Source organism: Hypomesus nipponensis, chromosome 8 (genome assembly GCF_054491055.1).
Source record: "Hypomesus nipponensis isolate SF chromosome 8, ASM5449105v1, whole genome shotgun sequence".
Lineage (NCBI taxonomy): Eukaryota > Metazoa > Chordata > Actinopteri > Osmeriformes > Osmeridae > Hypomesus > Hypomesus nipponensis.
In genome coordinates, this window is record NC_140368.1 from 10,366,193 (window position 1) to 10,508,092 (window position 141,900).

A 141,900-nucleotide genomic window follows, 5' to 3' on the forward strand; every position below is an offset into this window, starting at 1 on the left:
AGTTAGATTACTTTGTGTGCTACTCCTCCATTTCTGCCTTTATTGGCAACGCCGCACAAATTAACTACAGTGCAGCAAACACGTTCCTGGACACATTCTGTCAGTATAGACGGAACATTGGACTGGCTGGGCAGTCCATCAACTGGGGGGCTTTGAACATTGGTCTTCTGCTGAACAAAGACCATTTCCATAGGTTCCTTGAAGCTAAGGGGCTGATGGTGATGGATGTGGCAGAGATACATGAAGGTTTGGAGCAAGCCTTACTGCTAAACAAACCCCAACAGGCAGTGTGTAGGTTTCACTACAAAAACATTATCAAAAATGTTCTCCCTAAAAATGCTGCACTGACCGTCCGCCTGATTGATGTAATGGAGGAAACACTCCGCAAAACTCAACTGTCAGACTCAAGAGCAGATACAACTGTCTCCTTATCTTCTCCTGCTGAATATATCAAATCTCTCCTCAGTGAAACAGTGGGTGTTGACAAGAACGAGCTACACGAAGAGTCCACCCTCTATGCCTTGGGCATTGACTCAATGCTTGCTATGACTCTGCAAAATCGCATATTTCATGAGAGGGGTGTGAACTTGCCACTGGTTAAAATCTTAGACCCAGACGCTTCACTGTCTACATTGATAGCAGTTCTTGTGGAAAGCACAGAGGCTAAGGACAAGGATCAGGGTGATGATGAGGAAGCAGTCCTCAATGCAACAAGGCTGTAGGCCTCTCTGATGCATATGTTCAACATGAAAGCATAATCACATTACATGGGAAATGGCATTAGTTCATTACAGGAAACAATTGTTTCATCAAGAAAATATATTTTACTTGGTATGGTTATAATCATAAACGGAAACTAATATCAAAAAGAAAACTAAAAATGAGTTTGTGAACTGAGATTTTACTAAACAGGAAAATTATGAGGAAAACAAATGCAAAGATGCAAAACCACCTACAATTGGCTACAAATCTAAATTAATCCATTGTGAAAACATATTTTTTGTCAAACTGAACCTAATTAATCCCAAAACTAAAACTAAACTGAAACTTCATAATATTTTTACTTGGTAAATAGCATATTATCAAGGGAATGTCACTGGATGTGCAAAATGCATCCCAGCAGGATTTTGATGATATTCAGGCATCGTAAAATTTCAAGCCAAAGGTATACTTTCTAAATCATCATAGCATTATTGTATGTGATTACTAATTTAATGCAACTGTTATTATTTATTCTGTAATGTTGTGAAGTCCAAAATGTATTACATTCTCTTACACATTTACGATGCAATGCACATGCCTTATTGTTTGAAAATGTTTTCAATACGCAGATGAACATTGGTGTATCGCCTACAGTAGATCATAGTCACATTACTTTAAACTAGTCATCATGAAATCAATTCAAATAAAGGACATTCAAAACGTTGATGTTGTGTTTAACTTGTGTCAATAATTTGCATAGGTGTAGCCTACCCAGGAGCTTCACTATGTAATGAAAGGCCGATCTTTGTTTGCATACAATTTTCAATTAAACTTAATGTGTACACTGTTGAAGCAGATCTCCCCGGAATGTGTACAAATGGTGTGGAAGGGCTAGGAATGCATTGCCAAATTGTTGAATATAATTATTGGCCTCCGATCTTCGTTTTACCATCATAATTGGATCACATAGGCCTACTTTGTTGCAATGAATGAGCTGCCTTGCTCATTAAAGCTTGCTTTGATGATTTTGTCAGTCCCAACCCTATGTTTGTCTCCCCATCATAAGCGTTGAGGAAGACGAAACACACCGACGATGTCCAACCATGAGTAAGCCTAAGTCGATTATAACTGGGGTAAAAAACATAATAGGCTGGTCTAGTTGATGATTGAAAAGTTGGAATTGTAAAAACAATTCCAACTTCTCATTCATGCATGGTGTGGTAGTGATGAGGATACATGCAGTAGGCTATGTCTATTTATTGATGATGAGGTTGAGTATAGTTTATATGACTACTGTCCAGCAGCAACTATGATGGTATAAAACCGTTACACACAGTCTACTCTGTAGCCTATAATTGCTTAGTAGCCAACTACACACCCAGAAGTTCACTTCTACTAAGGCCAATTTTATTAGCTCCCAAGACTGGTCGCTCTAGGCTACTTTCCTATTTAGGTGAATCAGAAAATGTTAATATCGGTATGCATTAGGTATTCAAGCCATGACAAAGTGTACCAGTTGATGTATTTTATTATTTATGTTTATACCATCCAGTGACACTAGGTGGAACCATACAGTCAGTTTAGATTCAGATTTCAAGAATACCTTTTTATTTGACTTTTTAACAGGAGCCAGAATCATCATGGCCTGCAGAGATATGTAGAAAGCAGAGTTTGCACTGAAAGAAGTTATAGAAGGCTCCGGCAATAAAAACGTTGTCATCCTAAAGCTTGATTTGTCAGATTCCAAGTCGATCAAGGAGTTTGCAGAGGTCATCAACAGGGGTAGGAGCATAATCACATGACATTTCTGTACATTAGGATCTTCTGACCCCTCCATAGACACCATAAGTTAAAGTGGAGATGATGGCACACCACATTGTTGTTATACTGGACTCTCCTCTGATCTGTCTGCAGAGGAAAGTAAACTGAACATCCTTATCAACAATGCTGGAGTAATGGTTTGTTCCTATGGGAAAACAGCAGATGGCTTTGAGATGCAGACCGGTGTCAACCACATGGGTGAGTACAAGAATGTATTAACAGGGCAGGGCAGGCACCTACACTAGGTCATTACCAGGGAGATGCAAACATAATGTGTGTTTAGGCCACTGTTGATGATTTACCCTGATCATATAATCTGAAATGTTGAGCGACCCCGACACAATAATGACAAAAATAAGGAAGTACAAATTCAAGCATTACTTCAGAGTACAAAGTTAATAAAATAATATATAGCAAAGGTAAATTACAGAAATAGCCTGACCTTGTCATACTCAACGTCAATCAATTCTAGTCAGAATATGAGTCTGAAAACTCTCCATTGGGCTGTGACTACGGGGCATGTTTCAACCGAACTCGTAAAACAAATGCCTCTACGGTCAATTGGATAGACCTACAACCAATCAGAGCAAAGTAATATGTTGTTTGTTTAAAACGAATTCAACCCAAGGGCTCTTTCGTGATGTTTTTGATTACGTTACTGTTGATCATCTCTCCATCATCATATAAAGCCCGCCCTGGTAATTTCATTGGTCCACCCAGATCCTGGTTTTATGTAGTTGTTCCCAATACGAGACCCTCCAGACCCAACTTCCCGAACACATTTTTTTGTGGGCGGGGAGAAGTTGGGATGGCAGCCAGGCTATTACAGAAATGCAAGGCCCTTTCAAATTTGAGGAAAGAAGTCTGCCCTTAATCATTGAACACAAGTCATGACATGTTAAATCTCTTTAAAGTCAGTGATAATGTACCCACTCACCATAAACTGTTTTCATGAAGTCAATTTACTTCCTGGTCCTGTTTCTGTAACAGGGATACAATAGCACAGAATAACTAGAGTTAAGTACATTTAGTCTTTTAAATTTTTTTGAGAGTAGATCAGTATTGTTTTTTTCGTGTAGACCCCAGGAATACTATCAAACACTTTGTGGAAGGTAATGGGGATTCAAAAAAAGAAACAAAGGAATACATAAATACATGAAGCTAAGAAGGGAGACTAATACACGGTCATACCATCATTTTTGGTCACTTCCTGTTGATGTACTTATTGATTGACCTGATCAAGAGATCATCCCCTTCCAGGATCATCAACATCATTCTATGGTCCACAGCTTGGGCAGCATCAACCTGGACAACATCAACAGTGAGAAGGCCTACAACAAGAACAAGGCCTACAGCCAGAGCAAACTGGCCTCCTCACTCACCTACTGGCCAAGAGACTAGAAGGTCATCTTTATCTGTCCTTCATTTGGTTAATATCCGGGACTCTGTACTGCAGAAGTCTATTTACACTTGAGCACCTCAAATATGAATGTTTTGTGTGGTGTAGCTGCAAAACAGTACTGCCTCTCATATCTTATTGCTTAATTAATGTACAGTACTGTATGATGGAGTTTAACATTCCCTCCCTTCCTAGGTACCGGTGTGACTGCTTACTCCCTCCACCCTGGAGTGGTCCAAACTGACCTGTGGAGACACCTCAACCCTGCACAGCAGGCTGTCATGAAGATGGTCAGCCCGTTCACCAAGAACTCAGTCCAGGGAGCTCAGACAACCGTCTACAGCGCTGTGGACCCTGGACTGGAGACCAAGAGTGGTGGGTATTACAGGTGAGCTCAGGTTTGGTTGGTTTGTTTGTCACTCAGAAAACAGAGATAATAATCATATTTATTTAATAATAATAACAGTATTTATTATGTTGTCTAGTAGAACAGTTGATGCTGTAGTTACTGGAATACTGTGAAGCCTCATGTTGTGTGACGTCTGTGTTTGCTCACAGTGACTCTCACAAACCAAAGATTATTGTTCCTGTAGACAGGTACATAATATACTGTATGTAATAACAATATAAATCTGCTTGTGGGACCTGGCGAGTTATTGCTCATAATCTTCATCAATAAATGTATTCTTATTTATTTATAAATGTATTGCGGGTAATTGGTCTGTTCTGTGACATCACCGTTCACTGTTGCATCTGATGCAGATTTTATTATTTCACATATTCCTGTTAACATGTTACTACCTTCTCAGGAGGCTTATCTTGTTGCCACAGACAGTAATAGCACACTGTGTGAGAGGGGCTGATATCACACCTGACGGAAAGCCAGAGCAGGCAAGTTGTTCATGTAAAACTACACCTTCATTTCTTATAGAGAAGTTACGTTAACAAGAAAATGCCTGGATGCAAGACAAACTGCATTGAAAAGCCCTTATCAGAGGGTTTTGGAAAACTGGGCAACTTTGTTGGAAGGCATCACTGGTGGTTTTTTATTATTCCTCTGTTCGTCTCAGCCGGTCTCGGAGGAGGATTCTACTTCCTCAAAGACAGGGAGGCAAAAGGTATTGAAGAGCAGTTTACACCTGTGAATGGACCTGCTAAAGACGAGAGACTTATTGTGAAAACTAACTTCCCAAACAATGACAGCGAATTTTCTCGCTTGAGACTGTATACTGAAGGGACTTTTGCCTCCCTGATTTTGAGTGACACGGTAAATGTGCTGTCAAAAAACGTTTTTGCAAAGATTGTTGAAACGGACCAACTTGTTAGGGATATTAAAGTAGCAACAATGGGCTTCAATGACATTTGTGCTATGATTGCAGGAGAATGTATGACAAATTCCATTTTTGACATTGTTAAAACTCCTGCTGATGCTGAGAGCACAAACATTACATACCCATTTAATGGTGGTATTTTCACTGCCTCTGAGATTGGTGGTGTGAAACTTAAACCAGGGTCAGAGCTAATTGAGAGTGCAAAAGCTATCAGGCTATTTTATTTCTTAAATAATGTGAACCAGACTGTAAATACAATTTGGCTGACAGAGTTCATCAACAACATTTCAAAGATTGAAGATAACAAGGTGAGAACTTTTAAGATTGTACACATTTAGTACCAGCACATTCAAATAAAACAGTGCTGCTATGATAACGTACAATATAAAATCTGTTTATATATGAACTTGGCACATAAATTATTATTTTCAGTAACACTTTACAATAAGAGTGCATTAATTATGCAATTAGTAAAGAAGTATTACTACTTAATTATGCATTGATCTTCAATACATCACTTGTAAATAGGGAGTCAAATAGGATTTACTATTAATTAAATCCGGCATCATGGATCAGTTCAATATTAACATCAATTTGCGAACTAATACTGTTAGTAAAACCCTGAGTTAACAAGGTAAACTAATTGTGATACCGTTAATTCATGTTAATTACCACCACGACGGATTTCTGCCAGACATCGACAACCAGATGAATAGGGAATGGGTTCATGCAGAACATGTAGAACACACAAACGGATACCGCCATTTCAGTCATGGCGGTCCGTCGTTCAGATTTTGGTGCTCTGCTATTTGCGTGCAGTACTACTTACCTATTCTTCGTCTGCTATATCTGACCTATGAGTCAATGTGCAACTGTTCCACAGAACTAACGTAGTGTGGATGGCGTGTGGCTAGTCCAGCATCAATACTCAACAACCATAATCTCATAGAGACGTTACTTAATCATTTGTTAATAGTCATTTGCCTCACCAGGTAAAGTTATAACATAATGATACATTCCCAAATCATTAACTAATTATTCATTAAAACAGATACACATAAGATAGACAACTGATAGACAAACATGCATGATTCATGCATTAGTTAAAGCATAAATGAACGCTCATTTATGCACCGTTATTGTAAAGTGTTACCTTTTTTTCCTTTCAAATAGACTTGGAATATTGCCAGTCTCACATCTCACAAATTATAACTTTTGAAGTATTTTCCAAATTTGTTCTGAGAAGTTGTTTTTAAAAAGTGTGTGGGATGTACCACTAATGTCTTACCTTTTTTGACAATTGTAGATGTCAGTTTCTTTTTTCACTTCACTATCAAGGGAAGAGGAATTTGAGAAGAGCACAGACTCCATCATCCCTTTGTTCTCAGTGACGTATACCATCGCCATTACCTTCTCTATCATGTCATGTATGAGGTATGTCTTCATTCTACCTCACATCAACTTTATAATCACTCTTACCTATCCATGTAATGAAAATATGATCTGAAATACAATGGTAAACAAATGATGACGTTAAAAGCTTGAAGCAGTTTTAAAGTCAAAGTCAAAGTGTGTGGGGGGGGTCAGATGGCTGAGCGGTTAAGGAATCAGAATATTAATTAGAAGGTTGCCGGTTTGATTCCTGGCTGTGCGAATGGACGTTGTGTCCTTGGGCAAGGCACTTCACCCTAGTTGCCTTAGGGGAATGTCCCTGTACTTACTGTAAGTCGCTAGCATGCTAAATGACTAAATGTCAAATTAACTTTATTGTCAATCAGACCATGCAACAAGTAATTACACAGACATTCGAAATTGCATTTCCCCATACCATGCTGCTATTCAGCACTTTTCACTTCTATATGCAACTCCTATATGTTGTTCTTATCATATATATATGTTGTTTTTTAACCTGTTGATATTGGTTCGCACTGTTATGTCAACATTTTGTATTACGCACATGTTGGGAAAACTACATGTTATTTTGCATATGAAGTGCATAGTGAAGACATTGACCTTACAGAGTAAAAAACAAATAAATAATTTAGCTGGGTGTATGTGGCACAGGAGCACCCGTTCTGTTATCTGTTATAAATCGCTGTTATCTGCTGTACTTACGATTTACAGTATTGTTTGATGGATGAACTCCTAGATAAAGAGAGGTGTGTTGTTTATAGGTTGGACTGTGTGAGGAATAAGGTGTGGGTAGCCACCTTCGGTGTCCTCTCAGCAGGCTTGGCAGTGGTGTCCAGTTTTGGATTTTTGCTCTACTGTGGGATGCCCTTCGCTACGACTGTTGCAACGGCTCCGTTTTTGATTCTGGGTAAGTTTACAAACTAACGTTGTGACACACCAAACATGTTAAGAGAGGTCCTGTACTCTGTTACAATGCAACACTCTTCAAAGTTTGTAAATGACATCCTCTGTTCTTTAGGAATCGGTGTTGATGATATGTTCATCATGATTTCTTGCTGGCAGAAGTCTCAAGTTAACCACAAAGTAGAGGACCGTATGGCTGAGACATACCAAGATGCAGCAGTTTCCATCACCATCACAACACTGACTGACGCCTTGGCTTTCTATATTGGTCTCTTAACTCCCTTTGCTTCAGTGCAGTCTTTCTGTATGTATACTGGCACTGCTGTTGTATTCTGTTACTTGTACAACATCACTTTCTTTGGTGCGTTCTTAGCACTGAACGGATGCAGAGAGAAAAGCAACAGACACTGGCTGACCTGCAGGAAGGTACCAGAACCCAGCTCTGCCAAGTACAACACATGTAGTGAAGGGGGCTACTATGATAAAGACACAGGGAAGGAAGAACCAATGCCAATCAACAACTTTTTCAAGAACTATTATGGGCCATTTCTGACGAAGAAGTTGACCAAGGGGTTTGTAATGCTCCTCTATGCTGGATATTTGGCTGCAGGCATTTATGGCTGCTTCCAAATGAAAGAGGGCATCGATCTGAAACAGTTGGCAACTGATGGCTCATATGTGGGTAGCTATTATGATGACGAGGACCAGTACTTCTCAGAATTCGGCCCAAATGTGATGGTTGTTGTGACAGACACACACTTCCAATACTGGGATGCTAATTCCCGGGACAAACTTGATGCTTGTCTTCAGAAATTTGAGGATCTTACCATTGATAATCGACCATTGGTCACCAAAAATATGACTATATCTTGGCTAAATCAATATCTGACATATGGACATGCAGCAAGTTTGAATCTTACTGACAAAAAAATCTTCATTGATAATTTACCAAATTTTTTCAATCTTTCACCTGCCACACAAGCTTTTAGACAGGATGTGAACTTTTCAGTGACTGAAGGGCATATTTATGCCTCCAGAATGTTTGTCCAGACAGTTGATATTCGGTCAGCCATTGATGAAAAGGACATGCTGAATGAGTTCAGAAAGACAGCTAAAGCCTGTCCTAAGGCCTTGGTTGTCTACCACCCTGCTTTCATTTTCTTTGATCAATATGCAGTCATTGTTACTAACACCATCCAAAACATTGTTGTGGCCACTGTTGCTATGCTGGTCATCTCACTTCTGCTAATTCCCAGTCCCATATGTTCCCTATGGGTGACCTTTGCCATTGCCTCAGTCATAGTTGGAGTTGCTGGTTTCATGGCTTTATGGGATGTTAACCTAGACTCTGTCTCCATGATCAATCTTGTCATCTGCATTGGGTTCTCAGTGGACTTCTCTGCTCACATTTCTTATGCCTTTGTCACAAGCAAACAGCCCACAGCTGATGACAAATTAATAGAGGCTGTTTTTAACTTGGGGTATCCTATCATTCAGGGGTCTCTGTCTACTATTTTAGGAGTAGTAGTTCTGTCTGCATCTGAGAGCTACATCTTCAGAACATTCTTTAAGATAATGTTTCTGGTCATTTTGTTTGGGGCTTTACATGGTTTGACTTTTATACCAGTGTTTTTAACCTTCTTTAGAAAATGTATTATTCAAATAAATGATGAAAAGAAAGACATTGAAAAGTCTGACTCATCCAACCCACCAGTTAACATGTATGCAAATCAGATAAGTATCAGTAAATCCAGTCCTAATTTAAATGTTTCAAAGTATAGCACTAATGAAAAAGTGAACAACACATTTGAAACTGATGCTCAATTCAATAATTAAAAGAGGATAACTGTTCAATGACACAAATAAACATTTAAAATGTAAATTCCAATTGTTGTATTAGTCATGGGATAGACTATATGGCATGTAAAACTGATCATGACTAACAAGGAATGTTCTGAATCCTTGCTGGACAAAAAAAAGGATTTCATTTTTTGATTTAAAAGATAAAACAGTTGTCTGTATTTGTATTAGAGGCAATATTGTTGTACTCGCTGTGAAATATTTTATTTTACTGTTACTTGCTTTTCCACAGGTACACTTGCACTTATAGCGATTGATGTTGCTTAATTGTAACTTGTTTAGCTACATGCTCTTATGGTTCTTCCCTTTGGCACTTATTTTGGCTGTTCACAATGTGTGCTTCATGTTTTGGCTACCAGCAATGTTTTGGGGCTATGTTGTTGTTATTATCAGTGACCCATGCACTTTGTAAAGCTCTCTCTTGGAAGTCGCTTTGGATAAAAGCGTCTGCTAAATGTAAATGTAAATATGTTAAATTCTCATCAATCCGAGATATGTGCCAACAAATTGTGCCAATAAAGCCAGGCAACATTACACCCCAATGGCCCCATTTTTTTTTCCTTTACTTTTATCAAAATGAAACTGTACACACTGAAACTACCCATGACAAGTAACATTTTTGTATTACAAGTTTCTTTGAAAATTAATGTTAATGTGCAAATGAGCTATACACTAATTGAATATGCCCCAAATACACGCAAATAGGCTATTTTTTTTCATTTACTCCTACCACAATAAAACTTAACATAGTAAAAGTATACATGCAAAATAACTTTTTGTATAACAAGTTTATTTTGAAATTAATTTGAATATGCACATGAGCTCCACATGTTATTGAATATGTTCTAATTCAGATAGGCAGAAACATGGATAGACCTGAAGTGTGATTTCTCTGAAGATGTGCACAATGCAATTGGTCAGATTGGCCAGAAATTCCCCTCCTGTCCAATCAGAGGGATTTTCCACAGTGTCGTTGTCCTGCATGATGGTTTGATTGAAACCCTTGACAAATCTCTGTTTGAGAAAGTAATGAAGCCAAAAGTGAATGGGGCTCTAAATCTGCACCATGCAACAAAACACTGCAAGTTAGATTACTTTGTGTGCTACTCCTCCGTTGCTGCCTTTCTTGGCAATGCTGCCCAAATTAACTACAGTGCAGCAAACTCGTTCCTCGACACATTCTGTCAGTATAGACGGAACGTTGGACTTGCTGGGCAGTCAGTCAACCGGGGGCCTTTGTACATTGGTCTTCTGCTGAACAAAGACCATTTCCATAGGTTCTTTGAAGCTAACGGGATAATGTTGTTGGACGTGGCAGAGATACGTGAAGGTTTGGAGCAAGCCTTACTGCTTACTGCAGACCCCAACAGGCAGTGTGTAGGTTTCACTACAAAAACATTATCAACAATGTTCAAAACGCTGCACTGACCATCCGTCTGATTGATTTGGTGGAGGAAACACTCCGCAAAACTCAACTGTCAGACTCACGAGGAGATGCAACTGTCGCCTTATCTTCTCCTGCTGAATATATCAAATCTCTCCTCAGTGAAACACTCGGTGTTGACAAGAACGAGCTACAGGGAGAGTGCCCCCTCTATGCCTTGGGCATTGACTCAATGCTTGCGATGACTCTGCAAAATCGCATATTTCAAGAGAGGGGTGTCAACTTGCCCCTGGTTAAAATCATACACCCAGATGCTTCACTGTCTACATTGATAACAGTTATTGTGGAAAGCACAGAGGCTAAGGACAAGGATAAGGGTGATGATGAGGAAGCAGTCCTCGATGCAACAAGGCTATAGGCCTCTCTGATGCACATTTTTTACATGAAAGCATAATCACATTACATGGGAAATGGCATTAGTTCATTGCAGGAAACACTAATTTTATCAAGAAAAATATATTGTACTTTGCACGGTTATAATCATGAACTGAAACTGATATCAAAAAGGAAACTAAAAAATGAATTTGTGTACTGAGATGAAAAGGAAAATGATTACAAAAACTTAGATTAAACTAAAACTGCAATGCAAAGATGCAAAACCAAGTGCAATTGGCTACAAATCTCAATTAAGCTATTATGAATACTTATTTTGTGTTCAAACTGAAATGATCTAATCCTAATACTAAAACTAAACTGAAACTTAATAATATTGTTACTTAGTAAAGATCATATTATCAAGAGCATGTCAATGGATGTGCAAAATGCATCCCAGCAGGATTTTGATGATATTCAGGCATCATAAAATTTCAAGCCAAAGGTATATTGTCAATTGTGTGCAATAAGGATTTTTAAAATCATGATAGCATTATTGTATTTGATTACTAATTTAATGCAACTGTTATTTTTTATTCTCCAATGTGAAGTCCAAAGTTAATTAAATTATCTTACACATGTAATTACATTTATAATGCAATGCACATGCTTTATTGTTTGAAAATGTTTTCAATATGCAGATTAACATTGGTGCATAGCCTACATAGTCACATTCCTTTTAACTAGTCACTATGAAATCAATGAAAATAAATGACATTAAAAACGTTGATGTTGTGTTTAACTTGTGTCAAGAATTTACTGAGGTGTAGCCTACCCAGGAACTTCACTATGTAATTAATGGCCGATCTTTGTTTGTATACAATTTTCAATAAAACGTAATGTGTACACTGTTGAAGATCTCCCCAGAATGTGTACAAATAGAGTGGAAGGGCTAGGAATACGTTGCCAAATTGTTGAAGATAATTATTGGCCCCCGATCTTCATTTTACCGTCATAATTGGATCACATACTTTGTTGCTATGAATGGACTGCCGTGCTCATTAAAGCTTGCATTAATGATTTTGTCAGTCCCAACCCTGTGTTCTCTCCTCGTCATAGGCGTTGATTTGAGGAAGAGATAACACATCAACGATGCCCAACCGTGAGTAGGTCTGAATAAATTATAACTGGGAAAAAAACAACATTATATTCAGGCCTATAGTTGAATATTGAAAAGATGAAATAGTAAAAACAATCGACTTTTAACGTTCTCATTTAGGCATGGTGTGATAGTGACGAGGGTAAATGCAGTAGGCTATCTATTTATTGATGATGAGCATGAGTATAGTTTATGATATGACTACTGTTCAGCAACAACTATGACTGTAAAACCGTTACACACAGCCTATCCTGTAGCCTATAACTGCTTAGTTAGCCTACTACACGCCCAGAAGTTCACGCTACCACTTTTATTAGCTCCCAAGAGTGGTCGCTCTTGGCTACTTTTCTAGTCAAGTGCGTCAGAAAATTTTAATACCCGTATGCATTAAGTATTCAAGCCAAGTCAAATTAAAGTGTCCGTTGGGGTAACGTTTTGATTAGACCTGCACAATATTGCATTAATATCAAAACACAGGCCGCAGCCAAGTTGTTTCGCTGGGAGGGCAATTCATCATCAAGAAGGTAATCAACTGAAACTTTTTTCTCCCATTTCTGTCCAAAATGCCGGTGAATATGGCTGGATGCCGCACAGACTGCGTTGAGAAGCCTTTCTCCATTGGATATAAGAATTTCGGCCGGTTCGTTGGATTGCACCCATGGTGGTTCTTTATTGGACCTCTCGTCCTCTCCACTGCGCTTGGATCTGGATTTTACTTCCTCGAGGACCGGGAGGCCAATGACATTGAGGACCAATTTACGCCAACTAACGGACCTGCAAAACTTGAGAGGCGTTTTGTGCAAGAGAACTTTCCACTAAACAATTCTGTGTTTTCCAACCAAAGACTGTATACAGATGGAATATATGCGTCTTTCATAGCGGTTTCTAAAGCTCCCCACATTTTCACAGACGCCGCAATTCAAGAAATACTAAGTTTAGACAAGAAAGTCAAAGAAATTAATATTTCTAATGGTCATGAACAGCTTACATTTGAAGCACTATGTGCCAGGAAATACAATAAATGCATCCCAAATAAGATCCTAGACATTGTAAATCATTATGGGAGCAAAATTGAAGAGACTGAACTCACATTTCCCTTTTTCCGCTTTGGTTTTACACATATTTTTCTGGGATATTCTGTTGGTGGACTCAGTTTAAGATCGTCAGTTATAAAAAGCGCTAAAGCAATAAGGCTTTTGTATTTTCTCAAAGAAGGTAACCGCTCTACAACAGACTTGTGGCTTAACGAGTTCCTCAGGGTTTTCCCCTCAAACTTTTCACTGAAATTTATCAAAGTAAGTTTAATGTTTTTTTTTTTTTTACATACACTGTAAAGTAATGTATTATTAATACCTTTTAGTTTAACATTTATCAGCTGATAATCAAAACTCTTATATCATTATCATTTTCTATCATATATATATAAAACTATAAAACAGATATTACTTTGCTCTCGTCAGCTCCACAATATGATGACCCTAGCCACTCAAACACACACAAATCTGTGTGCTGGACACTGTTAAGGAAGTGATGGCACAGGTTCATGTGCTGTGAAGCACAGTTATTCACTCACTGAATAGATCTGCAGTTGTCATCTTTGACAACTGCAGACAACTACACCCAGAACCTGGAAGTCTGTAGCTCTTGTGAAATTAATTTAAGGGGGCCGAGCATTAAGCCAACATCCATTGTTCATCCCTCAGAGAGGAGGATGGAGATCTTGGCTGTAAGAGGTGGGCACTGGGCAGGGATGCCAAGGAAGGGGATGGGTCATGAATATGTAAAGTGCCACCTCAGAAATCAACCTCTGTTGAATGTGTTTAGACACTTTTAAAGTTATTTATATGTGTTGTTTCTTTATGAATCAAGAATTGATTTCAAAAACTTCACTTTTAGGGGGTATAACATTCTTAAAACCTTTGTGGAACTATTCATTACACGTGTGTGTCTAACAGACTATCATTATGACGCATACATGTAGTAGCAGTTCTCTGAGCTTATGCCCATATTTGAATTCATTCAGACAGTCTTGTGACCACTGTGGAAGCATCACTGATATGGGTTGTGAGTGTCGTGTCATAAGGGATATTTACCTGTGTAAAAGATGCTCACGGTTGATTTTTCTCTCAACTGATTTTGCACATTGTCTTTCCTAGGTTACACACTCTACTTCCCTGTCCAGGCAGGTGGAATTTGAGGCTAACACAAAGGATGTTATTCCTCTATTTTCCATTACATATGTCATCGCTATAGCTTTTTCCATCCTGTCTTGCTTGAGGTAAGCATTAAACCAGTCAGCCATTTTGATTTACAAGAGCAATGACAATGACATTTCATTTAATTTGCTCAGTTTTCCATAACCTAAAGTTAAAGTATTGAAAACCCCTTGTATTTGGTATCAGATCTGTGGTCTGACCGATGTGTAATGTCTATTTCTATGCACAGGTTTGATTGTGTGAGGAACAAAGTATGGGTGGCCACCTTCGGGGTGTTCTCTGCAGGTTTGGCTGTCCTGTCCGCCTTTGGGATGATGCTGCACATCAGAGTACCCTTTGTAATGACAGTGGCAAACTCACCTTTCTTGATATTGGGTATGGAAATTACCAAATGAATGAACCGGTCAACATTTCAAACATGTTGTGTTTGCATCCTCAACTGTGTCCCTATTCTAATACATTTGTCAACTGTCCTCCATCGCTGCAGGTATTGGCGTTGATGACATGTTCATTCTCATATCCTGCTGGCAGCAGACCAATGTCCATGACAGGGTGGAAGACCGTCTTGCAGACACCTATAAAGAAGCGGCCATTTCCATCACCATCACCACTCTGACAGACGTGTTGGCTTTCTACATCGGACTCATGACGCCCTTCCGCTCGGTGCAGTCTTTCTGTCTGTACACCAGCACGTCTATTCTGTTCTGCTACATCTACAGCATCACCTTCTTTGGAGCCTTCCTGGTTCTCAACGGAAGGCGAGAAAACAGCAACAAACATTGGCTGACCTGCAAGGAAGTTCCAGGGGATTGTCCCATCGGTCGCTCAAAATGGTACAGCTTGTGCTGTGTGGGAGGAGCCTATGACCGCCAAACAGGCAGCGAGGAAGTGCAGCCTATGAATCACTTCTTTAAGAAGTACTACGGCCCTTTTCTCACCAGGTCTGGGACCAAGGTGTGTGTGATCCTACTGTATGCCGTTTATCTGATCATTAGTGTTTATGGATGCTTCCAGATACAGGAGGGAATTGATCTTCGAAATCTGGCTGCCGATGATTCCTACGTGGTAAAGTATTACGATGATGAAAAAGCATATTTCTCTGAGTACGGTCCAAATATTATGGTTGTTGTACGGGGGGAATTTCCCTACTGGGATGAGAAGAACAGGTCTGATCTTGAAATATGTGTGGAGGACTTTAAAAACCTGTCCTTCATCGAGAAGGATATCTTCACATCCTGGCTTAAATCCTATAAGCACTACGGATACCACACCAATCTCAATCTAAGCGTTGAACATGTTTTTAAAAGAAATCTGGGGTCTTTTCTCAAATTCTATTCCGATTTTAAGCAAGACGTAAACTTCACCAACAATTCAATTCATGCTTCTCGTTTCTTCATCCAGACTGTTAATATTTCGACTGCTATCGATGAAATGAACATGTTAAACAACCTACGGGACACTGCCAAAAGATGTCCTGTTCCTTTACTGGTGTACCATCCTGCTTTTATTTACCATGATCAATATGCTGTCATAGTAAGTAACACCATCCAAAACATCGGAGTAACGACTGCCGTCATGTTGCTGATCTCTCTGCTACTCATACCAAACCCTCTGTGCTGCCTGTGGGTGACGTTCTCTATTGCCTCGGTCATAGCGGGCGTCACTGGTTTCATGGCTCTCTGGGATGTCCATTTAGATACCATATCGATGATCATCCTGGTCGTTTGCATCGGATTCTCTGTGGACTTCTCCGCGCACATCTCCTACGCCTTCGTTTCAAGCAATAAGCCGAGTGCAAATGAGAAGGCTGTGGAAGCTCTTTTTCATCTGGGATACCCCATACTCCAGGGTGCTGTGTCCACCATCCTAGGGGTGGTTGTGCTGTCCGCCTCCAAAAACTACATATTCAGAACATTCTTCAAGATTATGTTTCTGGTCATCTTTTTTGGTTTGTTTCACGGCGTCATGTTCATCCCTGTGTTTTTGACCTTCTTTGACATCTGTAGTGGGAGTTCAAGCAAGGTGAGCACCCAGGAGAAAACAGCAGCTGAAAATCAAGACACTGGAAACTGCCGGCCCAAAAACAAACGAGAGAAACCTATCGAGCAAGACAAGACAATCTACGATAATTGCTCGTTCATGCCAGACAACCACCAGATCTGTGAAACGCAGAGTTGCCCCTCGGTGTGGACTTTAAATGTCAACACACATCAGACTCAAAGTGGTCAGATGTGCATGATTAGTACCGTTCCCATGTTCACCGTTAACAGCGAGACTTACGAAGTTCAGATGTATGATGCCAGTAATAGCACTGAACTCTCCGTCAACTGGAACCAAAACGCAGAATGTGGTTTGATGGTGAACAACCAGACAATACCGCAAGAGAGTAGCATCCCTGAACTCAGTTGCTCAAATTCTGAATCTAAATGCTTGAATTCCCTGAAATGTCCGTGACCCTACCAGTGTATGACTTTGGTGCGTTTGTTTACATGAGGTGTCTTGTCATTCATTTGGTCATGTCGTGAATCATTAAGCAGTTGGTTTGAGCCGTCTAGATGACACCTCAATTTAGACTTCACTGATGTTAATGTAACCTGCTGTATACAATAGGGGATTTTTCTTTTAAAGTCATTTCTGTTGGAATACATGTTTTTTTACTCAAGGAATTAGTTAACTCAATTTCAGGCATCAAGGTGAATTCTTGTTTGCTGCAACATGCCAAGAGCATGTCAATATTTGCTTTATGCCTTTATTCTTTATTAGTTGAGTGTACAATTTTACCTATACTTAAATCATTTAGTTCATTTCATCCCTTTTGACACTTTAACAAAGTCCTCTGAACCAAAACATAGTATTAAATTCAAATGACTAGAATAGAGCTGAATACAAGTGACTGAATATATAACATTTAATACACCACGTGTGCCCATTATCCATTTTCTTCATGGATGTTCTGTTTGTGTACCACAAGGTGGCAGTGCAGCTGCACAGCATACAGAACAATACAGACAGACAGTGAAAATTTGTTGTTTCATAAAAGTAATATTACTTGTTTTATATTTGTTTTGAATGTACTATGCTACTCTGTAGGGTTTTCATAAATACAGTATTAACTTCTTTTGAATTTGTGATTAGTTAAATGTTGTATTCATTTTCATGTAGATCTAATGTTTCACAGTTATATGTACTAATTTGTTGTGAAATTACGTGGCATTTTAAGTGCTGTGTCTGAACGTTCATATCTAATCAAATGTGCCACTGACTGATTATATTTTTCTGTCTGTTCAGAAGGTTTTCTGTAATTGGCTGAACGTAAAACACACAAACTGAGAATACAAGAGAATGCGAAACAGCTGCTGACAAAATGTTTGATTTTATTGTTTGACAATGTACATAATTCAACACAATAATAACATACTTAATCAGACTGTTCATTGCAAAGTTATACCCTAGGCTTTTTGTAACAGTGTATTCCCACTGAAAAAACAGCAACATTTCACTAACAGATTGTACTTATGACACAAAAAAAAATCAAATATCATAATAAAATATATAGATGATAGACTATTTGAAACATCTGAAATATCTGTGCAATGTGTTAAATGCTGCCTCCCTGCTTAGCCTCCCTTAGAATTGTGTCGAGTGTGGCCAGTGTGCTGTTAGGATCTAGTAAATTAACCAGGGGAACGTTCACACCAGTCTCTTGAAAAATTTGATTCTGCAGAGTCATGGCCAACATTGAATCAATCCCGAGTTCACAAAGTGTGGCGTCGTCTTTTAGTTCTTCCACACTGACGTTGCTTATCTCACTGATCAGAGTCCTGACACTCTCTGGTGTGGAGGACGGTTGCTGAACCCTAGATTCTGTCACGGTTTTGTTCTGAAGTTCTCTTTCCACCAAACTTGACAGTCGCGTTTTGAGGGATGCGTTTTGGGAGAGGACATGCTTGCTCAAATTTCTGAAGTGAAACTTGCAGATGGCTTGCTGTGGGTTGTTCAACAACAAACACTTTTCCAGGGCCACATGGGCTTCACACACATCCATAGTCATCATCCCCTTTGCCTCTAGAAACCTCTGAAAATTGTTTTTGTTCAACAAGAGACCGAGGTTTAAGGGACCCCAGTTGATGGACTGACCAGCGAGTCCAAGGTTTCTTCGGTAGTGACAGAACGTGTCCAAGAACGCATTTGCTGCAGCGTAGTTCGACTGTGAAGTATTCCCAATGAAGGAGGATATGGACGAGTAACACACAAAGAAGTCGAGTTTGTTGTGCAGGGTCACATAGTGAAGATTCAATGCCCCACTCACTTTGGGGCACAGGACGTTTAGGAAGGACGAACGGTCGAGGCTTTCAATAAGAGCATCCTGCAACACGGCTGCACTGTGAAACACTCCTTTGATTGGACAAGAGGGAAACCGTTGTCCAATCCTCGTGACGGCCTTCACAACCTGACAGGGCACAGCAACGTCACATTGAACGTTCAGAATCGACACCTTGCACGTCTTCTGGAGAGTGTCTATCTCTCCCTGTGTCTCGGCAGACGGAGTTCTCCTGGAGAGCGTGACGATGCAGTCACCTCCCCTGTGAGCAATGAACTTGACCGTCTCAAAGCCTAACCCTGAAAGCCCTCCTGTCACAATATACACACAACTGTGCTTGAAGAGGGACCTTGGCCTCTTTATCAAAGGGATATTGCATTCTGTATTTTCAGATACTTCCGTATTCCCCAAAATTACTTGAGGTATTGTGCTTACACTGAAGTAGGACTGTGTTTCAGGTGTGGTCTGGGCCACAGTCGATTGAAAGGCGGTGCTTTGCAGGGACAGAGATAAACTATCTAAATGAAGTGACTGCAGCCATTGGGTTATCTTCCCTTTCTGTGTCTTCAGGTTTGCTCTTTGGAAAACACTTGACACATGACATCTTTGAATGTGTACATGTTCACTCTCTGGTGCGGCGATGTTTGCCGAGGACGACATGCGGTTATCACAAATGACAACAACCTGTTTCAACATGGCACCGCTTCCTATTCTCACTAGTGGGGACAGTTCAACCGGAGGCAGAGCCACAAACGTGTAATCGTGATCGCTGTTCAGGAGCTCTTCACTAAACTGAGACAGAAGGATCGTTTTCCATCCTGACCTGTTTGCCGTCTGTCTTAAAACTGTCATCAGAGCCGAATTAGGAGCTGAGGAGACGATGGCCAATGTTCTCGGTTTCTTTACCTTGGGCAACAATCTGTGCATGATCTCCCATGCCAGCACAAAGTAGGACAAGCACGGAATATCCCTCAAAAACGAAAGCATCTTTGTGTTGTAGCATGCCGCCTCGGGAACCACAATCTTGGAAGTGGCTGTCACAGGATAACAAGAGGCAACATGATCGCCCACTTTCAGTTTACTCACACCCTTCCCTATAGCCTTGACAATACCGCCAAAGTCTAGAGCCAGGACATTGTGTGTCTGAGAAGAATGTTTGTTCCAGTAGAGTGTCTGGCCAAAGTTCATGTCGGAAACAGTCACAGGGCAGTAGTCTGAAGAATGAACACACATTTGTAGGAGCTGAATCTCAACAGATTTGTCCTGTAGAAAGGTACCCTTTTTGTCACAGGTCACAGCAGACAAGTTATCTACTCGATAAGGGTCACTGGTTTGAAGAACAAATTTCTCAAAATCCCAACAGCGGACGCGCTGTTCTGGGCAGGCCATGCCTGTTAAGGGCGTTCGCACAATTGTTGTTGAACTGATCTGACCTCTGTCGATCATGACCTCTGGATCCTTGCAGGTGTGTATGACCTGAACCAGGGCCTGGATATCTTCACATGTCACTGAGGCCAGGTCAATCAACTGAAACGAGAGTCCTGGCATCTCAGCTGCACACGCTCTCGTCATCCCAGAAAGCACAAACCCAGAGCTGACATGATCCACCGTCTTCTCCGCCGATCGGTAAGTTATGACTCGGATGTTACATGAGCGTTTGGTGTCTTTTAAAGCTACCACAATCTGGCGAAAGTGTTCGCAGCAGTCCACCAAGCTATCTAACGCCTTCTCGGTTGTCAGATGACTGAGATCTTCGATGCCCCAAACAAAAAGGACCTCCTCAAAGCAAGAATCACCATGAAGAGATTGAGACACCAAATCTGGAAGTTGTGAGCACACCCAAAGTTCCCTGTTAGAGACATACGTTGATTCATGGCTTAGAAATGGTCTCAAGGCTTTAGTAATTCCTAGTGTATCCTCAAAAACTAACGACTTTGGTCGGCAGCTTAAAAGGAAATCATCAGAAATGGACGTTGGTGGATGATGGTGAAGTTCAGTGTGGAAGAAGAAAGACTCTGCAACTTGAGAGCAATCACCCAAAAAGAAAATCCTAACTTGTTTGAGTTCTACTAAAACATGTCCTTCTTTAGAAGAAAAGCACCCACAAACATCTATGTGGTCTGACATCATTTCGGTAGCTCTCAAATACAGAACCATCTCCTCTTGCAGGGGTCTAGAGATCACCACACTGCCAATCCCAGATGGCAATCCTGGCCTCACACTTAATCCTCCCATAGCAACCACAGCAGTCATTTGGAGGAAATAATCCAACACTACAGGATGTAGAAAGTACTCATGAAGCTGTTTCAGTAATTCACCTGGGACTCTAATGACAGACACAGCCTCTTTGAATTCATCTCCGAAATATACTTCATCTAGCTGTCGGAAAACAGGACCGTACTCGAAACCTGCGTGGGTGAGGATGGAGTACACCTCATCCCCCCTTTTGACTGATGGGCATCTATCAAAGATGGCATCAAGGCAAAGGGTTTGTTCTTCAATCAATGTTTGACCGTTTTTAATGGTCATTGTGCCCGATGCATGTGTTGCTGTGGAAGACTGTATCTTAAACATAGTGTCATTCCCAGCATGCTCCAGTATTACCTTCATGTGATGAGAGTTTGTACTGAGGGTAAACAAACTTTGAAAAGTAACACTGAGCTCAGTTGAGGAAATAGGCATCTTTGGCCTTGAACTAGCCATGATTGAGGCATAGGCCAGTTCCACATACAAAGCCCCTGGAACAATGGAAACACCATTGTTCTTGTGCTCCCAGAGATATGGCATGGTGTGGGTTGAGATGATGCATTTGTGCTCCTTGCTGTCGTGCGTTGACTTGGAAATCAGGGGATGATTATAAGAAGCAGCCATCTCATTTCCTTGTCTTACAGCCTCAAAATACACCTCATTTCTATGATTATCAAATTGGTACCTTGGGAAGGACGTTGGTGTTGTCTCACACCCTGCGTAGAACTGGTGCCAGTCGATCCCTATTCCCAGCTCAAACAGTTTAGAGACTGTTGCCAGTATTGTCTCGTGATCTTTCTCTGGCTGTGCAGAGGAGAAAACGGTGATGTTGTTTCCTAAAGTCTCTTGAATGTTCCTCTGGAGAGCCCTTCGAGGACCTATCTCCACAAAGACAATACTTTTCTTTGCCTGGTGGTCTTTGGTTGCGGCTCTGAGCGTTTGTTCGAAAGAAACTGGTTCTCTGATATTCTGTGCCCAGTATCTCCCTGTGATGAAATCTCCATCAGAACACATTTCACTCGTCACTGTCGAAAACAGTTCACACTCCATCTTGTTTGCAGTCAAAGAGCCAATACTGTCCTTTACTTGGTCCACAATGGGCTCCATCATATGGCTGTGGTATGCAGCAGGTACATCTAGTACATGAAGAAACAGGTTTTTGCCTGTGAAGAGAGTTTCCAGCTTCTGACGGAGACTGTTGATAGCATCCGCATCTCCTGAGAGAGTGCAGGACTGGGGACTGTTATAAGCAGCGACGCAAATCTTCCCAGAGTAAACTGGGAGGACATTCAAGATGTCCGACACAGCAATGTTGCTGACCACAAGCATTTTTCCTCCAGTGACTTTGCTCTGCAGAGTACTGCGGTGATAAATCACCTTCACAGCATCCTCAAGAGACAAGAGGCCAGAACAGTGGGCGGCAGCAACCTCTCCAACAGAGTGCCCAAGAACAGCGTCAGGTCGGACGCCCCAGTGCTTCAGGAGACTGGCGATGCCAACCTGAACGGCAAAGAGCAGAGGCTGGACAGCCTCCGGCTTGGTATAATCATCGTTGTCATAACCCTCTGCTATCTTTTGTACGATCCTAGTACTTCTGTAGTTGAGGAAAACATTCTCAATTTCTCTGACCTTTTCTCTGAAAACAGGCTCCTCGTTGAGAAGCTGTTTACACATGCCCCTGTAAGTGACCCCGTTTCCACAGAACACAAAAACCAATCTGATGTCTGACTTGGACTGCTCAACCTTCTTGTTGCTGAAAGACTTCAGTTGGTTCTCTAAGTCAGAGACAGAGTGTGTCAGGAATGCTTTCCTGTACTTGTGTCTCAAAAGGCTCCTGCGACACGCTGAGCTAAAGGCTAACGCTTGTATGTCAGTCGTTTTGTTTCTGTTCAGTCTCTGACACGTGTCGTCCATACACATCACTAAGGACTTTTCCGAAGCTGCAGACAACACAAACACGTTTCGGCAAGAATGAGTGGTTAACCTAGGGACCGTAACTTGCCTGTACTCTTTCACCACAGCATGTGCATTTGTGCCTCCAAACCCAAAGCTGTTGACACCTGCCAGTCTGTCGGTGGAACCTGTCACTTCCCACTTCTCAGCTGTGGTGGGGATGCGTATTTTGAGATCTTTGGCGTCTATACTGGCACTGTCCTCAGAGTAAAAGACAGAAGGTACTATGGTTTCATTCTTCATCATCAAAAGTACTTTGATCAGCCCTGCGACTCCGGCTGCAGATTCTGTGTGGCCGATGTTGCCTTTCACAGAGCCGATGCGGAGAGTGTCTGAGCCAGGAGGTCTGGCTGTGGCGATGACTTTGGAGATGCTCCCTGCCTCTATAGGGTCCCCAACTGGGGTTCCAGTCCCATGAGCCTCAATGTACTGGACATGTGACAGGTCAGACGCAGAGTAGATTGTGCGCAGCAGCGCCTCCTGTTGGACCATGGACGGCTTGGTGATTGGAGTGACCGAGCGGCCATCTTGGTTGACGGCAGTTTTGCTGATGATGCCCCACACTTTATCAAAGTCCCTCAGTGCCTGTATATGGAAAATGATTACAATATTAAGGGTCAGTATTGCAGTGACATTTCAAAAGGCTTGCGTCTTAAATAGACAATGGAATGGACACTTACATTTTTCAGAGGCTTCAGTAAAACAATCCCACATCCCTCTCCTCTGCCGTAGCCATCTGCTCTGCTGGAGAAAGGTTTGCTGGTGCCGTCAGGTGAGATCATCTTTGCTTTGCTGAGAGCGACAAAGACTCTCGGCTCCAGAATACAGCTGACGCCCCCGCACAGAGCCATATCACAGTCACCTGAGATTGGAAATGATTTAAACGCTAGCAACATTTTCTGCTGATTGACAAATAGTCAGATGTACTGTACCTTGTTTTATTGCCTGGCAGGCTGAATGCAGAGCCACAAGAGATGAGGAACAGGCACTATCAATAGCAAACGATGGGCCAGTGAGATTGAAAACGAAGGATATCCTGTTGGCTGCCACACTCATAGCTGTGCCTGTGCCATTGTAATGGGTGATGGTGCCAGGACTGTTGTTCAACAGGGTTTCATAATCCCTGTTCATCAGACCTGTAGGCATATGGATGTCATTTTTATTGTTTTATATATTCAGTTTTTTGAAATCAGTTTATTGATAGAGCAATCACTGGAGTTCAATTGTTTATATTGTTCCAACAAATGTTAGGTAATGTATAAAATAACAAGTACCTAAATAAACCCCTGTTCTGGTGCCACTGATTTTCTCCATTGGTATCCCAGCATCCTCGAGTGCTCTGTATGCACATTGGAGCAACAGTTTTTGTTGCGGGTCCATGAAGTCTGTTTCAGCTTCCGAGATGCCAAAGAACTTGTGATCAAACTCATTGAACCTGATAGATTAAGATTCAAATTCAGGGGGGGGGAACATATGTTCATTAGACCATTTCTCAAGGGTCAGTTTTACTGAGCTATTCTCCAAGTGAGACTTTTATAGTCTTACCCGTCTATGAGAGCAGCTTTGGTTGTCTGTGTTTTCCCAGGTTTGCTGTGATCAGGATCATACCAGTACGTGCTGTCAAACCTCTCGTCTGGGATGTCAACAGCACAGTTCCTTCCTTCCAACAGAACGCTCCAGAAAGAATCAAGCCCCTCCCCTAAAACAAAAGGAAAACACTTTGTGCATTTTTACTTTTAACATTTACTTGTTTGCATTTACATTCAAACAGCAATTATCTACCACCAAATATATCTTTGTCACGCATTCTTACCACCAGGGAAATTGCATCCAATTCCAACAATGGCAATCTCTTCATTTGTACCGTCCATTTCTTTTCCTCAAACTTTACAAAGGTGTGGAAATCTAAATTGACTTCCACACGCTCTTCAAAAAGTTAAACTTCTTGCTTTTAATCTCCGTTAGGACAAATTATCTGAAGGAAAATGTTGTCCGTATATTTTCAGTCGTTCCTGATAAGAGCCCAGGATTTGGTCTCTTCTTGTGCTTGTGGTGACAAGAGCTCTTCTTTATAAATCCAAACCTCTCCACAGATCTCTATAAGACCCTTGAAAACAAAGGAGGAGCAGATTCCTGAACAATAGCCAGTTCTTTGAGAGCCACGCTAGCAATTGCCTAACTCAGCTAATGGCAGGTTTAAATGTCCATGCAATTAACCTTAACAACAGGGTATGGTTCCTTTGAAGACACAATGGATCATTTTGTCTATTTCCGTCCATTACTGTTGTGAAACTGGACACAACTGTCAGTGGAGGGTCATTGTCTCTTTAGATCACAATTGATCAGTGACCGTTGTTCTTTCTGAGGTTACACACACACACAGTCTACATAATACTGTCATACAACATACATGTCAATTAAAACAAAGTCACTTTTGAATACGTTTTATTTGAGCCTCTTTCCAATAGAGAAACAGATCAAATCATGGTATTCAGTTTCCTTACACACAATGTCAGTACAGTATATACATTTTCACTTCAACTTAGAATACGAGAAGGTCTTCTTCTATTTGGAAAATCAGCACACATGAATAAATTAAAACTGTAAATGAAAACGAATAATAGGTCTGAGCTGAACGTTCTGCCGATCTCCACAATTCACATATGAATCGGACTGGGGACAGAACATGAATACAGACATTCTGTAGGTACTTTCTTAATGTACATTAAGGTTGTACAGTTCTTAATTCATTTTTTTGTACACCTACGATAAAATACTGAGGATTTCATCCATCAGAAAAAAACAACTATGAAGCAATTAATCATTCATCAAATACTAGGGCCAGAAATGATTTGCAGCAAACTGTTTTTCCTCATAACTTTGATAACATACCAAATATAGGAGATTTTATTTACAGAACTGTTGCAGAAAACTAATTTGACATTGCGCTGCAGAAGCCATGATGGCTTATGCTCATTTTGTTTTCCCATGGATTTGTGCAGTCTCTTAAATGGCATCCAATAGGAAAGATGTGGCCAAAAACACAAATTCATTTGCATTTTGTGTAAAAGGGGGAGTATGACAACAAAATAAGAATCTGTGACCTACAAAGCCTTTCCATTGGTTGGTATTTCCAGCAGACCACGTCTGTCTCAGAGTCCCTATCAGCCACTGATTCATCTTGGGTCCAGAGTCTTGCCCTCCACAACCAGCTTGATCTCTTTGGCGTCTAATGTTTCATAAGTCAGCAGCGCGTCGGCCAGCTTCTTGTGCTCATCACTGTAGGTCTTCAGGATGTTTTTAGCCCGCTCATACGAGTCCTGTTCAGAGACAGAGGAATAAAACACTTGGAAAACAAAGAAAATACTAAACAAAATGCAAAAGACGGTTGAGATGATCTTGAGAGATTGACAGAAATCTTGAGAGAGATGGGGGGGGGGGGCTACCTTAAGAAGGACCCTGACTTCCTGTTCGATGGCGGCCTGCGTCTCGGGACTCTGTTTGGTCAGGTCAGCGTAGGTCATGACCCCAAGCTGAAAGAGGCAGAACACAAACAGTGAGGTTTAGAGACACACCGGACCTCTTACACAACAGCAGCTCAGAGCAGTCCAAGAGGTCTGGGTTGCCAGATTAGGAGCAAACGAAAGAAAAGTGCATTGAGACAAAACATCTCATGTAAACATAAACACAGTCCTATTATGGACAGTGTGGGTTAAATATCAACAACTGTGGTAACTGTACAAAGACAATTTTTAGAGGGCATTATGGTAAAAGGACCCTGAAAAGGGAGCTGATACATTTGCTTGTTTATCAATTTGCGGCAAAATGTCAGGCAACTTGGGAGAGCAGATCTCTCAGGGTTGAGTCTGAATTCAGGGCAGAAGGAGAGATTAAGGTGGAGGAAGTCTGGAATGTGGTGGCTCAAACACAAGCTGGCCATGAGATCCCTCCAACCACATGGAAAAGCCTAAGAATGGAATTTCTGCTCGGCAGCAAACGCTAGCTTTGTGTCGTGGGTCACCAGGGTAAAGCCATTGCAATTGTTGCATGTTAAACCTCATCCCAGGTCGTATTGACAGATTTAAAATCCAACATTTTTGCAACATCCAAAAGGAGGAAGTCATACCTTGTCACTCATTCCAAATCTGGTCACCATCATTTTAGCAATTCTGGTTGCTCCGTCAAAGTCACTTGAAGCTCCTACAATGCAAAAGAGAAAGCTTGAGGTTCAACACGTTGAACGATTCTGCTGATCCAAATGTGATCTTCCTTCACAGCATAAATAAATGGACTAAATAAATAAAACATTGATTGAGCAGATTTGATCCAAAGCGACACCCAGTGCAGGGGGGAGGATTTGAACCTGCAATCCCTTGATCTACAGTCAAATCCTCTACCACGGAGCAGCACCCTCATCACGATACGCGATCAATACGGTTGTCTTCCCACTGGCCCAGTCTCCCCACTGGCTCAGTCTCCCCACTGGCTCAGTCTTCCCACTGGCCCAGTCTCCCCACTGGCTCAGTCTTCCCACTGGCCCACTCTCCCACTGGCCCAGTCTCCCCACTGGCCCACTCTCCCACTGGCCCAGTCTCCCACTGGCCCAGTCTTCCCACTGGCCCACTCTCCCACTGGCCCACTCTCCCACTGGCCCACTCTCCCACTGGCCCACTCTCCCACTGGCCCACTCTCCCACTGGCCCAGTCTCCCACTGGCCCAGTCTCCCCACTGGCCCACTCTCCCACTGGCCCAGTCTCCCACTGGCCCAGTCTTCCCACTGGCCCACTCTCCCACTGGCCCACTCTCCCACTGGCCCACTCTCCCACTGGCCCAGTCTCCCCACTGGCCCACTCTCCCACTGGCCCAGTCTCCCACTGGCCCTGTCTTCCCACTGGCCCACTCTCCCACTGGCCCAGTCTCCCACTGGCTCAGTCTTCCCACTGGCCCACTCTCCCACTGGCCCAGTCTTCCCACTGGCCCACTCTCCCAGTCTCCCCACTGGCCCACTCTCCCACTGGCCCAGTCTCTCACTGGCCCAGTCTCCCACTGGCCCACTCTCCCACTGGCCCACTCTCCCACTGGCCCACTCTCCCACTGGCCCAGTCTCCCCACTGGCCCACTCTCCCACTGGCCCAGTCTTCCCACTGGCCCAGTCTCCCACTGGCCCAGTCTCCCCACTGGCCCACTCTCCCCACTGGCCCACTCTCCCCACTGGCCCAGTCTTTCCACTGGCCCAGTCTCCCCACTGGCCCAGTCTCCCCACTGGCCCAGTCTCCCCACTGGCCCAGTCTCCTCACCCGTGGTGATGTAATCGTCTCCGAAGATGAGCTCCTCGGCCACGCGGCCGCCCATGCTGACGTCCATCTGGGCGAGGAGCTGTGCTCGCGTCTCGCTCCAGCGGTCGTTCTCTGGGAGCATGGAGACCTGAGGAGGGAGGGGGAGAGAGAGAGCGAGAGAGAGAGATGGGGTGAGAGAGAGAGGGTGAGAGAGAGAGAGGGTGAGAGAGAGAGAGGGTGAGAGAGAAATACGACAACAGGGGACGAGTGGGCCTTGTTGTTAAGACACAGGACAGAAGGGCTGTGATGACGGGGGACTTCTCACATGTCCCAGCGTGGGTCCTCGGGGCATGATGGTGGCCTTGTTGATGGGCATGGCGTCCTTGGTGTAGTAGGCCACGATGGCGTGGCCGGACTCGTGGTAGGCTGTGATGGTCTTGTTCTTCTTATCGATCTCCACACTCCTTCGCTCAGGACCTGGAGCATGAAAAAGACAACCAGGCAAAGTGTCAGTATGAAATATCCCACTGAGAATCCTGGATATTGTGTTACTGTTACGGTCTAGATGAGGACCACAAAAAGTTTCATTTCACTGCACTGCAAATTCTGATTCCCAATTGAATGACAGTTCCAAATTATAGCTCCTGGAGGAGGTCAAACAATTATCTGATTCATCCATCCATCATTAGTACTGCCTGGAAAAATTGTGCCCTGGTATAAATCTTAGACCACCAAAAGTATTCTGGGATAATTACCTGCAAAGCAGACATGCACTTGAATTAAAAAGTTATACCCTGTCGTTAATCCATCGCACATGTTCTGCAGATAGAGCTTAGGCAGAGTGTGAGAGTCTATGTGTGTGTGTGAGTGTGTGAGAGAGTGAGTCTGTGTGTGTGTGTGTGTGTCAGTGTGAGTCAGTGTGTGAGTCTGTGAATGTGTGTGTGAGTATTCGGGTGTGAGTGCGTGTGTGCGCACGCGAGAGCCCACTCTAACCCATGAGGATCTTGTCCTTGGCGAACTCCAGTTCCTTCATGGTGACCAAGTCCTTGCCGTCCATGGCTGCCTTCAGCGCTGCCTGGTTCACCAGGTTCTCCAGCTCTGCCCCCGAGAACCCCACCGTGCCCCGGGCGATGATCTCCGCCTCCACCGCTGAAGCACAAAACAGAGGGCCGCCTGTGAGCGACTCCACGGCCCACCACTGACGGCTCTCTCAGTAAGACCCCCAGGATCAGGTGTCCGGGCAGCTTCGGCTCGCTCCAGTTTCCTCCCGCGAGGAAGCGTTTTCACGTATCGGTTTACACTCTGCTGCACATCAAACGTTTGTTTTGGGAGTATCGGGTACTATGGGGGTTCCGCTGACCGGGCTCTGTGATTGGAGGTTACCTACCAGGATCCACTTTGATCTTGGTCAGGTACCAGTTGATGATCTCCGTGCGTCCCTTCACGTCAGGGCGGGGCACGGTCACCTGCATGTCAAACCTGCCAGGCCTGACCAGAGCACTGACAACCACAGAGAGGGAAGGGAGGGGGAGAGGGATGCAGATTAAGGAAGAGATGGTGTTCACAACCTCAAGAGTTGTCCCCATGGTCACCTGCACCATCGTTCAAACTTTGTAACTAAAACCTCACGTGGAAAAGAGATCTCAGTCGATTTCACATAGAAGTGGATCAGTGCGCAACATTGTGTAACAACACAGTTCCCCTTTACATCTACCACTGACTACCTGCATGCCTGAATGGTCATTACACATTTCGGAATAACCACGAGGAGCTAGACATGCAATGAGAAGTTCTGCCAAGCTGAGCTGTTAAAATCGTACATTCTTAGAGCGAGGGAAAATAACCTTTTGAACCTTTAAGACTTGGCAACCCGTCAAGTTTATCCCAACCAGAGGATAAAGCCTCAAGTCGGATGAGGACTGAATGAAAGCGTTTGGCTTCAAACTGTAAAAACGTACTTGTCCAATGCCTCTGCGAAGTTGGTGGCTCCGATGACGATGACCCCTTCGTTTGTTTTGAACCTGCAAAGTATTCAAATGTTTATAACAAGGCCACACAATCCAAGAACATTGTAAATGTCATGTTTACAACTTCCTGAGTGTTTAAGTGTAGTTCTATGAGCGTATCTGAAGCCCTCTGTAACTGCTTGTAAAAAAAAAAAGGGCTATCAAAATATAATTTGAATGAATTGCAAGGCTTGACAAATACAAGCCAACAGATTGCCATTTGTTCTCAGGCACTGGACGGACGCACCCATCCATCTCTGCCAGCAGCTGGTTGATGGTCTGTCTGGAGTAGGGGTGCATGGGAGACTCGATCCTCTTCCCCCCCACACTGTCCAGCTCGTCTATGAAGATCACACAGGGGGCACTGGCTTTGGCCTCCTCTACAAGACAAACAGAAGGAGACACGAGGCTGCGGGTTACGTCGTCATCGCTCAAAATGTCCCCTTTCACGGACCCCAATTGAGGAGTGGCTAAGCGAGAGCCATACAGGTTGAAACGTACAGTTCCTTTCACAGAACAAGCAAACACCCCCCCCCCCCCCCCCCCCCCCCCCACACACACAAAAAAATGGTTTTGACTCTGGAACTCACTGAAGAGGTTCCTGATGCGACTGGCTCCAACGCCCACGAACATCTCGTCGAACTCGGAGCCGGAGGCGTAGTAGAAGGGCACGTCGGCCTCCCCGGCCACAGCGCGAGCCAGGAGGGTCTTACCCGTGCCTGGGGGGCCCACCAGCAGGATACCTGAGCAGGGACAGGCGGCACACCAGATAACACTTCACCAACCCATGAAGGTGAATGGATGGACATTTTCCCGATGGATAAAAAAGGGTCTACAATATGAGAGCGGGGATATGCTTTTCATTCACTGAAACAGAGAAAATGAACCGCAGTGACGTAGGTAGACAAAAATACATAGGGTTCAAACTGGAGCTACCTTTTGGTAGCTTTCCTCCCAGAACGGTGAACTTCTGGGGGTTCCTGAGGAACTCGACCACATCCTGGAGTTCGTTCTTGGCCTCCTCCACTCCTTTGACGTGCTCGAACGTCACGTTCTTCATCTGGACGGGGTCCACGGCAGAGTCCAGCCCGGACGTAGCGCGGAACCTCACTGCGCCAACACACAGTGACACAGTCTGATGAGAAACACTGGGAAACTGACACAATCATCTGTCCCAATCATCATTAGCGTCAGTTAACAGGTTCACTGACATGTCATCTTGTGTTAAGAACTGCACACTTTGAAACAGTACAATATCCCTCGAACCATGACATGGACCCCCATGCTTTAAGCAACAGTACTCACTAGCACAACAAGACAACCATTTAATTTCAACAGATTTCACTACAAGGATCCACATAATAACCTAGTCTACATGAGTGGAACAAAGTAAGTCTTGTATTAGCGTATCCACTCTTCCACTGTGGCTAAATATCTACTCATCGATCTTGTCATTCTCTTCTCTGGTGTGAATGTAGGGTTATTCGTGCAAGCATAAGAATGAATAGAAAACAGAAACAAACCGGTATCAGAAAAGGAGCCTTTACCCGATAGAAACGGGGATCTTGACAGGCCGTAGACTCCCACCAGGAAGAGGACCAGCAGAATCAACCTGGTCCTCTTCAGCGAATCTGTCAACACAAGACAGGCCAGTCACATGGGGCTGGCAGGGAGGAAACTCAACTCAGCAGCCCCACTGTGTGGCATATTGGGGGAACTGCGAGTGGTTTTATAAAGAGATTACAAAACCACGTTATGACAGAACAGCATTAACAATGCCTTTGAAGACGCTGTGGTAAAAAAAGAAAAAAGCTAAAAACCTGAGTGCTACAACGTTGTGAATACAACATGCTTTTACTCGTTGACCCTTTCATTCGTCATAGAAGTGGGCTATAACAGCTTAAGGGATGAAATGTGATTGCCTTGTGTCTTCCGGGTGAAAGCCTGAGACCGCATGAAGCCTTCAGTGAAGCCTGTCTTGAAGGCATCTTGCTGGTTTTCTGGAAGGTTCTTCTGCTTTATCACCTGGTCAAGACTTTCTGCCTCTGCTCCCTTTTCCCTCATGAGAAGACCCTGTGTGTATGTGTGTGTGTGTGCCCATGTCAGAGAGCAAGCGTGATTGAGTAATGTTATGTGACAAAGAAAGAAAAGGAGGGGGTTGAAGAAAAAAAAAACACAATGGGATTAATGTGGTTCAGTCAGGTCACAAGACATAACAAGGCCTTATTAAATGTGAAGTACCTTGCCGGATGTCAAAGCATTTTGGGTAAAAACTGTTGAAAACAGCCTTGTGCATAGTACAACAGAGCAACTGCATACGTAACAAGAAGATAACAAGATGCCTTGAAAAAGAAAGTACTTTCCCTTCCTCTCCTCACGTTCCCTACTGTATAGCCCCCCAGGCAAAGGAAAACAATTACCCCATGAAACACACTCTGAAACCATGTTATGCTACAAATGCCCTAAGTAACCGTTGGCTATCACCGCTTTTTTATGTTCATAAAACAAGTGTGTTCAAGATCAACTCAAAAGAGATACAGAGGTTAGACTGACTGCTAGCCTGTCCGCTTGGGGTTTGGAGGGAAGTTATGCGGCCTGTAGAGGGACACATTGCTGGGCTGACCTTCAAGAAGGTTGGAGTGTGGCCATCTGGTTCTCCCGGGCCTTCGTAACCAGACTCCATCCTACTGCTTTTGGTCCGTAGAGTCTTAAAGCCCCGGTTCTGGATCCACACTGCAGTAGAGCGGATTGCATCATACAGATCAGCAAAATAAGCTATTGTCAAACTTCACGTCGAGCTGTAACATCTCAACGGGACCTTGTATATGCTTCATTCCTCACCTTGAGAGAACTGGAGCTCTGAGATGACAGTTTGTAACGGCCTGTGGTTCTGTCTGTGGAATATTGGCCGAGCAGACCCTCCCAGTCTGCCATGTGTGAATCCTACAGAAGGATGTACACATTGCGACAGTTTACTCGCGATGTGCATTACCCGTCCTCGTGGCAATCCATGGTGATTTTAACCCAAAGAGCGATTGTACGGATACTTATTCCATTAGCCTGGTAACTAACAACTCTTTAACTGCACACCACAAATACAAACCAGACAAATTAAGTAGCAATTACAGGTTTCCACAACTTAAAACACTGTACCAAGGCTGATACACATTCAAATTAAATAAACAGTCCAATCCCCCCCCCCCCCCCCCCAACTCCACAAAAAGGTAAGGCCCTCACCATATTTGTTGTGGAAGAAGGAGTCGGAGGAGACATGAGACGTCCTCCAGACTGAAGCGGGGGGAGTGTCCCCAGGCCTGAGAGAGGGCAGTAACCTGCAGACCAGCTCATCCAGCTGACCCACCCCCAGCTCCGACAGACCCAGGTCCCGCAGGCTTACGCTGGGCTGCACACGCACAACAACAACAACAGAGTTGGGACCGCTAGGGTATCGCTTAGTGGTTAGAGCATCTGACTATAGATCAAGAGGCGCCAGGTTCAAACGCCTGTAGGTACGCCGCTTGGGATGAAAAGGGCCTGCTAAATAAATACACATACGCTGCAAGAATGTGTTAAAAGGGCATCACATTATAGGCCCTTGTTCAACACCTAAGGCCAGTGAGACCAATCACCATGCTTTATGACTACACTCAACCTGCCATTTAAAAAAGTGTTGGGTTTAGGTGCAACTGCGATCCTGAGACTCTGAAATAGCTGAGACGATTGCCTGGCTTTGGTCCCAGTCACACACAGATCCTAAGCCTACAGTGTGCTAGGTCTGCATGTTGTTTAGTGCTATAAATATTTGAGCTCATGGAACTCTGAGCTTGTGGCTCCACACTGTTATTACTGTCCCTGTATCAACCTTCCTTGTATTCCTTCCTGTTATAGTGTGTATTCTACATGTTACTTCTGTTCTGTGATGCTGTAATTGCACACACGGTATTAAATGAATGCTAGAATTACCTTTACGGTCATACAGTGAAATGAATGGAGATAATGTTTTACCTGCAAGCTTAACTTCATGGGCCACGAGTGATGTGGGGATCTTAACAATTACAACAAATATTTGAAAAGTGGACACAGTCTCAGGTGTCAGGTTGAATGTTGCAAGCTATTGAGCAAAGTTGCATACAATTCTAGACAGGCTGGTGGCCCAGTGGCTACTTGTATCAGAGGTAAAGTTAGTTGCACTTGCAGTGAATATGGTTTCAGTGACACACCAAACCAGACAAACAGAGCTGAACTTACTAATTTATATTGTGACTGCGGTTAGTTCAGTTATGACTCAGTAAGAACTACTGTCCCATGGAGTATGTCTCTAAAGTTAGTTTAAAGTATTCTTACCTCTTTAAACAATTGCTCCTGCTCTTGACAAAGGTCTTTCTGTGGCTTGTGGACAGAAGCAGTGGCTCCAGAGCTAGCGGCGCTCTTCAAGGAATGGAAGGCATTGATAAGTTGACTCAGGGGAACGGTTACCTAGGACGCAGTATGGGAGACAGAGATAAATAATGAGATGGCTGTAAGTTGGGAAAATGACAGAAAAATGCTTAACTGACAAACTAAAACATTGATAACACTAGATAGTAGGCAAACACTGGTCAGCGCATATATGATGCAAACGTAAAGACAGTAATCGCTATTGTAGTAAGAGTTTTGTTATCAGTGGCTTCTGTTTTATTCAAAGTCTGTAAGCAGCAAGCGGGCACGACACAGCGCATTGGACGGATTGTTATTGTTTTGGACCACCACCACAACAAGCCAAATAGATAATACGATAGTGCTAGCTAAGATCTGATACATAACGTATGACCTCTCTTACATAACCAAAGTTTCTTTCCAACACACCAGGCAAGCTAGATAACCTACAGAAGCTAGCTATAGCTAGCCAAATAGGGTTAACAAGAATTTATTTTAGCTAATATTATCCAGACACCTAAAGAGAACGAATAATTGTAGCTAGCTATCTAGATGAGTATAAAACACTTGCGTTGTTGAGACAACGTCACAATATCTAAATGGCTGATTGAAATCAGTGTGATCAGCAACAATACATTAATGTAGGCAGCTACAGTAACTGGAACTGGAACATTGTGTCCTGCCGGCCGGCCTTTACTGTACCTGTGGCTGGAACGTTGTCGTGAGCGAAAACATTATTCCAGCAAAAAGTAATCAGATTGGAAGCTATTCAGAGGGGGTTGGTGTGTGAAAACAGACCCTCTAAGTAACTAAATGTGCCAATTCCTGACTACTGTCCTTTTGTTTTTCTCTTGTTACTCAACAGGAACTTCTCCCCGAAAATGGCTTCACGAAAGGTCAACAAACCTACAAAGTGACGTAAGATACGAAATTATTGCTACCGGTTTAATCGCTTACGTATTCTTGTCAGAGCCTGTTCTTGTGGTTGCCAGGTTCAAAATGAATTAACCATATTTACAATATATTAACCTACCTAATAGTGTAATGCCAGTTTACAATGAATAAAAAAAGTGTAAATGTTTTACAAATAACTCACACCATCTGAAATGTGTAAAATGTGTTAAAGTCAACCAACCACAGACAACCACAATTGGACAATAAAATTGTTCCTAAAACAAAGGTTTTTCAAACGATCAATGTAATGTTCAGGTTTTTGACATAATTGTTACTCAAAATCATATTTACCTAAAATTGGCCTAGTCGTATTAATAGGTATATTCGACTTCATGCAGCACAGGTGGCGCCGACAGCCGGCTGCCTTGAAGCTGAGAGTGCCATTGGCTGCTTCAACTCAGCCGGGCTGCAGGCGGCTGCAGGCGACGCCGGCGACGCCGGCGCTGCATGAAGTCGAACGCACCTGTTGTTGCCAAACCAATCTCGTGACGAAACATATGCGACGTAGGACCCCACAACCGAAGGAACGGATTTCAAATTTTCAAAACAAACCGTGCATTGGTGTAGTGACAGTAAAGCAAAGCAAGTAGAGATACAACCACATAGTTGTGTCTCACGTAAATGAATAGTTTTCTGTGGGTCGATTAAATATTATGCATACATGTATACTATACACAGTCATATAATTTTTTAATCCACAACGGACAGGATTCTAACAAGCAGAATGGACTCCAGTGATAGATCTGGTGCTCCCGCTTCTTGCACAGATGGAAATTCGTTCGAAGTTCCAAAGCCTCCGTCAATTGAAGACTTCGTTGTTTTAAAACCTATTAGCCGCGGTGCTTTTGGAAAGGTTTATCTCGCAAGAAAGAAATGCAATCCAAGATTATATGCAATTAAGGTAAACTAAGTAATTCATCACGTCATAGTGTTTGATTGCAATGAATGTTAGTGAGGTCTCTAGCTCGCGCTAGCTAGCTGCCTTGATAGTGGTCTACCGTGGCAACTAAAATGCATTGAACTAAATATGTTTTGTTTTCTTTCAGGTGATGAAAAAAGCAGACATGGTTGACAAAAATATGACGAACCAGATGAAAGCGGAGAGAAATGCATTGGCACTCAGCAAAAGTCCCTTTGTCGTTCACTTGTTCTACTCCCTTCAGACAGCGACCAAAGTGTATCTGGTGTGTGAATCCATGACAGCGTAACATTTCAGACTATAGGGCCGTGTAATCGTAATAAATAACAATATTATGACATTCGTTTTTAACGCACCATTCTTATTCACCCACAGGTAATGGAATACCTCATTGGTGGCGATGTGAAATCTCTTCTCCATGTTTATGGATATTTCGATGAGGACATGTCTGTGAAATACGTCTCAGAGGTGGCGCTAGCTTTAGACTACCTTCACCGTCATGGAATAATCCACAGGTGCTGCAACGTTTCAATGCTATTGTGTGGAGATGTTCTCTGTGTTTCACATTGTTAATATCAGTCTTGCAATCTGTTTACCCATCTAGGGATCTGAAGCCAGACAATATGCTTGTATCTAATGAAGGCCACATCAAACTAACAGATTTCGGCCTTTCCAAAGTCAAACTTGAAAGAGGTATTATAATTAAATGACCCCTAACCTGTCTCAAATTCACTAAAAGGTCAGTGTTGAGTTTTTTTCTCTATGAAATGTTGTCTTTTATCTTATTATTTCCCCAGAAATAAACCTGGTTGATATCCTGACAACCCCTTCACTGATCAAGCAGAAGGAAGATTATTTCCGCACCCCTGGCCAAGTCTTATCCTTGATAAGCTCCCTTGGATTTGTGAGTAAACTTGCTTAAAGCCAGACGTGTATATCTGAGATATTTGATTCTTGCTGCCAGAGTAAGCATCTTAATGACTTTTAGTGTATTTTGTTAATATCAGAATACACCTGCCGTGGAGGGCAAGCATTGCAGCAGTGAGTTGGTGTTCAGTCCCGTGTCCTGTGAGAAAATGGAACAACGGAATAGCTCTTTTTGCTCGCCCATGATGAGGAAGAAGAAAGAGCATCCATATTCCCCTGTAGGCCCCATGCGGAATTTAGGTAAGTCACTCTATCATATGATCCCGACCAACGAGTCTACCTTGACAGAAACAAACCTTGTGGTTCAGGTTTTTGTTTGTCAGAAAAGACGAGAGACTGATTAGGTCCAAGATACATTACTGAAAACCTGTTTCCTGTAGACCGGATTATTGACATGGTGAAAAGCTTCTAGATCCTTTTGATAATGCATATCTTGTTTGCTGGGGTGTGGATTTATTTCCCAATCCCTCTGTAGCATTTATAAAATACCATGACATCTCTCTGACCACTGTCCACTTGAACCCGTGTGTGTGTGTGTGTGTGTGTGTCCAGGGCACAACAGTGGTGTGTTCAGCCCATCCATCCTGGCCAGGAGCCTGACCCCCAGACTGCTGAAGAGCAGGAGGAGGTTTGAGAGCGTGGGCAGCAGCCAGTCATGCCTGTTCCCTTCCCCCACTGCTGAAGAGAATGGTGTCAGCCCTCTATGGGAATTTGAACAGGTTAGAGACTAATACAAGAGTAGAGAGATTACTTTATTGTCACTGTACACTAGGCAGTTGAGATTTGTCAATGCAAATGATTTGTCTTGTTAATAGCTGATACTGTCAGTAAATTTGATTCTCTCCTAGTTAATTTATGCATAAATACATTACAGGTGATAAAAATAAAATTGTGATTGGTTCTCTAGGAGAAGGAGAACCTCGCACATCTATACAGTCAGAATGGGAGCAGAGCAACTACCACCTCCTCAGGAGGAAAGGAGTCCTCTGAAGTGCACCGTCTCTCTACCCTCGCATCGATGGACAGCCGTGACTTGAATGCCAAGACCGACAAAGGACGCACGTTTTCCATCACCGGAGACCTGTCCAACAAAATCAAAATTGACACTATGGCGGGAAAGAAGCTGCAGTTCATCGATGCGGAGCCCCCTGCCCTTTCCCAGAAGACTGAACTCTATCAACCAACAAGTGCCAATGTATGTGGGGCTGACAGCCATTGTCTCGCAGGGAAACAACCAATGGGAAATCTGTCTGTGAAAAGGGGTTTTGAGGAGGTTGATAAAAGCCCAGAACAAATGGGGGCTCATGCCAAGAAGAAGGATGCAGAATACAAGAGGTGCTACGAGATCCTGGAGGAAGATTTGAAGTTCCGCACTGGTTTGACTGGCTTGTTTTCTACAGTTCAGCTAAAAGAAGGAAGTTCCGGGAGTCAGGCATGTGGAATGGTTGAAGGACAGGCAGCCAAAAGTCAGAGCTCTGTTGTTGTGGAGAAAAACCTCCTTTGTGAGTTGGAGGAGCCTGGGGAAGATGAGGATACCAGGGAAGCGACCGACGCGAACGTCGCAACCTCATTGGTTGACCATCAACAGCATAACTTGAGCCATGACTCTGATGGGTCTCATCATGAAATGTCTCTCATCAGCAGCTGTCCTGACACGCTGCAGCCCCGCCAGTGTGCCAAAGACCTGCGTTCAACATCATCTGAAGAACTAGAGAACAACATCGCAGCTCTGGCCCAAATGCCCGAGACGCCCATTCTCTCCCGAGTTAGAACGCCAAGACCCGGAGACTGTCTTTTCCAGACTGGAGAATCCAAGCGCTCCTTTCTCGACCGAGTCCACGAGCTACCGGGCAGCGCGGCAAAATCATCCTCGTTCCTCAAGCCCAGGAATGTCGTCGCGTTCCGAAGCTACTGCAGCTCCATCAACCGGTCCAACGTTTCCTGGAACTCTCGCCTCAGCCTGGGGTCTGTGGAGGCCATGGATATGTCCACCTTGGCCTCCCACCACAGCTTTCCTGCCGCTGTAACACCAGTACAGAAAAGGCCCAGCTCCAATAGCTCCATCTACCAGGTACATGCAGGAGAATTGGCGGGATTGACCATTTCCTTGGTCGAGATTCCTAGATTCACTGTTTAAGTCGCTTTAAACCAAAATGTAAGACGTGTCAACCTCCATTACACGCCAATGTAAAGGTGAATGCACTCATTTCATGTTCCCTAGCATCACTATTGATACCACTGTACCTGATCCAGTAATTATTTGTATTTTTTAATCCTCAGACCCCACAGGCGATGACGCCATCCCACACTCCCTTCAGGACTCCTAAGAGTGTCAGGAGAGGCGTGGTACCTGCTGAAGGCGTCCCAATTCTTGGAACTCCAGACTACCTGGCCCCAGAGCTGCTATTGGGAATACCGCATGGTAAGAACCGCCATGATTGTGATGCTTGAAAAACCCTTTCAAGTTAAATATGGCATTATGGAGTTTCACGCTACATCATGAACTACGAATATGAATACATGAACTACATCCGATTTGACCCAGTCTGTGACTGAGATGTATGTCGGTTATGGGACTGAATGGAGCCAGCGAGTAAGTGTTCATTCCCTCCTCAGACTTCATGGTGGACTGGTGGGCTCTGGGCGTGTGTCTGTTTGAGTTCCTCACCGGCGTCCCCCCCTTCAACGACGAAACACCTCAGCTGGTCTTCCAGAATATCCTCAACAGAGGTGTGCTATGTCTGCGTCTCGCGATATATGAATTGAACTTTGGTTTGTTCACGTCACACTTATTCATCCCCTTTGACCGTCTTAGACATCCCGTGGCCCGACGGAGACGAGGAGCTGTCTCCCAATTCCAGGAACGCCATCGAGATTCTCTTGACCATGGACCAGAACAAACGTGCCGGCCTCAAAGGTGAGGCCCGGTGTTTCAGTATGAACTGTGCCATGATTCTGTGTCTATGCTCATACCTGGAACGGTTGTAAACAAATGGTTGTCACGCTCAGTTGACCTGAGATATGTTTTGAAACAGGCTTTGTTTTACGATTGTCCACCAGGACTGAAGGACCACGCTCTGTTTATGGGCTTGGACTGGGACAACCTCCAAGACCAGGCCATGACCTTCATTCCCCAACCGGACAATGAAACGGACACGTCATACTTTGACGCAAGGAACAACGCACAGCACCTAGCCGTCTCTGGGTTCAGTTGGTAGGTTCAAACACACAAATCTTATCTTACTAGATACAAATCTTGAAAACTCATCCACTACCAATATTTTAGTGAGTTTTTATAAATTAAATAAATCATTATATATAAATGATATATAATTTGTGTGTGTGAATTGTCCAATTGGTGTGCTGCCCATTCCTCACTGCTTTTATGCACTTTTGTTTGTGCCCAAATCAATGTGGTAACACTGCCATTGTCTGGTTAAACTGTAGAAAATTCTGTTTGCGTGTGTGATTTTTTGTGTTCTGTGATAAAAATCTATGAATAAAAAAGGGTTTTACACACTTGAGTTTTTTTTTCATTCTGGATGATGGAGCAGGTGAGGGCAGTATATAATGTTCATGTGGGGATAGTAAAGCGGAGAGGTGGAAAACTATCAATTTACATTTGGTATATCTGGGCTGTTTAGCTGCAGGCCGTCCTATTCAAACAACATAAACAACCTCTGATAACCTCTGATGTCTAATACATGGGAATTTACACCTGAAACCATTAATGAAAACTTTATTTGTGGCTTGAATTACATGCAAAGAGCTGTCCACCCATAGGCAAATAATTGTATAGCTTTGATTTGAGTAAATGGTGAATCTATTTAAACAAATGAAAGGCTCTGTAAAGATTCAGTGCTATTGCCGATGCAAACTTTGTTACATATATTAATTTCCTTATTTAGTAATATACTACATTAATACAGGATAATGCAATACAAATATTGCATTTTAGTTATAATTTACATCTCATTACTGTACAGATATTATTATACAATTAATAAAAAACAAACAAGGAAGATATTGTGATTTCAGTCAGACAAAATATGCAGATTGAGAGTCATTTTACACAAACTGAATGACATTGCTACTTTTAAACATTAAAAAAATATATTTGAACAGATAGGAAATACCAAATAATGGCAATAAGTGACAACAATCCAAATGGTAATTTTTCATCCTTTTGGTTGCATTGGATTTGTGTCTGTAAAGTCTAGTGTTTCACTTGGAGCTGAACCGAACTGCAACTCAAACCAACCTGTCCCTGAACCACATCCCACACAGACCTACCATGTGTTCTAGACCAATCACTGTTCTGAAAAAGTATTACAAACTGTTGAAATTCCAGAATAAACATGTATCCAGATCTGAAATATTGGTGAACCTTTTTTGACGTTTAGTTCAGTCGAACAGAAGAAAACAAACTAACCTTCTCAAACGTAATAAAAACTCCTTCAATGTCTTCATATCATTTTCAAGTTGTTATATGACAACCAACTTTATAGAAAAATCAAAATGTTTTTTTAAGAATGACATCTCTCACACCATACCATTATACCATTACATTTCACTGTATACTACAGTTTGTAAAATATCTCAGCAGCATTGCTAAAGCAAGTATTATGGATATGGTTTGGGTTTTGCAGTTGCTAGCGTTTGCAGGACATGGTAGGAAACTCCCTTCGGCCTCTTAGAGTACAGATGCTGAGTTCCAGTGATGTCAGATCATACCAACAGACATAAAAGACAAGGAGACGTGACTGACAGCAACACATAAACACTGACACATTCCAAAGGACAAATCTCCCTTTCCGAAACATCCACCCACAAACCAAGAAATGACTAACGCGGTACGGTACTAGTATCATCTCTAAAAGCCTGGATGATTATGTAAGATGCAATCCAATACATTCACATTTTTCTTTGATTTCACTTTCTAGTGCCAAAAGCATTCTCTCACTCACTCCTCCTAGTGCCATCTTCATAGTGCAAAAGCTGGAGTTACTGAGCTGAAGGGTGGAGCAGAAGGGGGGTATGGCCGTTAGCCAATCAAAGACACAGAGAGAGATCTCCTATCCCTCCGCCCTTGTCTGTTTCGGCCAGTAGACTTCTCAGTTGATTCGTCTGTAGGTGATATCAGAATTTTCAAAACAATATTTGTTATTATATTGGTGACACCACTTTCATTGTACTTTTATTTACTGTAATTGTATTTAATGTACTGTTAATGTTTTGTACGGTGTTATAGTAATCGTTACCTTCTTCTACGTTGAAAGTATACACGTATAAGCCACTGCACCACAAATGGCCATAACACTGCAAAGGCCACTGTGCTTGGAGACACATCGAAAGGCCACCAGGAAGGTTTCTGAAAAAACAAGAGATTTCATTAAAGAACCTGGCACTATTAAGGGTTTTAACTGCACAATGATATACTCCCAATCCCATGTGATTTCACTCAAATCTACATGTATTTGAAACAATACAGCTTGTTTTTATAAATGCATTGTAACAAAATAGATACTGTATCTTGTTTTGGTCAGATTATTGTGCCATTCTCTAATACCTTGCTGCTCTTTTTTGCTGGGGTTGATGTATAATTGGGAGATAAAGCCAATGACCTTGCCTAGGGAACAGATCAAACAGTTACTTTTATGAGATAAAACCAGATGAATTATGAGTGAACACTGCTTCAGTTATGAATAAAACTAATACACGTGGAAAACTCACATCAAACATACTTTACCGTGTTAACTAATGATTAATATTACAATAACCGATTAAAAAAAACCTAAATTTAGCCTTTAATTTTGTGTTTGAAAACCCCAAAACACTGACCTGGGAGGCGGTGAGAGCCTCTAGAGTGTGCAGTCTCTCTAGAACACTCTGCATGTCCTCCTGAAGTCTGGCCAGAGCCACCACTATCTGCTCGTTCAGGCTTCCCCCAGGAGGCCCAGCGGTCCCCCAGCGGTCCCCATCCCCTCCACTGCCCTGCGTGGGCCCCTGGGCACCAGCACTTTGGCTTGACGACCTGGAAGCTGATAAACCGAACGTAAGCAGAGATGTAAACACACGTTTGGAATAGGAAACCAACCTACACGAGCCATTCAAACCACAGATGAGATGCATGATACTCTATACACAAAACACTGGATCTCTAGAAAAAACACTTGAGACAGTAAGAGTAGCAAGACGCGGTGCACATTTTAGACAGCAGGCTTTCCTCACCCCTGCTTCTCCTGACTAGGGAGTTATCAGGCCTCTCTGTGCTTTGTCTCTGTCTCTGAGAAGCAGCTCCACCTGTGTGCGGTTCCTCCCCTCCACACTGCATGCCCTCTGGGAGGTCCTGCTCCTCCCCGGGGGCCCCAAGCCCTGCCTGGGGCTCCTCCTGAGAGGACAGAGGGCTGTGGCTCTCCCCCTCCTCCTCCTCCCCCTCATCCAGATCCAGAGAGCAGTTCATCTGCTCGTCTGAGCCCTGGGAGCAAATAATTGCAATCATTGCAATCGCAAATCATTGGAAGAGCATACAGTTGAAATGCTACACACATGCACAGTCACACAAGTGTTCTCGCGTGTGTTTGTGTGTTACCTCTTCTAGACCAAACTGGTCCATCGAGTCACAGTACACCTCACTGTCGGAGTCACTCGCCAGATGATGGGGACCAGACACATCTTCACATGGATCTACGGGCACGGACAGGGACACATAGATCAATGCATTCAAAGGCTAACCGATCAAATACTAAATGTATCACTGAGACGACGAAACGCACATTCACAAAACTTTTTCCTTTTCCATAGCCACTGTGACAAAAAGTGTACAGCATACTAAATGGAGAAGAGAACCATTCAAGAGGGCCACGATTCATGACACAAAACTTTGTTGAACCAGTTTTAAGGTATATTTTACTTTAAGTAACAGGATTCTATGGCCGTTCCAAGGGAACCGCTGAGTTGGCATGGCTCTGAGAATAAAGCTGAGCAGCTTATCGGATCACATGTTTAAGGATACCCAAGAACGCCAAGCCACTGTGGGCAAAGTCCTAATCTCCACAGACTCCCTTCAGGATCCATTTTGAATCACGTACATGAACATGATTCAAAATGGTCATTTATCTCGGTAGGGGGATGAGGATCCAAGCAAAGGGCAAATACTGTTTCAGAAAAGTTGGTGTTTCTCACCTGTGTGGTGCCCGTTAACCTGCAGTTCAGGGAGCAGGGAGGCGCTGATGAGGCCCTCCTCAGAGTCGTCGCTGTTCAGCGCAGACTTGGAGGAGTGGGTGCCATTGGTCTGTTGGGCCAGTCCGTTCCCCACCTTCCCGTTAGACCCAGGCACCTTGGGTTTCCTGGCAGAGCCCTTCTTCTTCAGCTGGCAGACTGCAGTTTTCTGGTCTGAAACACATTTCACGGACATTTGAGGGTCACTTTCTTGCTTGTTTTCTATAATGCATTTATTAACACTTTGATGTTGGGGATGTTCATGTGTGTGACTGTCATACCTTGTTTCGACTCCCTTATCTCAACGTCTTCCTCTTCATCCTCTTCATCGATATCATTGTCGTCTTCCTGTATCTCCTCTGCCTTTTGCTCAATCTCCAATATGTTGTTATGGTTTGGAGGAGCTAGCCTGGCTGGTCGGGTCTCCAAAGTACCGTTCATCTCCATGGTTCTGATGATGCTCATTGTGACGCTCTTAGAGGGCTTGGAACCTAACGTCGTCCCAAATCCTGAGACGGAAACAAAACACACATTTAGAGAACTGTGAGGCCATCCTCAGCCATTAAATCCATACCTGAGTGATGGTAGTAGTTCATTTGTAAAGTGCCATGTATGAATATGCTATAGCACAATCCAACCGTGCTATTTATGACATAAACTGCATTAACATGAAGCACATTTTTGTGAGGGTTTGGGATTTCACAACACATAAAGACAGGGGTTTCAACTCTCTCTACAGCTGGATCAGGTGATACACCTAAATTCAAACGGGGCTGGAGCTGTTATTTGTACTGAACTACAACACAAGACATTACTAATACATAATTACATTGAGGGTGACTACTACACACTTGCCTTCAAGTTGTCTAGCAAACTTTGTCAAACGGGCTATGCGTAAAACAGAGGTGAAATGGCAATAGAGGTAAATGAATTAGTCATACTCGTTCAACACGTGAAAAAAAATATTGCACAGCTCGTGTCGGCAACGCAAACGAGGCAGGTTGGTGACTGTACCTGTGGTCAGGTCTGACACCTGACTGATCTTTTTCTTCTCGTCCACCAGCTCGTAGAACGGGCCCATTACCTGGAGGAGCTGCTCCACCTCGTCCGTGATGGGCATGCCCTCCAGGATCTGAGGAAAGACACAAACAACCCTGGAAGTTTGCAAATACATGATCCTACTGCATCAGCTACTTGTCGATAATGAGACAAACGTGTGCAAGTATAGATATACCAGTTAAGGGTACCGTGTGTATTAATTTACAGCGATGTAAATTGGGGGGGGGGGGGGGGTTAGGGGAGATGTGCCCTCTACCACTGTCATTCCTGATTTGTGGTGGAATACTTACAAGTTTCATTTCATCAACATAACCTTTCATTGCTTCTTCCTTGCTCATCTCTTCAAGAGAACTCCATGCATCCCTACAGAGAGATAACAAGGGCTTATACACTGCAAGCATGGTCAACAACTGTCGAAATATGAGATTATCTTGATGCTTTTTGAAACACTATCTGTTTTTGCACTTTGGGTTTTTGTTTGGATACATACTAAACTATTCGACAGCAGCCATTGGCCCATTTTGATTTAGGTCACTGTTTAATTTGTTATCAACGCTATCCACTTGTGACCCAGATCCACATAGTTAAGAAGTGAGTGGCGATATTGCCATGTAGATTCAGAAAAGTAGTGATCTGCCTAATCTAAACCATCAACAGATAGCAGAGCTTTGATGCCATTCATATCTATCCTCAGTCTATCAAGCTGTTCAAAGATCTACAATTGCTGTAGAACCAGAAGCAAAGTCATCCACCCCCCTTAGTGGGCAAGAGGTGAAATGTCATATCTCTTCTCCCGAGCACAACAAGTCCAGAGATCAACTTCAAACACTGGCAGAAATGGAAGGATTGACCATTGCATAGACAAATGGTAAATCCTTCCATTTGTCCCAGGTCGACCCCAGACTGAGACCTTGCAGGATTGGCATGCAATTACACTGTATTAGCTGAACCAAAAAAAGACAGTAGGAATATAAATGTAATCACCATTTAGCTTTGCCCACGGGGTCCCAGAACCCAGGGCGGGGTATTTTGCAAGGTCCTATTGTGGCTTGTTTGTAATAACTATAAAATTTGAGCATCATGTCATTGGAGGGTTGAAAGGAACCTAAAAAGGAAACATCAGATTTGATTATTCAAACTTGCTTTTTTCCATGACACGTGCATAGATTTTCTGTTTGAGAATGCAGTATGCTCTGTGCTTTGGTGGAGCAAATCTCCTTTTGCAAAACTAGCTTGTGTGGTAATTAGGTTAAGCCTTGTAAGCGTGTTGTAAGTGGCCGACCATGCTGTTCAGTAGATCACTAGTTTATATCTGCATAAGAATCGATTCTGGTAGACATTACAATAAATAAGTCAAGTGATACAGCTAGATAGCAACAATGTCCTCTGGGACTCGTTCTGTCAATACTATGAGCACTGCTTTAAGCACACATGTATAATCTATAATGTAGAAGACAAACATCACCGTTGGGGGGTAAACTTTGTATCACTTTGACAGCAGCGTCAAACCTCAGCTCGTGCAAAGGTCTGTCATCCTTTACACTGACACACTCCATTATGACACAGAATGTGAATTGGGATGGAGATCTTCAAACCTGGGGATTATATTTTCATGAAACCGTTGATTAAATGAATGTTACCACCCTGGTTCTACACAAAACAATTACGTATATCAAATAGGCAGACGATGAACGACTACAATATCACGTCTTGATAGTTTTCAACTGTGTTAAGTATAAACCGATAGGGGCATAACCAACCAGATAAACATTGTGTCGTCTGAGATATTAGATCACCATAGCCGTGTACATGTACTTAATTACACCCAACATTTAATATACAGCTGGCAGTAGTTGTCAGCACAGCGAAAAAGTATATAGTGTTGATCAGAGGATGACATACTTTGCAACTCACCATTTGATGATCTACCTGACGTGAGAAGCGACCTCTCTAACACTTGCCACCAGACGCCATAGTCTACATTGCAGAGGAGAAAGGCGAAATACATTCTGGGAAATGTAGTTTTCCATTGTATAAAAGGCGATCACTTTAGCAGCTTTTACCCTACGTGCAAAACAAAAGTTCCTACAAGATCCAAAATTCACCACACATAGAGGGAGGTCACTGGAAATGTAGTTTGAATATCTTACAGTCAGTTTGGGGATGAAGTGTAAACCTTTGATTTATTTTCTTAGCTTCATAAAGCCGAGTCATTAAAACAAAACATGATAATAGATTGATACGAAAAAGCATTGTATTGTAACACAATTTGAACGAGTTACCTTAAAGTATGTCGAAATATTTGTCAAAGCACAAGGCAACGATACAAAATAACACTACATCTCCCAGTGTGCGCCACTGTTACCAACGTGTTGTTGTACGTGTTTTTAGGTTAACTCGGTTTGTCTTTTTCAGATAAGGCATGGTTGGTGTGGGCGGAGCTTCACAACTGTCGTTTGCTACCAAGGTAGCAAGAGAAACTCCGTGCACCGCATGCCGGCGTGCCGGCAAGTGTATACAAAACCAATCGTCAATTCTATTTGGGTGGGTGATAGGTTGCAACAATGTGAAAGCGAGGCAGGAATTCCACAATACCAGGCGAAGGAGTTTTCGGCGCTGAGCTGGTAGTCTCAATCAAAGGGAAGGCAAAGAAGCAATGCGGAGAGATGTAAGATGGCAGAGCTACAAATGTTGTTAGAGGAAGAAATTCCAGCCGGCAAAAGAGCCCTTGTCGAGAGTTACCAGAATCTCACCAGAGTTGCAGACTACTGTGAAAACAATTATGTTCAGGTAAGTACTACAACACATGAACAACGATAGCAATCTTAAAATCCTTTGTCGTTGATGGGAAGCAGCAGGCAGGAAATGTGGATAAGAAACTCAAGTCAAGGATCCAAATTGATTGTCAGACTGTAATGGCGCATTTAAGCTCGACTTTTTCCGATCATAGATTCTTTATCGTTAATTAAAGAACATGTTGGACGTATACAGCCTCCATTCATCGGACTTATGTTCACTGTTCTGATATATCGTAGTTCGTTTACACAGAGGGTGTGTCTGATGTAGTAGACAAAACTTCTCTGACTTCACGGCAATATGGTGAACTCTGAATCAAACATAGAAAAGCTAACAATCTCAAGTGATTTGTCTGAAAGTTAACGTTTCATTTTGTTGTTACATCGCTTCTAAGAGTTGTTTTGTAGCCTAGATACTGTGCTGCTCCAACTGTCAGGGTTAGTGTTAAGCACTAAGCTTTGATCTATCGGCATCAGCACTGTAATGTTTAAGTGAATTCTGTTCAATTGTAAGCAATTTTTCGTCAGAGTTTCAAATTTGGAAAGCGAGTTATACGATTTCTGATTCCTTTGAGAGTATTTTAAAACAGACTGCTAGGACTGTTTGAGAACAACTAGACGTCAGACCATATGTATCCATTAGGGCAATATTTAGTGTTCCCATGTAGCCTACCAGAATATTTCCATTGCAATTGTTGAACTTACATATAGGCCTATATGTGAATCCATAACTCAATTACAAACTACTCACGAATATAGGCTATTGCATTTCAATCTTTGATGAGCTATTCTATTTCCAATATGAGCCTTGAAATCCGGTATAGCCTAGCATATGGATTAAATGAACATTATTACCGGTCCCACTTTTCATCTCATTCGGTGGGATTCAAGTGCAACCTCTTTGGTTTGAGGAGCGCACTCTTGAAGAGCTAGCCAGCAGCAGATAGCCACCTCTCTCTGAGTGTAGTCCAGATGTTTGTTGAACATCAGAGGAATGCGTAAGCTACAGGCCAAGACCAGGAAACAGAGTTTGGGGAAGTAGAACAGGAAGAAGACATAATTTCAGCTAGAGAGGGTGTGTCTACACCAGCCATTCTCCCAAAGGTTCCCTGTAATTTTGTTCTTGGTATAACTTTGTGTCTTCCCGATTTAACTGCTAAGTGAACATAGTGGGCTGCATGTATGTAAAACAAGCTCTCATCAGCCCTCTCTTCATCTGTCAAAGGCACCACAATTTGTGTGTCAGTGTGTATACACGCACACACACACTCACACACTACATACAAATACACATACAGGTGAGCTAGAGACCAAACCATATGCCCTGCAACATGTCCCAGCTTGACTTTTTAGCAAGTGACTATTGCTCTTTTTCCTTCCTTATCCAGACTGTTGCCATGTCTGTACCCCACATATGCAACCCACTGTTCAGTAGAACATGCTTGAAGTGGGTCTTTGCGCTTAGCAAACAATGACGGTCACTGACTCCATTTGCGACTGACTGCATAAGTTGGGCTGCACACTGTGTGTTAAAATAAGAGTGTGTGCAAGTGTAGGTTTCAGACAGAATGCGCAAGAGAGGGGGTTGATGAGAGGATATTTGAGAAGAAGCGTATTCGCCGGCAGGTCTTGTTTGTTCACCATGAAGGACAGGGGAACGCTCCTACTCATTGCTAACTTGAAAGATGTTTCTTTCCATTCCCTGCCTAGAATTCCCTGTGTCGGCTCAGACAATAGCGACATGACAGTTCAAGTAACACGTCATTGTTTCAGATGTTGTTCTGCTATGACAACACTGCGTGTGGTCTCTTTCAGTAACTCCTAAGGGAGGGTCTGTTGCCAGCAGCCTTCCACATCCTTTGCCCCACTCGAACTGTAGAGGTTCCGCTCAATAACATAATGGCAGCAAAGCATCGGAAATCTCATTTCCATTTTTGGCTGGTGTTTTCAGCTATGCGAGTCAGCGGCCCCATGTTTTTCTAACCTCTGTGACAGGGGCCGTCTTGGTGGACAAGGGCACTAGGACGCATTCTCTCTGGGCCACCTGGCAATGTTGGCAGGCGGAACAGATGCACGTTTAGAGGTTGCGAGGAGGGTTGCGGACAGCGTGGCTTCTCGTCCGTAACTCATTTTTCAACCAAGTTCATTCAACTCAACAAAGTAATGATATGGCACATGTAAAAGCCTGGATGCTGCTGGAGGGAGCGTTTCTCTGTCTCTCTGTCTCTCTGTCTTTCTCTCTGCAAGGCATCAGTTACCATCGTTGAGGATTCGAGGCGTGTATGAGTTGACCTCCTTTTGTCCTGATCGTATAGCCTCTGTGCTCGGGCTGCATCCCAGCAGGAGTGATGCGAGTTACCCCCTGGAAGAGAGCCAGGGCGGGCCTGGAGGTGATAAATGTGGCGTTTTTTTCACACGGCTTTGTCTCTCAGGATTACAGTCCCCTTCCCTTCTCTCTCTCCTGTCTATTTACTCTCACTCCCTCTCCCTCTAACTTCCACTCTTTCCCTCTCTCTTTCCCTCTCTCTTTCCCTCTCTCTTTACCTCTCTCTTTCCCTCTCTCTTTCCCTCTCTCTTTCTCTCTCTCTTTTGTCTCTCTCTCTTTCGTCTCTATCTCTCTCTCTCCCTCCTGCTCTCTCTCTCTCTCTCTCTCTCTCTCTCTCTTTCTCTTTACTCCTTTTACTCTCTCTCCCTCCTGCTATATTTCTCTCTCTCTCTCTCTCTCTATATATCTCTCTCTCTTTCGTCTCTATCTCTCTCTCTCTCCCTCCTGCTCTCTCTCTCTCTCTTTCTCTTTACTCCTTTTACTCTCTCTCCCTCCTGCTATATTTCTCTCTCTCTCTCTCTCTCTCTCTCTCTCTCTCTCTCTCTCTCTCTGTCTCTCTCTCTCTCTCTCTCTGTCTCTCTCTCTCTCTCTCTCTCTCTCTCTCTCTCTCTCTCTCTCTCTCTCTCTCTCTCTCTCTCTCTCTCTCTCTCACTAAAACTCTCTCTCTCTCACTAAAACTCTCTGTTGAATGACCTGGTTATTCTCACAGCGTGGAAAGCCCAGCGGCTCAAGCACCACCAGCCGAGCTCATTCATCCTTGCCAGCACCTGTCACCCCACCTTTACATGCTGCTGGTGTTGGCCCACTCTTGGCTGATTTGATACTCGGTAGGAATGTAGGACTTCAGAAAGTAGGGGTGTGCAAAGAAGGGGGTAAATGAAAGCAATTATTAAGTCTAGTGACAGACTGCCTGTCTGCCTTGTGGACTGTTCTCCTTTTTGTCACTTTCCAGACTTACTGATGGACATTTTAATGGTGCTCAGATAGAGCCTCAAGGTCAGGTCAACCATTGACTTTTCAGTTAGCTTCAGTTGGCCCCAGTGGATGAGAAGATTTCAAAAAGCACTTATCCCTCTGCTGAGTTTTAAAAGAGGCAGCGACCTGCAGAGTTGAACTCTTAAGTCTAAAGAATTCAACCAAACTTCAATTGGTTTGGCAGTTATTGCTGAGGTGAATTTGTTTCTTACAAGTTTCTCTTCTGCCCTCAGGGTGTGGTTCCCCATCTATGATGCAATAGATACATAATTATTCTGGCTGCTTTGACTCAAGTCTTTTGAGACCAACACTCAGGTTTATTTTTGCACAGCTTAATCAAACTATTTTTAATTCACCTCTAGCTCACTTCCTCAATCGGTATGTAATCTGCTGCAAGACAGACAGACTTGCACGGGTAAACCATTGTCTCTGGATTACAGATGAGCCTAATACCCAATTAAATGGGTGTCATGGCTGACAGTCAAATCAAGGTGTTGTCTTTTGTTGTCGTTTAACGGCGCTCTGTCTGGAGATTAGGAAGAAGGGAACTGAGTGTTTGGGAGAAAGTGAAAGCTGTCTGTGGTCTACGTTACCATATAGCTGTGCCTTGATCTGTCTTCCACTGACCTCGACTCCGTATCGCTTCCTCAATCTCACACCGCTCTGTCCACATCGTTCCAACCCACACAGCTCTGCTCCTGCACTGCCTCGCTCGTCGCTTATCTGAAACCGGCTCCAATCTACCCGCCTCAGCAGTCTCTGAAACTCAGAGGCCCTCGCCAGATCCCAGTCAGGCCTGTTGGCTTCCAGGAGAAGACACCGTTCATCAGATGAGGTGGACTTGAATGTCAAGGAATCTGACTGGAAGCTCGGGAGGAGAGCAAAACAAGTGGCCTAATCATGGATCAAATACCCAATCCGTCTATTCCCAATGTTAAGACATTGGATCTGAAACAGGATCCCTTATCAGTATGTAGGACTATATATTGTTGTTTTTTTCTTTTGAAATTATTTTGCTCTTAAGTGCTTTCCACTCCAAACATTATTGGACAACTTTTCCCCTCTGCGTGGGGAAGTGCATCCTTGTGCATCTGTCGGCTAGGGAGATGAGCAGCGCAGGTACAGCACTGCCTCGTCTTGTTTCAGAGGGCGTTGTTCTGACTTGCCGTCGCATATTTGTCGTCACGTCGGCTGCCGCGGCGGCGCTAGCCCTGTCATTTCAGCTGCTGCGTGTCGCTCGCCAACTTCAAAACTGTCACGTCGAAGTGGTGAACACTGAACGGCAGGAGTTTCTCCTCCGTGCCCCACAGCCCTGAAATGGATATAAAGACGGTACACCGCATTTGAGAAACAGACCTCATTCCCATTACGCTACTTGTATCCAGTCCTAAAAACTTGTTCAGCCTGTTTCCCTGTGGCTCCAGACCAGTGCCGTAGGGTGGAGGCTGTTCTGGAAGCAGGCTGAGGGCTTCTTTCCCTGACCCCGCAACACAGTTTCTCCCCCTCAGGGAGGAAGTCTGGTCCTTTCCTTCCTGCCGCCTCCAGGCCGCTCGCGAGCTCTGCCAGTTCAGGCCCAACGCCCTGCCCAGACCGGCATGGGCCGCCTCCTACCTCCCCCCCCTTCCTCCCTTCCTCCCGCCAGCCGTTCGTCTGTGGGGACTGAACTGGCGAGAGGTGGAGACGTGTGAGGATGTCATCCGGGCAGACTCGTCACTCTCGTCACCTCCTGGTGACGTGTCACCTCCCGGAGGGAACCACTCCGGCGCTGGCTAGGCTACCTCACCTCCAGGCCCAGACCAGTCCTGTAATGTTGACTCGACGCTGTGAGCGCGGCAGTTAGCGTTCCTTAACTTATCAGGTCATTAAGAAAAAGGTATTGGATGTCTGATCTGGGCACGCACTTGTTTAATAGTATTGACTTAACCTTTCCTAAATTAGGCAGACGGAGGATTGCCCGCATGTTTATTGATCCGCTTTATTGTAAATGTACAGCATATCGGCTGAGCTGTTCCGTGGAGATTATCCTGTCTCTTTCCCAATGCCGACAAGCATGACTCAGCACATAGATATGAGCTCTGGGCCGGACGTTTCTGCTGCAGCTCTGTGGGAACCTCGGTCTCAGGGAGAGCACCCTCACACTACCTTTGTTCTGCTGTTTACCTTTGAATTCAGCAAACGAATACTGGGTTCTTGTACTGAGGAATGTCCTTCAGATAAAACAGTGCCTTCCACTGTCCTGCCACTTACACCCTGTCAACCGAAAGCATTTCAAACCCCCGTGTAGTGTCGGCCATTAAGCGCAATGTTTGATTTGTTACAACCCTTCTGTCAAGGGTAAAGGAAGGGCCTAACAAGGTGCCAGTCAGCCAAGACGGAACACTCAACAAATGCAGGACACCGGGTGTAACAAAAGTGACACCTGCTATTCTTAAATTTACTTTGTGTATATTTAGCTCAGTTTTTCATTGTGGTAGAAAGTAAAGACTGGGATGGCAACTGGAGCAGAGCTGTGAAAGAGAGTTTGGAACTTCCAATTCAATCCGAGGCCACATCTGTCATGTCAACTACCACAATGCCTCTGACTGACCCCATACCACATTTCCATTCAGTCATTTAGCAGACACTCTTATGGACAGCGACTTACAGTAAGTACAGGGACATTCCCCCGAGGCAAGTAGGGTGAAGTGCCTTGCCCAAGGACACAACGTCATTTAGCACGGCCGGGAATCGAACCGACCGTGCCCATTTATAGTCCGATTCCCTAACCGCTCGGCCATCTGACTTCCTCGTACAAACACAGACACAGATGGGGTCATTTTACCCAGAAAATCTCATTCTAAACTAATCTGCAGAAAGCCAAATCCCTGTGTAGCATCCCCTTTTTTTTGAGGCAATTCATTTATGTTAGTGTTGTGTTTTTGTGTGGTTAAATGCAATTTGTACTTTATGAACTGAACTGGTTGTGTGTGTGAAAGAACAGCATTTCTGTTAAGAACGCAAACAGTCCTAAAGGGCTTATAAAACAGCAACTGGCATTGTAAACAGTTGAGAATACAGAAAGTGCATGTGTCTGTGTGTGTGTGAGTGTGCGCGCGCAGGCCTCTCTGACAGATGGCCTTCTGCTCTGAGGCCTCTCTCTGGAGGAATCTCTCTTCATTCCTGGATGCTGTTATCATGCTCCACATCTGGTGCTGGACTCCCTCTAAGCACAGCATCAGTGAGTCGGTCCCTCCTCCCAGCCGTGTGAACACACCCACAGCTCAGGGCTCCGAGGAGAGCCAGCGTTTAGTCCCAGCCTGGGAACAGCCTGTTTGTGGCGGGAAGCCATAACGAGGTCCCACACACACACACACACACACCCCATCACAATGTGTTTGTGTCGGCACATGGCCGTCTCATCCTCATACTCTGCCGTCCTGTTACGATCATTTCTAATGCACAGAGTTGTCGGATTCAAAGAAAGTACAATAGTTTAATTCTTGCCAGCAAGGAGACAAAGTCTGATCGCAATACATAGTCTGCTAGCATGTTGCGCTAGCTAGCTATTTAAGCAGAAATGCTCTTTACAGTCATTGGTTAAGACAAAGGCATGCAAATGTTCCATTGCTCTTCTTCATTGGCTCCTTGCATAGACCTGGTGCGCGTGTGTGCGCGCGTGTTCAGAGTGTGTGCGTGTTTACGACCCCTGTAAGCTTGACCACATGATTCACCCAACACAGATAAGGCCAGACATATTTTATGGCCTCCAGTAAGAGAGAGTGGTCAGCCCAGGTCTCCTTGTTTACATATGCCTCGTGTTACCCAAAGTCCAGATTTGGGGGTAGGCCTCTCTCTACACACAAGGAATGCTGAACACAGAATCATTCTTATACAGGATAAATGTGTTACATCTTCAATTTTTGCAACACTTCCCCACATCACACCGATTCTCACCTCCAAGGTCTCTCTGGGCTGTTACTACTCCTCTTATCTCCCCCCCCCCGACACACACACACTCCTTTACCACCCTTTGCCCTCCTCTTCATGCCTGCTGGGGAGAGCTGGATGAGGGCTCAGACCCTGGTTTTCTGACTGGTTGTGTTGGCGCGAAAGCCCAGGTGGAGCGTGGCGGCTGTGAGTTGTGCTCTGCCCGTGAGAGAGCACCACGCCCCGCTCTCTCCGCCGCCACGCTGACGGAGAAACCGTCGTTAGCCGATGGATTATTATGTTGTCATCTGGGCTGCGTTGACATGAGTGTTTATTCTCGCCGGTGTGTTTGTGTTGAGCTGTTCCTTCGCGGTTGTGTTAATGACGACATGGTCTTTGCACTGAGAGTGCTAATATCATATGTGTCACGTCCGAGTTACATCATATGACAGGTCATATGTGACCGACTCCTTGTGAAGTTGACATGGAATCACCAAGCAGACACTTACTTTTAATCCAAAGTGACCCTAACACTGTGTAGAGCCGTGTAGAGCATTGATGATAGATGCAAATGAAATGAACAGTCCCATCCACAAACAAAAGACGGGGACAAAAGAGCAGATGATGAAACCGAATCTGGGGAGGTTTAGTGTTGTGTCCCGTTCTCCAGCATGTTGGCCTGACCCCTTGTCCCCCCGTGTCCCCAGGCCCAGGACAAGAGGAAGGCCCTGGAGGAGACCAAGGCGTACACCACCCAGTCCCTGGCCAGCGTGGCCTACCAGATCAACGCCCTGGCCAACAACGTGCTGCAGCTCCTGGACATCCAGGCCTCGCAGCTCCGACGCATGGAGTCCTCCATCAACCACATCTCCCAGGTCAGGACACGCGCTCACACACACACACACACACACACACACACACACACACACACACTTGCATACATTCACGTACGCACACACTCGCATACACGTACACTTTCGCACACGCGCACGCTCACACCCATGCACGCGTCACAGCTGTGCAGGACCACAGGCGAGGACACGCACGCTGCAGAAGGGCAGCTCAACTTGAAAAACTCACTTCCTCACACTGTCACTTCTGTTCTCGGTATCTGTGAGTAGGGCATCTGTCTCCAGTCACTGTGGTGCGTTTATAGGCTGGTGAATGGACGTCTGTCTTGCTCTCCCTCTCTCTCGCACACACACACACACACACGCTCACTATGACTAGTCTCACCCCTGCTAACTCGCTCCCAGTGTAGCTCTCTGGCATGCGGCCTCCCTGCCATGTGAAAAAGGTCAATCTAGACCTTCATCCAATGAAGTCATTAAGGGCTCAGACCAGATCAATCAATGGACCTGGGACATGCTACAGATCAGAGGAATGCACTAACCCTGACCATGTAGACTTGTGATGAGGACAAGGACCCGAGGCCAGACTGGAGCCACACTGCAATCCTAGAGAGAGAGAGATGGATAGAACGAGAGGATGGTACTGCATCCATCCCCTAACGGGAAATATATATTTTTTTGTCATGGTTGATGTTGTACATGCTGATACACTGCGGTAAGAGAGATTTTTTGTTGTGTCGATTAGGACAACGGTCAGCAGAACCCTCTCATATGCTGCTTCTATTTCTGACAAGCTCCTCCCCGTGTCTGGGTCCTGAGTTTTCAGAAAAAGATTTGAGCAAAGGAAAGAATGTCTGACATGTCTTGGAAGATAAACTGAAGGTCACGGTCTCCAAAATATATTTTTCTCCCACCATAAACAAACGTACATATTGATAGAGTGAAGGGGCCTTGCAGAGCAGGGACAGAGAGGACCGAGGAGGGGGAGGAGAGCGTGAGAAGACGGTTGACGGACGGAGAGAGAGAAAGAGACAAACAGAGCAGCGAGCCGAGGGAAAGTGCAAACACTATCTCTCAGGTTTCGTCTGGCGAGAGAGGACAACCGTACACGGACGGAATAATATCACAACCGCACCACGGACTGTCTGCGTCTCCTTGGCAACACTCATGGCCCCCTCTGACAATAATGACTCGAGAGAGATAGATGAAGAGAGAGAGAGAGAGAGAGAGAGAGAGAGAGGACCTGAGAGACTCACAGTTGTGTGTACTGAGGAGAGCACACCCAATCTCTCACTGTTGCTTTCTGAGTGAGCCGTTTCCCCTGACACCTATCCACAATCAAACCCACCCTGCCAGATATGACTAATCTAGTTGCGTTAATACTATTTTCTACACAATCTATTTTCATTTGCTGTATGGTACCAGTAGATATGAGTTTTTCTTGCATGGCGTTAGAATAGATGCATCCTGTCTGTAAGCATGGCAACATCTGCGAGAGCCATCAGGGGTGAAGTCATGTCTTGTCAATAAAGAATGGAATTGCTTATCTGCATACTTTTGTTTACAAAACCTTACCCTAGCCTCCGGCCCTAGTCCCAGCCCTCAGCCCTGTGGTGTGTGTGTGTGTTTCTGGTGGTATGGATACATTGACCACCATGTCACCCCTACCCATCCTACAAAATAGTGATTCCCTTTTATAATTTTTTTTCCGTACAATTTTTCACATTTGATGTCCTTATCAGAAACATAATTTCTGTGGAAAAGTATTTCCACACCACTGACACGATCGCCGTTGTTTGAAATATTTATGTTAAATTACTTAAGATGAAAATGGACAATCTAATGGATGCAAACATGCCATTTGTAAAAGGCATTGAGTGAAAATGCCATTTTGGACCAACATTTCCGCCTGGCAAAATCTCGATGCATCGCTGGTTACATTTGTTTGCGGTCTGACAGTGATTCTCCCAGCCCGTCCCCCTGCCCTGCCACCCAGCCCCAAGCGGAGGATGCTGTGTGTGTGTGTGTGTGTGTCATGATGTCTGATGACTGGGCCTGCCTGTGGTGAGCTGCAGCCTGGCGTCAGGAGTGTTTAGCATCCATGGTCTATGGTTAGTTAGTGGCTTAGGGTGTGTCCGCTCTGCTGACTAGGAGCTATCTGTGTGGGCGCTTCCTGGTGTGCTTGTTGTCTGGTGTCCTGGCCTTTATAATGCCCAACATTACTATCTGTTGATCGAAAAGAGAGGTGTGTGTGTGTGTGTGCGCGCTCGCTGGCGTGGTTTGGTTCTATCACTGACTTGTTGATGTTCCCAGGCTGTCGAGGATTGTTGTGAAGCGGACAGATGACGACAGTGTGTGTGTGTGTGTGAGAGAGAGTGTGAGAAGGATTTCTCTTCAGTTTTCAGTCACAGCGTTGCCATTCAAGAGCAGGGTCTCCTTGTCGTCTGATAGGATAATAGACTATAGAGCGCCGCTACCTTGGGCTGTGTGTGAAGTGGCTGCTGAGAGGCTGAGAACAGGGAGAGCTTTGTCTCCCCAGCGGAACCATGGGCTTCTCTCTCTCACACACACACATATACACACTGTGATACCCTGTGTTCAAATGAAGAAATGGTGTGATGTGTCGAGCAAAACATCATTTCATCCCACCATTTTCCCAAATCAAAGTCAACGGGAATAAGGCCTTTGTCATGTTTCTATAGATGCTGCGTCTTGTCTCGACTCAATTCCGCCGGGCAAGCCTTTTAGGCGTTTCCCTCAAACGTGGGTCTGCACTGATGCACGAAGCTGAGACACCGTGCCTTTTAACCACCTCTCCAGGCCTGACTGTTCTGCACTGAGCTATAAATCACATCGGATTTCATTTGCCGGGTGGCACACGGCACTAGGGTGTGCCAGCTAGCTAATTGAACCCAGTGGTCTAACGGCGATCAAGTGCTTCATGCGGAAAACGGCTGACTCACAAAGCACACCCAATAAACAGTGCTCAGTGACATGTCGCATAGGAAGTCGTATAGACTGTAAAAGCCTGCTGGGCTTGGGACGTGGACTGAGTGACCAACATGCGACCTTTTCAAGGTGTGTGTGTGTGTGTGTGCTGTGAAGTCTGTCTGACCTCCAGCATATTGAGGTGGAGAGATGGATTTCATCCAGACAGGAAATGAAGGCCCACTGATGTGTGTTTCCTGCTCATCCAAGTCTGTACGTGTGTGTGTGTGTGTGTGTGTGTGTGTACATGCCTCAGGTCTGTAAGATTGGTTTCCCTCTGCTTAGCTCTCCTGTTGTGCACAGTTGTTGGTTTCGTACTAAGTAGTATCTTTCTGTGCTTTTGGTGGAAGGGGAAATGATTTGGTCTCTGGTTAGGGGTGTGGCAGTGTGTCAGCGAGAATGCTTATCTTGTGTTTAAACTTATCATGAGGGCCCAAGTGTGAAGAAAAGAAATCTGCAATCTGGTAATATCCTGTGACTCACCAGACATTTTCCGTGTGTGGTCACTTCCTCCTCTCCTCCGTCAGAAATGTTCCTCTCCCCCTCTTTGGCTGTCAACCCTTGTTGTTCCCAGTATTCTGTTCTTCCTCCATAGCTCAGTTCACACACTCAGGACATTCCCCTCAGAAAGAGGACTGAGATGCTGAGCATTCACCCATCGCCACTACTTCCTCCGAGAGGCAGCCTCCCGCAGCCAGCTGGCATGCTGAGGTGACCGACCCCCACCCGCCGTTAGCAGCTGAGGCGACGTGCGCCACTTAGAAATATTTGCCATCTGTGCGGTATTAGATAAACAGTTATTCAGAGACTTATGCTAAACCCACCCCCTCTACCCCATGATAGTTGACCGGTCTTTTTGGCTCAAGCGACATGCTGAAGTTCTCTAACTGTTCATGTTTCTGGTTTGCGTGGGCTGCTCTGGGAAACTGGCCCTGTAGTAGGCTCTGGGACGGCTTTTGTGGCTCGGTGCACAGATGAGGGCTTTCAGATGAGGGCTTTCAGATGCGCTGGCTGGTGTTCTGTGTGCCAGACGGGAGCCAGACCCAGGCGTTTAGCTGTGATGGATCTTCATCCGTTGGCTCAGTCCACAGCTGGACACTACTGAAGTCAACAGACCGAGATACAGAAGCCTTCTGACCCAGGTCCCCTGTCAACTCTCTCGAGGAGGTCAAGGGGTGTCACCAAGCCAGCTGGCTGTTGGAACGTTGAAATGTGTTGGTGTCGTGAAGATAAAGGGTTACAGGTTCTATTATTTTGTCCCATAAAACAAGGACATTCCGTTGGGAGGACAATAAAGACTTGTCTGCGGTTCCTCGTGACCTTCTGTGTAACATTCTGTTTTTAAGTCCACCTGGAAATGCTCAACTTGCTCAAAGCGAACTGAGAGACTTTTTAGGGTTGTGCCATCACAAAGAAACACAAGACGAGGCTGACACTGACAGTTGGTGCAAATATGTTTTCTCCCTTGTTCTCCCCACCACCCGCTTGCTTATTAAGTATCAAATATATTTGTAGAGCCCTTTTTACAAGCGATGTCACAGAGGGCTTCACATACGGCAATACAACTGCCCCTCAACCAACCTAAACCCTCAAGGAAGACGAGGAAAAACTCCCAGGAAAATCTCATTTGAGAGACAAAATGGAAGAAACCTTGTAAGGAGCAATTCAGTGAGGGATCCCCTCCTCCAGAGACGGTTGGTGAAAGAGAGGTGCAGAACACTGGCTAAACATAGTCATGCTTCAAGAAAAGTGCCAATGGGTGTTGAAACACAGGAATCCAATGTTCAATTCGAGTCAGAGTTGGCAAAGTATTGGGGCGTTGTTTGTCTGGTCTGGCTAAACCACACATCCAGATGAACTCATGGTTCCATGCAGGGCTTCTTCATGTAGGAGTGATCCCCATGTAGCCATCCCCCTGTGACCCAGCCCAGTCTTCCACCTACAGGAATGCCGGGATTCTGTCCCATGCATCTGTGCTAAACTGGCCTTTTATATTTTCCTATAGCGGATTTTATCCCCGAGGCCACACTACCAAAGTGCTGAAACGGGTACTTTTCTTCCAGTCAGACACTGAAGTGAAACTGTCTGTCTGCATCAGCCAAACATCTGGAGACGTTGGTTCTTTTCCTGCGTATTTCTGTGCCTCCTGATATCACATGCTGTCTGACGGCAGATGTCTGACGCCAGGATTGCGTAAGTTGCCAAGATTCCACTAACGGGGTCTTTGATTCGCTGCCCGGCGTGAGCTGACGATTCATGCCCCCTGACGAGGATGTGCAGAGAGACATTGTGGAATGTGTGATTTCTCCCTGACCCGTGTGACTCCCCCCCCCCCCCCCCCCCCCCCCTCCCCTGGCTGTCCGAGCCAGGGACATCAACGGTTCGTACGACTACCTTTCGTGGGGTCACGAAAGGTAGTCGTACGAACGACACCTTCCCACTAAGCCTCGAAAACCGTCTCATTCCTGTATTCATTGCGATGCGGAGACTGTGTTGGTCAACCCCCAGGTCTGGAGTCTGTGAGGGTGTTTGCGTGTGTGTATGCGTCTAGTATCGGTGGATTGTGATTCCAGACTAGGTTCACTGTGACCACTCGTTACAGCAGACATCCGGAGACATGCTTCCTTACTCGTCAGTCCCACTGACGTGTAGACGCCTGTTGCTAGGAACAACACCAGGACTGTGTCTCATGACAACCAGCATATTGGTATACAGTAGAAGAAACCAGCCAGTTACACCCTAAACAGAGAGGATGAGTTCCTCTTTTCAACAATCTCTTGGCCTCTGGGAGCAGATGGGTGTGTGTGTGTGTGTGTGTGTGTTGGGGAAGGAGTGGACTGGCATCAAGACAAAATGGTGACCAGAGTCCTCCAGTCTTAGTCATGGAAGAGGGGGATGATTCACTGGGAGAAACGAGGGGGAGAAGAAGGAGTAAGTATTGGGGGGGAGCATTATGAAGGACAGTAAGACAAGAGTTTTGGGAGTAGAAAAAGAGGCCCACGTTAGGTTGGATTTGGAATTTAAGAGCAGGAAAGTAGGGAATAAAGGAAATCAACAGAGGAAATCAACAGAGGAGATGGACTACTTAGTTCCCAGTGTTTTAGGGCGAGGTTCAGTTTTGGCTCTGAGGCTGCCCAGTGTTGGATGCCAGGTCTGGGGATGACAGGACCAGAGAGCACGTGAATCAACCTCACTGCCAGGGCCTGTTTAGCATCACCAGACAAGCCTGAAGCACACGATTAAACTCTGGAATCCTACTGAACAGTATTTACCTGCAGAGACGTAACTGGGCAGGAGAATCTTGGAGGAGTTTTTGTAGCAGTGCTACAGTCTGTGTACTCTGAAGTCATTCTTGGTTTCTTGTTGTACTCTGGTACAGCAGGACTACTCAAGGACCACTCTGAACACCAGTCAGGAATAAATGGACCACTTCCCTCGTACCATCCACAACAGACCATTCCATACAACTGTGTTTCATTGCAAAGTTATCGTACGAACGGACAAGCCCTCACATTCATTTCCCTTACCAACCCTTGTGCAACATTTGTCACAAGTGGTTTTCGGCCAGGCTATTTTGTCAGCTCACAGGAAGGAGATGAAGCTGGTGTGAGTCGCTTTCTCACTTCCTCTTTGTGCCAGCTGCTCTGTTGTTTGTCTTGGCTGTCGTGTACCCTGACGGAACTTTCCGAGATAAGCAAAAGCACTTTTGTTGTGAAGCTGCCATGTCGTATATCAACAACTGTAACTCTTACTACGTCATAGGTCATCTATTCAGTGTAACGCTTCAGATGGTGTATTGCTCTCGACTAGACGGTCTAGCCGTCATGTAGTCAATATGGACTCCAGTGTCTCCTACATCAGTCAGTTTGTATCTGTCTGACGGAATCCATATGAATCTTCTTCATAAGTAGCCAGCTGGCTGTGTTGGGGGAGGCGGGAGGGGTGAGGCAAGGTCACGATTAGTGTGATGGAGCCAAGCCAGGAGTACTTAATTCCAAGACTTCAGTCGGACTAAGCTCACTTCTCTGCTCTCCCCGCCGTCTGGCCACTCCACTCAAGCCTCTCACCTCTCCGAATGGATCCAGTTCTGCTGATTTCAGTCCATTTTCTCTCCATGGAGAGCTTCCTGTTTGTGTTGTCAAGGGAGTCGAATGCAATCCACTCAGCCTAAGTGCTTAGCCATAACCTGTTGGGTCTGACAACCTGTAGGCTGGGTCCTCCCTGATGACTTGCTCTGAGCGACATGGGGAACTCCCCCGCCACATTGACGGACCCCATTTCATCTGCTGTCTCCTTCCTGTGAAACCCACGTGGCGATTAAAAAGACGATCCCCTCTGATTGATAGTGTGAAGACTGTGTGAGACTGTGTATACAGCTTATCGAGCTCTTCATAACTCACCTGGAGTGACGCATTCGTACTTGAATAAGGAGACATTCATAGGGGGGGGGGGGCGCGTGCAACTCGTAAAACAAATGCCCTCAGCAAAGACAAGAGGATGGCCAGAGACGGATACAAGAGCTCCTCTAGCTAGCTAGCTAGCTTGCTACCTCCAGATCCCCTCCTTATGAAAGGACTCCTCTGTTGGCTGTGGCCCCAGCAGCCTCCCTTGAGAGAGGCCTCTGACTGGCCGGACCCTCAGCAGACACAGCCTTTCATCTCTCAGAGGAACAGCAGCTGAGGGGGGGTGGGGGGGGTGGAGGGACTGGTCTGATGGTCTGGGAGAGGGATGAGTGAATAAGGGGAGGATTTCAGATGCATGTGATTGACTTAATAAGGGGACATCACTGCACCTGATTCTAGCAGTTTCCTTCTTTCATAGCGGACAAATATTATGAGTGTTCAATTCGAAAATGAATTGGTTGTGTAGTTAGAAGTTTCAAGAACTGTCCCCAGCTGCACATATTTCCTCCGCCTTTTTTGTTCCTCCCCCTCACACAGACACACACACACACACACACACACACACACAAATGTCAGCACAAAAATGGTCAGTTAATGTATTTCAGTAAAAAAATTATAAAAGGTGGAGGCAATTAGTCTTTGTAAAGAGTACAAGGCCATTAATCAAACAGAGTAGCGATTTCAGAAGCAAAACACTCCATTCTCTCCCATAATTCATTTCGTTTGTGCCGAAGGCTGCAGTTCTTTATTACCCTCCCTCACAGAGAGCAGTCAGCTTTAATGGCTCTAGACAAAAACCTTATAAATATGTAATGTAGAACACAGAAGACTTAATTTGCTTATGGAATACTGCCTAAAGTATCCTGCGTTTTCATTTTAAATGGCACTAACTGCCCCTAGGTTATTATTTTTTTGGATGCTCTAATAATGACATTGGCAAGGTTTTCTTGGCCAGGCAACCCTTTACCTGAGCATAAATGAGAAATTCCTCTGAGAAGGTTGTGGAGATGGTAATGTAGTACATTACATGGCTGTCAACCATTGGTAAGGGCGTTTCAGTCATCAGATCAGGAACCAAACACTATGCACAGTCATAGCTCGGTCCAACCACTATAGTGAGCTGTAATGAACGTATGTGGCATTAAGAGCATCACAATGAAAACGGCAACGTGATTCAATTAAAGTAGCCCTAGTTGCCGTAGGAGAAGCTGGAAATCCAATCCTTGTCTGGGTCTAATAGCTCTCTGTAACTGTCTCTTATCGTGTCTGGTAACGCGGTCTTCTCTCTCCTCCTGGGCTGTGTTCAGACGGTGGACATCCACAAAGAGAAGGTGGCCCGGCGGGAGATCGGGATCCTGACGACCAATAAGAACACGGCGCGGACCCACAAGATCATCGCCCCGGCCAACATGGAGCGTCCCGTGAGGTACATCAGGAAGCCCATCGACTACAACGTCCTGGACGATGTGGGCCACGGGGTCAAGGTGAGGGCCGTCTGCCTCCGTCTCTCTCTTTCTCTGTCTGACTCCCCCCCCCCCCCCCCCCTTCTCTTCCTCTGCCTCTGTCTGTCTCTCACGTGTTCGTCTCTGTGTGAACCTGGCTGGCCAGACTGGCAATCCATTGTGGGTGATTGACAAGAATGATTACACTGTTGGATAGGTTTCCATGTGCTATTCTAGGAGCCTTGTGAAGGATGTGCAGGGTGAGCTCTGATGAATTTATGAGATGTTCAGAAAGCACTTTAGACCCCTCTCCCCTCCTAATCGTGTTCTCGCACGTCCGATATCAAACGGGTAAGTCTTGGAGACCTTTTAGTGCTTGAGCAACATCTGTCACAACCCGTTATATTTACAACCCTTTCTTTCCAAGTTCTGAAAGGTATACTGACTACTGTGCAGGCCTACACACTGCTGTGTTCTCAATGGTCAACATTCAGCTCCACTTTAGGGGTCAGGGGTGGTCGCCATGACAGCGGGTCTAATGGCATAACAACCCTAGTTGGTTGATCCATTCAGAGATGTCCACCTCTCTCTAAAGCCCCCATTAATCAGCCAATCAATGGCTGCTGTCAGGCAGATTAGATTAGCAGCCACCGTTGTCTTCCAGTAGAACGATGGGCCGTGATAGGACGGGATAAAAGCAATGCTGCCTGTCTCAATTTCCAAGGCCTGAAATCACACAGGACCCACATGTCGCATTGAAAGGGTGTGTGACCTTGTGTGGCCTGAAAAGGTTTTAAACGAGGTTGATATCGATCATAACCGTCCATGTCCATAATGTCCTTATTGAGATGAGAAGAGATGTTGCGGTCTACTATGTCTTGATACTGCCTGTCGTCGTTTGGGTCTGTCACTTCAAGCCCCGCGGGGACACCAATAGATCTAATATTTATGACTACAAGAACATGCTTAATGGTCATACTTCTTTTACCCACATATCCCTCTTTTGGAGGTAGTCTTGATGGATTTGTTAAAACCCTGTATGTCCATGATCATGAGGGATAGGGGGAGGGAAACTGTAGATGTGGTGAATGAAAGGAATTGGAACACACACACACACACACACGTCTGTGTGTCAAAGCCTGCAGCTCTAATCAATATTTAGCGTCAATACCAAGCTTTAATTCATCTGACGTCTACAGTAACTGATGGGAAAGCTGACAGCTATTGGGCCCTGTAGAATATCCAGCCTTGGTTTACTAACCGACCGTGGGTCGATTCTAAAATGCCAGTTTAACACACACACACACACTGTTGAATGGACATTAGTTGCAGCTCCCCCATTGACATGCTATGAGATATTCTGCACCAAGGCACCAGGTGCAGCGAGAAGAGAGGGGGGACAGGAGAGGTTGAACTCCTAATGAGATTCAGAGCCTGGTGACTTTATATTGACGGTGTAAGCTGCCATATAAACTGAGTCATCTGACTGCAGGATTAGAGGGTGCTCTCTCTTATCTCTGTTTCTGTATGTCTCTCTCTCTCCACACACACCAACTGACGGGGTGTGTTTCACTGTTATTGACCAAAAAAAGAGATTTATCATCTGACTGATAATCTAGTCAAGCGCTGTCAGGAATGCAGGGCCCCGTGTCAGATGTTGTTTTGGAGTTGACGTCGCTGCCACGTTGCTTCAGTTGCGGAAGCTACTCAGAACGACCGGTCTGATGCACGAGGAGCTCAGATGCTCTCAGAGAGGGATTCGGGTTAAGTAGCCTCAGTACATTTTTAAAAAACGGTCAAGATAAAAAAAAAAAAGGTTTGCGTTGTTGTCTATAATTGACTGAAACAGCTAAAGGATAGGAATTGCGTTTGAGGTCTGAAGTGCGCGGGATTGTGCTTCCTCTGGCCTGGGATGAAGGTGACCGGACTTGATGGTTATCTGATGACCCTGCTGGTTTCCTCCCAGAGTCCTGAAGTCAGCACATCTCTGTATAATCTCTGGCCTGTGGCCCACCTCACTGCTGCCATCTTCACAGGCCAGAACGTCTAGAGACCCATCTGATCCTACTGATCTATAGATCTCATGCAGATCTGCTGGGATCAACAGGCAGTGAATTGAGGTTGTAAAGATTGATAGATCTGTGAGGATGCTTTTACCGAGTGTCAGAGCGAAGCCTGACGCCCTTAACCCAGAAGTTGTAGAAGAGGGGCGTCATCATGATTAACTGACCTATATGTCAGAAATCATCCTAAACGTTTATTGTCCATGCCATCGTTACAATCCGTGAATGTTATAACCCACATTCCTGATATCGCGACTGAAAAACCCAGACGGCCATGTTACATGCAACATGGCGTGGCTGCCCAGAGCTGACTGTGCTCTGGACCCTGCTCCGCTCTGCTGGAGGTGCTCTGGAACCTCCTCCACTCTGGTGGATGTGGTCTGGACCCTCCTCCACTCTGGTGGATGTGGTCTGGACCCTCCTCCACTCTGGTGGAGGTGCTCTGGACCCTCCTCCGCTCTGCTGGATGTGGTCTCCTGTCATGCAGCTGATGTGATGGCCGCAGCACGGCCCTCTGGGAACCTGAATTATTGACGAGGCCCTTGACTCGGTGCTTGATTGTGAATTAACTGCACAACTCTCCTGGTTCCTCCTCAGACCCACTGTCCAGCTCTCTCAAGCATAATTATCATTATCCAATCATAACATCAACGGTAAAGTAAAACGGCAACATTTGAGGTTATTTCTTAGCCTTTATTCAACACTGGCCAATACAATCGACGAGAGCTCGTTCTGTTTGCCATTCTCAGACGAGGTGTTGCAATACCGGTTTGAGTTGACAATGGGCCTGTGGAGGGCTGTGGGCCGGGCGGCTGGCCGGGGTTTGGGTGTGGCGGAGAGATACGAATCAGACAGGAGCAGAAAAACAAGCCGGTGACCCTCCGTGTTCTCCAGTGGTTAGATCACACCTAACCAGCGCACTCCCCCGGCTCTTTCCAAATGTTTACTCTGTGTAAATACCCTGGTGAATGGTCCTCCCCTGTACTGAACCGTTAAGACAGCGATTTTGACATGCCTGTTCTCTCTTTCTCTCTTTTTTTTTTTTTTGTTTTCTTCCTCCTTCCACCCACGTTAAGTGGCTAAAAGCCAAGGTAAGTCCTGTTTGTCACGTGACCCGCCCTGTCAAAGTCTATTATTGATAGGCTGCTTCTTCAGCCCCCCCCCCCATATTCCCAGAAACTCCCTGTTTAGTTGGTTGTTGTAGTCTTTGTTGTTACCATAGTAACCTGTAGTCCCTTTAGACTTATCAAAGCTCATGCGTCGTTCATAGTCCTCTGTAACACCCTCTTATCATGAATGAATAAGTTAACCATTACAGCCCCGTCTTCCCTGTGAAGAGCTTCTTAGCTGGGGGGTTTCCCAGTGACAACATGCCTGCTGATGTATTTAGAATATTTATAGCTCTTGTTTAAAACGAAAAGTGTAAATATTTTAACTGCCGCCTTGCCATGGCCTAGTGTGCTTGATTGGTTGCGCGCTTGGCAATACAAAAAGAAAAACAAATACACTCTTATCTCAGAACCTTCTTGAAGTTCCAGCCACCCCCGGCTCATGATGCAAGAGCTGCAGCCTCCTGGCTTTAGCAGATCAACAATGGATGTTGTAACCTGGGCCGTGTCACATCTGGGAAACCCATTACAGCACTCTAACCACACAACACCCTCTGATCTGACAAGCTGCCTGACTGCCTTTCTGTCCCCCCCCAGCAGCAGCATGGAAACAACCAGTCAATCAGGGCAGGAGGAGGAGGAGGAGGAGGAGGGACGTTATCACGGACCAATCCGCCAACGCAGAAGCCTCCGAGCCCGCCCATGTCGGGGCGTGGCACGCTGGGGTAAGGAGCCGTCTGGTCCCAGTGCGGTAGACGATGTGTGCTACGGCCCGTCCCTGGAGGCGTGCAGACGTGGGCGCCCTGCTAGCTCACCAGATACGTGGGCGTACCATGCAGACTGAGGACTTACTGCAGCGGCCTGGGATCGATCCCAGCCTCGGCCATTTTCTGCATGTCTCTCCCCCCCCCCCCCCTTCTCTCTCTCTCTCTTCCTGTACCTTTCCTGTCACACTCCACTTAAAAAAATAAATTAAAAAAAAAGGTCCAATAAAGCATGACAAATGTCGTGTCTAAATGTGAAGACTTGTTCCCTCTTTGGGATGCACGGTTGCAGTGGCTCCTCTCTCTGCACCAGCAGGCTGAGCTGAGCATTATTCCGGCGCTGACTCCGACACGGCTGAGACAGTAATCACACCGTGATACCGGCTTGAGCTCCGCTGCTCTCGTTTTTCAGCCCTTCCCGCAAATCTCATCGGTTTGGAAAACCACCCCGGCAGGATCAATTGATAGGATTTGGAACGCTCACTGACAGACGGGCTGTTTGAGCTTCGTTAAATTACACACCCCTGCTGCAGCCCGACCCACGTTCATAGATGGGGGTGGGAGTTGATTCACCTATTAATTTTGGTTTTGTACCCACTAACTATCCATTCCATGTTGTGTCTCCTTGTTAACTCCCCATTTAGTATTGTGTCCCCTTATCGAGCCCTAATCTCTTTTGTGTCTGTCCCTGGTGATAGCCGCAACACGCCCTATAAGACCCTGGAGCCGGTGAAGCCGCCCACGGTGCCCAACGACTACATGACCAGCCCGGCCCGCCTGGGCAGCCAGCACAGCCCGGGACGCACCGCCTCTCTCAACCAGAGACAGAGGACCCACAGGTGACTGCCCCGCCCCTGCCCCGCCCCTGCCCCGCCCGCTCCAGAGCTCCTCCGCACGGAGAGACGCGCCCGGACGCACGCGCCGTGCCTCACTGGCCCGCCCTCCCTCATGACCTCATTCACTCCCTCGCCCCGCTCACTCAAGTCACTTACACACTCACTTGCTCGTTCACCCACTCCCATCACTCACTTCCTCGCTCATTGACCCACTCCCTCGCCCACTTACTCTCCCTCCCCTCGCCCACCCACTCATTCACCGACTCAGTCTCTCTCTCCCTCACTCACTCACTCCCTCACTCATTGATTCATTCTCACAGATGAACGCATGCATACATCTGTAGGTGGCAAAACTTTGCTTTGTGTCCTCACGCCACCTGTAAACTGATGAGTTTTCCTCCCTGTTCTGTTCAAGAAATCAAAAAAAAGAAAACAAATGTATAATAATTGGACTGAAGCTATAAATGTCCTCCTGTTTCCTGCGTGTCTGCTGTTTACACTTCAGTTCAGCAGCTCGAGTTGCTTCCTCTCCCTGCTCCCTGTTCTTCTGTACTCAACCACATACAGCAGCTTGGAAGGGTTCACATTCAGAACTACCTACCTGAGCAAAGAAGCCATTCTGTAAGGACGTGCGTGTGTGGCGCCACACCCGTGCCACCATGCCTCGGAAAAGCCTCGGTCACAAACCACGGCAGCCTGACAGGGAGAGCTGCCGTCGTGCGGTCAGAGGCAGTCAGAGTTAGGACTGATTGAAGTGGTCTTGTTGGCCAAAGAGGCTGTAATGCCTCTCTCTCCAGAAATACCACCCTCCCTTTTCATTTCTCTCTCTCTCCCTCATTCAGTCTCTCTCGTCATTCTCATCCCCTCGCCAGTATCCTCCATGTTCCGTCATCCCTTCCCAGTTCCCTTCCTGGCGTTGAGCTTGTCGTCTCTCCCGCCCAGGTTCCCTGCAGCTCTGCTTGCGGTGGTGCTCTGGCGTGTTTGGTGACGGGGGCTGCGGTGTTCTCACACAGCGTGGGGCTCCAGGTGCTGGGCTGGTCCCTCAGCTGGATGTGGGATCAATATCCCAGTCCCCGATTCCGGAAATCCCTTATGATATATATATATATATATATATATGTTTTTTTTTTTTTTGTCAGAGGCATTTATTCGAGTTCTCTTTCTCAGATTGAGTTTTGATTCGTTTCTGTTTGTTAGAGAGAGGTAGGGAGTCGTCTTGGCGTGGGCGCTGTGGGTTGTGATAGCATTTGTGAAACTCGATATCTGGAAAGGAGGGCTTGTGAGGCAGGACGGAGAGACACCACAGGGGGGGGGCTGCGATGTCCGAGGGAGCAGACGGGGGAGAGAAAGCAGTGAGGGGTGGCGGGCAGGGAGGGAGGGAGGGAGGCACCAAGCATGTGAAAGATGAGGAGTGGAGATGACTCGTGAGTGTGGGGGAGGGCAGAACCAGAGAGGGATGGAGACTGCCACCACGACACTGACCGAGATGTGGATTTCTCAACGTTAGAGTGGTGGGACTGTATCGTGAATCCCCTTCTCTGAATCCATGCCTAAGCCCCCCTCTCACACATGCACACCCATCCTTTCCCCTCCACGCACACACACACGCACACATACACACACTCCCACCGCCCTTCACACACTCAATACCCCCCCCCAACACACACACACACACACACTCTACCATCTCTCCCCCCACACACTCTACCATCCTCCCCCCCAACATGCACATTATCCCCCCAACACACACACACACACTCTCATCTCCCCCACTCAGCAGCGAGCATGGGATGGATTCCTGGCTCAGGGCCCCCCTGCTGTTAGTGCCCCGCCAGCCTCAGGCCAGCCTCACACACGTACAGGGAGGGGGGGGGGGTGCAGCTTGACTGCGAGGGATGATGGGGGGCAGGGGGGGGGGGGGCAGTGATAATAGGGAGTGGGATCTGGGCCAGTCCTGGGGAGATTTAAGGGGGGGGTGCAGTCATTGATCTGAATGCCTGGGGAGGTCAAATGCAGGCCGACGATCGACGTAGGCTGGGTTTGACCCACACAGGAGGTCCCTGCGATGATCTCCCTGTGGCGTTTGAACAGTCACAGACATGTACTGTGCAGGCGGTGGCTTGTGTGCTTTCACAGTGTCGCTGTCACACCAATGCTGTCACTCTGCCTCGCTGTCCTCCCATTGAATGTGTTCAATGGGAATGAGCGAATGAGTGATGGCGCAATTGTTTGTTTACGTGCTACGAGATGTGAAAGGTGAGTGTAACCAATAATAGAGGTGGCTTTGAAGGGAAGCCGTTCTTCAGGATGCAGTTTCTTTCTGTATGAGGGACGTTGGTGCTTCTAGAAGGTTTTTCTCTCTCCCTCAATGGGACATGACAGCCCACCTGCAGCTGTGGTGTTCATAGATACCCACTGCCTGTGCTCTGGTCTCTGCAGGTTGGCCTATATAAAAGGAACATGCCCTCAATAACTCTCTAATATTTTGCGCTCTCTCTGTCTCCCTCCCCTCTCTCTGTCTGACTCTCTGACCTTTTCTTTCTCTGTGTCTCTCTCCCCTCTGTCTCTCCCTCCCCTCTCCCTCCCTCCCTTTCACTCTCGTTCTCTCTCTCTTACTTTCCCTCCCTCCCTCCCTCCCCTCTCTCCCTCCCTTGCACTCCGTCTCCCCCCCCCCCCCTGTCTCCTCCTCTCTGCAGTGGCAGCAGTGGGGGGAGTGGCAGCAGGGAGAACAGCGGGAGCAGCAGTATCGGCATTCCCATCGCCGTGCCTACGCCTTCCATTCCCAACTCTGGACCAGGTGAGCCTTGATTACAGACAGCTCCTCAACGGGCCTCGCCTTTCAGATTCACATGATGGGAATTCTAGGGGTACCAACCCCCCTACACACACACACACACACACACGCATATTATTATGGATGTTTTTTTATTTTTATATTGCCAATAACAATTTTGAACGAGTGGGTCCAATTAAAGGCCGTGTTAATGGAGCTGGTGGAGAGAAGAGGAAGAACAAAGACTGTGTTTACCAGGCTGGGAGGGATTACACTGGCCCTTTGTGCTCCTAACAGAACACACACTCTAAATAGGGCAACCTACATTAGGGCCAGCGCTGTGGCGGGAAGGGGGGGAAAAAGACACACTTTTCAAATGTAGCATACAACGCATGTCGATGTTCCGCATGAAATTCAAACGACATGGATTTATTTTCAGAGTTTTGCATTATGTATTGGTGTTTTGATGAGCTGTAGAACAGTGTTCTGCTGTGTTCAGCTCCAGGCTACATCATAGCTGCAGCACAACTAGCTAGAGCCCTGTCGGTAAGCCTGTCACCATGGCAACGTTCACCGTGCGCGCGTGTATTCTCATGAGGTCGACTCCTGTCTGACTTGCTCTTATTCCCAGTTGGAAGTCGTTGTGCCGTTTCGAAGCCGTTTCAGTTGAAAACTGCCCGTTTGATCAGGCTACGCCACCAACACGTGTGATTTCTTGACCCCAAAACATCCACTAACGGCTGTGCCCGGCCTGTTTCAGTCCCGCCCATGTCTTCTCCTCCTGGGGCACCTCCACCTCCCCCAGCCCCTCCTCCTCCTCCACCTCCTCCTCCAGCCCCTCCCCTGCCAGGGCTGGGGACTACAGAGGCAGCTCCGGTCGTAGGTGAGACCCCCTCCCCCCGCCCGCCCGCCCGCCCATCAGACCAGTCGGCCATCTCTCTCTGCACCAGGGCTCATCTGGACTATCCTCTAGTGCCAAGCTTGCTTTTCACCATGGTGGCGAAGAGTGCATTGGTACTCGCGTGTGTGTGCGCTTGCAAGTGTGCGTGCGTGTGTTTGGGAGTGTCTGTGTGTCCGAATTTGCTTCTGGTGGTGGTGCTTTGGGTCCTGTTCTAAATCTGGCGGCGCGCTGGAGGTGAACTGGGTTCTTGTTCCTCCTCCACGCCATCCAATCAGTCCACGCTGGTCTCCTCAACATGTTAAAACACTGTCTGTTTTGTCCGCACCTAAATCAGTGAATGGAACATGTGCTTGTAACAGTTAGGATGCCAACAGCCGTTTGTGTCCTCTCAATGTTCGACATTTCCGATTTTTTTCCTTCCCAACACGATGTTCCGTCTGTGCGCGAGATGATGTTGTTTACTCTGCTGGCTCCCGTGTTTACGCCTGTGATCCTGTGGGTAAGCCGTTGCTCTGGTTCCACCCTCCAGCATCTGAGATCTGAACCCCCCACCCCCAGAGAGCTGCTGTTATCTACTTCCATAAACAGGAAATGCCCGAGTAGAGAGAGGGGGCCCACCGCTGTGACATAACGTTTAGCATCCGACCATCCCCGTGTGCACACACCCTCACCATCGCTACCGTCCACCCAATCCCCAACCACGGTTTCTCATCAGCGAGTCGAACCCCTCCACCCCCACCCCCGAGTGGCCCAGGGTCTAACTCTAGCCTGTGTCTCCTCCGTGTCCCTCAATCAGGTCTTACTACCATTCTGCAAATCTGGATGTTCTTTCGATCTCTTGCCAATCACAAAATGGTCTTCTTAACTTGCCTTGTCGCTTTCAGCTGTATACATGGATTCATCTCTGTTGTTGGGTCTGTATTGTCCCTCAGTCTCGTGTTTCTCATCTCCTGCTCACAAGCTTTGCGGTTGGTGATTGATACGGCTTCTGTTGTTTGATTTGGGAAGGGTTCCAATGAATTCTTGGGGTCTGTACTAACTTATCTAACCCATCCCTCCTTTCTTCTATCCCTCCTCTCTTTCACTGATCCTCCTCCTCCTCTCCCTCCTCCTCCCCTCCTCTCCCTCCTCCTCCCCTCCTCTCCCTCCTCCTCCCCTCCTCTCCCTCCTCCTCCCCTCCTCTCCCTCCTCTCCCTCCTCCCCTCCTCTCCCTCCTCCTCCCCTCCATCCTTCCCTCCCCTCCTCTCCCTGGTGTTTCTAGCGGTGGCCCCTGGGCCAGGTTTGGGTCCCATCCCCATGTCCCAGTTTGGCACCATCTCGCGGCAGATCTCGCGGCACAACTCCACCACCTCCTCCGTTTCCATGGTCTCAGCCACGGGCACCTATCGCAGGGCTCCGTCAGTCACCTCCCAGTTCTCCCTGCAGCAGCAGCAGCAGTTACAGCAGCAGCAGTTGTTACAGCAACAACAACTACAACTACAGCAGCAACAACTACAGCAGCAACAGCAGCCTCATATGAATGGGGGTACCCTGGCCTACACCCAGAACTCAAGTAAGACACCGGCATGTTGACGTGTGTTCCCTCCCCCCCCCCCTCCACCACCACCATTACCCTTGAGTTTGTATGACCGTTAGCGACCACTGGCTAGGTCCGAGAGGGCCGTTGAACTCCACAGAAGCTTATCTCTCCGGTGACTCCAGTCACGCCCAAACATAACTTCCTGCTCAGTTTGGAAAAATGTCCCACCCGTCTACATGAACATGACATCCACATAGACATCATCTTCATGCCAACATTGGGAGTTTGTTTTCTGTGTGTGAAAAGGCACAGTCATCTGTTTCAGAAGGTCAAGTTGGCCTTCTGATATTGACTTCCTCCCTCCCGAAAGTGCAGGTTAAGGATTTTTCTCCGCTGGCTGGAACATCTTTAGCATTGACGCAGCACGCCTTGTCCTTGCTTGCTCTCTGGATGCAAAGCAGCCAATCAATATCCGCAGAACAAGCAGACGCAACTTTTGAAGCGCCAGGTCTGAGCTCCTGTACATGCCTTGGTTTCCTCCTCTGCCATCAAACGCAGTAGCCGGCGTCTACAAGGTGACTCCCAGCTCAAGGTGCTCACTGTTTAAGCCCTGGGCCTATTTCTGGTTCAGTCCTGCTTCCCCCTCAGCCCCAGAGGAGTAGACATGCTGTCTGTCAGAGAGAGGACGTTTCAGCTGGAAAGGAGGGGAAATCTGAACCTCCAGCCACGCGTGTCATTTTGAATAAGGCTTCGTCCACTCTAGCCCGCTTCCACTGCACCACTGTTATGGGAAACGGTGCTGTGGCCTATCAACAGGCCTCAAGAGTAAGCGGTCTGCGTTTGACAGCACGCTCGCCTAATGCAGGGAAGGGGAAGCATTTGACAAGTTCAGGAACCCAAGTTACCAAGCAGATTACCATATTACATGTTTCGATGTTTATGGGGGCTGTTCATGTGGCCTAGCGGGAGGCTGTGAGTATTCTGCTGAGTCACAGCCTCTTCTTTCTATATGGCGTGGGTTCTGGGAAGGGGGAGTTTCCTAGAATAACTGGGGAACCCAGGGTTGACAAGGGTGACTTATTGAAATATATGTTTTGGGGCTTTTTTCAGCTTTATTGATAGGACTGTTGGAGAGAGACAGGAAAGCAAGGAGAGGAAGTGGGGTGGGGAGGAAATGGCATCAGTTGGATTCAAACCCAGCATAAGCCTTAATCCTACGCGCTCTTACCGAGCGGCCCCTGTAGCGGGTGTTAAACACTGACCCTGCCCTCCAATCCACCACATGGATTTAAGAGCATAGGATTAGTGCTTGGACATGTTTGAACCAGCCACTGTGCTTTTAACGTGTCAGAGGACACAGATGCACGCTTGAGGTCACCTGACAGGAAATGGGACGAACACCACCGAAGGAATTGTGCGTTGAGCCCCCTTCAGGCTGAATGCTGTCATTCCAGTCGTCTCGATCAGCTTGCCACCAGATGCAGGAAACGCCTGAGCAACAACAATCAGCCCTAACCCTCGTGTGATCTTTCAAACCACCAGATACCATGATATAGCTCCACTTTGACCCCGATAACACTTCACGTCAAGCCCCTTGTCTGCTTTTAGCCACCGTCAGCCACACCGATTATACTGGCGTAGAACTGCACAAGTCCACAAAACTAACCGTTCACAGTGCATCTCCCTGCGTGTGTTTCTTAATGCCGTGTGTAGACTGGGCTGGGTGTCACTGCTTTGCTGTCACTCTTCCTGTTTCGTGATCTGGGTGACTGATCTCTGCTTCTCTCCACCTTCTCTCTCTTTTTTTCTTTTTCCGTGCGCTCGTGTGTGTGTGTGTGTGTGTGTGTGTGTGTGTGTGTGTGCGGGCTCCAGTGTCTATCGCTCCCCCGCCACCTCCCATGCCTCAGCTCACTCCCCAGATTCCTCTCACAGGCTTTGTGGCCCGGGTGCAGGAGAACAGTAAGTCCAGCAGCCACACCCCCCCCTCGCCCTCCACCTCCCCGCTCTATACCATGTAGAGTAGACCCACCTTCACCACCCCCCCCCCCCACCCCCCCCCCCTCGCAAGCCACTCTGCATGCTCAGTATTACCGTCTGCATGTGTCTTTTGGTTTGTGTCTTGTCTAGAATACCGCCATCGCCATCCACTCCTGCATCAACGACACGTGTCCAGATTCATGCCTTATGCCATTGACCACCACAGCTTCCTTTGAAGGAACACAGTGGATACTGTATTCCTGAATGGAGTTGGGCAGTTGAAATGAATGCTGTTGGTTTTTGAAATGAAGTTTTTTCTTTTGTATGCAACACTAAATAAGCTGACACTGCTGTCCCCTGACAGATTGATGTCATGAGCCATTGGCGGAACTGCAAGGGCACTACTTTATACTGTTATTTCTCAGAAACCAAAAAAGCTTGGTTGTTTCCAATCAAATGAATGACGTGAATGGACTGTTCAAGGCCATGGCAATAAGGCATGATCTCAGACACTACCCCTTACTCTCTTACATTATTTCTGAGGCTGTTTAACGCTTGACTTTGGAGTTAACTCCTTAATGAAGTCTGTTAATCTTCCTTTTTTTATATTGAAGACCAATGCTTCACACCATACAGCAGATACACTTGTGTTGACAGTGCAGTTTTGCACGCGTCTTTAAGAAGAGCTTGACCATTTATGTTCTTATAGCAAAGTGCACCTTGCTGCCCTCTACTGACAGCAGTTCACCTTCAAAGGTCTTGGGAACATGGGCTGTATATTGTGGATCTTCAACCATTGTTGACATGGATATGAATCATTTCCACTGCCCTCATGAAAACTTGATGTGAAAGTCTGTCCGTTTTTCAATTCCAAACGATTGAGAATGGTAGCTTATCCAATAACAACAATCCTGCCTGTCCTTCTCATGCAAACTGAAGTTAATAATGCATGACGCTATACATGAAATTGGGACACGTCGTAATCCCAAGAGAAGCAAATGGAAATGGAAAACAAAACGCTTCTTCTTCCAATCTCATAGCGTGCATGAGGACACAGTCTGTTGTATCCCAGATCCCCAGAGAAGGAACTTCGGCTCAATCCTAACCAGTGAGCCAGAGAAACCCAGAACACTGCATGCCGGCAAATGCATTGTGTGTTTACATCTCCAAACCCTCCGTCTCAGTCCTTGGTGCCACATGCCACGCCCACAATTGCTCTGCATGGACCCTTCTAACCCGTCTGTCCACACACTATGGGTTTGGTTGCATGCACAGCCCACATGCTGTCGAGTCTGAGCCTGGACACAGAACATTCAGGTGCTCACGGCACACCAACGGCCCTCCGCTCAGTCCAACGCTGCTAACCGGATCTCTCTCTCTTCCCCCCCCTCTCCATGACCGAGCAGTCGCCGACACCCCCACTCCCCCTCCGCCTCCCCCCCCGGACGACCTACCCCTGTTTGACGAGGCTCCGCCCCCCCCGCCGCCGCCGCCGCCCCCCCCGGTAGACTACGAGGAGGAAGAGGCGGCGATGGTGCACTACAACGACCCCTATGCCGACGGGGACCCCAGCTGGGCCCCCAAGACCTACATGGAGAAAGGTAGCACTCTCCCCTGTCACCTCACCAGTATCACAATCAGAAGGGATTTGATTCGCCATGAATGTTTGCACAGACAGAAGTTTACTTTGGCAGGGAGGTGCATACGTTAAACATATAGGAATATTGAAACTTAAATATGTGGACTAACTATACAAGTCACTGGCAAGTCAGTACACTGGTGAGTCAGGTGTAGACTGTATTTTGTGACTATTACAGTAGTTTCAAATAAGGGTATGGACCTCTCTGATGCTTCGAACCGCCAGTCCATCTGTGTCCCCTGTGACTAATCTGCCAGTCCGGCTGTGCCCTGTGACTAATCTTCTCCCCTGGTTGGTCTCGCCCCTAGTGGTGGCCATCTACGATTACTGCCAGGACAAGGACGACGAGCTGTCCTTTATGGAGGGAGCCATCATCTACATCATCAAGAAAAACGACGACGGCTGGTTCGAGGGCATCTGCAACGGCGTCACCGGCCTGTTCCCTGGCAACTATGTTGAGTCGATCATGCACTATGCCGACTGAAGGGACCCGACCACAGCATATTTATTCAGGCATATCTTTTGAGACCAATAAAACAGATCTGACCCTACGAAGTACAGAACAGTGCTTTCGTTTGACAGAATTACAGAATGTTTTTACCACCCCCCCCCCCCTTTACTGTGCAAATGACTTTCAAACAAATAAATTAATGTACTTGTATGAGTGTGATACGGGTGGGTCTGAGACAATATAAAATAAACAAAGTTGCTTACATGATCAGACTACAAACTAGAAGAGCATTTTGCAGTCTCCAAAGAGGGTGACACTAGCTGAAGGATATACATCCAGACTCCCATATTGTCCACATATGCACAAAGTTTCATGTTTATTTTACTTTCCCTATAATTATTCAATGAGAGTATTATGCTACGCAGAACAAATGTTTTCCCCCCAGATGTGATACAATGCATATGCCGGCTCTGAGCATATCATTCAGTTGAGTGTCATTACTGATAATTGTACAGGATATAATGTGCTCTACAGCCAATTGGATGTCTGTAGTTTTAAATTCAATACATCTCAATCCCCGTATCTTACCCAGTCTGAATACCACACACACATCAGTCAAATATGTCCCCCCCAACAGAAGGGTTTTAATCAAGGTTTTACCATATGGTGCCATTTCACTATCAAGATTGATCGATTTTGAAGTTTGAAGCTGTTTGAGTAGCAGCATTTTTTAATTTCACCCAACCGGTTATACTTAACATTGTCTTGGTGTAAAGCATGCATACAAAATTCAGAGAAATGTGTATAACCTTTGTTTTATGCCATTATAATTCTATTATGTTACGTACATGCAATTTAGGTTTTATTATAATGTTGAATCACTGATTTGAGACTTAAACAATGTTTATGGTATGTACTTAAACATTTAATATTAAGTGTACAAGATGATTTCTTACATCTGATAATATTTCAGGTCAAGTAGTCGTTCTGAGTATAAAAGTCTCAACTTGTGAACATCTCCCCTGTTTCTCATCATTGTGTGTAAACACAGTTTAGGGAACATGTCAACATGAATAAAGTCTTACTAATCTGAACAAAATGGAATATCTGTAGATAGCCTACAGTTTTTTTTTTATGCTATTAAGTATCTAATGTTAACGATCGATAATGGAATATGATAGATTGTAAATTATAGTGTTTCTGGGCTCAATTCTCAAACTGTTTTGTTGTTGTGTGCATAAACGCTCTGCCGGTTTTAGAGTTCAGTGCTATAAAGGAGACCGATCTGACAACGTATACCTCCTTCACGTCCTGAAGAGCAAGAATAAACAAATGTATACTGTAGCTCTTCTTGTTTCTCCACTGTCATCATTTGAATCTGGTTTGATAACTCAGGTCTGGAAACCATCTTGATGCCAAGTGGTTTCCTTCCTTATTGATCCAGAATGATTCCTCTCACTTTGTCTATACTCTTCAAAGCTCTAGTATACCTGTGTTTTACCAATCTGATCGATTAATGGCTTTTTAGGTTGGTGTTTTTATTTTTCTCATGTAAGGTTAGAATGGAACCTTACGCTTGAGTAATCAGTTTCCTCATTCCTGATAGTCTTTCCTGAATGGACTCATGCGACACAGGATTAACTGCGCTCATCAATGTCGACCCTTTTCAGGATATTGCTGCCAATGCCTTGAAACTTCTGTCTGTGTGCTTTGTTATATCAAAGGTATAGAAGTGTTCCTGCTCAGTTTCACAGGTGAAAATGTTGAATACTCGTCTTGCTCTCTCTGCCCTTAATTTGTATATATAATATGTTAATTGAAAAAATTAATGTACAGTCTTTTATAATAAACCATTCTATGAATAATGTGGCGTGGTCCGTGCACATTAAAAGACAGGGTAAGGCTTGACTTAAAAAATACCTTTTTTTAATTATTTGAGTATGTGTTCATTTGTGGATGTTAAGGCCTTGGTTGTTAATGAGCACCATGACATTTGGCCTATATGGTGAGGACGGCTCATGTATAATAACTTAACGCAGATCCATCAAACACCTAAACGACAACAACGATACTCTGTTTTCCAACTTATCTGGAATTACAATGATTCTACAGTGCCTAGCCTGCCCCAAACCTAGCCTGTAATAAAATCAACCCTCAATGAGAGAGAAGTGTGCTAGATTGAGGTACAGACAATTGCCTTTTTGTTTTACAGTACTGTATACAGTGATCATAATATAATGAAACAATGCCCCTCACCCCCCTCCCCTCCATGTGCTCCAGAGGCTAAACTTCACAGCAGTGTTATAGGATTCATTAAATTATTTTAAAAAATCTTGTTTGAGGTGTTGGTAATTGAATCTAAATGAAAATAAGTGGGGCTCCCTTCCTAGATGTGACAAACATGGGAGTCTCCTGGTTTTCCTGGAAACAACAGAGTATAAACAGTTTTCAGTGACACCTGCTGGACAGGAGGAGAGAGGGAGACGTGGAGTAAGTGCTGTGAAGTAACCGATCGATCAGAGCTGAATTCACAGTCGCGCCGTTCAAACGTCGAATCAAAGATCGCACGATGGTTGTGCAAGACAACCTGCACTCGTTAAGTCTTTCAGAAACGTAATTCTTAATTGTTTTACGGAACCAGTGATCTCATATCTTCCTCTTCCCTGGATCAGCCTTTCTCAACCCTGGTCCTCAGGTCCCCCTGCCCTGCATGTTCTAGATGCTTCCCTCTTCCGACGCAACTGATTCAAATAAAAAGTTGTTAATCAAGCCTAACAACATCCCATTTGTTTGGACCAGGTGTGTTGGAGCAGGGAAACATCTAAAGCATACAGGACAGTGGGCCCTGAGGACCAGGGCTGAAGACCACTGCTCTGAAGCGCTGTCTGGTAGTGGTGGGGGCGGGGGGCTGCTTTCCACAGGTAGCTGCCTGAGGTGAAGCCCCGGGCGCCGGGCCTCACTTGTCCCGGGTGAGCACCAGCTCTGTGAGGCGGATGAGGGCGTCTCTCTCTGGGGAGGGCCTCAGCATGCTGACCTGGCGGATGGCCTCCTGGCAGTAGCGCTGGGCCAGGTAGCTTGTCTGCTCCACCCCGTCACTCTGGAGGGAGGAGGTATAAAAAATACAATAATAATAAATATACTATACATAATACAAATATACTGTGTGTATGTATGTATGTATGTATGTATGTGTGTGTATATGTATATATATACACACACACACATACATACACACACAGTATATTTGTACACATTACTCTGCGGTACATTCCAAAGCAGGGTGAATTGCTTCATTTATTTCGACATACTAACCCTGCGATTGTGTATTTTTTCTATTTCCCCACTGATATGATGACATACAGTATATGTGTAACTGGCGTCCAGAGTGACAGAAGTCTGCGTGCATCAGAGGCACTCAGAGCGGCAGCTCTGCTGGAGCCGTACCTGCAGGACGTACTGCCAGGCCCGATCCACGTCTCCACTGGTGCTGAACCTCCTCATGATCATGGCGTGCAGCTCCGGGAACTACAGACACAGACAGGTAAACGAAGCCTCACGTCAGGCACAAGCACATTCGAGCATTATGTCGTATGTTCTGTGCGTAAGTAACTACGATTCCGATTCACAATGACCTGAGACAGGATATAGATGCTGGCAAAGTAAATGATCATATGCATGGGATAGGACTGAGCTTATACTGGGAAATGGCAGCATTGTTCCTTATCTTCTTCACAGTTCTCAAGCCTAGACTAGCTCTAAGAAGAGCATACACACACATACACACACCTGTTGACAAGCAAATAGAACTGGTCCAGTGGCCAAGCCCAGCTTGAGGTCTGTAGCGGAGGGTTTTCCTAACTGGCTAGCACTTGACGTGAAGTCCAGCACATCATCCACCAACTACAAACAGGGAGATCATGCGAGAAGCTTAATACGGCAAATATTGTCCAATGATGTGTATTACACATCTGACTACGTATGTGGGTGTGCAGGCAAGACACGGAATTCCAGAACCCTTGTACCTGAAATGCGATTCCAACGTTGCGACCATACTGGAAGGCTATTTCATGGATTTCAGGGTCAGAGTTCACCAGAATGGATACCTTGAACAGAGCAGAATAGAACAGTATGTCAACACACACCAGGGGGTTCCGTCTCAAGAAAGTCTGTGACTTTCTCATGTGCTTGTATTTGTGTGGAGATAGAACGTACATACTGCTTTACAGCTGTTTGCGATAAGACTCGCGGTCTTCTTGAAGGTTTTGTCGAGGTAGTGCTTGAATCTCTCGTTCTCGTTTTCCTTGGAGCCTAGCTGCATGAATTCACCTTGGAAGACGGATCAACACAGTGAAGTTCAATCAAAGGCAGCTAATCCTAATGAGCGTAACAGTAGGGTTCTCTCTAGAGCAGTGGTCTTCCAACCCTGGTCCTCAGGGCCCACTGTCCTGTATGTTCTAGATGTTTCCCTGCTCCAGCACACCTGATTCAACTGAATGGTCAGCATTAGGCTTCTGCAGAGCTTGATAACAACCGATTCATTTCGATCAGGTGCGTTGGAGCAAGGAAACATTTGAAACATACGGGACAGTTTGAGGAGCAGGGATGAAGAGCACTGCTCCAGAGGGTAAAGAGAGCTTGGTTACCTCGTACCAGGTCCTCTATAACCTGCGACAGAACAGACACCACGGTGTTGTTTCCTATACGGGCCAGAGCCATGGAGGCTGCAGACAGGATAAAGTCTCCAGCTAATATAGCCTGGGGGCAGACAAGAGAGGGCATGAGGTCCATGATACCAAGACTATCTAGACCAGGGGTCTCCAACCATGTTCCTAGAGAGCTACCAACATACATTTAACATAATTCAAATAATTAGCTGGTTGATCAGGAAACTAGTGTTGAATCCGGTTGGTGGTAAGGTAGCTCTCCAAGAACAGGGTTGGATGCCTGCTGATCCAAACCTTACAGAAAGCCTCCCGTCAACACAGACGGCTCCCGTGGCCACGCCTACCTTCCTCTCGCCCCACACTTCGTTGATGGTGGTCTTGCCCCGCCGCTTGTCCGAGCCGTCGATGACGTCATCGTGGACCAGGCTGGCCGTGTGGATCATCTCTGAGATCATGGCTATCGACCTCTGTCCGGGCAGGAGATCTCTGCACGCCAGGAGACAAGACTGTCATCAACAGGATCATCAACTCCATCTCATTTCCTACCAGTCCTGATAAGCGCATTGTTTTATGACAGCAGTCATGACTTTTACAGTGCTGGCGAAGACCTTGTGCTTTGCAGAGCGCTTGGGTGTGTAGGTGTGGTCTTTGAATTGTATCGATGTATACATTACTTTCAATGTGTTCAAATGTCATCACTGATAATTAGATAACCCAACTAGACAGTGGGAATGAGATAGAGATAGCCCAACTGTACAGTGAGAGTTAGTCCAGGACAGTTAGACCAACACTGAAGTCTTACCCGTCCTTGTGGCTATGGAGGTTGCATGCCCGAGCCATTAGCACTACTATCATGGGTCGGAAGGCCTTGCCCTTCCCGTCAAAGTAGTAATCACACAGGGACCTAAGCTCTGTTTTAGACACAAAGAGCTCCTGAGACACACAGGAAAAATGATGGATATTTATTCTTGTGGATTGATTTGAAAAGGTTTTCAGTTTTGTAATATTTATACTATTATGGCCCAAAGCAAACAGTACCTTCTTGATGTCGTCGTATAAATGTTTCAAGTCTTTTTGGGCTAGTGTAAATGGATCCTTTAGCTTAGCGTCACTGTGTATTCTCTGACAGCAGTGAAGGCTTGGTGTGGGGTACAGCAGTCTTGATTTGTGCCTGGAAAAAGACAATCATACAAGGTAAGGAAAATGTCAACATATTCACCAACACTGTACAACCAAAATATAGCCTTTAAAAAGGGACTTTTACCTTGTCAAAGCTGAATTGTTTTGTTGATTCATGTAAACAGGCCTGGTCGTTGAACTACCCTAAAATAAATCAACGTATCATGTCACAAAAAAATGTACTTGTTGAATAAGAACAATCTTTGTTGGTCTGATTGTAGGGAAACACTTGACAACTTCTGCTTAATGCAGAATATATATGCATATAGCACTGAGAAAGTTTCACTTGGCCAAATAAACGTGTCACAAGTTATCAGGGCAAATGATTTCTAGCTAAGAGGTTTCTGCCAATGCTCTACAAGTCAAGGGTGAGGCTTAGTACAGGGTTATAGCCAGTAATGACAAAAACAGTCTTGACCTTTACATAGAGAATGCATTACATGCTGGTCACAGCTAGCTAGCTGAACCTGTATGAGAATCTCAAGTCATATGGCTAGCTAAATAGCTATGCAATGTGTACAATGTCATTCATTCAAATCAACAACGTAAAGAAAATGATATTACGATAACGAAATTGACTTCATAGCAATCCAACTATAAACCAAACAATACTTTCTTTGGTATGATCCAGTTAGATAGTCACTGACAACCACATTTTAACCAGCATACTGGTTGACCTTCTTGGCGAGTTTGACAGCACGCCCTAGTGAAATCTTAGCAGGTCTTGTTCACGCTACCTGGTTTCCAAAGCTAGACAGGGAACATGTTCCTCGGAGCGACGACGCAGCATACGCGGCCGTCAGCCTGTTAGGAATACATATTGTCTCCAGTAAACTTATGCCATAAGAGCTTGAACTCCATCTCCAACAGTACCGCCACTGAACCGCCATGTTCAACCACACTTATCCATGGACACAGGATAGGTTATAAAAGTGTACCGGAACCGGAAAAACGCAATTATAGTAGATGACGTTTTGACCACCAGGAAGTTAATATCTTAAATAAGCTGCAGACTTGTTAGCCAGACATGCAGTCGATGAATCGCTAGTAAATTAGTATTGCATCGCTCTAGTGTTTAAAAACGTAATGGATCATCCAAATATTATGTCATGTATAGACTAGAGTCCAATGCTATTGGTTAGTTTATCTAGGATATATATCGCTGATGTGCCACCCACCATGCAAGGAACAACTGTTATCTACCAAGCGAGTTAGCCAGCAGTCTTCCATGACATATAATTCAGCTACAACAAGAAATTATGAGTTACATTGGCATTTTAATCAGCGTTCTCCTGGACCTTGGTGTGGTCAACAACGTCCTTGCTACTGAAAGTCTGCATAACTTCTGTGAGAGTGACGATTGCCAAAGTCATGTCAGTGACGTGGAAATATACTCTTATGCTTTCAAACCCAATTGCAACATGAGTTTGACGGAGCGCATTCATGATATTGACCACTTCAAACTGTCATGTAAAAGACTCATAGGTAAACAAATAAAAACGATATTTTCTTATGTGTCTGGTGGTTGTTACATAAAACATGCAATGCATAGCCTAATGAACACCTAGTTTCTCCCCTCATTCCTTGCAGAAGTCTTCCCACTTGATCAGGTGGACGGGAATTTTGTTCGCACCGTGAAAAACTGCATTTTTTCAGAATCCAGCCCAACTCCACTTAAAGGTCCCTTAAAGCTTGCAGCATTTTCAAAGGTGATGTCACATTTTGTCATCTAGATATTAACTTTCCATAAAGTTTCAAAATGTTAAATTATGCGATGTAAAATGTATTGAGGTGCACTGACATGTCATCTTGCCTGTGTAGGATGTCATTGAGAACATCTTGGATTTGGACGTCTCTGTGACTCATGCCAAGGATTTTGTACATTACTTCAGTGGTGGTAAACTGTTACCCGGATCTATTCCTCTGGCACACAGATATGGTGGTCACCAGGTACCATTTACACAATTAAACTTCAAGTAGGTCTTGTCAAATGAAATGTGCTGAATAACCCAGTTTGAAGAACTGCTATTCTTATTTTTTCACATGTAGTTTGGCTACTGGTCTGGTCAATTAGGAGATGGCAGAGCACATTTTATTGGTGAATTTACCAACAGGCAAGTGAAAAGTGTTGGCTTTTTGGGGGTTATTGTTTTGAAATAGTATTGGACAAAGGTGAATATAAAGCCAAATTACATATCATTTCCCTCAGTAAAGGAGCAACATGGGAACTCCAGTTGAAAGGTTCAGGGAAGACACCATACTCCAGGTAAAACCTCATGGACCTGTCAAAACACTTGACCTGGTAGTTGTCTGGCTTGATGTTATTTCTCTTCCACAACCTTTGTCCTCTTCCGTCACTCTCTGTCCGTGTGTACCTGGTGTTGCAGGTCGGGAGATGGGCGAGCCGTGGTCAGATCCTCGGTCCGGGAGTTCCTGTGCAGCGAGGCCATGCATTTCCTGAAAGTCCCCACCAGCAGGGCTTCCAGGTACCATTACCTGACATGACTATAAGATGCTGTGTCTAAATGCTGGAGAGAAAGAACAGTCAATTGTCAAACATTTTCATGGCAGATTATTCTCAGAATACCGCCAACAGTAACCTGTTTGTAAATAAGGAGCGGTTCATGGTTAAAGTGATCAGAGAGAAGGCAGATGTGTATTAATGTAATAATAATGTATTAGGTTTTCTCCAAAGCAGCATACAGGGGAGATCTGAACCTGCAATCTCTTGATCTGAAAACAAATGTTAAATCACTGAGCTACATCCATCCAATTTGCTGTGTTAACTTATTCTTGAGAAGCCCTTTAAAGTTTTTATGTTAAGATCACTGGAGGGAAGTCTCTAACACTTCAGCTGTTTAAACAGGACTGAGATTAACTACCAGACTGTCATTGTCAATGTTGACAGCTTGTCATTTGGATATTATCCTTTTATCAAGGATTCAGTGAACACGTTTTGGGCACTTGATCATCTCACTTGCTGAGTACGGGGATCTTACACTTGACCTCTTGTTTGTTGATTACCTGATGTCTTTGACATGCAGATGTGAAAGGGGTTTCTTTTGTCTTCCAGCCTTATTGTAAGTCAGGAGCCAGTGTGGAGGGACCAGTTCTATAGTGGGAATGTGAAGACAGAGAGAGGTGGGCTGCATCATGGTCAGATGATGCATGAGAAGGCTGCTTTTCAGGTTGGGGATAGTAATGTGTTAGGAACATGACCTGGTACTTTTCCACTGATTCTTTTTCTCCAGGTGCGGTTGTTCTTCGCCTGGCTAAGTCCTGGTTCCGTTTTGGGTCATTGGAAATTTTGGCCGATGCTGGGGAGCTTGTCCTTTTAAGGTAAGAGTCTGCTCTGTACGGTGATCGTGGCCAACATAATATAATAATGTTGTGCACTGTGTCTCTTGGGGCTTCATTATTTGACTTTTAAATCGTTTTCCTTCCAGGAAATTACTGGACTTTGTGATTAAGGAGCATTTTCCTACCATCGACTCAAATGATCCAAACAAGTATTTGGTGAGTGATGCAAAAATGCATTTGGCACACTTGTGCACTGTAAAAAGAGATTTTAATATCCAATCATTTTTGTTGACTCATTGACACACAGTACATTGAAAGTCAGTGACCTGAACACAAAAAAGAGCTCCATCTAATTTACTACAGATTTCTAACTTCATATTTTTGTGCCAGGGTTTTTTTTCCAGGGTGGTAACTGAGACAGCTCATTTAATAGCCCAGTGGATGTCTATTGGCTTTGCACATGGTTTGTACATAAAAAAAATTAAAAAATAAATGTATTTAGTAATGCCATTTTAGATAGTATCATAGCATGGTATTAGTGTTACCAGTCTTTTATTTCTGTCACAGGAGTGTGTAACACAGATAACTTCAGTCTCCTGTCCATCACCATTGACTATGGACCCTTTGGCTTCATGGAGTCTTACAACTCAAGTAAACACCTGTTGGTTATTATCACCTTTATGTTTACCCTGCCTGTATCTTAGTAAATGGACTCTTAACCTTGATATGAATGTGTAGATTTTGTCCCCAACACATCTGACGATGAGGGGAGGTATCGCATCGGAGCCCAGGCTGATGTGGGGATGTTTAACCTGGAGAGACTGCTTGATGCTCTTCGTCCTGTACTGACTCACAAGCAGCATCAGAGGTACGTACTTACACACACACACACACACACACACACACACACACACACACACACATATATCTATATACATACTTTCCCACATACAGTACCAGTCAAATATGTGGACACATGTTCCCATTCAATTGAATGGGAACATGTACATATACACACACACACACACACACCTAGTCATGTGGTTGTATAAAGGACTGGTTGGTTTCATTCACTTCCTTATTTTAATTTTGTGTAGGGCCATGGATCTACTAAAAGACTACCCAGATATTTACCACAGAAGGTATTTTCTTTCTTCTCTTTTTCTACCTCCCTCATGGTTGTGTGTCTGCATGTGCATCTCACTCTGCCTTTCAGTGTTTGTGTATCTGTTCCTCTTTTTATAGTTTCATTTGAAATGGGTAAAAATAATCTTGACTATGATATGTCTGCATCAGGTTTCATGAACTTTTCAAGGCAAAGTTAGGGTTGCTTGGGGGGGAGGAGAGCGATGGATATCTGATCGCTTTTCTATTGAAGGTGAGTGGGTCATCGATTCGGTTCTTGTTTCATTGTGCCACTCTAGTGGTCTTTGTCCACCGTGATGACTGGCTCATTTCCCTATGTGGTTGTGTGTCTCTCCCTCTCTCCTCAGTTGATGGAGGACACTGGTGCTGACTTCACCATGACGTTTAGGCAGCTAAGCGAAGCCTCGGACACACATCTACACAGCAGGCTCATCTCACAGGTCGTACACCACACCACTAGAGGAACACCCACTATATACCACTATACCACTATACAAATGATATAACTTAATTCAAGAACTTAAGCATCAAATACTGCAGTGTTATGAGTATGTTTATGGATTGTGTGTTGTTGTGTAACCCTGTACCACTTTCTCTACATCTTGTTAGGCCATGTGGGCGTTAGACGACCTGGCTTCACACAAGCTGTTCTCTGATTGGCTCAGCTTGTATCTGCTCCGGCTCAGCAAGTAAGCGATATAACATATACATGTGTAATATACGCTCAGCTAATACCATATATATTACTTAACTGATATCAGTTAAATGAATTATCAATTGGTTTGAACGAGATTTGAACCAGGGGTACCGTGTTTGGCAGTAGACTTAATGGTACCCATGCTTACCCACTGAGGGTTCCTGCAAAGTTACTTTCTACAAGACAGTGTAATTGCCCTTATGACATTTCGATTCAATATATGCTTACAAAAAAAAATAGAACATAGATTTTGGAAATTTGTGAATCGCTAGAAGACTGAATCGCCCACCCCTAATCATTGTTCTTTTTTAAATTTGAGGATCTCTTTTGTTTTCTCAGGCAGAAAGGTGATACTGATGTGGACCGTCAACGCAGAATGAAAAGTAAATCTCAGTCATTGCATTTATTCGTTTGTGTACGATACACTACAGCAAAATACATGAAAACGTAGTTGGTGAACATGTATATCATCCACTTGAAGCCAATGCTTATTTGATCAATATTATTAAATTCCTGCTTCACTTAAAAAGCCACTCAGTTCTTAAAGTGACATTCAACTTTCCACAGGCGTTAACCCAAGGTACGTGCTGAGGAACTGGATGGCCGAGTCTGCAATACGCAAAGCTGAGATGGGTGATTTCTCTGAGGTACGTGGTAAGGTGCATGACATTCCTAGTTGTGTATACATAATTTTCCCCTGAACAATACTGGAAGTTTCCCTTTCTGGCCTCCAGGTGGCAGCGCTGCACCAGACACTGTCACGTCCCTACCTCAAGCAAGACACCGCAGAAGAGGCAGGGTATTCCGCAAGGCCACCATTGTGGGCTCGGATGGTAAAAGTCAGTTGCTCCTCCTGACTCAGATCTGCTCAACAAGAAGAACACTCATAACACAATCATGTTATCATATCATTGTAATCAGGATGTATATCAGGATTTAAGTTTTTGGAAGGGTGTAATAAATATTTATATAATGTCTTGAACATCTTCTTTGCGCCCATCTCTGTTCTTCCTGTCAACCATAGAGATATGTGGTTGTAAAAAGTTGAAAGTAGCCGCTCTGAATGACGGATCTGTGTTAAGACAAGACAAAATTAAACTTTGAAATGAATATTTATTTAGTCAGCAGTAGATCCAAAAGGAGAATGGGGTTGAACATTTAATCACAGGATGTCCAACATATCACTGGTTTTAACACTTTTTTACAGTATTTACACATTTTTATCCCATAAATGCTATAGATAGATACTGTTTGTACAGGTACCAATATTTTGCATATGAAACTATCTCCCAAGTATTCAATTAAGCAAAAATGGCATTGCCTCTATTAAAAGTCTAATAAAAAGCTTTTGGAGTTTAAATTGCTGCAGGTAGACATAATCCACATATACAAGTGTCTGGTTTCAAAATCTATAAAAAAAATAATTCAAGGAATCCTGTCTTTCTTGCAATAGTTCCCTGTATGTCTTGTAAAACCTCAAACAAACCTATGTCCCTTTGTCTGTTCATAGCTACCCGAGTTCTGAGTTTCACTTTCATTCATGCGAACATTCAAGTGTAACCGTGACCCTCCGTAATGTCAGAAGATGAAAACATGGAACCAACACGAGCGTCTTCAAGCTCTGTGTGACACAGCGACACGTTTGAATCAAGAAGCCCTCGACGCTTCTACGTGTGCCTCCTGAACATGCCCAGCGATCCAACTCGAGGGCTACTGATTGCCGCGTTTCTTCTGCATGGCTTTCATCAGTTCCGACATCATGTCTCCGCCCCCGGCCTCGTTCGTCTGAGGCGTCGTCCTCTTAGGGGGAGCGGGGGGCATCTTCCTCATGGACGTGGTCGGCCGCAGCCCGCTCGGAACCGCGGCGGTGGGGGGAGGAGGAGGGGGTGGGGGAGGCGGGGCTCCTCCCCCAATGAAAGGCTGGGAGGATGGGGGAGGAGGTGGGGGGGGTGGGAAGGCGTCAGATGGCGGAGGGGGCAGGAAACAGTCAAACTCAGGGTCGGGCGGCGGGGGCGGGAGGAAGCAGACAGGGGGAGGAGGTGGGAGGAAACCAGTGCCCTGAGCACTGAAGCCTGGGGCTGGGGGAGGCGGGGGGAGGAAGTCTGGAGGGGCCTCAAAGCTGTCGTTGTGGGGGTGGTGGTGGAGCCGAGGAGGCAGAGGAAGGCCGCCCGCCCGTGGAGGCGGTTGGGGGACGTTTCGGGTCTTGTTGCGCAGGCCAGCGTTGGATGTCTCGGTGGCCATGGGCGGAGGTGGGGGAAACACTGGGTCGGGGGGGGGCGGGGGGAGGACCTCGGCAGGAGGGGGGGGAGGTGCCGGAGGGGCCATGCTGGCTGCCACCTGAACAAGCACAAAAACACAGTACATCAACCCATGGGTTATTTGAGCTCAGGTCATAACACAGACACACATCCAGTATGTGGGATGAACTTCCTTGAGGTCAGAAATGTTATTGATGTCGTTATGCACCTTGACCACAGGTTCGGCAGATGGCTTGGTTGCGTGTCCATTGGCCTGACTGGAGGATTTGGCTGGGAGAGGAAAAGAACAGAGATGAAGTATTGGGATGCAATTTAACAGATACATACACACTCGCATGTTCACATATAGTATTTTATACTGTAGGAGTTAAGAGTTCTCCACATGATCATGGTTATTAAAAACGGGTCGTTTATTTTTACCCTTGGTTGTGGGAGAGGGGGTTGAGGGAGAGGAGGAAGAGGAGGAAGAGGAAGTGACACGGTTTGTCCATGCTGAGTTAACAGCTGTTTGCTTCATAGCAGTCTTGTAGTTTTCAAGCAACGTCACGCCATACTAGGGAAAAAACATGTAGACAACTGTCAGCATGCAACACAAGCAAAACTGTGAAGAAAAGTATTTATAAAAAAGCAAAAATCCTTCCATAATTAACGAAATACAGACTGAAAAAAATGGAATAAACGCTAATCCAAACACTACATCTAAGACAACATTCGGGCGAGACCTTTTGCACAGTACTGTGTCTGGAGGTTACCTTAGCAATCCGTATGCCAGTCACCCAGAGCGTCATGGTTCTGGCGTCATCGCAGCACAGGTACTTGATGTACTGAGAGTCCTTCTGGATCTGTGGGTGCTGGGAGGATATGAACACCGGAAATAATTCAGTTAGGACATGTCATTATGTCATACATGTTGCTTTGGATGAAAGTGATCTGCTAAATGCATTCATGATTATTCTAAATCATTTGGAGAAGCAGGCCTAGTTCCAGGGTTTGCGAGGTGTTCCTCCCTGTGTGATAGGTCATTGAAACCTGGTCAAGCTCATTTGGTTTTGATATTGTTCCTTAGCAACATGGCCAAGATCCAAAACACTGAGGGAAAACTGATTGGCTTGAGTTCAAGAGCGCCAGTGTGGATGATATCATTGTCTATCTCATGACAACATTGGCACTCTGCGAGAGAAAATAAAGTCCTTGTTGTTGCTTCAGGGCTGTTACCAACTCAATGCGGTTGCTATGAGTCAACATTTTAAGTGAACAATCCTGTTAGTACCCATCATCACCACAAGGGGGTGGAAAGTGCCTAGAATTATTTCCAAACCATGACCCAACCAACTGCTTTAGTCTGCTTTAAAAAGTGACATTTTGGGGGACACGTTTCCCTCTCATCTCAACAGCTAAATTCAGGTTGTGTTTACTCATTAAGCCACAGAATAGTGGGATGTCAACTGCTTCAACATATACCGACCGTCCAGTCAGAAAAACTGATCCAGCATCCATATGTTGTCTTCATTACGGTAAGGCAATAAAGATTGCAGATGGATTCCCTGCCTCAATTTCATTTTAAAGAGAGGCCTTTGGCTACTCTCAGCTGACCTGGGTATGAGAGACCTTGTGGAACCTTCCCCACAGGTTTCCAAACTGTCCTCTCTGACTGAGGTCATCTTCTCTGGCCGTTGGCAAGGTAACACTCCAGCACAGATCCTTCAACTTGAGCCTCGAGGGCTCTGTCTTTCAATGAAAGCAATTCTGTCTCCTTACTTTTCTAAACTTTATCGGCTTCGTTTCTCGTCATCTAGACTCATGGTAGTTGCTGATTCAAGTGTTCTCACAACGATAGGGGAAAAAGAAAGAATAGTTTCAGGTCCTTAAAAGATTATCCGCAAAACGCTCCAATTCTCTTTTTTGTGATTATGGGGATAGACAAACCATTGGTGACGAAAAGATAATGTGTCCCAATGCTTTCGGGTTCACATAGGGTGAAACAAATACTCTAGTGATCCATGTGTTGGATTTGTACACCAGAAACGTGAATGTCTTTCCCACTTCAATGGCCAATATTTTGTGGAACTGATCCGCCAGAAATTCCTTCAGTTTTCACTTCTTCAAATGAAGGAACTATTTAATGAAGTTTATTTCAAGAAGAGCAGACGGTTTACCACAGACGAGAATGCGTGAACATGACCTTGCACAACAATTACCATTCACATCGATTAGCATACTCATGCTTGCTGTGCATCATTCCTAATGTGTATGAATTCAAACGTGATACCACTGGATTATCGAAGAGTTAGTTACTTTAATTGGTCAATTGTAATCATGAAGAAGGGAAGTACTGCTGCTATATTTAGCTGCTCTGTCTGTCCTGTGCCATTGTCTTCAATTTCCAGAAATGAAGTCCCCCTTTCTGTTCCTTACCTTGAGAACGAAGCAGAAATCAGTAGGTGCCTTGAATTTGTTTTTGAACTCTTTGCCATAATAGACATTTACATTGTCAAACTGGACAAAACACACCAGGTCACGAGATGTCTGTGGAAAAAAAACATAATTCCGTCAGTACATCCATGTTATTTCCCTTCAGTACTTCTTCTTATTGTTTCTTGATAGCTGATAACTGTCTCTAAAAAAGGTATCAGCTGAAGATATTTGCAGTAGATACATTTCCACCCCTTTTGAAAATACTGACTGTGACAGAGGCCTATGTCAACACTACACTGGGCAGCATGTTGCCTGGATACATAGGGAGTAGACATGCTTTTTTTTGGTGTTGTTTCAATGTCCAATATGATGTGTGTGTGTGTGTGTGTGTTTGGGATTGGCCAGAGCTGCCCTCTGTTGACCTTTGACCCCACCGACCTTGCTCTTCCCTTTGGGTACGTAATAAATCCCGGAAGCCCTCAGGAGGAAGAGGCGCTGCTTCCAGGACTTCTTGCCGTCCTCTCTGAGGTGGAGAACGCCCTCCAGGTCCGGCACGATGACAGAGGTCCCACAGAAGTTCTCCTGCACGTTGAGAGACGTGTCATCGCAAGGTTGCATTGTGACCTGTCACTCTGCGTCAAAATCTCTTGCGTTTATGCGCCTGCACTTGTCAGACTTGCTCACCTCCACGAGTAACTCTTTATCTCTTTCTTTCATTTCTTTGAGAGTGTTCTTATCCTTCTTCCACAAATAAAAGTTCTGCAGTGGTAGAGACAAAAAGGTATTCATTGCAATGCCAACATCAACATGGCGTTAGCCATGACCGTTCATAATTTATGAATACTCTGACATTTCTAAGGGCTCTGCTGTAATAATAAACATGCTAAAATAGCCGCGTCTTCGCTGATGGCTATTTAACAAGAAAGCATGGAATAGAACCAAATGGTGCGGAGTTGGATAACCAGTCATAGACAGGGATTCCAAGAAAACTATTGGGATATCTTTGAAAAAAGTTTTAACCTCTTACCTGAGGGTTTTTGAAAACTTCATATTTATCTTCCCGCTCTTGAAAAACAACTTGGTTCTCGCTGTCCCTTGTCCATGCAGACAGCGGTTCTACCAGGTTCTCATGGTCTTCAAAACCTCTCTCTGTCAAGGGGAACTTAGAGTAAGCAAACTGCTAATCTATTATCATATCATAAAAAAATATATATTTTAAGTAAGTCAAACAATATTACCAATAGGCCTTACAAAATTTAAATATTCTTTAGTTTACTTATTCAAGATGTGAGTTGTCGGGATGTTGCTTTTCTATGAGGATAAGTACACATATCCTGTATTATCATTACAGGACCTGTTTTTGTAAGGGTAACAAGCAGCCTCATACAGTTCTATGGAACAATGTAACAGAGTCCCAACCCATTAGCCCTCATATGTCAACAAACGCAAAAAGAAAACGCTCACTGTACAAACTTAAACACTTCAGAGGCTCTCCAGATTTTGTTTATGGGAAGGACCAAGAAGCATTCATTTAGACGATCACAGAATACACCCTGGAAATGGATTACACCCATGTACAATTGTCCATTTACAGGCCAATTCTGATTAAACCAAGTTTAAAACGGGTGCAATAAAACACAACTCGCTCTTTAAGACACATTAAGAGCACTTTGGTTCTCCTTCCACCACAGCGCCCACCCACGCGCTAGAAGCTGTGAATACGAGGAGCAACTTCTGAGTGTTTTAGTTTAGTTTGAGCATGTTTCTTACCAGCAAAATGCTGGTATTTGTGGAGACAGACATAAGAACTACCCATTTACTTTACAGGGCTGTAGCCCATTAAGTGGCTGGTGTGTGCCTCTGCTGTTATGGGGCCACGTTATAACTAAGCCTTTTAAGAATTCATCAGAACCCACATGACGCATTTCAGGGCTTGATGGAGTGAATGGAGACCATATGGATGCCCTATGGCGACACATGAAGTGGAACTGTGACACTTTGTTTGAAAGAAGCACATAACATGTCGACTACCAGCAGTACTTTACTAGTTCATGTGCGGCACCTTTCAACTACAACACTGTTAACTATACCTTTTACTCAAATAATGTTCCAGAATATTTCGATATCTAGCACTGTGGACGAATAGAGATCAAATAGTTGGGGACTTCTTTGTAGATAGTAAATATTGTAGACTTATGGTAGATTGTTTACTAAGTATACCTGGAAACCTTTTTTGAGTGTTCAGTGTGTGTGCAGGTAACTGTTGACAAGACACAGTCTGAACAAGCCGTCATGTGACCCTCAGTGTGGTCAGCACCATGACACACCAGACTACTCCTGATACCAGTGAGTCAGAGGGCTTACATTGAGGAGTGGTGTCGTGTGGGAGGTGGCCACACAGACTGGGGAAAGAGTAGGGAGAAGTCACACTCACAGGGCCTAAAGATGTGTTTGCCAGGGGGAAGCGTCCATGTGCCGTTTTTCATCTTGATACACGAGCAGAGATCATACCCCAATCATTTACACCAGGGATGTCAAACTCATTTTCACCGAGGGCCACATCACAGGGCTGCCAACTTTTCAAAAAACCTTGGTGGGGCCAACCAATATTTTGCTGCATGCAAAACACCCCCGACTCCACCGAGACAGCTTTCACGGGTGTTCCTTCACTCGTCCATGTATCTCGTCCATTACTGTTTATAACGTTAGCAGAACTATTTGGTTGGTGTTGCCTTCTCAGCGTGAGACATACAATGTGTGGCGTGAGAGCGTGTGTACTGGTTGAAATGCGTCTCTCTCGCGGCCAATGCGTCACTGTTGGAACTTGACAGCCCTGCATCAGCATTATGGTTGCCCTCAAAGGGCCAGTTGTAACTACAATGTAACGATGTTTACGATGTAAAAACAGCTGTAGGTTTTCTGAACATATTCTGCTGCGATTGCATTCCGCATTTTAATGCAGACAATCTGCTGTTGTTCTTGAAGCCTACATTTGGCACATCTCTGTGTTTGTTGTCAAAAGGCCGACATAGATTTGACTCTTTAACGACCGGCATCGCCTCATAACACAATTAAATACCGTTTTTTTCTCCTTGAAGCACAAACATGCATTCGCTTTCCCATCTTTCTTAAATTTGCCTTGCATCCAGGGCCCTAACTCTATACCAGGGGAGCGCAGACCATGAGTCATGATTCGACAGATAGCCAGGGTGTAAGTCCATCAGTGGTGGTCCAGCAGAGTTATGATGGAGGATAAAAAACATAAGGACTGTGTTTCCACAGGGTAGAGAAGATGACTGACTGTGTCTGATAGAGCAAATTAAACCCACCTGCCTGGTGTAAGAATAAATGTGTGTGTGTGTGTGAGAATGATGAGCATTGGGAGGTTAAATCAATGCATCATTTTGGAAGTGCTGCAGCAAGGCTGTCATCATGCCAATAAAAACATTGTTCATCATCTTGACCCGAGATCCCATCCAGAACTGGCCCACGTGTGTGTTTGTGGCGTGCGTGTCTGTGCTCAGGGCATGTATGCAGTATGTGTGTGTGTGTGTGTGAGAGAGTATGTGCCGTGCATTATACGTGTCCTGCAAATGCGTGTGTCTGTGTTTAGGGCATGTGTGCAGTCTATGTGAGTGCCATGCGTTATGTGTGCAGCGTGTAAGTGTGTGTGTGTCCCAGAGTGATATCCTGTACTCACCAAGCTGCAGTTCTGGGTAGGACTCCAGCAGGGTCCAGCTGACGTTGCAGTCACAGTGCGTCTTCTCAAACAGGTTATCCAAGACGTCTCGGACCGTCTGCCTCTCATCCACCATCAGGGTCTTGGAGCTGCCGTCGTTCATCAGGACCTTCACCACCAGCTAGAAGCAACACAGAGGCCATCATTTAGAGGCCTAAATACAGAGTGTGGTCTAAGAGTTTGACATCAGTCACTGTGTTAAAAATAGGTTGGTTTCCAGTAGAATCATCACCATAACAATGACATGTTAAAGCATGTGAAAACACATGAGGTATCACATTCAGCACAAGATTGTTGTTGTGGGTGTTCGGCTTCAAGACACCTCCAGAACAACAGCAGCAGAGTGTGTGGAGATATACAGTACAAATTAATGTTGAGTCAAAAAGAAAATGCCTTGTTTTTCTTTGATTGACCTGAATAAGTAGTTATGCATGGCCTCTGCCTCAGGTAACTGCTGTACTTTTCTTTTTTTGAAGAGGTTGTGACTGAAGATCACTTTGGATTAGGGAAGGGTCTGGCCCTTCTGCCCACTTCCTGTCATCTGCTACTAGATCGTGTCTGAGGAAGCCCCTGAGCTTCACAAGGGATGTTAGCAAATGGAAGGTAATATAATAATACATGATAATTTAACGAAAGGCTTGACATAGAAAATATTTGTCTTTTTGAAGTCAGCTTTCACCCTGGCTTAGTCTCACAGCAAAAACAAAAGACAACTGTCTACCATAGGGGGAAGCAGAATGAACAAATTATTGTATCACATGTTCAAAATGTTTATCGTTTTGAAGAGAGTTGTGTTTCAAACAGTGGATTTGTGCCGGAAATAAGCTGTCAGCCGTGTGTGCTTTCATTTTCATTCCAGGGCATGTTGGAATATACCTCAGACCACAGAGAACTATGCCACAAACCATTGAGAACGAAACTCTTCTCTCTGCTCCGCATCTGGTCTGTGTCCCCTTCTTGGATTGATGTTTTGATTAAACTGACCAGGGGATTGTGTGTGTGTGCATGTGCGTGACACAAAGAGCCTGCTTTCTCAGCATTCAAAAACTAATTCCTATCCATTTAGCTTTTTGGTGATTGAATGTACCAGCCCTCCTATTGTATTCGGGTCAAATTTGACCCTTTGTTAAGTTTAGATGCATGAAAAACACTTTAAATTGTTTTCTGATCAAAATAAGGCTTCATTAATGCCTCCACGGTGGTCTACTGAATACAATCAAACACAATGTTATCAGTTTTCTTTTTTTTTATACCTATTTAAAAAAGTTACATCTCTGGTGTTGTGGGTCAAATTTGACCCGGTAGTAATTCTGGGTGGTTTAAACAGAGAAATAAATAGTAAATGTTGCCAAATCATCATAAATAACTGAAAGGTCAACAACACATAAATACTGTGAATAAAACCTACAATAATAGTGTATTAGTATTGTGTAAAATAATTCAAATCATGTTTCATGCTACTGAATCGCATTGACTTGAATCCAATTGTAGCATGCAGCAAATACTATGATCCCACACACACACACACCCATCTCACACTCACATCTTCCACCCCCCCCCCCTTCCATCCCCCCCACCCACATCTCTGACCCCCCAGCTGTATAGCAGTATATAGGCTTGGACTTTTTCACACTTTATTACCAACATCTCACTGCAACAAGTGCACACACACAAACATGAAAATACCATTTAATCTCTCATATTTAATATTTTTTTGCTGGTATTATTTTGGGAACCCTTTCATTGTCATAGATGTGACAATGTTTTTTTCAATTAGAGAGTGGTAACATAATTTTTATAAGACTTTCTTTGAGGTCTTACCCACATTCCATTCTGAAGCAGCATATGAGTGAAACCTAGTTCAGGCATGGGACTCTACACCTCACCGATTGGCCCACGTCCGATAAGGCAACATTATAAGGCCGCACAGATACTCCTACACTCACTCCTAGTTGTTGTATTATTGTTCTGCTGCTGCCCTCCACCATCCCCATCTCCCCATGTCACACCTTGATTGGTCACATCCTCTCTGCTTGTGACACTGCGTCAGTGAGTGAGCAGTGAGCCTGGGCGCTTTTGTACAGTAGCTTACCTTTTTAACTTTGGCTTCCTTGAGCTTTTCCAACGCCAGCTTGATTTTGTCTGCTTTGATCTGTGCCTCGATGTCTTCCTTCAGAAATCACAAGGAAAGAAAGTCCAGAAATATGTCATTTGTGTCAAGCCACACTGAGTGCAAAGACCCTTTTTCGAGTCATGAACTCAATATGGCTGTTGGCTGTATTGAACCTCCAAATGACTCACCATTGATGGCTTAGTGCTGTGGGGGGGTGGACGTGGGGAGAGAGATGAGGGGGTGGCGATGGGGGTGCTAACAGTAAAGCTGCTCTCTGGGGAGGGGGGGACGGCCTGGGAGGGAACAGGGTAGGAGCTAAGACCCTGCGGGGCGGGGGGCAGATGTGATGGGGCAGGTTTGGTCTCCTTCGGCTCCTTTTTTTCAGATAACATTTTCTTCTCGGTGGCATTGATTTCAGCCATCAAACCAGACATCAGGGCGTCCAAGTCTGTGTCCTCTAGTTCATTCAGGGACTCTGCGATCAAGGTAGAAAGGGGTGTGAAAAAAGGAACAATTAACACTTTAACGTCTGTGTGCCATGACTCAACTACTCTTCAAAACTGCTTGGTTTGGGAAATGGGGGGAGTCTGTATAATTGGCTGGCAGATTGATCTTTGTCTGAAATTAAGAGCATGATCAGTAGCCAGTAGACTGTTGAGAATGGGTTCCTTTTCCTACTTTTCAGCATTGTTTCTTCCCCATCTTCAATCTTAATCTACTGTAATTTTCCAGGTAATTCATAGCAAACTGACCCAAATTGGTTCACTGGTAGAAAACAGTTGATGCCTTACAAAAATTCAAAGGAAAGTTGCACAATTCTGGCCACTTTTCAACAGCACACTGACACAGTGTAATGACCAGGGAATGAGGTTTACCGTGAACGTCCGCAAAGCCGACAGAGAAATTAGCTTGTTTGCTTGAGCTAGGGGGAGGTTTTTGGGGCTCTGCTTCAACCCCAAGACTCTGTGTGGAGAAAAAACGAGACAGAAAAATTCAGCGTTCAACAACACAACCGCATGCTCTTATATAAGAAGTGGGGAAAAAAACAACAATAAAAAAGTTACATTCTTTACTAAACAATAGTCTGACATTCAATATTATGTACAGCAACAGAAAGGTGCATAGCGGAAACATTACTTCCCTCCATGATAATCCTTTGAAGTTATGGGTTTCATGTTTATGGGTTTGCCTTTTGACCCCCTCTCTTAAAAGAGGAGTGTAATTTACATTTTTGAGATAACCACCAAGTGTTTCTCCCACTGTTCTGGTGCTGGCCAGCTACGAGAGGCTCACTGATAGATGCTGTGTTTTAGAGCTATTGACATGATTCTGAAAAACACTTTTACTGGTGGCTTTTCTAATCTTGTTTGAATTATTCATTAAGAAATAGAAATAGTCTTGTGCAGTTTTCCCCAACATAGTGACAGCACATTTAGCATGTTAAGCATTTTGAGTCTGCGAATAACTGACTTTTTTTCCTTTTTGCAAGGCCTTTTATCTTGAATGTAACAATGCTGTCCACAGTTACTACCAGCGGGGTCCTGGTAGTAACTGTAACTAAATCAATACTAGACCAGTGTAATATTGTAATATTACATTTGAACAATTGTTGCTGGAAGTGAATGAATTGAGAGATTGTGTTAACTAACCTGGGTGAGCAGATCCATCTCTCCCAGCAGGTCACTGAACATGGCATCAATGTCATCCATCTGGAGAGAAAGAGTGAGGCTCAATCAGCAGTTTTACCTTGTAATTACACGTAGAGCAACAAATCACTTATCACAGGTCATCATTATGGTCACAATTAGTCTTCTATGGATGTAATAACAACAACACTTAGTATTGACTACATATGGATGTCGTTACACATAACCAAAGATTGTAGAGAATTGGCAAATTCTCTTATTTTGGGGGAATTGAGGTCGATACACACATTGGTACAAACATATGCACTCACTATTTCATTATTCAGCTCACAGTTGGAGATTTATAGCTTGATGATAACATAACACATACTTGTGTCCCCAAAACATTGGTTGGTTTTATGTTACCCGTAGTGCTAAGTTAGACATTATTGCACAACCTCTCAAGCACAGACTGAAAAAAAAAGTATGGTATGCATAACTTCAGGCCTCCATTCTGTCAAGACTTGCAATGCTTAACAAAATATTCAAAAAGAGAACTACTTGAGTCCGCGAAGGGGTAAAAACAAACTTCTCAGCTGATCCATCTAAACAGTCAGACTTAATGTAAGTTTAATGTACTAATTCGAAGTATAGGTTTTATAGATGTCTGTCACCCGAGTCCAGTCAATAGTTATGCATGCCACATTAACATAGCAAACAGAAATCACACTAATCAGTACATATTCTTGGAGTCTATGCCATCACTCATAAATGTAAACCCTATCCTAGCTGTGCCATGTTCGGATGGCTTTGAGCAGACATCAGGCTGCTGTTGAAGGTTATATGACAACTAACCTTCTAACCTTCTAATCTGAACACGACTCACTTTAAGGAATTTATTTTGCATAAATTAGTACTGTAGATATTCACTGTAGCTATTTTAATCTCATGACTGAATCGAGTAGCATTACTAGGCTTTATGTGATGGCAGCTCAACAAGATTTTGAACAGAAGACCCCAGTGTGTGCTGGTTCTCTCAAATCTCAGTTCCAGTTAACTGCTTTGTTTATCCACTGGACTAACTGTTCAAATAAGAACCACCTCAGCCTCATATATGACTTGTGGTACTTTCTCCTGTTATTCCTACTCCTCCTTCTCTGTTGTTGAATATAGCTCTCTCACTCTGACAGTCTGGCTGCTCTACATTCTGAAGTTTACCCTATTTTAAGCTTGGTATGAAATGTGTGCCTCAACTGTAGATATGTATTTTGAGATCAACTGTTAACCACTGTGTGTGTGGGGAGGGTGGTGGAGGGGGTGGCAGGTGGAGTGTGTATAAAAGGGGTGGGGTGGGGTTATAGTGAGGGGGGTTGGGTGGGGTAAGCATATGGATGCATGTACATATGACTTCACACAGACATTCCCTTGATGAAGGTGTCTTTTTACTGCGCCCTGAAATACAGGAAGTGGTTTAAGGGCAACTTCCTTCTTGTTGCGGTGTTGAAAGCAGGGTTGAAGGTTTCAGGAAATGGTGACATGCAATCTCCTTATACCCAAATACTGCTTGCTTGGCAGGCACTTATGGTGTTTTAAAAGCCTTGGTCTCCCAATTGAAAAATAGCTAACTGAAAACATGACTATCCCATCGTGAGCAGTATAAAGTTACTCACTGACGGTAGACCTTGATACGTGGCATCTTTACAAAATATACCTCTGTTACGTAACAGAACTAGAATTAGAGCAGGTACAGAGAAATTAAATAAAGGCTTCAACTAGTGCAACATAGTTGTTCAATGTGAAGTGTGATGATCAACCACTTTCACATCAAGGGATACATTACTTTGTCCTTGGTCTTGCATTAAGGTGCTGCATAGCATAATTGTATTGGAAGGAGCAAATTGTGTGCGACTGCCGGTAGCATTTGCACAAGCTGTACTTTGAGCTCCACACTTTGCCAGGCAGGGGTTTGAAAAGCGAATGTAAACAAACGCAAACAGTCAAGTGCGGAACTTGAATCTGGTGTGTTCACAAGAACTGAATCTAACCAAGGACCGCCTTTTCTCAGCAGAGACCAAAGCAGTATGGTGTTATTGTATATTTAGTGTGTATTTTAACGTTTATTTTAAAGGATCACTGGATCTAGAAGCTTTATAACATTGCTTTTCTTATGTCTTTTTGTAAAGAACATTGGTAAAAAAAAAAGGTTAATATACCATAGAGCTAGTTGATTTATTCCTGGTTGGAATTAGGGGACAAGCATGACCGATAAGGCATCTACAAGGGAGGATGCTGAGGATGCTCAACTTGCATCAGTTGAAATGATAATGCATTACATTTGCGAGGCACATTTCTAGGTACTGAAAAAAAAGCTTCACACAAGGCAAAATTAAACATGGTTGCCATGGAAAGACTGCAGTTGGGCCTCTCTGTTTCGTGATCACCATCTATCTTCTCTTATCTTCTTTAGTATTCTTTGATCAAAACAGAATACTGCCATTTTGTTCTTTCTGCACAATCTGAATGTCATGTAAAGACTCTTGCAAGTACTGTCAAAACATTTTGAAGACCTCCACAGATATACACAAGCATGATTATTGTTTCAGTTGTTAATCCTTGTGGATGTGGAAAGCAAGCAAAGCCAGTTTTATTTTCCTTTTTTCAGAAAACCTTTCTGAAAACCATCTTAAAATTTGCTACGTCTACTTTGATTCTGTCTGGAAAATCCATATATGGAACTTGTGCTTTGAAAAAAAGCACTGGCAAGAAAATGGAAATCCAGAATGGAGCTTTAAGTGGTCATAACCCAGATAATACAACATACCTCTAGGTGAACATCCTCACCATCCACCTACGTCTCTTCCATTATTAAATATAGAGTTCAGTGTAATAATTATAGATCTCAAATATTGTAAACAACATGTCGATGGCCTGGGTACACCATATTTAGCTTTGCATGAATTCATGTTACAAACCAAACACTGCATGCATATGAATTAGAGCCTGAAAACCTATAAGAACTGTAATTTCCAGTGCCAAAAATGCAAATGTGGTTAAAATGACCCATCAAAACTTTTGGACACATCCATCAACCATCTTCTGTGCACAGTTGGGTAACCTAACCTCATCGTAGTGTAATATGTATAACAGTAATTATGTATACAGTAATTATATCAAACAACCCAAGCCGTCAAGCTGACAACATTCTTTATGGAAAAATGCATTTAGAAGTTTTCCACTGAACAGTTGTAAGTCAGGTCCATCACCTTCCTTAATGAATTCAAGTTGTCCGGCCTTCTATTACTGAGGCCCCTGTCAATCAAATCTTGCTATACTAAAACTGTCACACACAGTGGAACATTACGCAGAAATCTTGCCAGCTATGACATTTGCAACTTGAAATGAGGGCACTCAAATTACATGATTCACACAAATCTCAAGGCTCAGAGTCAAGTGTGACAAATGACTCACTGAAAGCATCTATCTAGAACCACACACGCAACACACTGGGGCTTTGCAACAGCAAAAAAATAGATTAAAACAGGTCAAGTCTTGATTTAAATTGTCAACCAAAGTGACGCAAAAGGAGCTACTGACATTACAGTATTCTGGAATATTGTAAAAAACTGTTTTCCTGCATTAGGACAATTCTGATCAATCTGAAAAACACTTCAGAAAGTTCCCTTCGCGTACATTCCTTGCTGAGTTCTGTATTCAGCAAAGTAAACACGACACCGGCATGTTTATCAACAGTAATCAACAATTTGTACATAACCTGAAGAAATTTACAAAACACTTTCAATGATGTGGATCACGTTTACATCACTGTGTTTGGGAGCTCAACCGTTACATTTTCAGACACCAAGAACTCCATTAGAACCACAACAAGACAAGCTTAACTCACCTTTGACAGATCTTCAAATTCTTCTTCACTTATTGATTCAAGGATAACAGGTTCATGAACACTAGCTGTATCGGTAGCTTTCTTTGTGTATTTAGTAGTTGTTGTTTTTTTATTACAATAAAGTCGAACACCACACCACTCCCATGTGCAGAGTTGGGTGTGCTGAGTGTATCTGACTAACGGCTTCCTGCTTCATGCGGAAGTTCAGGTCTGAACCTGTCATTGCATTCCAGCTGGTGTTCAATGCTTTCCCAACAGCACAGGTTTGCACATTGCCACCTCCTTATCTACCAAGGAACTGGGAGCATGCAATGAGGTGTTGCAATGCCTGTCAGATCTCAAATCAGCAGACTGAATACGTTTTATAACAGAAAGGTCGACCGGTTCACAAATGTTGATCTGACAAGGGTTTCACTGGAAATATTCTGTTGTTGCTTGTTTTTCCAAAAGCTTGTATTCATAGTGACGTACAGGGTGTGAGGGACTGACATCATGATGCCACTCATGCCAAGTAGTAATACCAGAGTAAAACTGCAGGAGGCAGTAGAGGGTTGGCGCGCTGAGTAATGCACAGCACTACAGGATGGAACTTCAGCTTCCTCTGGCTGAGTTGGATTCAGACCCACGAGATTGTGTGTTCACCCAGCAGGAGGGACACCTCGTAACCCTGAGTCACCAGCAACCCACTCACTTGAACCACGGTGAGAAAGTAGGTTAATTATTCACTCTGCTGAGCCAATCACTGGATACATCAAGTGAGCAATATGCATTTGTCCATTCAGTCAGATAAATAGTTGCAACACGAAGGAACTGAGGTTTTAAAACGGCCACCACCACCTGTCTATGTCAAAGAGGAATCACCTCTGAATGTTATTATTGGGGCTGGATGTGAACATTCTGAAGAAAATGAATGTCCTCAGAAACATCACACACAGTGTTCAATGTAACTGGAAAAAAGGGACATTTGTATTATCTGTTAATAACAGATGACGTCTAATGATTTGAGGAACTACCGCCCCGCAAGGATCAGATATATTTAAGGCGGGGTCAAGAGAATAGAATAGACCCAGGTCTTATCTCACCCAACAGACACGCATATCTGTTTATTTGCATGTATCCTTGATTCAACCTGGGAGGTCATACTGAGATTAGCTCAGTGATAGATTATTCTCTATCCTCGGTGACTACAACAAAGGTCACCACCATTTATCAAAACGAAACACTTACAATGTGTAATATAACTACAGTATTAAAGATAGCACAAAACAGCCAACATGTAATGAACATGCCCTTGACTTACTCAAATGACAGTCAACCTGGTGGTTTAGATTATAGTCTAATCAATCTGAAATACATACACACAATTTAAACACATTTCAGTTATCACATTCCCAACCATTGGAAGAGGTAGAAAAATCATATTCCCAGTATATTATGTCTATTAAATAGTTATTTTTACCACTATGGTTGTACTACTGTGAGCTATTTTCCCTGATGACCTGCTTTAAAGACTACAGGGAATTCAGACCACCCTCTCTGAGACAGGAGGCTGTCAACACACTGCGGAGTTGAACCCCTCGGAGAAACCAAACAGCTCTGAACGAGTCCAGGAGCCTTTCATGAGATGTCCACAGGGAGGGCAGGGCCCCAACCACCCTCATTTCCTCTGCCCGAGGTTGACAAACAGATGGATGCCTTTGGCCGCCCCCACCAATGCCATACTGCTGCTAAACGCTAACACGTTGACGATTTAGAGGGCTCTTTCCAAATGAATAGGCTGATTGGAAGCTCACTTTGGTTGAGTATAGCAGTGAAGGGATAGTGTGAAGTAATTTCATACCAACCCATTGCCATGTATCTAAAACTCAGCCAGAAATAAAACATATTTCTTTGGTTTTAGTGGAAGCTGCTCTAGGGACAGGAAACAAAATCCTATACATCAAAGCAGATCGGTTAAACACAAATTTGATTCAATCTAATGGCACTTCCAAGAGGAGAAAATAAAAAACATTGACAAAGCTGTCTTTGACTAAAAGCAGTCTTGCCTCAACATAGGAAAGAGACTGATTTTCTTTTTTTTATACCAGGTTTCAAATAACTGCAGGAGGCCATCTGGTAAGGTGTGACCATTAAATGAAAGGTAGGGCATGTTCTAAAACTATTAGTCTCCACTGTGTTATTCTACTAAAGCTTTGAGTTAGTCCACACCTCACCTCACGAAATGTTAACGTTTTATGATGATGGGGTGATAATGGCTATAACAGTTTAAGAAAACCTCTTAAAAAAGAGGTTTAACATTCCTTTCACCAGACACGGCCACAACAAAAGAGTTGTCTGCAGCTATGGACGGTCAGGGTTGTCATGGTTAGTTTCACATGACAGACTCCACGAGACAACAGCTGTCTCAACATCTAGGACAGCCTGAACCAAAATCTTATGACATTTTGAATAGCGCCCCTGACCACAAGGTCAACCCACTGTCAACACAAGACCAAATTAAACTTGCCAATCAATAAAAACGTATAGATATTTTTGCCACGGTTTTCCATTGCCTCTTGGTTTTTGATCTCAACTATACATGTGTGATGTTTTGAAAGTGTTCACAGCAAAATATATAGTGGCGGAAAGGGACATCAAAAGGAGAGGAACCAGGCAGCCATGCAGGAGAGAAGGGGAAAGGGAAGGGTTAATTTGCGGCTGGGGAAACCTGATGCTAATTAAGTCTTTGGAATGCAACATACTGACATTCTAGTCCAGAATCCCTCGGAGTCCGGAATGGAGTGAGAGAAAAGAGAAGAGATGCATGCGCCTTGTGTTTTTATTGTTTGCTGACATCCCGAAAGGCCGATCTAACCAAATACCAGGTACAGTACACTACTTCGTTGTCCTGATGTAGATGTTATTTTGCTATGCAAAAACTGTTTAAAAAATACGGTTCGTTTGAAGTTGACAAGATAATTTGGTAGTTATGTAGAACATTGCCTGTTTTGTAAACTACAGTTTTTTTGAGCAATGGTCATTCCATTTATTTTAAGTTTTTCTTTTACATTTTTAGAGGGACATAAACAAATGCAAAATGGGACTGTCCAGACCAGTGCTTTGGTTGTTTCTGTACTGTTTATCTCTGAATGACACTGTAAGAGCTGTCGCTGAGATTTGTCGAGGAACCCACTGCATCGGCTCAGACACCGGAGATCCCAGACCCTGCGTCGGGACTCATTGCCCGGGGGGGAGATCATCCAGACCGCCTCGACAATATAACCCTACAACTCAAGGCAGGTCAGCACACATAGTGCCCATTCATCAACAAGCCGACGTGAGCTCTCAGTTCAGAGCTGTTACTGACTACACGGTCGTTCATCCCCACCGTGTGCGCCACAGCGACAACACAAGGGAAAACGCAAGGACGCGGGCGCCTGAAGTTCTCTCTCCAGAATGTACGGGAGCGGATTGCATTACTCCTCAGAGACAACTTCAAACCATTAACGATACCCGAGACTGTAAGGGGATCGAATGTAAATTGCCATTGAGGATACGGCCAAAGCCCCGACCAAAGGCTTGTGTGGGAGAGGGATGTCTGGCTAGTTCTGAGGATGCCGCGGATGCTAGTCAGCCTTCTCTGGTCCATATGCAGGACAGAGCCGCTCAATTTCTGGGAGAATTTCCGGAGTTTGGATATCCTGCATCGGAACTTGGCGGCGCGCCTTTGGGGGTGCAGCTCACTTGTGATATTAAACCAGGTTAGTCAGTGGACTGTGATCATCCTGAGTCTCTTTATGCATTGTTTGTGTTAACAGTGGTTAGACTTGTAAAGTGTAGTTGTCTTTCAATGAAAATGTATTTCTTGATGTGACCATAATTCAATGGTTGCTAGTAGATGCATTAATCATGAATTGTTGTATTATGGATCATTTAAGTCTTTGCTATTTAAGGACTCACCATATCCAGAATAGCCTATTTGACTCAGATGCCTATTTATGTGTAAAAAAAACATGTATAGCTTTTAATAAGCAACAGAGAAATGTCAAGCCCAAAATCAATATCAGCATCTGCATTCAAGGCCGTAGGTTCAGAAATCTGAAAAAAATATCTGGCAACCAACCTTCTAGAATATGTTAAATGTTTGATGTCAGTCCATACATGGGAATCCTTTTTTTTACTGCCAAGATAGAGGCCCTTATGCCTTTAGATGTTGTGCCTGCCAGTATTATCAAAAACCTAGAACTGTTTTAATAACAAAAAGATTGGGTAATTTTATTCATAAAAAATGTGTTTAGTTATTGTTTTGTTTTTACAATAACCTACTATACCAACACCAACCCTAACCCCAACAGTCATCCCACTTGGCCCACATTCACTTCAATCTTAAAGTGGCCTCTTAAGTGTTGACATGTATTCCAGTTATATAACAAATCTCCACCTTCCAAAACTGTGACCCCTTTGCTTCCCTACCCATCAGGCGAGAACGAGGTGCCCTCAGAGGATGCCCTCATCCTCCACCTACAGCTGGCCAAGGGGCAGGAGAAGCTGGTGGAGGCCCTCCGCGCCCAGCAGACCATCATCCGCGATCTGCAGCAGCAGCTAGCTGACCAGCAGGGGGCGCTACTGGCCCAGCAGCGCGAGATCCTGGAGCAGCAGAGGCGCATGTACGAGCAGATGGACGTGGTGAAGGCCCAGTACGGCCTCCTCTCAGACACGGTCAAACAGGTCTCCTTCCAAGGCCTACAGGGGGAGCTCCAGAGCTACTTTGAGAGCCACCTGGCGGGACTCCAAAGCCAGGCTAGGAGCCACTTGCAGAAGTCCTACGCCGTCCACAAAATGAATCTGGACGCTAAGGTGATGGACGTGGTTGGCGAACCCCATTTTCCTCAGCCTCTCCTGGGTTGCACTGCCCCTTGTGGCTCGGAGGAGTACTGTGACTTCCAGAGGGATCCACCCCAGTGTGAGAAGTGCTCCATGTGTCCACCTGGGTTCTTCCTGGTATCCCAGTGCTCACCCAACGCAGATCGAATATGTCAGGTAGCTAACGTCTGATAATGAAATCCGTTTATCCGTCAATATCACTATTCAGTGTATTTGTATGAATAAATCATTAAAGAACAAACAAAAAAACATTTGATTCACAGGACAGAGACGAATGCCTTGAATTGCCAAACATTTGTGGAGAGCGAGTGAAGTGCCTTAACACTCCAGGTAAGACCAATCAGAAAGATTCATAGTTTTCCAAGAAATTCAGAGGCTTCCTGTCCCCCTTGACCTTTCCCTGTCTATTCCATCCCTGCAAATGTGTGCAGGAGGGTTCAGATGTCTGGGGCTCTCAGAGAGAGAAGCCGTCTCTGGAATCTGCGGCCACGACTACTTCTACAACCAGGAACTAGAAGAATGCCAGGCATGTTCTGACTGCGACGGAGGCCTCGTGACCCTCCCCTGCACGGCCATCAGTGATGCCGTCTGCGGCCTCCTCCTCTCAGAGAACCGTCTCTCCCAGGCCTGGGGGGCTGCGGTGGGCCTTCCGTCCGCCACATCTCCCAGCAGCAGCAGCATTTTCGCCGGCCTGCAGCTCAGCGTCCGCAGCAAGGATACGACTAACCTCCTGTCCAACCAGGCGGGACGTCTGAACTTCCAGCAGCATGGCTTGGTGTGGCTGGACCATAACTTTGCCCTGAAGCACAGCTGCAGGAACTTCCTCCAGGTGGGCCTACGGCTCAACAGCAGCCTGGAGGAGGAGGGTCACGACCTCAGTGGGGTGCGGATAGAGCAGCCCGAGGGGAAGTTCTTCCAAGGGGTTAGCGTCAGCGGTGGCGCGGAGGTGGAGCCCAACCACACCCTCACGCTCGTCCTCAAGAGCCCAAACGAGCACTGTAACCAGAGCAAGGACGTCCACGGGTATGATCTCAACGGGATCTCCTTCAGCTTGCTCTGGCTGTCCCACGACACGGGGGCTGTGGCCATGACGGCGCAGATGTCGATGTCGGCCCACTACCAGACCAACTACCGCCCGGCGTTCCGCATCTCCACCGTATCTGATCCCTACATGGTGGGGCTGGCTCACGACGGCCGCGGGGTCCGCTTCACAGAGCGCGGGGTGGTGAAGTTTGTCCTGCAGCAGGCACTGTACTCCATGGGCCACACCTGCGTCCGCGAGGGCTTCTCCCTGATCGCCTACGCCAACCGCAACGGGACCAACCAAGAGGTGATGCGCACTTTCAAGAGTGGCGTTAACTACAGGGACACGTCCATCACCCTGTCTGGGGCCGCAAGGGTCGACGGTGGAGACACGCTCAGCTTTGAGATCACGTCCCCATCCCAGTGTAACATCCGCTACTTCGGGGACAGCACAGGGATCAGCATGCTCAGCGTGATCTGGGTCCCATCGGCCGTATCCTCCGCTCTGACCGCCACCGTCTCCAGGAGTGGCCTGCCCTCCGGGGCAGTACGGAACAAACCCCTCTTCTTCCAGCAGGTGAGTTCGGACTCCAAGCAGATCGGTCTGGACCGCTCCGGAGAACCGCACAGCCGCAAGAACTTTGTGTTCCGGGATGCCGGAACGGCAAACGTTGCCCTCAACTTGAAACTGATCCACTCCTGCAACGTGGTGAAGCTGACCCTGCACCGGCAGGGCAAAGAGGGTCTGCAGGCGAGTCCTGTGGCTCAGCAGGTTTCCGGACACATGCCCGAAGGCAGCGAGTGGGGAAGCGTTGGCCTGAGGGCTTCTTTTGAGGTCCAGAACGGCACGTCCATCTACGTGACCCTGGACTGTGTTCGCGGGCGTGTCAACCAGATCACCCACGAGGGAGGCACTAACATATCCATCCTCTGGGTTGCTTTGTGATCCAAGACGAGCAACTCTTTGGTGCTTTTGTCACGGTGTTCGTTTTGTTTAATTTGCACAACTTCAAATTACAGTTGATCAAACTGTGCAGGTATTTCAGTAGTGAACTATTTGGAAAAGTTTCTTTATTTTATGTTAAAAAAATTAACTATTTTTGATGAGAACCCGGTTATAGGTAATATACAATTATCACACATAATCACTTTAAACACGTGAAAACCAAGTACTGCTTTTGCTAGTACTTCGGCTGGTTGAGCAGTGACCAATTGTTCTTGAGACTGTGTGTGTGTGTGTGTGTGTGTGTGTGTGTGTGTGTGTGTGTGTGTGTGTGTGTGTGTGTGTGTGTGTGTGTGTGTGTGTGTGTGTCTGTGTGTGTGTGTGTGTGTGTGTAAGTATGGGTGTGGGTGTGGGTGTGTGGATGGGATGGAATCCATTTATGTTATATCTAATTCCATTGAGTCCTGCACATGGATATGTACTGGTTCCCTTGTATGTTTGTGTATACTATAGTGTGTTTATGTATTAAAAGTTCAAAAAGCAGGTATTTGAATTTATTTTGCTGATAACTTATTGAATTTTCTGTTAACAACAATAATACAGTAACTGTATTTCTGTCTCAAAATATTACACAAAAAGAAAATGAATTGGTCAAAAAAAGTGAAAATATATATCTTTCTATGTATTCCAGTCAATGCATTTTGTTTAATATTTATTCATATAGTATACAGTATATAGCCACAAAAGACATGGCACTGTATGGATATATTTTGTGATATTTATATCTTTTGTTTATGCACATAATGGTTTGTTATTCTCCTCTCATTGCAGTTACCCTGTGAAAGTAGCCATGCATAGAGTTCCTAATTGCTTCTGTGTGAGTTCAAACAATTAGGAAAAATGAATGGTTACAGAGAGTTGGCAGCATAACAGTCACTGAAATCCTTGTGAAGTATTTTCACCATGCAAGTACGATTTATTTTACCCAAAATTACTGTTGAACAACGAGTGTATTCATTTTTTTCTACGCCAAATAAAATGCACATCTATTTTATCAGTTGCAAACTCCTTCTCTCTTTTTCCGAATGCATTCATTTTTGAATGGCCTTTGGCTTGATTATTTCTTTCAAGTTAAGCCGGCCTGACTTTTGACCAAATGCCAGTTGTGGATGGACATGTTGCTGGCTTTGTAACAGACAACCGTCATTATGTCATCATAGCAACAAATGCATCCAAATGCCTGTTATTTTCCACAGGCTTCATCTTAAAAATTTCAATACTACTAATGACTCATACACCATACTAACCCTATCTAAAAACAAGTGATCGATGCCAAACAAGCTAATTAAATACTACCATACATGTAAAAAATGTATCTTCCTGACAGCTAAGGGTTAACCATGTTCATACATTTTACACTGAGCTAGACAAGCCCTTTGTCTAAACATTGCTGAGTCTTATTCTAAGAGAAAACTCTGATTGTGAGAAATAAAAAGTGTCTGTCTGAGACCAGAATTGAAAACAGGTGTTTGAATAGATGACTGTTCCAGATGTCTCTGAGTTGTAGATCAAGAGACCCACAGCACATGAGGAAAAATATCAAAGGCAGTCAGTGTGTGAGTGTGGGTACCAGTATGAGTGTGAGTATGTGTGAGAGAGAGAGAGCTGGGATAGAAAAAGTGAGATAGGGAAAGACAGTGAGGGGGGGGAGGGAATCTGTGCATGTACAATCAACTACTATTCTGCTCCCACCACAATTCTTGAGGCAAGGAAGTATTTATATTTCAGTGACTTAAATCTTTGTGCTTGTTTTGACTTTTTAATCTTTGTGCTTGTCTTTTTAAAACCTCAAACACAAAGAGCCAGACAGTCTCCTTGTCCATGTCAAATAGCACGATGAACAGCTCCTCTGAACACTTCAAAAGAGGCCTATGTGGAGTTGTTAAAAGCAATTTCCTTTTATTTAAATCCCCTAGGTGTTGACTGGTTAAATTACTATAATATACCATTACTATAAGTAGTAGCAGTAGGGAAGCCTCACATTAAACCAAATTATTAGAGGTAACATCATCTACAGACACACTTTAACTAATAGATACGTCACAGTGATTTGTAATCTTAGAAAACCCACTCCCAACCCAATCCTGGCCCCTTTTTTACTCAAATGTTTACTTTAAAAAGGACAAAGCCATAAAAAGGCTTCATCTAATCAAAAGCGTATGTGAAAACAAGCTCTCCCCCTCTTTTAATGTTAATCCATGAGGGGTGCTTTACTTCAATCTCAAAAAGTCTCAACCATTTCCAAACAACCTCATTATGGTCCGTAACTGTATTATGACATCTTGTTACGTTGTTGTCTTGGTTGTAAATGGACGGTTGGCTTGGCCATGGTGATTCCTGTTCAAACATGTGACAATACGGTGTTAGTTAGGTAATATTATTGCTATCCATTAACAGGGATCATTGTCTACACATCCATTAAAAGATCACTAGAATGAAGGGGAGTGAAAAGCCGTGCCAAGTTACTTCTCAGAGTAGGATCCTCTGCTGCACTGCCTCTTCTCAGTTAGTTGGCTGGGACACATTCCTTGTAGCCTCCCTGTTCGTGAACTTTTAAATTCATGTTCTGCAGCTCTGATAATTACTGCACCCACTCATCTGTTAACGAGAACTAATGGCTCACCAATTAACAAGCTATTACACTGTGATTGGAGAGGGAGGGTCGGTGTGTGTGTGTGTGTGTGTGTTTGAAAAGAGCAAGTGGCATGAGTGTAGCATTTTCTTACTTAGGTTTACCTCAAACCCTAGCCCATAAATGTTTAATGGGAGGTTTTCAGTGCCATGGTCACTACTTGCTTTTAACCCACCGTCCTCTGCACACTTCTCTCCACACCTCATACACCTCACCATTCGTCCACTACTTTCCCTCTCCATCTGTGCAGCTCTCTCTGTCGGTTTGGGTTCTCATTAGAGAGGTTAGTGATGCATGCCAGAATGGCCAAGCAGGTCAGCAACCACAAACACAGGCTGAGACTGGCTGTCCCTGTTGGCAAACCCAGACAAATACGCCAACAGCAAAACCATGCCTGCCTCTCCTCTTTGACAGTGGAGATTCTAAACCATTTCAACTGGGGGACCAAGCTGGGGCCAGTTGTACTGTTAGAGGGGCCAGTTACATTAAACACTATTGTTGTCATGTAGTTTTACTCACTGCATTGTAGGCAGGCCCACCCCAGAACTGCCCCTGCTCTTTGACTCTTCTTCTACTTTAGACGTGGAAACTTTGCATCAAGCAGAGGATATATTCTACGCATATCACTGGAAACTTTCTAGCCAAATAGAAACAAAAGTCAACAAAGAAACAAAGTAATAATTTTTACTATCAGCACTTTGAACCCAAAGATTAGTTTTATTTGTAATAATTATGTTTGATATGCTGAGAATTCTGCCACTGGCCAGGGTTATGCATAATTAAACCCAATATGTGGCCAATTCTCTGATTACTAAGAATTATATATTTACTTGCTTTTCCTGTGACCTTTAAAGGTTTTCACATTGGAACTGATGACTAAACTAAGGAGGACCTGTACGTGAAGGATTAAGGATATGTGCTTCTACAAATACATCTCATAGTGTGTTTGTCTTCTTACAGAAGTGTTCAGATAGTGAGTTTGTCTTCTTACAGAAGTGTTCAAAGTGCTGACAGCAGAGAACCTGCTTGTCTTAATATGAACGAGCGATTCCCCATGGCGTATATTTAAACGGTGCGGAGACACTCACTCGCTCGTGGCAGCTCCCTTGCGGACTCTTGAGGTTAATTGCTTTCTCCGCCAGTCGCTAACGGGATTATCTATCTGTGAACGCATCCATACAAATTACTCTGCCTACACTGCACAAGGGTGAGCCGAGATGACTGCATGGAGAACGAACTGCAACACAACACTCGTAAGCAAGTGCATTTGGATTGAGAGGTCAAAGAAGCAGGGCCGGATGCAGCATGCTTTGACTGGGGGGGCAGTGAACATTTCTGGGGGGGCATTATGATTACGGAAGGGGGTCATATAATTCTTTATATAACCATTATTTTCTTATTTTTGAGTCTACTTAACGATCTGACTGTTAATCAGGCACGGAGCCAGACGTTATACACATTCGGGGCTTAACCCAAACCCATGACATATCCTCGGTTCGATCTGATTCTGGACAGGATCCTTCACATTGCAAGCGCGCGCAGCGCGCGAGCAAAATTTTTGGGCATTCATTTGAGCGCAAAATAGTTTTTTGAGCTCTATGTAAAATAAACCGCTGCTGTTTTCCAATTAGTAAAAACTTTGTCAATGAAGGTGATGTCTTTATCATTTATGGCTCCAAATTGTCGACAGGGGAAGCAGAAACATGCATGTAGCTTGACTGAGTATTCTAACCAAGTTTGAGAGCGATGCCTAGGACCTTGGATGAAAATGCGCATTGGGTACGTTTGCAGAACAGGCCGCATTGGATTCAAACCATGCTCGCCTTCACCCAGCAGCGGTAACGTTGGTACCGAAAGACAGGGAAGTGATTCCACTCGGACCAGCACGCTCTGCCTGCTCTGGAGTATGAGTTTAATATCCCTTGTCGCTGGGGCAGTAGTAGATGGTTTGGGATCAGAAATCGATGCATGATAAAAGGTTTTTCTTTGTAGGTACAAACACGCACGCAAGAATCAATGGCTAACGAAGCTAAAAGAAGCGACCACTGTTAACGGCTGTTCCGAAAACATGGATCCAGATTAGTGTGAATTGATAAAATAACTACCCCAACCATCTTGCGAAGTTTTCAAATACATTTGGGAAGCAGTTAGGGTGGGAACATACATGCTTAAATCCTTTTGTTTGTAGGTCACACATTCTGACGGCCGTCAGAAATGGTGACCTATGTGGTAATGGCTCTATGATGACACTAATTCCGAAAACATGGCTCCAGATTAGTGTGAATTGATAAAATAACTACCCCAACCATCTTGCGAAGTTTTAATACATGTGGGAAGCAGTTAGGGTGGGAACACACATTCTTAAAAAAAACGAATTATTTTTCGTGGGTCACATTCTGACGGCCGTCAGAAATGGTGACCTATGTGGTACAGGCTCTATGATGACTCTAAATCCCGAAAAAATTGCTCCAGATTAGTGTGAAATAACTATCCCAAAGCATCTTTCGAAGTTTAAATACATATGGGAAGCAGTTTGGGTGGGAACACACATGCTTAAATCCTTTTGTTTGTGGGTCACACATTCTGACGGCCGTCAGAATTGGTGACCTATGTGGTATTGGCTCTATGATGACTCTAAATCCCGAAAAAAATGCTCCAGATTAGTGTGAAATGATAAAATAAGAACCCCAAACCATCTTTCGAAGTGTTAATATATTTGGGAAGCAGTTAGGGTGGGAACACACATTCTTAAAAAATGAATTATTTTCCGTGGGTCACACATTCTGACGGCCGTCAGAAATGGTGACCTATGTGGTAATGGCTCTATGATGACACTAATTCCAAAAACATGGCTCCAGATTAGTGTGAATTGATAAAATAACTACCCCAACCATCTTCCGAAGTTTTAATACATTTGGGAAGCAGTTAGGGTTGGAACAAACATAAAAAAAAACATATTTTTTATGAGTCATACATTCTGACGGCCGTCAGAAATGGTGACCTATGTGGTACAGGGTCTATGATGACTCTAAATCCCAAAAAAATTGCTCCAGATTAGTGTGAAATAACTACCCAAAAGCATCGTTCGAACTTTAAATACATACGGGAAGCAGTAAGGGTGGGAAAACGCATGCTTAAATCCTTTTGTTTGTGGGTCACACATTCTGACGGCCGTCAGAAATGGTGACCTATGTGGTAATGGCTCTATGATGACTCTAATTCCGAAAACATGGCTCCAGATTTGTGTGAATTCATGAAATAACTACCCCAACCATTTTTCGAAGTTGTAATACATATGGTAAGCAGTTTGTGTGGGAACACACATGCTTAAATCCTTGTGTTTGTGGGTCACACATTCTGACGGCTGTCAGAAATGGTGACCTATGTGGTACAGGCTCTATGATGACTCTAAATCCCAAAAAAAATGCTCCAGATTAGTGTGAAATAACTATCCCAAAGCATCTTTCGAAGTTTAAATACATATGGGAAGCAGTTTGGGTTGGAATACACATGCTTAAATCCTTTTGTTTGTGGGTCACACATTCTGACGGCCGTCAGAAATGGTGACCTATGTGGTATTGGCTCTATGATGACTCTAAATCCCGAAAGAAATGCTCCAGATTAGTGTGAAATGATAAAATAAGAACCCCAAACCATCTTTCGAAGTGTTAATATATTTGGGAAGCAGTTAGGGTGGGAACACACATTCTTAAAAAATGAATTATTTTCCGTGGGTCACACATTCTGACGGCCGTCAGAAATGGTGACCTATGTGGTACAGGCTCTATGATGACTCTAAATCCCGAAAAAAATGCTCCAGATTAGTGTGAAATAACTACCCCAAAGCATCTTTCGAACTTTATATACATATGGGAAGCAGTTAGGGTGGGAACACGCATGCTTAAATCTTTTTGTTTGTGGGTCACACATTCTGACGGCCGTCAGAAATGGTGACCTATGTGGTATTGGCTCTATGATGACTCTAAATCCAGAAGAAATTGCTCCAGATTAGTGTGAAATGATAAAATAACTACCCCAAACCATCTTGCCAAGTTTTAATACATTTGGGAAGCAGTTAGGGTGGGAAAATACATGCTTAAATCCTTTTGTTTGTGGGTAACACATTCTGACGGCCGTCAGAAATGGTGACCTAATTGGTATTGGCTCTATGATGACTCTAAATCCCCCCAAAAATGCTCCAGATTAGTGTGAAATGATAAAATAACTACCTTAAAACATCTTTTGAAGTGTTAATACATTTGGGAAGCAGTAAGGGTGGGAACACACATTCTTAAAAAACGATATATTTTTTATGGGTCATACATTATGACGGCCGTCAGAAATGGTGACCTATGTGGTATTGGCTCTATGATGACTCTAAATCCCGAAAAAAATGCTCCAGATAAGTGTGAAATGATAAAATAATAACCCCAAACCATCTTTCGAAGTGTTAATATATTTGGAAAGCAGTTAGGGTGGGAACACACATTCTTAAAAAACGAATTATTTTCCGTGGGTCACACATTCTGACGGCCGTCAGAAATGGTGACCTATGTGGTAATGGCTCTATGATGACACTAATTCCGAAAACATGGCTCCAGATTAGTGTGAATTGATAAAATAACTACCACAACCATCTTCCGAAGTTTTAATACATTTGGGAAGCAGTTAGGGTTGGAACAAACAGAAAAAAAACAATGTATTTTTTATGGGTCATACATTCTGACGGCCGTCAGAAATGGTGACCTATGTGGTACAGGGTCTATGATGACTCTAAATCCCGAAAAAAATGCTCCAGATTAGTGTGAAACGATAAAATAACTACCCCAAACCATCTTTTGAAGTATTAATACATTTGGGAAGCAGTAAGGGTGGGAACACACATTCTTTAAAAATGAATTATTTTCCGTGGGTCACACATTCTGACGGCCGTCAGAAATGGTGACCTATGTGGTAATGGCTCTATGATGACACTAATTCCGAAAACATGGCTCCAGATTAGTGTGAATTGATAAAATAACTACCCCAACCATCTTGCGAAGTTTTAATACATTTGGGAAGCAGTTAGGGTGGGAACATACATGCTTAAATCCTTTTGTTTGTGGGTCACACATTCTGACGGCCGTCAGAAATGGTGACCTATGTGGTATTGGGTCTATGATGACTCTAAATCCCGAAGAAATTGCTCCAGATTAGTGTGAAACGATAAAATAACTACCCCAAACCATCTTTTGAAGTATTAATACATTTGGGAAGCAGTAAGGGTGGGAACACACATTCTTTAAAAATGAATTATTTTCCGTGGGTCACACATTCTGACGGCCGTCAGAAATGGTGACCTATGTGGTAATGGCTCTATGATGACACTAATTCCGAAAACATGGCTCCAGATTAGCGTGAATTGATAAAATAACTACCCCAACCATCTTGCGAAGTTTTAATACATTTGGGAAGCAGTTAGGGTGGGAACATACATGCTTAAATCCTTTTGTTTGTGGGTCACACATTCTGACGGCCGTCAGAAATGGTGACCTATGTGGTATTGGGTCTATGATGACTCTAAATCCCGAAGAAATTGCTCCAGATTAGTGTGAAATGATAAAATAACTACCCCAAACCATATTTCGAAGTGTTATTATATTTGGGGAGCAGTTAGGGTGGGACCACACATTCTTAAAAAAACGAATTATTTTCCGTGGGTCACACATTCTGACGGCCGTCAGAAATGGTGACCTATGTGGTACAGGCTCTATGATGACTCTAAATCCCGAGAAAATTGCTCCAGATTAGTGTGAAATAACTACCCCAAAGCATCTTTAGAAGTGTTAATACATTTGGGAAGCAGTAAGGGTGGGAACACACATTCTTAAAAAAACGATATATTTTTTTGTGGGTCACACATTCTGACGGCCGTCAGAAATGGTGACCTATGTGGTAATGGCTCTATGATGACACTAATTCCGAAAACATGGCTCCAGATTAGTGTGAATTGAGAAAATAACTACCCCAACCATCTTGCGAAGTTTTAATACATTTGAGAAGCAGTTAGGATGGGAACACACATTCTTAAAAAACCAATTATTTTCCGTGGGTCACACATTCTGACGGCCGTCAGAAATGGTGACCTATGTGGTACAGGCTCTATGATGACTCTAAATCCCGAGAAAATTGCTCCAGATTAGTGTGAAATAACTACCCCAAAGCATCTTTCGAACTTTATATACATATGGGAAGCAGTTTGGGTGGGAACACGCATGCTTAAATCTTTTTGTTTGTGGGTCACACATTCTGACGGCCGTCAGAAATGTTGACCTATATGTGGTATTGGGTCTATGATGACTCTAAATCCCGAAGAAATTGCTCCAGATTAGTGTGAAATGATAAAATAACTACCCCAAACCATCTTTTGAAGTGTTAATACATTTGGGAAGCAGTAAGGGTGGGAACACACATTCTTAAAAAAACGATATAATTTTTTGTGGGTCACACATTCTGACGGCCGTCAGAAATGGTGACCTATGTGGTAATGGCTCTATGATGACACTAATTCCGAAAACATGGCTCCAGATTAGTGTGAATTGATAAAATAACTACCCCAACCATCTTGCGAAGTTTTAATACATTTGGGAAGCAGTTAGGGTGGGAACATACATGCTTAAATCCTTTTGTTTGTGGGTCACACATTCTGACGGCCATCAGAAATGGTGAACTATTTGGTATTGGCTCTATGATGACTCTAAATCCCGAAATAAATGCTCCAGATTAGTGTGAAACGATAAAATAACTACCCCGAACCATATTTCGAAGTGTTATTATATTTGGGGAGCAGTTAGGGTGGGAACACACATTCTTAAAAACGAATTATTTTCCGTGGGTCACACATTCTGACGGCCGTCAGAAATGGTGACCTATGTGGTACAGGCTCTATGATGACTCTAAATCCCGAAGAAATTGCTCCAGATTAGTGTGAATTGATAAAATAACTACCCCAACCATCTTCCGAAGTTTTAATACATTTGGGAAGCAGTTAGGGTTGGAACAAACAGAAAAAAAACTATATATTTTTTATGGGTCATACATTCTGACGGCCGTCAGAAATGGTGACCTATGTGGTACAGGGTCTATGACGACTCTAAATCCCGAAAAAAATTCTCCGGATTAGTGTGAAACGATAAAATAACTACCCCAAACCATCTTTTGAAGTATTAATACATTTGGGAAGCAGTAAGGGTGGGAACACACATTCTTTAAAAATGAATTATTTTCCGTGGGTCACACATTCTGACGGCCGTCAGAAATGGTGACCTATGTGGTAATGGCTCTATGATGACACTAATTCCGAAAACATGGCTCCAGATTAGTGTGAATTGATAAAATAACTACCCCAACCATCTTGCGAAGTTTTAATACATTTGGGAAGCAGTTAGGGTGGGAACATACATGCTTAAATCCTTTTGTTTGTGGGTCACACATTCTGACGGCCGTCAGAAATGGTGACCTATGTGGTATTGGGTCTATGATGACTCTAAATCCCGAAGAAATTGCTCCAGATTAGTGTGAAATGATAAAATAACTACCCCAAACCATATTTCGAAGTGTTATTATATTTGGGGAGCAGTTAGGGTGGGACCACACATTCTTAAAAAAACGAATTATTTTCCGTGGGTCACACATTCTGACGGCCGTCAGAAATGGTGACCTATGTGGTACAGGCTCTATGATGACTCTAAATCCCGAGAAAATTGCTCCAGATTAGTGTGAAATAACTACCCCAAAGCATCTTTAGAAGTGTTAATACATTTGGGAAGCAGTAAGGGTGGGAACACACATTCTTAAAAAAACGATATATTTTTTTGTGGGTCACACATTCTGACGGCCGTCAGAAATGGTGACCTATGTGGTAATGGCTCTATGATGACACTAATTCCGAAAACATGGCTCCAGATTAGTGTGAATTGAGAAAATAACTACCCCAACCATCTTGCGAAGTTTTAATACATTTGGGAAGCAGTTAGGGTGGGAACATACATGCTTAAATCCTTTTGTTTGTGGGTCACACATTCTGACGGCCGTCAGAAATGGTGACCTATTTGTATTGGCTCTATGATGACTCTATATCCCGAAAAAAATGCTCCAGATTAGTGTGAAACGATAAAATAACTACCCCAAACCATATTTCGAAGTGTTATTATATTTGGGGAGCAGTTAGGGTGGGAAAACACATTCTTAAAAAACGAATTATTTTCCGTGGGTCACACATTCTGACGGCCGTCAGAAATGTTGACCTATGTGGTACAGGCTCTATGATGACTCTAAATCCCGAGAAAATTGCTCCAGATTAGTGTGAAATAACTACCCCAAAGCATCTTTCGAACTTTATATACATATGGGAAGCAGTTTGGGTGGGAACACGCATGCTTAAATCTTTTTGTTTGTGGGTCACACATTCTGACGGCCGTCAGAAATGTTGACCTATGTGGTATTGGGTCTATGATGACTCTAAATCCCGAAGAAATTGCTCCAGATTAGTGTGAAATGATAAAATAACTACCCCAAACCATCTTTTGAAGTGTTAATACATTTGGGAAGCAGTAAGGGTGGGAACACACATTCTTAAAAAAACGATATAATTTTTTGTGGGTCACACATTCTGACGGCCGTCAGAAATGGTGACCTATGTGGTACAGGGTCTATGATGACTCTAAATCCCGAAAAAAATGCTCCAGATTAGTGTGAAACGATAAAATAACTACCCCAAACCATCTTTTGAAGTATTAATACATTTGGGAAGCAGTAAGGGTGGGAACACACATTCTTTAAAAATGAATTATTTTCCGTGGGTCACACATTCTGACGGCCGTCAGAAATGGTGACCTATGTGGTAATGGCTCTATGATGACACTAATTCCGAAAACATGGCTCCAGATTAGTGTGAATTGATAAAATAACTACCCCAACCATCTTGCGAAGTTTTAATACATTTGGGAAGCAGTTAGGGTGGGAACATACATGCTTAAATCCTTTTGTTTGTGGGTCACACATTCTGACGGCCGTCATAAATGGTGACCTATGTGGTATTGGGTCTATGATGACTCTAAATCCCGAAGAAATTGCTCCAGATTAGTGTGAAATGATAAAATAACTACCCCAAACCATATTTCGAAGTGTTATTATATTTGGGGAGCAGTTAGGGTGGGACCACACATTCTTAAAAAAACGAATTATTTTCCGTGGGTCACACATTCTGACGGCCGTCAGAAATGGTGACCTATGTGGTACAGGCTCTATGATGACTCTAAATCCCGAGAAAATTGCTCCAGATTAGTGTGAAATAACTACCCCAAAGCATCTTTAGAAGTGTTAATACATTTGGGAAGCAGTAAGGGTGGGAACACACATTCTTAAAAAAACGATATATTTTTTTGTGGGTCACACATTCTGACGGCCGTCAGAAATGGTGACCTATGTGGTAATGGCTCTATGATGACACTAATTCCGAAAACATGGCTCCAGATTAGTGTGAATTGAGAAAATAACTACCCCAACCATCTTGCGAAGTTTTAATACATTTGGGAAGCAGTTAGGGTGGGAACATACATGCTTAAATCCTTTTGTTTGTGGGTCACACATTCTGACGGCCGTCAGAAATGGTGACCTATTTGTATTGGCTCTATGATGACTCTATATCCCGAAAAAAATGCTCCAGATTAGTGTGAAACGATAAAATAACTACCCCAAACCATATTTCGAAGTGTTATTATATTTGGGGAGCAGTTAGGGTGGGAAAACACATTCTTAAAAAACGAATTATTTTCCGTGGGTCACACATTCTGACGGCCGTCAGAAATGTTGACCTATGTGGTACAGGCTCTATGATGACTCTAAATCCCGAGAAAATTGCTCCAGATTAGTGTGAAATAACTACCCCAAAGCATCTTTCGAACTTTATATACATATGGGAAGCAGTTTGGGTGGGAACACGCATGCTTAAATCTTTTTGTTTGTGGGTCACACATTCTGACGGCCGTCAGAAATGTTGACCTATGTGGTATTGGGTCTATGATGACTCTAAATCCCGAAGAAATTGCTCCAGATTAGTGTGAAATGATAAAATAACTACCCCAAACCATCTTTTGAAGTGTTAATACATTTGGGAAGCAGTAAGGGTGGGAACACACATTCTTAAAAAAACGATATAATTTTTTGTGGGTCACACATTCTGACGGCCGTCAGAAATGGTGACCTATGTGGTACAGGGTCTATGATGACTCTAAATCCCGAAAAAAATGCTCCAGATTAGTGTGAAACGATAAAATAACTACCCCAAACCATCTTTTGAAGTATTAATACATTTGGGAAGCAGTAAGGGTGGGAACACACATTCTTTAAAAATGAATTATTTTCCGTGGGTCACACATTCTGACGGCCGTCAGAAATGGTGACCTATGTGGTAATGGCTCTATGATGACACTAATTCCGAAAACATGGCTCCAGATTAGTGTGAATTGATAAAATAACTACCCCAACCATCTTGCGAAGTTTTAATACATTTGGGAAGCAGTTAGGGTGGGAACATACATGCTTAAATCCTTTTGTTTGTGGGTCACACATTCTGACGGCCGTCAGAAATGGTGACCTATGTGGTATTGGGTCTATGATGACTCTAAATCCCGAAGAAATTGCTCCAGATTAGTGTGAAATGATAAAATAACTACCCCAAACCATATTTCGAAGTGTTATTATATTTGGGGAGCAGTTAGGGTGGGACCACACATTCTTAAAAAAACGAATTATTTTCCGTGGGTCACACATTCTGACGGCCGTCAGAAATGGTGACCTATGTGGTACAGGCTCTATGATGACTCTAAATCCCGAGAAAATTGCTCCAGATTAGTGTGAAATAACTACCCCAAAGCATCTTTAGAAGTGTTAATACATTTGGGAAGCAGTAAGGGTGGGAACACACATTCTTAAAAAAACGATATATTTTTTTGTGGGTCACACATTCTGACGGCCGTCAGAAATGGTGACCTATGTGGTAATGGCTCTATGATGACACTAATTCCGAAAACATGGCTCCAGATTAGTGTGAATTGAGAAAATAACTACCCCAACCATCTTGCGAAGTTTTAATACATTTGGGAAGCAGTTAGGGTGGGAACATACATGCTTAAATCCTTTTGTTTGTGGGTCACACATTCTGACGGCCGTCAGAAATGGTGACCTATTTGTATTGGCTCTATGATGACTCTATATCCCGAAAAAAATGCTCCAGATTAGTGTGAAACGATAAAATAACTACCCCAAACCATATTTCGAAGTGTTATTATATTTGGGGAGCAGTTAAGGTGGGAAAACACATTCTTAAAAAACGAATTATTTTCCGTGGGTCACACATTCTGACGGCCGTCAGAAATGTTGACCTATGTGGTACAGGCTCTATGATGACTCTAAATCCCGAGAAAATTGCTCCAGATTAGTGTGAAATAACTACCCCAAAGCATCTTTCGAACTTTATATACATATGGGAAGCAGTTTGGGTGGGAACACGCATGCTTAAATCTTTTTGTTTGTGGGTCACACATTCTGACGGCCGTCAGAAATGTTGACCTATGTGGTATTGGGTCTATGATGACTCTAAATCCCGAAGAAATTGCTCCAGATTAGTGTGAAATGATAAAATAACTACCCCAAACCATCTTTTGAAGTGTTAATACATTTGGGAAGCAGTAAGGGTGGGAACACACATTCTTAAAAAAACATATAATTTTTTGTGGGTCACACATTCTGACGGCCGTCAGAAATGGTGACCTATGTGGTACAGGGTCTATGATGACTCTAAATCCCGAAAAAAATGCTCCAGATTAGTGTGAAACGATAAAATAACTACCCCAAACCATCTTTTGAAGTATTAATACATTTGGGAAGCAGTAAGGGTGGGAACACACATTCTTTAAAAATGAATTATTTTCCGTGGGTCACACATTCTGACGGCCGTCAGAAATGGTGACCTATGTGGTAATGGCTCTATGATGACACTAATTCCGAAAACATGGCTCCAGATTAGTGTGAATTGATAAAATAACTACCCCAACCATCTTGCGAAGTTTTAATACATTTGGGAAGCAGTTAGGGTGGGAACATACATGCTTAAATCCTTTTGTTTGTGGGTCACACATTCTGACGGCCGTCAGAAATGGTGACCTATGTGGTATTGGGTCTATGATGACTCTAAATCCCGAAGAAATTGCTCCAGATTAGTGTGAAATGATAAAATAACTACCCCAAACCATATTTCGAAGTGTTATTATATTTGGGGAGCAGTTAGGGTGGGACCACACATTCTTAAAAAAACGAATTATTTTCCGTGGGTCACACATTCTGACGGCCGTCAGAAATGGTGACCTATGTGGTACAGGCTCTATGATGACTCTAAATCCCGAGAAAATTGCTCCAGATTAGTGTGAAATAACTACCCCAAAGCATCTTTAGAAGTGTTAATACATTTGGGAAGCAGTAAGGGTGGGAACACACATTCTTAAAAAAACGATATATTTTTTTGTGGGTCACACATTCTGACGGCCGTCAGAAATGGTGACCTATGTGGTAATGGCTCTATGATGACACTAATTCCGAAAACATGGCTCCAGATTAGTGTGAATTGAGAAAATAACTACCCCAACCATCTTGCGAAGTTTTAATACATTTGGGAAGCAGTTAGGGTGGGAACATACATGCTTAAATCCTTTTGTTTGTGGGTCACACATTCTGACGGCCGTCAGAAATGGTGACCTATTTGTATTGGCTCTATGATGACTCTATATCCCGAAAAAAATGCTCCAGATTAGTGTGAAACGATAAAATAACTACCCCAAACCATATTTCGAAGTGTTATTATATTTGGGGAGCAGTTAGGGTGGGAAAACACATTCTTAAAAAACGAATTATTTTCCGTGGGTCACACATTCTGACGGCCGTCAGAAATGTTGACCTATGTGGTACAGGCTCTATGATGACTCTAAATCCCGAGAAAATTGCTCCAGATTAGTGTGAAATAACTACCCCAAAGCATCTTTCGAAGTGTTAATACATTTGGGAAGCAGTAAGGGTGGGAACACACATTCTTAAAAAAACGATATATTTTTTTGTGGGTCACACATTCTGACGGCCGTCAGAAATGGTGACCTATGTGGTAATGGCTCTATGATGACACTAATTCCGAAAACATGGCTCCAGATTAGTGTGAATTGAGAAAATAACTACCCCAACCATCTTGCGAAGTTTTAATACATTTGGGAAGCAGTTAGGGTGGGAACATACATGCTTAAATCCTTTTGTTTGTGGGTCACACATTCTGACGGCCGTCAGAAATGGTGACCTATTTGTATTGGCTCTATGATGACTCTATATCCCGAAAAAAATGCTCCAGATTAGTGTGAAACGATAAAATAACTACCCCAAACCATATTTCGAAGTGTTATTATATTTGGGGAGCAGTTAGGGTGGGAAAACACATTCTTAAAAAACGAATTATTTTCCGTGGGTCACACATTCTGACGGCCGTCAGAAATGTTGACCTATGTGGTACAGGCTCTATGATGACTCTAAATCCCGAGAAAATTGCTCCAGATTAGTGTGAAATAACTACCCCAAAGCATCTTTCGAACTTTATATACATATGGGAAGCAGTTTGGGTGGGAACACGCATGCTTAAATCTTTTTGTTTGTGGGTCACACATTCTGACGGCCGTCAGAAATGTTGACCTATGTGGTATTGGGTCTATGATGACTCTAAATCCCGAAGAAATTGCTCCAGATTAGTGTGAAATGATAAAATAACTACCCCAAACCATCTTTTGAAGTGTTAATACATTTGGGAAGCAGTAAGGGTGGGAACACACATTCTTAAAAAAACGATATAATTTTTTGTGGGTCACACATTCTGACGGCCGTCAGAAATGGTGACCTATGTGGTACAGGGTCTATGATGACTCTAAATCCCGAAAAAAATGCTCCAGATTAGTGTGAAACGATAAAATAACTACCCCAAACCATCTTTTGAAGTATTAATACATTTGGGAAGCAGTAAGGGTGGGAACACACATTCTTTAAAAATGAATTATTTTCCGTGGGTCACACATTCTGACGGCCGTCAGAAATGGTGACCTATGTGGTAATGGCTCTATGATGACACTAATTCCGAAAACATGGCTCCAGATTAGTGTGAATTGATAAAATAACTACCCCAACCATCTTGCGAAGTTTTAATACATTTGGGAAGCAGTTAGGGTGGGAACATACATGCTTAAATCCTTTTGTTTGTGGGTCACACATTCTGACGGCCGTCAGAAATGGTGACCTATGTGGTATTGGGTCTATGATGACTCTAAATCCCGAAGAAATTGCTCCAGATTAGTGTGAAATGATAAAATAACTACCCCAAACCATATTTCGAAGTGTTATTATATTTGGGGAGCAGTTAGGGTGGGACCACACATTCTTAAAAAAACGAATTATTTTCCGTGGGTCACACATTCTGACGGCCGTCAGAAATGGTGACCTATGTGGTACAGGCTCTATGATGACTCTAAATCCCGAGAAAATTGCTCCAGATTAGTGTGAAATAACTACCCCAAAGCATCTTTAGAAGTGTTAATACATTTGGGAAGCAGTAAGGGTGGGAACACACATTCTTAAAAAAACGATATATTTTTTTGTGGGTCACACATTCTGACGGCCGTCAGAAATGGTGACCTATGTGGTAATGGCTCTATGATGACACTAATTCCGAAAACATGGCTCCAGATTAGTGTGAATTGAGAAAATAACTACCCCAACCATCTTGCGAAGTTTTAATACATTTGGGAAGCAGTTAGGGTGGGAACATACATGCTTAAATCCTTTTGTTTGTGGGTCACACATTCTGACGGCCGTCAGAAATGGTGACCTATTTGTATTGGCTCTATGATGACTCTATATCCCGAAAAAAATGCTCCAGATTAGTGTGAAACGATAAAATAACTACCCCAAACCATATTTCGAAGTGTTATTATATTTGGGGAGCAGTTAGGGTGGGAAAACACATTCTTAAAAAACGAATTATTTTCCGTGGGTCACACATTCTGACGGCCGTCAGAAATGTTGACCTATGTGGTACAGGCTCTATGATGACTCTAAATCCCGAGAAAATTGCTCCAGATTAGTGTGAAATAACTACCCCAAAGCATCTTTCGAACTTTATATACATATGGGAAGCAGTTTGGGTGGGAACACGCATGCTTAAATCTTTTTGTTTGTGGGTCACACATTCTGACGGCCGTCAGAAATGTTGACCTATGTGGTATTGGGTCTATGATGACTCTAAATCCCGAAGAAATTGCTCCAGATTAGTGTGAAATGATAAAATAACTACCCCAAACCATCTTTTGAAGTGTTAATACATTTGGGAAGCAGTAAGGGTGGGAACACACATTCTTAAAAAAACGATATAATTTTTTGTGGGTCACACATTCTGACGGCCGTCAGAAATGGTGACCTATGTGGTACAGGGTCTATGATGACTCTAAATCCCGAAAAAAATGCTCCAGATTAGTGTGAAACGATAAAATAACTACCCCAAACCATCTTTTGAAGTATTAATACATTTGGGAAGCAGTAAGGGTGGGAACACACATTCTTTAAAAATGAATTATTTTCCGTGGGTCACACATTCTGACGGCCGTCAGAAATGGTGACCTATGTGGTAATGGCTCTATGATGACACTAATTCCGAAAACATGGCTCCAGATTAGTGTGAATTGATAAAATAACTACCCCAACCATCTTGCGAAGTTTTAATACATTTGGGAAGCAGTTAGGGTGGGAACATACATGCTTAAATCCTTTTGTTTGTGGGTCACACATTCTGACGGCCGTCATAAATGGTGACCTATGTGGTATTGGGTCTATGATGACTCTAAATCCCGAAGAAATTGCTCCAGATTAGTGTGAAATGATAAAATAACTACCCCAAACCATATTTCGAAGTGTTATTATATTTGGGGAGCAGTTAGGGTGGGACCACACATTCTTAAAAAAACGAATTATTTTCCGTGGGTCACACATTCTGACGGCCGTCAGAAATGGTGACCTATGTGGTACAGGCTCTATGATGACTCTAAATCCCGAGAAAATTGCTCCAGATTAGTGTGAAATAACTACCCCAAAGCATCTTTAGAAGTGTTAATACATTTGGGAAGCAGTAAGGGTGGGAACACACATTCTTAAAAAAACGATATATTTTTTTGTGGGTCACACATTCTGACGGCCGTCAGAAATGGTGACCTATGTGGTAATGGCTCTATGATGACACTAATTCCGAAAACATGGCTCCAGATTAGTGTGAATTGAGAAAATAACTACCCCAACCATCTTGCGAAGTTTTAATACATTTGGGAAGCAGTTAGGGTGGGAACATACATGCTTAAATCCTTTTGTTTGTGGGTCACACATTCTGACGGCCGTCAGAAATGGTGACCTATTTGTATTGGCTCTATGATGACTCTATATCCCGAAAAAAATGCTCCAGATTAGTGTGAAACGATAAAATAACTACCCCAAACCATATTTCGAAGTGTTATTATATTTGGGGAGCAGTTAAGGTGGGAAAACACATTCTTAAAAAACGAATTATTTTCCGTGGGTCACACATTCTGACGGCCGTCAGAAATGTTGACCTATGTGGTACAGGCTCTATGATGACTCTAAATCCCGAGAAAATTGCTCCAGATTAGTGTGAAATAACTACCCCAAAGCATCTTTCGAACTTTATATACATATGGGAAGCAGTTTGGGTGGGAACACGCATGCTTAAATCTTTTTGTTTGTGGGTCACACATTCTGACGGCCGTCAGAAATGTTGACCTATGTGGTATTGGGTCTATGATGACTCTAAATCCCGAAGAAATTGCTCCAGATTAGTGTGAAATGATAAAATAACTACCCCAAACCATCTTTTGAAGTGTTAATACATTTGGGAAGCAGTAAGGGTGGGAACACACATTCTTAAAAAAACATATAATTTTTTGTGGGTCACACATTCTGACGGCCGTCAGAAATGGTGACCTATGTGGTACAGGGTCTATGATGACTCTAAATCCCGAAAAAAATGCTCCAGATTAGTGTGAAACGATAAAATAACTACCCCAAACCATCTTTTGAAGTATTAATACATTTGGGAAGCAGTAAGGGTGGGAACACACATTCTTTAAAAATGAATTATTTTCCGTGGGTCACACATTCTGACGGCCGTCAGAAATGGTGACCTATGTGGTAATGGCTCTATGATGACACTAATTCCGAAAACATGGCTCCAGATTAGTGTGAATTGATAAAATAACTACCCCAACCATCTTGCGAAGTTTTAATACATTTGGGAAGCAGTTAGGGTGGGAACATACATGCTTAAATCCTTTTGTTTGTGGGTCACACATTCTGACGGCCGTCAGAAATGGTGACCTATGTGGTATTGGGTCTATGATGACTCTAAATCCCGAAGAAATTGCTCCAGATTAGTGTGAAATGATAAAATAACTACCCCAAACCATATTTCGAAGTGTTATTATATTTGGGGAGCAGTTAGGGTGGGACCACACATTCTTAAAAAAACGAATTATTTTCCGTGGGTCACACATTCTGACGGCCGTCAGAAATGGTGACCTATGTGGTACAGGCTCTATGATGACTCTAAATCCCGAGAAAATTGCTCCAGATTAGTGTGAAATAACTACCCCAAAGCATCTTTGGAAGTGTTAATACATTTGGGAAGCAGTAAGGGTGGGAACACACATTCTTAAAAAAACGATATATTTTTTTGTGGGTCACACATTCTGACGGCCGTCAGAAATGGTGACCTATGTGGTAATGGCTCTATGATGACACTAATTCCGAAAACATGGCTCCAGATTAGTGTGAATTGAGAAAATAACTACCCCAACCATCTTGCGAAGTTTTAATACATTTGGGAAGCAGTTAGGGTGGGAACATACATGCTTAAATCCTTTTGTTTGTGGGTCACACATTCTGACGGCCGTCAGAAATGGTGACCTATTTGTATTGGCTCTATGATGACTCTATATCCCGAAAAAAATGCTCCAGATTAGTGTGAAACGATAAAATAACTACCCCAAACCATATTTCGAAGTGTTATTATATTTGGGGAGCAGTTAGGGTGGGAAAACACATTCTTAAAAAACGAATTATTTTCCGTGGGTCACACATTCTGACGGCCGTCAGAAATGTTGACCTATGTGGTACAGGCTCTATGATGACTCTAAATCCCGAGAAAATTGCTCCAGATTAGTGTGAAATAACTACCCCAAAGCATCTTTCGAAGTGTTAATACATTTGGGAAGCAGTAAGGGTGGGAACACACATTCTTAAAAAAACGATATATTTTTTTGTGGGTCACACATTCTGACGGCCGTCAGAAATGGTGACCTATGTGGTAATGGCTCTATGATGACACTAATTCCGAAAACATGGCTCCAGATTAGTGTGAATTGAGAAAATAACTACCCCAACCATCTTGCGAAGTTTTAATACATTTGGGAAGCAGTTAGGGTGGGAACATACATGCTTAAATCCTTTTGTTTGTGGGTCACACATTCTGACGGCCGTCAGAAATGGTGACCTATTTGTATTGGCTCTATGATGACTCTATATCCCGAAAAAAATGCTCCAGATTAGTGTGAAACGATAAAATAACTACCCCAAACCATATTTCGAAGTGTTATTATATTTGGGGAGCAGTTAGGGTGGGAAAACACATTCTTAAAAAACGAATTATTTTCCGTGGGTCACACATTCTGACGGCCGTCAGAAATGTTGACCTATGTGGTACAGGCTCTATGATGACTCTAAATCCCGAGAAAATTGCTCCAGATTAGTGTGAAATAACTACCCCAAAGCATCTTTCGAACTTTATATACATATGGGAAGCAGTTTGGGTGGGAACACGCATGCTTAAATCTTTTTGTTTGTGGGTCACACATTCTGACGGCCGTCAGAAATGTTGACCTATGTGGTATTGGGTCTATGATGACTCTAAATCCCGAAGAAATTGCTCCAGATTAGTGTGAAATGATAAAATAACTACCCCAAACCATCTTTTGAAGTGTTAATACATTTGGGAAGCAGTAAGGGTGGGAACACACATTCTTAAAAAAACGATATAATTTTTTGTGGGTCACACATTCTGACGGCCGTCAGAAATGGTGACCTATGTGGTACAGGGTCTATGATGACTCTAAATCCCGAAAAAAATGCTCCAGATTAGTGTGAAACGATAAAATAACTACCCCAAACCATCTTTTGAAGTATTAATACATTTGGGAAGCAGTAAGGGTGGGAACACACATTCTTTAAAAATGAATTATTTTCCGTGGGTCACACATTCTGACGGCCGTCAGAAATGGTGACCTATGTGGTAATGGCTCTATGATGACACTAATTCCGAAAACATGGCTCCAGATTAGTGTGAATTGATAAAATAACTACCCCAACCATCTTGCGAAGTTTTAATACATTTGGGAAGCAGTTAGGGTGGGAACATACATGCTTAAATCCTTTTGTTTGTGGGTCACACATTCTGACGGCCGTCAGAAATGGTGACCTATGTGGTATTGGGTCTATGATGACTCTAAATCCCGAAGAAATTGCTCCAGATTAGTGTGAAATGATAAAATAACTACCCCAAACCATATTTCGAAGTGTTATTATATTTGGGGAGCAGTTAGGGTGGGACCACACATTCTTAAAAAAACGAATTATTTTCCGTGGGTCACACATTCTGACGGCCGTCAGAAATGGTGACCTATGTGGTACAGGCTCTATGATGACTCTAAATCCCGAGAAAATTGCTCCAGATTAGTGTGAAATAACTACCCCAAAGCATCTTTAGAAGTGTTAATACATTTGGGAAGCAGTAAGGGTGGGAACACACATTCTTAAAAAAACGATATATTTTTTTGTGGGTCACACATTCTGACGGCCGTCAAAAATGGTGACCTATGTGGTAATGGCTCTATGATGACACTAATTCCGAAAACATGGCTCCAGATTAGTGTGAATTGAGAAAATAACTACCCCAACCATGTTGCGAAGTTTTAATACATTTGGGAAGCAGTTAGGGTGGGAACATACATGCTTAAATCCTTTTGTTTGTGGGTCACACATTCTGACGGCCGTCAGAAATGGTGACCTATTTGTATTGGCTCTATGATGACTCTATATCCCGAAAAAAATGCTCCAGATTAGTGTGAAACGATAAAATAACTACCCCAAACCATATTTCGAAGTGTTATTATATTTGGGGAGCAGTTAGGGTGGGAAAACACATTCTTAAAAAACGAATTATTTTCCGTGGGTCACACATTCTGACGGCCGTCAGAAATGTTGACCTATGTGGTACAGGCTCTATGATGACTCTAAATCCCGAGAAAATTGCTCCAGATTAGTGTGAAATAACTACCCCAAAGCATCTTTCGAAGTGTTAATACATTTGGGAAGCAGTAAGGGTGGGAACACACATTCTTAAAAAAACGATATATTTTTTTGTGGGTCACACATTCTGACGGCCGTCAGAAATGGTGACCTATGTGGTAATGGCTCTATGATGACACTAATTCCGAAAACATGGCTCCAGATTAGTGTGAATTGAGAAAATAACTACCCCAACCATCTTGCGAAGTTTTAATACATTTGGGAAGCAGTTAGGGTGGGAACATACATGCTTAAATCCTTTTGTTTGTGGGTCACACATTCTGACGGCCGTCAGAAATGGTGACCTATTTGTATTGGCTCTATGATGACTCTATATCCCGAAAAAAATGCTCCAGATTAGTGTGAAACGATAAAATAACTACCCCAAACCATATTTCGAAGTGTTATTATATTTGGGGAGCAGTTAAGGTGGGAAAACACATTCTTAAAAAACGAATTATTTTCCGTGGGTCACACATTCTGACGGCCGTCAGAAATGTTGACCTATGTGGTACAGGCTCTATGATGACTCTAAATCCCGAGAAAATTGCTCCAGATTAGTGTGAAATAACTACCCCAAAGCATCTTTCGAACTTTATATACATATGGGAAGCAGTTTGGGTGGGAACACGCATGCTTAAATCTTTTTGTTTGTGGGTCACACATTCTGACGGCCGTCAGAAATGTTGACCTATGTGGTATTGGGTCTATGATGACTCTAAATCCCGAATAAATTGCTCCAGATTAGTGTGAAATGATAAAATAACTACCCCAAACCATCTTTTGAAGTGTTAATACATTTGGGAAGCAGTAAGGGTGGGAACACACATTCTTAAAAAAACGATATATTTTTTTGTGGGTCACACATTCTGACGGCCGTCAAAAATGGTGACCTATGTGGTAATGGCTCTATGATGACACTAATTCCGAAAACATGGCTCCAGATTAGTGTGAATTGAGAAAATAACTACCCCAACCATGTTGCGAAGTTTTAATACATTTGGGAAGCAGTTAGGGTGGGAACATACATGCTTAAATCCTTTTGTTTGTGGGTCACACATTCTGACGGCCGTCAGAAATGGTGACCTATTTGTATTGGCTCTATGATGACTCTATATCCCGAAAAAAATGCTCCAGATTAGTGTGAAACGATAAAATAACTACCCCAAACCATATTTCGAAGTGTTATTATATTTGGGGAGCAGTTAGGGTGGGAAAACACATTCTTAAAAAACGAATTATTTTCCGTGGGTCACACATTCTGACGGCCGTCAGAAATGTTGACCTATGTGGTACAGGCTCTATGATGACTCTAAATCCCGAGAAAATTGCTCCAGATTAGTGTGAAATAACTACCCCAAAGCATCTTTCGAAGTGTTAATACATTTGGGAAGCAGTAAGGGTGGGAACACACATTCTTAAAAAAACGATATATTTTTTTGTGGGTCACACATTCTGACGGCCGTCAAAAATGGTGACCTATGTGGTAATGGCTCTATGATGACACTAATTCCGAAAACATGGCTCCAGATTAGTGTGAATTGAGAAAATAACTACCCCAACCATGTTGCGAAGTTTTAATACATTTGGGAAGCAGTTAGGGTGGGAACATACATGCTTAAATCCTTTTGTTTGTGGGTCACACATTCTGACGGCCGTCAGAAATGGTGACCTATTTGTATTGGCTCTATGATGACTCTATATCCCGAAAAAAATGCTCCAGATTAGTGTGAAACGATAAAATAACTACCCCAAACCATATTTCGAAGTGTTATTATATTTGGGGAGCAGTTAGGGTGGGAAAACACATTCTTAAAAAACGAATTATTTTCCGTGGGTCACACATTCTGACGGCCGTCAGAAATGTTGACCTATGTGGTACAGGCTCTATGATGACTCTAAATCCCGAGAAAATTGCTCCAGATTAGTGTGAAATAACTACCCCAAAGCATCTTTCGAAGTGTTAATACATTTGGGAAGCAGTAAGGGTGGGAACACACATTCTTAAAAAAACGATATATTTTTTTGTGGGTCACACATTCTGACGGCCGTCAGAAATGGTGACCTATGTGGTAATGGCTCTATGATGACACTAATTCCGAAAACATGGCTCCAGATTAGTGTGAATTGAGAAAATAACTACCCCAACCATCTTGCGAAGTTTTAATACATTTGGGAAGCAGTTAGGGTGGGAACATACATGCTTAAATCCTTTTGTTTGTGGGTCACACATTCTGACGGCCGTCAGAAATGGTGACCTATTTGTATTGGCTCTATGATGACTCTATATCCCGAAAAAAATGCTCCAGATTAGTGTGAAACGATAAAATAACTACCCCAAACCATATTTCGAAGTGTTATTATATTTGGGGAGCAGTTAGGGTGGGAAAACACATTCTTAAAAAACGAATTATTTTCCGTGGGTCACACATTCTGACGGCCGTCAGAAATGTTGACCTATGTGGTACAGGCTCTATGATGACTCTAAATCCCGAGAAAATTGCTCCAGATTAGTGTGAAATAACTACCCCAAAGCATCTTTCGAACTTTATATACATATGGGAAGCAGTTTGGGTGGGAACACGCATGCTTAAATCTTTTTGTTTGTGGGTCACACATTCTGACGGCCGTCAGAAATGTTGACCTATGTGGTATTGGGTCTATGATGACTCTAAATCCCGAAGAAATTGCTCCAGATTAGTGTGAAATGATAAAATAACTACCCCAAACCATCTTTTGAAGTGTTAATACATTTGGGAAGCAGTAAGGGTGGGAACACACATTCTTAAAAAAACGATATAATTTTTTGTGGGTCACACATTCTGACGGCCGTCAGAAATGGTGACCTATGTGGTACAGGGTCTATGATGACTCTAAATCCCGAAAAAAATGCTCCAGATTAGTGTGAAACGATAAAATAACTACCCCAAACCATCTTTTGAAGTATTAATACATTTGGGAAGCAGTAAGGGTGGGAACACACATTCTTTAAAAATGAATTATTTTCCGTGGGTCACACATTCTGACGGCCGTCAGAAATGGTGACCTATGTGGTAATGGCTCTATGATGACACTAATTCCGAAAACATGGCTCCAGATTAGTGTGAATTGATAAAATAACTACCCCAACCATCTTGCGAAGTTTTAATACATTTGGGAAGCAGTTAGGGTGGGAACATACATGCTTAAATCCTTTTGTTTGTGGGTCACACATTCTGACGGCCGTCAGAAATGGTGACCTATGTGGTATTGGGTCTATGATGACTCTAAATCCCGAAGAAATTGCTCCAGATTAGTGTGAAATGATAAAATAACTACCCCAAACCATATTTCGAAGTGTTATTATATTTGGGGAGCAGTTAGGGTGGGACCACACATTCTTAAAAAAACGAATTATTTTCCGTGGGTCACACATTCTGACGGCCGTCAGAAATGGTGACCTATGTGGTACAGGCTCTATGATGACTCTAAATCCCGAGAAAATTGCTCCAGATTAGTGTGAAATAACTACCCCAAAGCATCTTTAGAAGTGTTAATACATTTGGGAAGCAGTAAGGGTGGGAACACACATTCTTAAAAAAACGATATATTTTTTTGTGGGTCACACATTCTGACGGCCGTCAGAAATGGTGACCTATGTGGTAATGGCTCTATGATGACACTAATTCCGAAAACATGGCTCCAGATTAGTGTGAATTGAGAAAATAACTACCCCAACCATCTTGCGAAGTTTTAATACATTTGGGAAGCAGTTAGGGTGGGAACATACATGCTTAAATCCTTTTGTTTGTGGGTCACACATTCTGACGGCCGTCAGAAATGGTGACCTATTTGTATTGGCTCTATGATGACTCTATATCCCGAAAAAAATGCTCCAGATTAGTGTGAAACGATAAAATAACTACCCCAAACCATATTTCGAAGTGTTATTATATTTGGGGAGCAGTTAGGGTGGGAAAACACATTCTTAAAAAACGAATTATTTTCCGTGGGTCACACATTCTGACGGCCGTCAGAAATGTTGACCTATGTGGTACAGGCTCTATGATGACTCTAAATCCCGAGAAAATTGCTCCAGATTAGTGTGAAATAACTACCCCAAAGCATCTTTCGAACTTTATATACATATGGGAAGCAGTTTGGGTGGGAACACGCATGCTTAAATCTTTTTGTTTGTGGGTCACACATTCTGACGGCCGTCAGAAATGTTGACCTATGTGGTATTGGGTCTATGATGACTCTAAATCCCGAAGAAATTGCTCCAGATTAGTGTGAAATGATAAAATAACTACCCCAAACCATCTTTTGAAGTGTTAATACATTTGGGAAGCAGTAAGGGTGGGAACACACATTCTTAAAAAAACGATATAATTTTTTGTGGGTCACACATTCTGACGGCCGTCAGAAATGGTGACCTATGTGGTACAGGGTCTATGATGACTCTAAATCCCGAAAAAAATGCTCCAGATTAGTGTGAAACGATAAAATAACTACCCCAAACCATCTTTTGAAGTATTAATACATTTGGGAAGCAGTAAGGGTGGGAACACACATTCTTTAAAAATGAATTATTTTCCGTGGGTCACACATTCTGACGGCCGTCAGAAATGGTGACCTATGTGGTAATGGCTCTATGATGACACTAATTCCGAAAACATGGCTCCAGATTAGTGTGAATTGATAAAATAACTACCCCAACCATCTTGCGAAGTTTTAATACATTTGGGAAGCAGTTAGGGTGGGAACATACATGCTTAAATCCTTTTGTTTGTGGGTCACACATTCTGACGGCCGTCAGAAATGGTGACCTATGTGGTATTGGGTCTATGATGACTCTAAATCCCGAAGAAATTGCTCCAGATTAGTGTGAAATGATAAAATAACTACCCCAAACCATATTTCGAAGTGTTATTATATTTGGGGAGCAGTTAGGGTGGGACCACACATTCTTAAAAAAACGAATTATTTTCCGTGGGTCACACATTCTGACGGCCGTCAGAAATGGTGACCTATGTGGTACAGGCTCTATGATGACTCTAAATCCCGAGAAAATTGCTCCAGATTAGTGTGAAATAACTACCCCAAAGCATCTTTAGAAGTGTTAATACATTTGGGAAGCAGTAAGGGTGGGAACACACATTCTTAAAAAAACGATATATTTTTTTGTGGGTCACACATTCTGACGGCCGTCAGAAATGGTGACCTATGTGGTAATGGCTCTATGATGACACTAATTCCGAAAACA

At 43.9% G+C, this 141,900-nt stretch overlaps 10 protein-coding genes and 1 pseudogene across 16 annotated transcripts; 7 read left to right on the forward strand and 4 right to left on the reverse strand.

Moving 5' to 3' along the window:
- The first annotated feature begins 2,335 nt into the window (after nt 1-2,335).
- Nucleotides 2,336-4,314, forward strand: LOC146275100 (retinol dehydrogenase 11-like; annotated as a pseudogene).
- A 560-nt stretch (nt 4,315-4,874) lies between these two features.
- On the forward strand, nt 4,875-11,231 carry LOC146275101 (patched domain-containing protein 3-like). The gene is made up of 5 exons (XM_084703691.1): nt 4,875-5,579; nt 6,560-6,687; nt 7,428-7,573; nt 7,685-9,290; nt 10,976-11,231. The coding sequence occupies exons 1-5, from the start codon at nt 4,875-4,877 to the stop codon at nt 11,229-11,231; spliced, it is 2,841 nt and encodes a 946-aa protein (XP_084559817.1).
- A 1,676-nt stretch (nt 11,232-12,907) lies between these two features.
- LOC146275102 (patched domain-containing protein 3-like) lies at nt 12,908-17,941 on the forward strand. The gene is made up of 4 exons (XM_084703359.1): nt 12,908-13,639; nt 14,501-14,622; nt 14,790-14,935; nt 15,048-17,941. Exons 1-4 carry the CDS (start codon nt 12,908-12,910, stop codon nt 17,012-17,014), a joined length of 2,967 nt encoding a protein of 988 aa, XP_084559485.1. The 3' UTR covers nt 17,015-17,941.
- A 7,568-nt stretch (nt 17,942-25,509) lies between these two features.
- Nucleotides 25,510-35,692, reverse strand: LOC146275103 (ATP-dependent zinc metalloprotease YME1L1-like). 2 transcript variants are annotated; one of them, XM_084703394.1, is made up of 18 exons: nt 35,482-35,692; nt 34,708-34,839; nt 33,601-33,766; nt 33,205-33,306; nt 32,987-33,096; nt 32,286-32,436; nt 31,911-31,994; nt 31,300-31,473; nt 30,954-31,106; nt 30,611-30,743; nt 30,316-30,378; nt 29,745-29,857; nt 29,351-29,506; nt 28,683-28,834; nt 28,379-28,505; nt 27,208-27,281; nt 26,528-26,614; nt 25,510-26,401 (listed from the first exon to the last, which is right to left on the reverse strand). In XM_084703394.1, exons 1-18 carry the CDS (start codon nt 35,512-35,514, stop codon nt 26,258-26,260), a joined length of 2,154 nt encoding a protein of 717 aa, XP_084559520.1. In that variant the 5' UTR covers nt 35,515-35,692; the 3' UTR covers nt 25,510-26,257. The 2 variants fall into 2 exon arrangements, with proteins under 2 accessions (XP_084559520.1, XP_084559519.1); XM_084703393.1 differs by having other exon boundaries at nt 31,887-31,994.
- A 537-nt stretch (nt 35,693-36,229) lies between these two features.
- mastl (microtubule associated serine/threonine kinase-like) lies at nt 36,230-41,098 on the forward strand. 2 transcript variants are annotated; one of them, XM_084703302.1, is made up of 12 exons: nt 36,230-36,634; nt 36,780-36,917; nt 37,028-37,167; nt 37,257-37,345; nt 37,450-37,556; nt 37,660-37,819; nt 38,132-38,298; nt 38,487-39,650; nt 39,860-40,001; nt 40,196-40,309; nt 40,395-40,496; nt 40,615-41,098. In XM_084703302.1, exons 1-12 carry the CDS (start codon nt 36,458-36,460, stop codon nt 40,725-40,727), a joined length of 2,613 nt encoding a protein of 870 aa, XP_084559428.1. In that variant the 5' UTR covers nt 36,230-36,457; the 3' UTR covers nt 40,728-41,098. The 2 variants fall into 2 exon arrangements, with proteins under 2 accessions (XP_084559428.1, XP_084559427.1); XM_084703301.1 differs by having other exon boundaries at nt 40,640-41,098.
- A 203-nt stretch (nt 41,099-41,301) lies between these two features.
- acbd5a (acyl-CoA binding domain containing 5a) lies at nt 41,302-47,879 on the reverse strand. 2 transcript variants are annotated; one of them, XM_084703303.1, is made up of 13 exons: nt 47,774-47,879; nt 47,325-47,454; nt 46,844-46,964; nt 46,150-46,222; nt 45,815-45,932; nt 45,082-45,309; nt 44,765-44,974; nt 44,172-44,266; nt 43,811-44,057; nt 43,421-43,620; nt 43,149-43,208; nt 42,841-42,950; nt 41,302-42,706 (listed from the first exon to the last, which is right to left on the reverse strand). In XM_084703303.1, exons 2-13 carry the CDS (start codon nt 47,413-47,415, stop codon nt 42,694-42,696), a joined length of 1,566 nt encoding a protein of 521 aa, XP_084559429.1. In that variant the 5' UTR covers nt 47,416-47,454; nt 47,774-47,879; the 3' UTR covers nt 41,302-42,693. The 2 variants fall into 2 exon arrangements, with proteins under 2 accessions (XP_084559429.1, XP_084559430.1); XM_084703304.1 differs by having other exon boundaries at nt 47,762-47,838.
- A 556-nt stretch (nt 47,880-48,435) lies between these two features.
- On the forward strand, nt 48,436-80,681 carry abi1a (abl-interactor 1a). 4 transcript variants are annotated; one of them, XM_084702662.1, is made up of 12 exons: nt 48,436-48,649; nt 56,569-56,736; nt 65,411-65,587; nt 68,685-68,699; nt 69,315-69,442; nt 70,180-70,320; nt 73,014-73,114; nt 73,851-73,973; nt 75,253-75,543; nt 77,383-77,469; nt 78,894-79,088; nt 79,435-80,681. In XM_084702662.1, exons 1-12 carry the CDS (start codon nt 48,533-48,535, stop codon nt 79,608-79,610), a joined length of 1,719 nt encoding a protein of 572 aa, XP_084558788.1. In that variant the 5' UTR covers nt 48,436-48,532; the 3' UTR covers nt 79,611-80,681. The 4 variants fall into 4 exon arrangements, with proteins under 4 accessions (XP_084558788.1, XP_084558792.1, XP_084558789.1 ...); XM_084702666.1 differs by lacking the exon at nt 73,851-73,973; XM_084702663.1 differs by lacking the exon at nt 68,685-68,699.
- An 805-nt stretch (nt 80,682-81,486) lies between these two features.
- pdss1 (prenyl (decaprenyl) diphosphate synthase, subunit 1) lies at nt 81,487-86,326 on the reverse strand. Its single transcript, XM_084702667.1, has 11 exons — nt 86,158-86,326; nt 85,506-85,564; nt 85,280-85,412; nt 85,044-85,174; nt 84,586-84,727; nt 84,221-84,332; nt 83,794-83,903; nt 83,600-83,680; nt 83,364-83,477; nt 83,022-83,102; nt 81,487-82,674 (listed from the first exon to the last, which is right to left on the reverse strand). Exons 1-11 carry the CDS (start codon nt 86,308-86,310, stop codon nt 82,534-82,536), a joined length of 1,257 nt encoding a protein of 418 aa, XP_084558793.1. The 5' UTR covers nt 86,311-86,326; the 3' UTR covers nt 81,487-82,533.
- An 87-nt stretch (nt 86,327-86,413) lies between these two features.
- LOC146275108 (uncharacterized) lies at nt 86,414-91,545 on the forward strand. The gene is made up of 19 exons (XM_084703619.1): nt 86,414-86,905; nt 87,011-87,129; nt 87,242-87,370; nt 87,470-87,534; nt 87,630-87,686; nt 87,808-87,906; nt 88,494-88,561; nt 88,672-88,759; nt 88,867-88,936; nt 89,111-89,183; nt 89,288-89,371; nt 89,459-89,588; nt 89,818-89,862; nt 90,017-90,098; nt 90,214-90,306; nt 90,476-90,555; nt 90,903-90,946; nt 91,131-91,210; nt 91,298-91,545. The coding sequence occupies exons 1-19, from the start codon at nt 86,680-86,682 to the stop codon at nt 91,418-91,420; spliced, it is 1,755 nt and encodes a 584-aa protein (XP_084559745.1). The 5' UTR covers nt 86,414-86,679; the 3' UTR covers nt 91,421-91,545.
- A 111-nt stretch (nt 91,546-91,656) lies between these two features.
- On the reverse strand, nt 91,657-106,718 carry apbb1ip (amyloid beta (A4) precursor protein-binding, family B, member 1 interacting protein). Its single transcript, XM_084703618.1, has 14 exons — nt 106,615-106,718; nt 102,738-102,797; nt 101,964-102,051; nt 101,277-101,563; nt 101,068-101,145; nt 98,937-99,096; nt 96,264-96,385; nt 95,921-95,995; nt 95,675-95,818; nt 95,237-95,347; nt 93,574-93,672; nt 93,242-93,374; nt 93,030-93,091; nt 91,657-92,900 (listed from the first exon to the last, which is right to left on the reverse strand). Exons 2-14 carry the CDS (start codon nt 102,795-102,797, stop codon nt 92,274-92,276), a joined length of 2,046 nt encoding a protein of 681 aa, XP_084559744.1. The 5' UTR covers nt 106,615-106,718; the 3' UTR covers nt 91,657-92,273.
- Nucleotides 106,719-109,405: 2,687 nt separating this feature from the next.
- Nucleotides 109,406-114,481, forward strand: nell3 (NELL (neural EGFL like) family member 3). Its single transcript, XM_084703275.1, has 5 exons — nt 109,406-109,478; nt 109,670-110,354; nt 111,074-111,633; nt 111,741-111,807; nt 111,909-114,481. Exons 2-5 carry the CDS (start codon nt 109,691-109,693, stop codon nt 113,444-113,446), a joined length of 2,829 nt encoding a protein of 942 aa, XP_084559401.1. The 5' UTR covers nt 109,406-109,478; nt 109,670-109,690; the 3' UTR covers nt 113,447-114,481.
- Nucleotides 114,482-141,900: the final 27,419 nt, after the last annotated feature.

Coding starts and splice junctions, on each gene's coding strand:
- apbb1ip (XM_084703618.1), bottom strand. CDS start 102,797: ATGGATGACATTGATGCCATGTTCAGTGACCTGCTGGGAGAGATGGAT. Junction 95,819..95,920: donor ATAAAGAGTTACTCGTGGAG/GTGAGCAAGTCT, acceptor CTCAACGTGCAG/GAGAACTTCTGTGGGACCTC. Junction 93,375..93,573: donor CTGGCATACGGATTGCTAAG/GTAACCTCCAGA, acceptor TTTTTTCCCTAG/TATGGCGTGACGTTGCTTGA.
- LOC146275102 (XM_084703359.1), top strand. CDS start 12,908: ATGCCGGTGAATATGGCTGGATGCCGCACAGACTGCGTTGAGAAGCCT. Junction 14,623..14,789: donor TCCATCCTGTCTTGCTTGAG/GTAAGCATTAAA, acceptor TTCTATGCACAG/GTTTGATTGTGTGAGGAACA. Junction 14,936..15,047: donor CTCACCTTTCTTGATATTGG/GTATGGAAATTA, acceptor CCATCGCTGCAG/GTATTGGCGTTGATGACATG.
- abi1a (XM_084702662.1), top strand. CDS start 48,533: ATGGCAGAGCTACAAATGTTGTTAGAGGAAGAAATTCCAGCCGGCAAA. Junction 48,650..56,568: donor GTGAAAACAATTATGTTCAG/GTAAGTACTACA, acceptor CCGTGTCCCCAG/GCCCAGGACAAGAGGAAGGC. Junction 70,321..73,013: donor CAGAGACAGAGGACCCACAG/GTGACTGCCCCG, acceptor TCCTCTCTGCAG/TGGCAGCAGTGGGGGGAGTG.
- LOC146275103 (XM_084703393.1), bottom strand. CDS start 35,514: ATGTTTTCGCTCACGACAACGTTCCAGCCACAG. Junction 33,307..33,600: donor CTTCTTCCACAACAAATATG/GTGAGGGCCTTA, acceptor ATCCTTCTGTAG/GATTCACACATGGCAGACTG. Junction 31,474..31,886: donor AGGCTCCTTTTCTGATACCG/GTTTGTTTCTGT, acceptor GTGTTGGCGCAG/TGAGGTTCCGCGCTACGTCC.
- acbd5a (XM_084703303.1), bottom strand. CDS start 47,415: ATGGAGTGTGTCAGTGTAAAGGATGACAGACCTTTGCACGAGCTGAGG. Junction 44,267..44,764: donor GGTTAACGGGCACCACACAG/GTGAGAAACACC, acceptor CCGTGCCCGTAG/ATCCATGTGAAGATGTGTCT. Junction 43,209..43,420: donor AGGCTCTCACCGCCTCCCAG/GTCAGTGTTTTG, acceptor TCTGTTCCCTAG/GCAAGGTCATTGGCTTTATC.
- LOC146275101 (XM_084703691.1), top strand. CDS start 4,875: ATGCCTGGATGCAAGACAAACTGCATTGAAAAGCCCTTATCAGAGGGT. Junction 7,574..7,684: donor GGCTCCGTTTTTGATTCTGG/GTAAGTTTACAA, acceptor TCTGTTCTTTAG/GAATCGGTGTTGATGATATG. Junction 9,291..10,975: donor TCCAACCCACCAGTTAACAT/GTATGCAAATCA, acceptor ATCTCTCCTCAG/TGAAACACTCGGTGTTGACA.
- pdss1 (XM_084702667.1), bottom strand. CDS start 86,310: ATGGCGGTTCAGTGGCGGTACTGTTGGAGATGGAGTTCAAGCTCTTAT. Junction 84,333..84,585: donor AAGTGTGGGGCGAGAGGAAG/GTAGGCGTGGCC, acceptor GTCTGCCCCCAG/GCTATATTAGCTGGAGACTT. Junction 83,103..83,363: donor TTCTATTTGCTTGTCAACAG/GTGTGTGTATGT, acceptor CTGTGTCTGTAG/TTCCCGGAGCTGCACGCCAT.
- nell3 (XM_084703275.1), top strand. CDS start 109,691: ATGGGACTGTCCAGACCAGTGCTTTGGTTGTTTCTGTACTGTTTATCT. Junction 111,634..111,740: donor ACGCAGATCGAATATGTCAG/GTAGCTAACGTC, acceptor TTTGATTCACAG/GACAGAGACGAATGCCTTGA. Junction 111,808..111,908: donor GAAGTGCCTTAACACTCCAG/GTAAGACCAATC, acceptor AAATGTGTGCAG/GAGGGTTCAGATGTCTGGGG.
- LOC146275108 (XM_084703619.1), top strand. CDS start 86,680: ATGAGTTACATTGGCATTTTAATCAGCGTTCTCCTGGACCTTGGTGTG. Junction 89,589..89,817: donor ACTCACAAGCAGCATCAGAG/GTACGTACTTAC, acceptor AATTTTGTGTAG/GGCCATGGATCTACTAAAAG. Junction 89,863..90,016: donor CCAGATATTTACCACAGAAG/GTATTTTCTTTC, acceptor TGTCTGCATCAG/GTTTCATGAACTTTTCAAGG.
- mastl (XM_084703301.1), top strand. CDS start 36,458: ATGGACTCCAGTGATAGATCTGGTGCTCCCGCTTCTTGCACAGATGGA. Junction 39,651..39,859: donor CCAATAGCTCCATCTACCAG/GTACATGCAGGA, acceptor TTTAATCCTCAG/ACCCCACAGGCGATGACGCC. Junction 40,310..40,394: donor CCAGAATATCCTCAACAGAG/GTGTGCTATGTC, acceptor TGACCGTCTTAG/ACATCCCGTGGCCCGACGGA.